The 144,179-nt window shown below is 40.7% G+C and overlaps 1 protein-coding gene across 1 annotated transcript; it reads left to right on the top strand.

Annotated features, from left to right (window-relative positions):
• The first annotated feature begins 62,398 nt into the window (after positions 1-62,398).
• Positions 62,399-142,641, top strand: TGFBR2 (transforming growth factor beta receptor 2). Its single transcript, XM_054595344.1, has 7 exons — positions 62,399-62,836; positions 97,255-97,423; positions 102,184-102,374; positions 122,078-122,877; positions 124,523-124,664; positions 137,028-137,155; positions 139,947-142,641. The coding sequence occupies exons 1-7, from the start codon at positions 62,743-62,745 to the stop codon at positions 140,124-140,126; spliced, it is 1,704 nt and encodes a 567-aa protein (XP_054451319.1). The 5' UTR covers positions 62,399-62,742; the 3' UTR covers positions 140,127-142,641.
• Positions 142,642-144,179: the final 1,538 nt, after the last annotated feature.

Below are 144,179 nucleotides of genomic sequence, written 5' to 3'. Positions count from 1 at the left end.
GGGGATTTCTTGCCCTCAGTCTAAAGTTCCTTCACCTTCCTTTCTTGCAGCAGATGAGAAGTCTCTTCTCTTCTCTGGCACTTAGCATAAAGAAATTTTCCTGAGGACCAAGGGACTGCTAGAAGGTCACATCTTTTATTTTAAAGAGTAGAGGCTTTGTCATCAGAAAGAAGTTAGCTGAAAGTTCAGTCCCACCACTTACTAGCTATGTGACCTTAAGTACAACTTCTCTATCATTTGAAGCCTCATTTCATTTGGTATAAAATAAGAGTAATAATGGTACCTACCTTATTCAGTCAGGCTCTGCTTAAGATGTTTCAGCTATCGACAGACTACACATGCGATGGTGGTCTTATAAGATGATAATGGATTATCAGCAAAAAGTTTGTTGTTCGCAGTGTTGAAAGAAATGACTGGCCTGATTAAGATATTGAATTCACTACTAGCTCAGGGTGGTTCGAATAGATGAGAAAGCTCAGCCTTCAATCCACTGTCCAGGGGTTCATGGGAACAGGGGCCTGGATTTGGAAAGAAAACGAGAGGAGCAAGCTGGACAGGAGGGGAGACCAGGGGTCCCGCTCTGCCTGCCCCTTACATGCATGCACACACATACACACACACGCATGTGCACACCCTACTTCCCTCCATTTCTTTTATTTCCTCCCAATCCCCTCCCCCTTTTTTTCTCCACCCCCTCTCCTTTTATTTTTCATCTCAAGCTGTACCTCTCTGTGTCTTTTTGGATCTCTGCTCTCCTTTTCTCTCCCCTTCCCTCCTTCCCTCTCTCTCTTCTCCCCCACCCTTCTACTGATGTCTACAATCCCTCTGAAATAACTAACTCCTTAGCCCTCCCCTTGCCCCAATGATGGAAAGTAAACATACATTTTATCTTTTATACCGTATTATTACTATACCTTTTCTATCTTTAGATACACATATTCTCACTATTGTGTTCAGTACAGTAACTTGCTGCATAGCTTTGTAGCCTAGAAGCAATAGCCTCTACCATACAGCCTGGGTGTATAATAGGCTGTACTATATAGGTTTGTGAAAGCGCACTCTGTGATGTTCACACAAGGACAAAATCGCCTAACAACTCATTTCTTAGACTGTATCCCCTGTCATTAGGTGATATGTGATTGTAATGTTAATGACACTCTGTTGTTTTCTTCTTATAAAGACACTAATCATAATCGGGCTCTATCCTCATGACCTCAACTTTCTCAATATTTCAGATCCATTTTGTTAGCAAATACCATTCTTATAGAAAAGAGAAAGATAAGCATGATTATAAAGGCTAACAAAAATGATTTGTCATATGAATAATAACCTTAATAAACTATAGGAGTCTAATTGCCAGTGGAGAGAAAGCATGTAGATTAGATATTTTAAAATCAGAATCTTTGTTTTTAAGCCTCAGAAATCATTAAGGTCGCTACTGCCAAATATTCAATTCAATCATTTATTTTCCCAGACTTGGTAATAAAGTTGAGGAATATTATTTATAGTTAGGTAACATGGGAAACATCAAAATAAAAGACCTAGATTCTTGCTAAAGTCGAGTTCTAAAAGATCTTGGAGAAATCATTTAACCCCAGCACACCATAAAGCACATGCAGAAGCTTCTGGCTCTAAGAATGAGTGGGCAAGGTCCATAAGGTCTGGCCCTGCCTGCCTGTCTAATCTCAGCTAGTTTCACTCTCCCTCCACCCTACTCCTTCCCTACATCCTACTCCTTCCCTATACTCTAGGCTAGCATTTTTCAACTTTTCTTTTAATCTCATGGGACACATAAACTAAGAACTAAAATTGTGTGGCACACCAAGATATATATATTTTGCCAATCTGACCCAAGAAAGGTATAATTTTTATTCATTCACACTGGACAGCTGTGAATGTTGCGTTGTTGGCTGTTTTTATTTTTTATTTGATAATTAAGGGAAAAGAGATCGATGTATCATATGTTTTAAAAGTTCTTGCAGCGTATCAGTTGAAACTTGCTGCTCTAGGCACTTGGGGATTCTTGCTGTTACTCAAACATTCCAAACACATTTCTGCCTCAGGGTATTTGTACTTATTTTCTCTCTGCCTGGAAGTCTCTTTCCTTGGCGACGTAGAAAAAGAGACCATACACATTGTTTATCTCTCTCTTTCTATACGACTTTCTCCATGTGGTCTCCCCCAGCCTCCTGACCTACTACAGCACCTGACACCCACTATCTCCTTTCCCTGCTTTATTTTCTACAACAGCATGTACTGATATCAAAATTTCCTCTTTATTTAAATGTTAACTTACTTCCCTCCCCTAAAGTATCCATCTCCTCTGGCAGTCATGAGGATAAATTATTTGTCTGATTCACTGCTCAAACTGTGCCGGAATATTGCAGTTGCTTCACAATCATTTGTAGAATGAACATTGAACAATTAGTATGTATCTCTGAAAATAAGAAACCCTTAGGGCCTTCATCCTTGAAACCAATTCCCAGAACCACATTCTGGGATAATCTCTATAATAGCAGGTATTATTTATACCTGCCATGTAAAGCAAGCTTAGATAAATTCAGTAACTTTCCTTGGGACATAAAGCTAATATGTGGCAGAGGCAATAGGTATTTAAACCCTGGTATCATATTTGAAAGCCCCTGTTCTTTTTGCCCCACTCTTCGATGCTGTTGGATATCCTGTAGGTATGGTGACCAAATTTCCCACCATCAAAAGTCAAGGTGTCCCACCATCCAAAATTGTGGTATATTAATAAATTAGAATACTACACTGAAGTAAAAAGAAATAAGCTACTGCTTCATACAACAAAACGGATGGATCTCAGGTGTTATGTTGAAAATAAGAAGCCCAATCCAAAAGACTCAATACTGTGGTCCCACTTTATATGAAGTTCAACAATAGGCAAAGAAAATAACGATGATAAAAGTCACAAGAATGGCTGTTTCTGGGACTGGCACAAGGTACAAGACAACCTCATTGGTGGTGAAAGTATTCTGTGTATTTGTGTACATATGTACAAATCTCCAGCTGTATACCTTAATGTTTGTATACTTACCATATGCATGTTTAATAAAGGATCAAAATTTAACCAAAGTTGAAGCATAAAAAAAGTCAAGGTATTTATTAAAGCAATGGGATAGCGCAATTTAAATTAGGATGACCTGGAAAATCCAGGAGATGTGGTGCCCACAGTTCAAGGAAACCTAACAGACTATCTAGATGGAAATTCACAATTGTCTCAGTGGCTGACAGCTGACAGGAAGAAGAAACTAACCTTTGCCATCTGTCTGAAACCACCTCAAAAAAAGCTGAGCCACATAAAAATTTAGAGAAGTGTCTTGTTTTCCCCTGCCTGTTTTGCCTCAGTCCCACTTCTTGAATTTAATGAAGCGCTTTTTTCTGAGATCTGGTTTTTCTTCTGACCACACTACTTTCTCTCTCAGACACCGAGGAGATGAGAAATGCCCATCAAACTTGAATCATGTTTGGCAGGATAATAAACTTGTTTTACTGCCATTTGCCATTGAAATTGTCTTACATTCAAAAGGTTACCATAAAGACAGCAAGTCTTTTCCCTTTTTTTTTTTTCCAGATAAAAAGTCATAAAAACGCCAAGGCATTTATGCATGGAAATACCTGAGAGACCAAATGGGCTGTATCAGTCTTTATTAAAGGAAAAACTCTCAGTGCGAAGAACTGAAGGTCTGGGTTCTTTAGGAAAAGAGTTTGTGTGACTGTGGCAGGGTGGGGGTGACCTCAGTGTCCTAAGAGACAAATTGTGAATAGGCAACCTCCTTGAAAAACTTTGATAAATGGCATTTCTGCAAATACCAAATCAAAGGACAAGATCAGTTTCCCCAGCAAATGGGGCTGAGCGAGTCATACATCTGGACGCTTTGGCATGCTTCGTAAATGAAGTCATCCGAGAGTCTAAAGAGAGTTATGTCTGAGGCTGAGGCTTGTTTATGGAAAAATGAGTTTCGGGGCTTCGCTTTGCTTAAGCACGGAGCCTTCTGGGCGGCGGGTACATTGGTTATTTTTTACAAAGTAGTTCTTGTCCTCAGGAACAAGTGTCCTGATCCCAGGCCTCAGTGTGAAACTCAAAGGTTTGGTCTATCAGTTTTCTTCATTTCCTGTGGGCTCGGCCATCACCCCTGTCTCAAAGGGCAGCTTTTATAACTGTGGCCTCAGCTCACTTGGATGCTGGTACCTCATCCGAATAAGGAAGCCAAGAAACACATGAAGTGTATATGGGCTAGAAGCAGAATAAGGTGGCAAGAAATGATGCGGCTATTTTACAGCATAACTAGCCTCATTCATACCCCTCTCCACACGTACAGACATCCCATAAAATATTGAGTTGCCTCTCTCCTTAGAAATAGACTGAGCTTTAAGGACTCAGAGACCATAAGACAGATTGCTCTTCAAACTTGCTCCTGTGCAATTTCCTATTCTCACGTTACTCTCCATCAGAAGAAACTAATTACATATTGCCATTTTCTGCCTTCATCAAGAGCATTATGTAAAACTAGGACAAGATGATATAAAAATTGATAGACTTTTAATTATGGTTCTTTGCTCCAAGTCTCTGTGGACAGCTCAGCATTTCCAGGATAAACTTGATGTGATGCTGGGGGACTCGAGCTACTGTTGATATTTGGGGGGAAACATGAACTAAAATTTTATCAGGAATGATAAGGGCAGCTGTGGCAGGCAGCACTTAGCAATGTCTATTAAACACGTTATAATGTGTGGACTCTTTTTCCCTCTTTTAATCTTGGAAAACTTTTGTACCTCCTCCAAGATGTGCACGGTGAAAGGAAGTCTAAAGAAACTTCCATTGCTCTGTGCCCTTTTTAGTCTCTTAATGTTTATAAAAGACAGGAAATATGTTTAGGGATAGGGATGAGAAAGAAGGGTGGAGGAATTTGCTTTTTTAAACCATGAGGCTATCACTGAAATCACTATTCCTATGGGGTATATCTTGATGATCTCTCTCCATGACTGTCATTCAGTAATGTGTTGAATCACCAAAAGAGGGGACATATCTAAGAAAAGTAGTTTCTCCCTGATCTTGCCTTAAAGCTCAGGAGGGTACCCAAGTGAATCAAAATATGTCATGTCCAGTGAGATCCCCAGTGTTAATAGACCCCAGGAGGCCTGTCAGACTTCATTGAGCTTATCTATGTTCCCTGGTATGGACTCTAGCTTCTCTTCATTCAATCATCTATTCACTATACAGACATTTTGTGACCAAGCTAGAAACTTCTTTTCAGTACTTGAACCATATTGAGGTCCCAGAGTTTCTTGAAGAAGACAAATGTGACTAACGATAACTAAGAAAATTTTACTATCCTTGAGATACTAATGAGATATATGGGGCATAGACAATATGGGGCATTAGTTTTATCTCAAAAGTATTCCTTTTGGAATGCAACATATAAACCAAAAGAATCACCTTCTCCAAGCTAGTACTTCACAATCTTCTGATATCTGCACCTTTCCAGCACAACTCTATATCCATCCTGCCTGAGAGGATAGTGAAGACGAACTCTACTAAGGAAGATGCTGTAACCTTTGGTCTCTGTCTCAGGCCGCTCTTACCCATCACTTCTTTTCTCACAGAACCTTGGAATTTCCAGAATCCTTCCATAAACACTAAAGAATCTCAGATTTAATTATACATAGATCCGACAACCAGTGTTTACAATAGGAGTTCTTTTGGTATTTGGGGTAAAAAACTTGTAGTATGTGGGACTACACATTACATTGGTTAAGTATAACATCTGTCCTAGTCTGTTCAGGCTGCTGAAACAAACAAAAACTATGCACTGGATGGCTTAGAAAGCAATCACTTATTTCTCACAGTTCTGGAGGCTCAAAGGTCCAAGATCAATGTCCTGGTGTCCAGTGAGAGCCCTCTTCCTGGCTTGTACACAGCCATCTTTCTGTGTGTCCACATGGTGATGAGAGGAAGCTCTGGTGTCTCTTCTTCCTCTTCTTATAAGGACACTAATTCCATCAGGAGGGTTCTATCTTCATGACCTCATCTATATCTAATCCTACTCCATATGCTGTCATTTGGGGGATTAGGGTTTCAACCTATGAATTTCGGGGGTGGGGGTGGGGGTGGTACACGACCATTCACTCCAAACCACCATCCCTGGTCTAAACCTACTGAAAACCATAAGTGACATTCACTATGATAAACTGAAACACTAATCTACATTTCCTAGTACTCTCAGCAGAGAACAACAAATGAAAACCAACTTACAAACAAACAAAATGCTTAAGACAATGGGAGAGGTTGTTCATTATATGAGAAAACACTTCCGGGAAAGCTCTCACATTATAATCATGACAGTTGACATAACATCTTTCTTCTATTAGAAGCCTGGGACTCACCCCTAATTCTAAGTTATGCCACCATTTCTTATTTTAGGCATCAGGTCAAAGCCATTCAAAACAGAAGATATGGTTCCTATTCTCTAGGAATTCATAGTCCAATGGAAGAGAAATATTAATAAATAAGTACAATGAAATAATGTATTTTCAACAATGAGAATATTTGAGAAGGGCAAAGGGAGACAACAGGAGTGGGAAGTGAGGGCAGACATCCCAAGGCAGTAAGACACCATCTGAGAGGCTGTCCACATGGTGTTGAGCATCTGGCATGTAGACCAATTCTATCTCAGTTCAAAATCCATCCCTGCTCTTGATTAGCTGTGTGACCCTGGGTAAGTTTTGAATCTCTCCAGGGCTCAGTTTCTTCATCTGTCAAATGTAGATACTGAAAGTAGCTATCTCAGAAGGTGATTCTAAGGAACAAATGAGTAAATGTACACATAAAAGCTATTGGCGCTTAATAAATATTTTTTATAATGATTTGAGGGCTTGAAGGATAAATAAGATCTCGGTAGATGTTAAGCATCACACAACAACTGAAAGAACATTCTACTCGTGAAGAATCTTCTCTGTGCACTAATTTCTAATTCTGGCTGCCCTACTTATAAGAGATGTGTTCTTGAGCAAAACCTTAAGTCTATGAGCCTTGGTTTCCTTGTCTGTAAAATGAAGATAATGCCACCTAACATGAATAGAAATAATGGTGCTTTGCAAACTCTAAAGTCACCATAAATATGAGTAGTTACTGTACAAAACATAAGAAGCCACTTAGATGAAAAAGAATAAGGGGGTGAATGCATGCAATTTACTTCCCTGAGCCTCCATTTGCTTATCTGAAAAATGAGATTATAATGTCCATTTCATCAATATCTTGTGAAGATACAAAGAGGTTGTTTATAGAAAGAGTTGCCCCGGGCTAACCCATAGTAGATGCAGTAAGTATTCATTTCCTTCTTCCTTTTCCTTCTTTTCCTCCTAACTTTAAGAAAGTTCTTGAAAATTAAATTCAGAAAAAGCTAGCTTATGCCTGAAGGGCATTATGTCCTGTGTTCCCAGGCTGCCAATGGAAGCTGCTCCTTGTCGAGGTCAGAGGGGACATAGGGAGGGACTGCAGGGGCAGGCTTTCCAGGCTCCACAGGCATGCTTTGCTCTTGGCAATAGCTGTTGAAAGTTGACAGGAGACTGTACAATGGTGTCTCCAAGATCAGTCTCAGATGACTCTCCCACAGAGAAGTGTCACAAAGGGTTCCTATAACTAGCAGCTACAATTGATTCTAAATAAGCCTGTCTTCCACAGAAGTGCAAGCAGATCACAAGAGAAATAGAAATGAGATCAAATGACTTGCAGTGCACTTGGGAAGGCAGCCAGAGCACGTGATGTTCTGAGCTATGTGGGTTCATTAAACATGCCCTCTATCCCTGTATATGTGTCATGTGTGTGTCACTCGGGAGAAGCACAAGGAGTGTAGAGAAAGACAATATCCAAGATTGGAGCTAGTTAGGCCGAGACTGCCCTCTGGTTTGACTTGTGGCCTCTCATGGCCCCAGGGGGGCTGGATTAGGGCACAAGAAGCATTTTACTGCTCCAAGAAGCTGGAGGAAAAAATGGCATACTAATGAAAAGAATCCCAGGAGACTCTGTCACTTATTTTGTGCCCTTGAGTGATTGGCATCCCTGAGCTTTCTCTATCACAAACCAAGAGGTTGTAATGAATTACTCTCAAGTCCCTTCAGCTTTTTTCCCTAGGATTCTGTGATGCTCAATCTCTGTGTCCCTCAGTGATGAGGAAATGGGATCTTTTGGATGGGCAAATATTCTGATTAAAAGTGATTATCAGTTGCATGAATAGCTCATTAATGAGTTTTAAAGAATTAGATGGCACTTAAATCTATTCTAAAAGACAATATGTCTAATTTGATTCATGTGCTGAGATTTAGAGAGTCCTTCCTGCATGGTGTTTTAAACCTCCAATACAAACATGGCAGTTGAGAGTCCTGAACAGGGAAAAAGACAGGCCTATATGGAGCCCCAGCTTTGTTCTTTCCAAGCCATGTAAACACCAGCAAGTTGTTCAATCTCTCTGTGTCTGTACTTCTCATCTGTAAAGTGGGAAAAATGATGGGTACCTCATAGTGATAGGAAAAATCAAGAGCTAAAGATTTTAGCTGTAGTTATAGTTGATAGGCTTGATTAATGCACATGGAAAGCTGTTATTCCAGGAACTGGAATGTACAAACCGTGTGACTCCAGGAGGTGACAAGAAATTCAACCTTATGCCCTAGGAGGTACCTGAACCATTGTATTCCAGGAAGGCAATGCCAGTGATGCAGATAAAGAATTGTTGATCAATAGTTAAAGAAGTGCTAGGACTGAAACTCTTATTTGATTAACCTTTTTCCCAAAACTCTTACCTAGCCTTTTCTTGGCTTGTAAAAGTTCAGCTTGAGATGAGGTGTCAGATGGTTTTTGAGGGTCCATAACACGCTGTCTTCTCCGATTACTGGCATCAGAATAAAGTGCCCAGAGATTCAATCCTTGTCTCTACGTATTGGTTCTGGTAGTGACAGAGAGCATGAACACTGACTTTTCTAGTTTCAATAGGATAATTGGAGGATTAAATGAGAGAAAAGTATACTAAGTACATAGCATAGTGTTCTAAAACTGAATTCATTTTCTCCTCCAATTTTTTCATTTTTTTGTTCCCTATTTCAGTAAATGTCTTCACTATCAAAATTAAAACCTCAGAGTTCTTACTTCTTTCCCTGTGCTCCAACGCCAAAACATTAAGTCCTGTTTATTTGACCTTCTAAAGACTCCTTTATTTCTACTATCTCTATACTATCTCTAGCCCAGCCCAGGTTTCAACTCTCTCTATCTCTATCATCTCATTTTCTCTCTCTCCTAAATTTCTCTAAGAACACCCTAACTTTTGGGGTTAGCCAAAAAGTTTTTGTTCATTTTTTCCATAAAATAAAAAACGCATTTTTCATTTTCACCAATACTTTATTGATTTGGACATTTTAGTATGTTGGCTATCTCCCATGTGGTATAACATTGATTGTTCTCAATTAACATCTTGATTAGATCACTATCAACCAACCATAGATCATTTGGTAAGAAATCTCCAGCACAAAACTTCTCAAATCACTTTTGACACATTCAATCAGTCATAGCACCTTCTCCAAACACTGCACAAATCTTTTTTTAATTTTCATTTCAGTTGCATTTTTACCTTTCTTAAAATAATAAAGCATAATACACCAAAAATGTTGTTTATTTTCTTCCATGTCAGTATTAAAATAGCTACACAAAAATCACCAATTTTGGCAAATTTTTGTAAATGCATGCTGATTTGAGAGTTGTCACAAAACAATCTAACAAAATTGTTTTGAATGAAGTTAAAAACAACTAAGTGCTACTACAGCTATCTTACAGAAAAAAACAAACAAACTTTTTGGTCAACCCAATATATTACACATGTATGTTATATATAACATAGCATCAATTTACAGGAAAAAAAACAAGGCTGAAAATAATATATGTTTGCTGATGATAGAGGTCAAAAAATTAGGGCACATATTGGGCACATGTTTTTATTACTGTGAAACATTTTTATGAATGGAAAGATCTATTTTTTTCACTGTGTAGAGCAGGAGTTGGAAAAAGTTTTCTGTAAAGGGGCAAATAATAAATATTTTAAAACTTGCAGACCATATAATCTATCTCAACTACTCAACTCTGCACAAAACAAGCCACAGAGTTATAAATAAATGCACTTGGCTGTGTTCTAATAAAACTTTATTTCCAAAAACAGGCTGTAGGCTGAATTTGTTCCATGAGCCATGGTTTGCTGATCCCGAATATAGAAGGTAAATACTTATTTAAATGACATTTGTTTGAAATATACACCTATGCTAGACAGTTTCTGTTTTCCAGATCCACATGCCATCCTTTTTCACACTAATTTTTGAAAGGAAAATTGACTTCTATGGGTCCATAATTGGACGACCTTACCCCCTGACTCCTGTTGGAGTGGGGACAACAGGAAGTATTGTTAGAAAACCAGAAGGCAGGAGTAGAATAAGAACAAGGTATGTATTCTCCTGGCTTTCTCCATGCTGGGTTAACACATGTTGATTATATCCCTCTACTGAAGGTCTCAGCTCCAGTTCTGGTGGCTTCTTACAACCCCAGCTAGGCCCTCAGGGTTCTGTGTAGCACTCCCGCCCCCTGTCCCTTCATGCTTCAGGGTGCTAACAGCCTTCTGCTGCTGGTAGCCTCTGACTATTCCCTGCTGGTTTCGCCAAAGTAATTCCTATTTCCCCTTCAGTAAATAATCCCTTTAGTAAATTGCCTTGAATTATTCCACTTGAATGTATCATCTGTTTCCTGTCAGGAACTTTGATTTAGTAAATTTTTTCTTCAAATAACTTTAAAACTTTAAAATATCAAGAAGCTATTTTATGTATTACACATGGATCAGTTAATGTTAAACAAAACAAAACAAAAGACTACTTAATTTCTTCTGACACCAAAACAAGTCACCTAACCCTGGTCACAAGGTTCTACCTCCTTTCTTTTACTTATGTTAACACACTTCAAAAGCTACACATCATTCACGGCTGGATCCAAAAACCCATAGATGCCCAAAACATTGACAAGATTATGCTATCTCCTACCTACCTCCATCTTGTCATATTTAATTTAGAAATAAAAACAATGTTAAAACATGAAACAAGACAATCATTTTTCCCCTAAAGTAACAATTTTTTATACTTAAAAAATTTACAAACCATTTCAAAATAAAATCATTGTCCTTCTTCCTATTCATGGGTATCCTAAGCATATACCTGATCTGCCCAATGGGAAATCCAGCATAGCCCTATAGCATAAAGGCCAAACTTTTCATCAGGAATTAAGAATTCATGATGCCCTGGTTTCTGCGCACCTCTTCAGCACCATCCCCTGCCTTTGTAGCCTCCATGCTTCATGCTTTAGGCACCTACGGTCATGCAGACTTTGCAATGGGAACTAGTCTTTGTGAATAGAGGGCCTGGAGTTTTGCAATGTGGTGACTCTATTTCAGCCATACTTAACTGTATTGTATACATTTCTAGCCCTATCCCCTACACACACACACACACACACACAAACACACGCTATGCAAGTTCAAGTCTGTGATTTTGCTCATGCTTTTACATTATGTAGAATGCTCCCCCTTTCACCCCCAGATCCGATTCAGAGAGGTTAATTCCTACTGCTCTTTAAGCCTCAGCTGAAACATCCTTTCCTCCAGGCAGCCTCTCCTGAGTGCCTCACTCCTTTACTTACCACCCCTGCTCACCGCCAATCGCATATTTCACACTGGTCTACAATCATCTTTTGACATTCCTCTTTATCACTAGACTATACAAGTCTTAAGGGCAAAGATTAGTTCTTTTTCATCTTCTGTCTCTTTAGCTTGATGAACTTAATTATTTCAAGTTCTTTATAACATAGCCTCCTGAAAGCTATAACACAAGTAGCTCAAGTCATTCCTCAAAAATATATGAAACTGTCAGAAAACCCTTAGCATTCTTTCATTTCCCATTCTCAGCACAGGTGGTTCAGTCCCAGTTCTCAGATACTCATAACACTAGGTTTTCCCAGGGCTTTTTCTAACATAAAATCTCTTCTTGGATTTTTCTATGCTTAGATTGAACTGGCTCAAGACTTTCCTTTGCTCATTAAAATGCCTTCTTTCTTTGCAGCAAACTCTTCAACCCAGCTCCATAGCCGTTGATTTGATAAAACTAACATTTCCAAGTGTGTGTGGTAAATGATTTAAGGTGGTATTTTAATTTTTATAATTATTTTTATAACCTATATATATATGATTTATCTTTATTACCTACATAAATAGCACATCAAATCAGTAATTTCATAGTTATTGTTAGGAAATGGCCAAAATAAGAAGGAAATGAGTTAATTAAATAAGAAATAATAAGTAAAAATACTGATAAACACATAAATGTGGAGAAAATCAAGATGAGAAATCCTCGATTATGATAGTCAGTTTTGAATTTTTACTTTTTGATTTTTAGGGACAGAGAGAGAAGTATTGATTTGTTGGCCCACTTATTTCTGCATCAATTTGTTGGTTCTTGTATGTGCCCTGACAGGGGATTGAACCTACAACCTTGGCACATGGGGATCACACTGTAACCAACGAAGCTACCTGTCCAGGGCTTACAATCAGCTGACTTTAAGGAAAAAATGTCATCTTCTACAATTTCTTGGGCCTGCTTTAATCTGTTGAAAGCCATTAAAGGCAGAACTGAGTTATCCCTGGCAGGGAATAAATTCTACCTATATACTACAGTGTCAGCTCCTGCCCAAGAGTTCCAGCTGATCTCCCTGACATGCTGCCCTTCCTGACATGCTGCCCTGCCATAAACATTCCAAATATGCATAGTTGGGACCTACAATTGCTAATTGTGTAAGGTGACAGATAAATAGATTTTGCTTGAGATTTTACTGCCTGACATAACTTCATATTAACCCTAACCTTCTGAAAACAATGGTTAAAATCAGCACTTGCCTTTGCTGTTTGGTATTGTTGTTGGAAACAAAATTTGAGATATTAGTATTTACACCTTGATAAGATAGATGCCTTGATAAGATAGATGCCTTCACTCCCTTCTGCTTGCACCTTCTCTATTTGCATTAGCTTGTGGACTTGCTGCTTCTGCCAAGTATATCAAGTGGGATAGGAAGAGTAATATATTTCAGCTGACATATATAAGCTGACTCAGAAAATTGATGCTGGTACTTGATATTCATGGGAGCTGTCAAAATAGAGGTGCTTCTTAGAATCCTGGGATCCTAAAGTATTTGGGCCCCACAAAGCCCTTGCTTGCATCAAAATAATCTGGAGAGGTTTTGTTTTTATTAAAAATAGGATTTTCTAGACTTCCATCATCACTCTACTAAATCAGAATGTCTTACATTCCACAAGCAGTCCACAAGACCTTCATTTTTACAAGCTCACAGCATGATACTCATATGTACGAATGTTTAAAAACTAATGTCTGAGGAGTTCCCTAGAAGACATGCAGAATAGTTGTAGCTTTATATTTTTCGATTTTTGAATTCTGTAACAGATTGTATTTGAGGAAACTCTATTACAGCTATAAGAACCCCAAAGTTTAGAACCCACTGAACCAGTCTATAGTAGGTTGACTTATTGATTCCAATTCTCTCCCCATACCACACTGTTGCCATACCCTGTTCATAGATCAACTGTATTTCCACACTCCTTGACTTTAGGATTGGTCATGTGACTTGCTTTAGTCAATGGCAGGTGAGGGCAGAAGTGATCTACAAACCTTCAGTGTAAAGCATTATCATGGTGATAGCTACATGATACATAGTCTAATTCCTTAATTTTACAGAGAAAAAAATGAAGATGTAAGAAGCAAAGTGACTATCCAAAAGTGCCTTAATCCAAAGAAATAACTCAAAATGGTAGAATTTTCATTGCAGGCCAGAAGACAGACAAATTAAGAAAATGATTTTTGACATTTTTCTTTCCATTTATGCAAAGTAGACCAGGTCGATGTACTTTTTGGAATAGCAGCATTAGACGTCTCCTCTAAAACACTTCATGTTCAGCCAAGGAAAGAGCTGAAGTTCAATGGGATCACCTTAGCTCTTCAAGGTGGAGACTTGGTGTCTTACCACACCCTCTGGTGACCTCAGCTCACTTACTCGTGAACAATCATTTTCTGCCTATTGGAGTGAAAACAAATGCCACTAAATGCTAATGTGTTGATCACGGCAATTTTTTTTAACACTAGCTATTAAAATGTATGCATCCAAATGCCTTGATTGAATACCCTTAGAGAGCATCTTGCTTATTGGGCAATTATCTATGGTAGTGCATTTGACAGGGGAGAAATAAGAGTGGAACTGTTTATTATATTAGAGTTCGATTAGTACTCAGGCTTGGAATCACTTTCTAAAACTCATGAGTGTCCACACTGGGTGATTGACAATATGCTATAGAATATGCTACAAAAGTAATCTCAGGGTAACCTAAAGGACATCTTTTTAATGCCTACACATGTCACAGCCTGGTGCTTTCAATTACCACAGTCTTTCTTAGAAACTGTTTTGCCAAATATCTTGTATGCAGGCCTAAGCATTCTGCCTATTCACAGCCACATGGGGGGCTCCGTGCTAAAGGCCCATTAACATTGCAGCGTCCTTGCACATGGCTCAGGCTACTTAATGTTAAAAAAGGAAAAAAGATAAACATGATTCTAGGCACATTCCATGCCTCATCTCCATGGTCCAGTTCCTGTTATCCATCAAGTAGGTTTTAAAATAGTCCACGTTTTTCAGTCCTGCAAAGTCAACAGTACTGGAAAGTTGGCAGGTACACTTGTTTAAACAAAGCTCCCAAGTTTTCTGCTGGCAGGTGTTTCCAGAGTTCTTGGAGCACAATTCTTTGGATAGGATATTTGCCAATATACATAGCAACAGAAAAAAAAAAAAAAAGTGTTTTCCTTTGCCACAGTGGAGACACCGAAATGCCTTAGATGCAAAGCTGGATATTCAGTGCAGGGGCTTACTTTGGCTCTAAGTCAATGAATAAACAATAATAAAATCCCACATCTTTCTGTCCAGAAGTCTGATGGGCTTCAGAGTGGAATAGGGCCGCTTATCAAATTGGCAGCCTGTGCTCCCCAGCCGTTTCTGTGCAGTTTGGCCAAATGACTTTGGTTTTCTCTTTTTTGTCAATTCCCCCAGACTCCTGAAGGTGCCATTCTTAAGCTTTCAGCTAATTCCACTTGAAACTGAGGCAGGGTATGGTGGGATTGAAATTTAATATGATGGAAGCAGAGCAGGTAAGATTTTATTCTTCCCTCATTCGCCTCTAGGCATTGATTTTAGTTACTCTTAAATCCAGCTTTTCAAAATTGAAACCTGGGACTGCTTTAAAAGCATATGACTAGTTTTATAATCCATTCCTTGGCAGTTGGACTAATTCATGTTTGCTGCCGTTAGATTCATTCCTTTAGCCATTCAATTAAATTCAACATAGGTGCTGGAACTCCACAAGAGAGAAATAATCCTTTGTCTCTCACCCTGAACTAAATGAAAATAAATAGAATTTTTTTAAAAAGCAAGACCAAAATCTGAGGAGGAAAAACATAAGCATGGAAGGGAAAGGTTGGGGGGATAAGTTTTTAAAACTTAAAAGAAGTCAAAATATTTCTGGCTTAGAAAGTACTTAATGGTCATTAAATTATAACCCAGTGAAAATTAAGAGTTTCAAATACTGCCTACAAAAATTTAGAATATTAGGCATTACTAAAAGTTATTTTAAGCCATTTCTTTTTTAGCTACTTGCTAGTAGTGAATGTGTATTAAATTTAAGTTCTTTCATTTTTATATTAATTGGCCTTTCCTGGGGTTCACTTTATGCCTCTGTGTTATCCCTTTGTTCCATCTCCCTCATATTATCTTGTCACTTAGTATTTTTGGAAGCTTCTTTACAAATTTCAAAACAAAGATACCCTTTGTGGATGTTTTGGGTTTAAAATGAGCCTTTTCAGTAAAGTGGGCTTTTTCATGGATGTAGCTGAGGCTCTTATAAAATCCATTAGTTTCAAAAAAAAAAAAGAACTGACTATTTCGTTCAGGGGGAAGCCGATTATTTTCATGTTAACTGTGGCTACAAAAAGAAACCACGTGTGTCAGACTCTGAGTGTGTCACCTCAAGATGTTCGAAGGAATAACTGGTTAAAAATAAAGACTTTGTTCAGAAAGACCTGAGTTCAAATACCCACTTTGCCAACTACTTGTAGGGTGTTTAAAATTGAGCTCTGAATTCAATAATAGTTAAATCCTGGCACTGCCACTCTTTAGCTGTGAGGCTTAGACCTACTTATTAAACACCTTGGATTTTGCTTCCTCATGGGTAAAATGAGCAACAGGAGTCGAAATGATCGAGAGAATTCAGTAAGGAAAAGGTATGTCAAGTGCAGATCCCAGAAACGCAACTCAAGATGAGAACAGCCACAAACACTGAGAAAAGTATATTTGGCTACAACCTTGACATCACCATATTCTTTGTCTGAACTTTCATTGTATTTCATAATAAGTATTTGTTATAGGAAAACTAGAAAATATAGTTAATTTAAAAAATGAGAATTGTTTAATCACTCATCGAACCATGGGCCAGAAATAATGACTCTGGCGGTTTTAGTTAAATCTTTTCAGACTTAATCATGAAACATCCAGGTGACATTACATTGCTCCTCAAAGGCTTCATTCCCACCTTGAAGAGTATCTGCCTGTTCTCTCTCATGTAAGTGAGTAAAGAAGATTATGGGAAAATTGATTTCAAGGAGATAAATCAGGAGAAAGGGTCCTGGGAAGATCTCAGAGGAAATGAACTTTTTTGTTTGTTTTTGCCAGTGAAGAAATGTTGTGAATTCCGGGCAGGATATTGTTTTCTGCCAGATCATTTTTGGAAGAGTCAATAGTGCTAAGTCAGAGTTTCTCCCAGAAAGATAGCAAGCCCTGGAGAATCCCTGCTAGTTAAATACAATGAATTAATATTGTGCTTACTGTTAACTCCCAATGACTCAATTGGAAAGGATTGATAAGGAAATAACCATTTTCATAAGTTGCCTCCTGTTCCCTTGACTAATGAAAAATTTGTGAAAAATTTTGCTGTCTGTAGCTTTTACTATCAAAATATCAGAACATTTTTTTTTTAATTTTATTCTAGCTCTGGTTTGTGTGGCTCAGTTGGTTGGAGCAGCTTCCCATAAACCAAAAGGGCACAGGTTCAGTTCTGGGCCAGAACACATGCCTAAGTTGGAAGTTCGATCCTCGGTTGCAGCACAATGCGAGAGACAACTGATCAGTGTTTCTCTCTCACATCGACTTTTCTCTCCTCTCTCTCCCCCTCTCTTCTCTTCACTCTAAAAGTCAATAAGTATGTCCTCAGGTGAGCATTAAAAGAAAGTTTCTCCTAAAGCCTATGTGTTAACAATCTTTGTCATATTAGCATACATTGCTTCATTATACTTGTAATATTAACAGCATAGCTACCATTTTGGGGTGACGTGTTTTTGCAAAAATCCTGCAAATCTTATTTTAAAATTAACAAAACTGAAGCTTGGAGACATTAAGTAAATTGCTCAAGGTCACAGAGTGAGTGAGTGGTAGAACTGGAGTTTAAACGCACGTCTACCACAGCCCAATAATTATGTGGTATTCACTACAACCCGTTATACTTAATTGTCTGTGTGCAAACACAAGCCCATGCGTACTTCATACCACTCACTGGAACACAAAAATGCAACTGTTGATAAAGGAAGATGTGCATCATTATGGAAATATTTAATGTAAGAGTATGCTCTGCATGCTTTCATTTGGAATGGAACACTACAGACCTAGACTTATAATTCTTTTGGGAACTTCACCAGTATTTGTGTGGCGGTTAATCATTTTAATACATTAATAAAATCCATTGATAATTAAGAGAATTTTACATTTACATAAATATTATATTTTTATAACCCAGAAAAAGAAAGAAAAAACACCAGTGAGTTCTCAACATGCTTTGAGGTGATTCGTTTAGGACATACCACAGTTTGTCTGGAAAAAAGGCCTGCTGTTGTTAATATAACAAGAAAAGATGGTTTGCATGGCATCAGTGTAACCTGACAAGCAAGGAGAATGGACCAGAATGCACATGCATGAACAATGATGACTTCACTGTACTAGTTAGTGGGGACAGTGGATGCTGTTGTGTGAGTATATGTACTGTGTGGCCATTGCATTCAAAATAACTGAGCCAGTAAAGCAACAAATCTGCATCAAATTTTGCTTTAAGCTTGAACATTCCTCCACAGAAATTATTCAGATGATTCAGATGCAGCAATGGGCAACTGGTTACCGGCAGCTTCATCACAACAATGCGTCCACTCATGCATCACGTCTCATGCAGAGATTTTTGGCAAAACATCAAATTGCCAAATTTGTGGGTGAATCAGGCCCCCCTATCGTCCAGATTTGGCACCCTGTGACTTCTGGCTTTTCCCAAAACTAAAATCTCCTTTGAAAGGGAAGAGATTTCAGACAACTAGTGAAATTCAGGAAAATATGACAGGGCAGCTGATGGCAATTGAGAGAACTATGCAAGGTCCAAAGGTACCTATTTGAAGGGACCTGTGGTGTCATTGTCCTATGTACAATGTTTCTTGTATCTTGTATCATCTTCAATAAATGTCTCTGTTTTTCATAGTATGTGGCTGGATACCTTCTAGACAGACCTCATATTCTCTTGTATATGTTGAAGGAGATGACCACAGCTAAAACTTTCACCTACTGGAATGTGAGCACAGGACCCAGCTGGAGAGGGAGGGAAAATGAGGTTGTAGTGAAAAGATGACTCAAAATTGTTTTCAATGACTAAAAGCTAAGTCTTTCCTCATTTCTAAACTTCAGAGCCTTCAATTCCTTAGAAAATGTAATAAATGTCAAAAGGGAACTTCTAGAACTACATGAAGTTTATTTCCTCTTGTCCTTATCCTTTCTCCATTGGACTTCTATTGCCTAGGGATTGGGGAAGAAGCTTTATTAATAAGTGGAGATGAATGCATGGGGGAGAACTAATGTTATCAAGCACCCACTAAGGGCCAGGCACTCACCTGGGTATTTCATGTAGCAAATCTCTTCCCAACACCCCTGCAAAGTACATATTATCATCCCCATATTCCAGTTAAGAAACTGAGGCTCAGATAAACTAAGTCACTTGGCTAATATAACCTATCTATTACGTATCAGAGTTAGGAGACTGGACCATTTTGAAGGCTTTTCGACTATATTAGGAAAAGAAGAATAGGTTCTGAATTTAACCTCCCCAATTTCACAGCCATAGTCAGATTGGATTTTAACACTGTCCCATTTATTAATATCTGAGGTATGACTATATATCACATTCTTTGGGTAAGTATAAACATTTATAATTTTGAATTCCAGATAAACCCCCCAAAACATATTTCAGCCAAGTAAAAGGGGCTCACACAGTGATAGTAAAACCACGTATCTCTGATTTTGTGAAACGTTGTGAGACATTGAGCCCTTCTTACATTTCTTCCATGGAGTTTTGCAAATGTCTAAATGTTTGAGATATACACACTACGAACTATCTTTTTATGATACTGGGTGCCTGCCACTTTCTCTTTTGCTGCATCTCATCATGACAGTATCTTTAGCACTTTATACTATAAGAGAGCCTGCCCGTCTGTCCCCAGCAGCTACCAAACAGGTTCTCAATCCTGCTAATGTCGCCAACCGATCATCTCCCAAGCCCCACTCCCAGTGCCATACCCCGTCTCTGTCCAAGCTACCGTTACTAACGCGGCTGACATACTGAGGTCACAAAGCCAGGGAAATGATTAGAAGGAAAAAATGGCGGGGGCGGGGGAGCCGACTTTGTTTACTTGCTCATAGTGCATGTCCAGGGCCTGGGCCAGAGAACCATGAGAGCAACAAGCTCTGGGTATGCTCACGACCCTCAGCCCTCCTCAACCCCAGCCCACCGCTCTTGAACCAACTTGTCTGTGTCGTCTGTGACTGCTTTGCCTTTCTTAGGAGGTGCCTCATTACTTTTTGTAAAGACTGGCTCCAGATAAATGAGAGCCTAAAGGATCCCTGCTGTATACACTTGTATGTGGAAAATGCCATCCAGGGAATTCATGTGTTGTTCACTATTCTCGAGCTTCTTAGTAACAGAACTGCAACCAAAGTATCCTGACTCGTAATTCGGAAAAATATTATTTTATTTTTTCATTTTTCATTCAATAAATACCTATTGAGGGCAAGTTTCGTGCCAGCCACTGTAAGAAGTAATCATAGGATGCATACTGGACCTTTGGGGCTCACACTCTAATGATGTGTTAAGCCCATTCCTAACACTGTGGTAAATTCCCTGGAGGCAGACACTAAAGGTCCCCTGGGAGGGGCTCCTGAATTTGAAGCCGAGGCTGAAGGATGAAGAGAAGTTAGCCAGGCTAAGGAAGAAGGCTGACTTGCAGGCAGTGGACTAGTGAGATTGGGGAAGATAGGCATTTTTTTGACCCAGTGAGTCAGAAGGCAGCTGAGCACTAGCCTTTCTTGCCAATAAGGTTATAATATTTCCCTTTAGAAATTAAATGAGTATCCATTTTCTTTTTCTTGGTAACAACACAGAACTTTAAAAACAGCAGCCCCATAGCATAGAGGTTTCCTTGTGAACGTATTAGAATGCTGGAAAGGGGCAAGAGTCACGCTAACGAGGAGGGCGGAGCTGGAGGCCACGACTTCAAGTAAGTTAGGTAGGTCCGGTTTCCGCGGGGCCTGAAGTTTATGTAACACGAGGGACACTTTTTAAGAAGAGCAATGAAAAAAATTTATGTTTGGGACTTTTTCAAAGACAGGACTATATGAACACACAGCAGTTTCTTGGAGGGGTCTTGTGAAAGACAAAGGGCTCTGAAATTTAAGCCTTATTAGCATTATAATAAAACTCCTCCGAAGGACGCTAATTCAGAGGGACTACCAACAATCATAAAATCACTCAAGCCTCAGGCCAAAGGTACTTGAATTCCTTATTTTCTTAATTTCCAAACTTTCCCCATTTGAGGGGTCTGGGGGAGTTTGGAGAATAGCAAGGGAGCAGGTAAAGTAATAATTTCTTTTTCTGTCTTGTGCCTGCGCGCGCACACGTGTGTATTTATTTATAACTGTAGTCCACTGAGGGGAATTTTTCATGGTCAATTCTAATGCCCTCTGTTCTAGAAAGATTTCAACACCTTAGTAAACAGTGACCACATAAACCTGAGCTGAATAGCCAAAGAGGACATGGTCTTTCAGCACTTCTATCTAAAAAGCACTGCAGAGGAACTTCCTGTATTAAGGTAAATGAACAAATAAATCTCCCTGTAGAGACACAAGTTCTCTGTGTTTCTCACAAGTGTTTCATTTGGAACACAGCTCTTCCGGTATGAGTTGGGGAGTGAAGGGGTACTGGTAGGGAGGCAGGAAGGGAAGGACCGGACCAGGAAAGAGGTGCACTGTTAAACTGGTCCTCCACGAAAAAAAAAGAAAAGAAAAAGCCCTGATGCGTGTACCAATATCTATAGCATAAATTCTCTTAGGATGGCTGATTGCCATCAAGCAATCCGATATGACTCACAGGGAGTTGGAAAGACACCAGAACAGTCAGTTCTTGTAGGTCAGTGAGATCCTCTGCAGCAGAAGAGATGCCCGGAAGTAAACTTTCTGTGGTCTGGTCCATGCTTCCTTGTGGAGCTACAAGAACGGACCTTTTGTTTAAAATCCATCTCAAATGTGAAAAGCAGGTGCTTTGCTTTGCCTTCAGCACCTGCAATAATATGCAGAGCATGGATTTCAGGTCCCACACGCTCTTGAGTTAATTTTGCTGGATTAAAACATATTTAGACTCTCGTGAGTAAGGCGGGTTGGAGTTTTGTGAATTCCAGATGGGGTCCTGGCAGCTTGCTCATCAAGTTCTGCTGTTAGCAGCTGCAGCCTCCAGAAGTCAAGGCTTCTTGGGGTCGGGGGGATAGCTCAAGCTTAGGAAAAAAAATAGAAATAACAAGAACTGTGTCACCTTTTACCAAGGTCTGCTTAACATATAGTTTAATTTTGGGAGCATGTGCTTAAAGAAATGCTTCCAACCCAAATTTTTGGTTGATTGGTAGGTAGACATTATTTATTTATATATTAAGAATATATGTAACTTGCAATAAATAGTTTTAATAAATTGATATACACCCTCCGTTCCTTCCTTCTTTCTTTCCTTCCTCCTCTCCTTCCTTCCTTCACATTGAGTAATTACACGGTTCTATGATAGGAGCTAGAGTAAAACAACAAATAAAAAGAATAACACATGGGTCTACACTGAAGTTGCTCACAGTAAGGAAGAAGACACTCATATTCACATCTGCCTGAAGTGCTATGTTTCAGGGACTGAAACAGAAGGCTGAAAAGAGCACAAAACATGGGAGTATACACTCTGGCTGGAGTAAGGGGACAAGGAAGAGACATCAAAGTAAAACCTGCAGAGTCATAACACGGAAACTTAAAAGATGAGAAGCCCGATGACCAGGAGTGCAGGGCAGTGTGCAGACAGTGCAGGAAGGGACAGGCGGAAGTCCATTCATTGATGAAGGCAATGCAGGAATGTCAGCCTGCCTGGAGATTTGGGGACAGGCATTGGAAAGGCACTCTGTGTATCAAGATACCAGGGGAAACGTTATCATGGAAAATCTTGAAAAGCATGCCAGGTTGTTGGCATCTAATCCTGCCAAGATAAAGGAGTCATTTGTGAGGTCTTAACTGCAGAGTGATATGATCATTTCTGGATTTTATTTTGTTTCATTTTTAAGGGCCGTTCTAAAGTCACTGTACAAAGAATGGACTGGAGAATAAGAAGCTGAGACAATGAAGGCAGTTAGAACAATAATGGGCAGCGATGACACAGTTGGCCTCGGGGTCGTCCTGGAGCGACAAAGCAGGAGAAGGGACTTGGGTATTTTAAGGATATAGGATTGTTTGGACTTTGTCATCCTTCTGATGGAGAGGTAAGGAATAGTTTAAGTTGCCTCCCAAGTATCTTGTTAGGAGGGAGGAGTAGGGCAGGTACTTACTGAATGGTGGTGAAAGAGGGAACATAAGTAGAGGGTCAGCATTGGAAGAAAGATAACTGAAACCTAGGAAACTTAGGCCTCCATAAAAGGAAATTTTTTTTAAAGGCTATGTATTCTTCCTTTAAGAATACTCCGTTAAAGACACACTTGAGATATGTTTGCTTTCCCTTATCTGAGCTTAATAACATGGTTACCCCCAGCTGCAAAAGAGAAAAAAACAAACAAACAACTGGTCTTTATTCCAAGTAAGTATGTTATTTAAAAATATCTGATGATAAGTAAAAAAGAGAAAGGAGATTTTAGGGGCAACTATTTGGAACCATTAGGAAATAGTTATTGGAGATGTCAGAAAGCTAGATCTTATGGACCAGCTTCAGACAAAGGGAAGAGTCATGGAGTGCCCCCAGGTTTCTGGTTTTGGTGAAAGAATAGATGATGGTTTCATTCAATCTGAGCAAAAACTAGTTTGTAAGGAAGATCATGATTCCGTCTTTGAATCTGAGATACTTGTAGGACAACAAAATAGAAAACATGCATAAACATTTGTGTTAAAATTTGAAGAGCTCAGAAGATTAATTCCAGCTAGTGATGCAGTCTTGAGAATCACCTGTATGGTGGTTAAAGACAAGGGAACGAACGAGATAGCATGTGCTCTACTTTCCTGTTCTTATTACAGCCTAAACCTGTAAGAGGACATGGCTGGTAAACGCAATATCCCAGGGACCCCAGCTGTGATAAACCCCATGTGGCCACTTGGAGAGATGGGGGGGGTGGGTAATTTTCTTCATATTTTCACACAAGTTGGGAAGGACTAGTATGGAAATAGGAAGCACAGTAAAGGCTGGATAAGTAGAAAAATGATTCCATGGAGAGCCTGCAGATGAAGAAGGATTTATTTACAGTAGAGTAAATTTCCACGGGTCACAAAGAAAGCCCAAGGAAGAGGTCAGGAGGGTAGGAAGGAAGCACACTGTGAAAGTGTTTGAGAGGAGAGCGGGCCCCAGAGGCCCACATTATTATGGGTGGCTAAAGATGGAGACATGGTTGGGTAGGAGAGATTTCTGTCCCTGAGTCTTAGCAACTGCTACTTCTTTAGGAAAAGGTTTTCTCACAAGATTTGCTGGAGATAGTGTTTTTTGCAAGGTACACCAGTGTCCTAAATCCAAATAGTAGCAGAGGCCAGGTAACCCCGCAGTTAGTGGACTGGGGCCACAGTCTTCAGCCCATGCAAAGCGCACCAAGGAGAGGCAGGACGAGTAGTAATTCTGAGCCCCTTCAAGATGTGGGACAAGAGACTCAATGAAAGAGAGTCCAGGTGGTAGAGAAAACAATTTTCTCATGTTCTCTGTAAAATTAATGGCTTGAAGATATGGTCTCAGTAGATGGCCATCAGTTATTTATGAGGATTCATTTAGATCAAAAGCTGGCAAACTGGAGCCCAAGAGGCCACACTGGGCCCACTTCCTATTCCTGTAAATGAAATTTCATTTAAACGCAGGCCACTAACATTCTTTCAGGATCGTCTCTGGCTGCTGCAGTGGCACAATGGCAGAGCTGAGAAGCTGTGACAAAGACTGTATGGTCCACACAGTCTAAAGTGTTTACTATTTGGCTGCTTGAAGAGAAATTTTGCCAGCCCCTAATTTGATAATCTATCTAAAGCACTTAATCCAGTATCTAGCACATAGTAAATGCTAATAAGTAATAAGAGATGTTCTTATTTTTACTTTTAAAGCCAAATATTGATTGCTAATGTCTTTCTTATTGGCAATTTGATTTTAGATGCTCTGGAAACGTGATCCATCCTTGCTAATTTACATGTTATTGGTGGTAAAAATTTTCATATTTCTCTATTTTAGCTAATTGCATATACATACAATTTCAGCCATATGAATCTTTACAAGTGGAAGATCATGCCTAATTCAACCATATGGAAATTATTTTCAACTTAAAAGCATTTAAAACCAACAGATGATTTCATCTTTTATATATGCAATTATTATGAGAGCCAGAATGTCATATTTTTAGATGCCAGGACAATAAATTTGAAGTTTCTTTTTTTAAATCACTAATACTAACTATAAAGAAGGAAGTAAAAGTGTGATTCAATTAACATATACTATCATTATTTGTCACATATGAAAATTAGCAATGTTCCAGAATACCAAAACAAAACAAGATTCATGGATCCTATGACTTATTTTCCATTTATTTAAGTACATGAGTAAAAGATTTCAGCATTAAAACTAAAATGCTATGAGATGGCAATACACTAAATATTAACCCAGGAGATATTCAGAATTTGGTGGAAAGAAATTTCCTCTGGAGAATATGGAAGGCATACTTACTTAATATATTTGATGAAATTTAGTGGGAATCAGCTTTAGAGTGTAATTTGAGAATATGTAGACTGAGTCAACACCTCACAAAGAAATACCAAAAAGTGACTTGTGGAATGAAAAGTAGTAATAGCATCGCTCCTTTGCAAGGAGGCTTCAGTGTTGAGCTCAGGTAGTGATGGAAAAGGAAATGACTAATTTGGGGGTGTCTGGTTGTATTGTGTTCATTCCACAGCATCCTGGAGGGGCAGAGAAGTGCATGCCTTGCAAAATCTCAGCCAAGGTCAAATTTGAAGCAGCCGTAGGTTATTTTCAATGCCTGACCAGCTCCTCTTTTAGCATTTATTTACCTTCTCATGAAGTTCCTTCCTTTCCCCACAATGCCAGTGCTGTGATGATGGAAATATTTCATATCTGCACTGTCCACACGGTAGCCCCTAGTCACCTGTGTCTCGTGAGCACTTGAGTTGTAGCTAATGCAGCTGAGGGACTGATTGTTTTGTTTCATTTCATCTTACTTAATTTAAATGTATGTTTAAATAACCACATATGGCTGAGAGTTGCCATAGTGGACATCACAGGTTCTAAACCTTTCAGGTTTCAGATTATATTTGGAACAAAGGGGAATACTGGGGATTTTTTCTATAAATGACACTGATTGATTGTAGCTTGAAGATGTCTCCTAACTATACAGGAGGCTCACTAGATTGACTCCCTACACTGTAACTCTCACTACCTCTCATCCTCCAAAATGTACTTATCCTGTGTCCCATTTCAAAATGGTTTTCTTCTAGTCACTTATCTGATTAACTCAGTAAAAGATAATCAATGAAAGAGCAGAAAGTGTCAAGAGACAGTGCCTTCCCTGAAAGACATTTTTAGTCAGTTTGGTCCAAAGATAAATATAAAGAGCTTTTAAGAAAAATAAATCATTTGGGTAAAGATGGGGAAAAAAATACTTAGAAATTGTGGGAAATCCTTACAAAATCATACTGATAAAAACAAACATTTAGCATAATTCCAATTCTGTTTAGGTATGTGTGTAATCCTTAGATGTTCTAATTATTGTACACAATAAAAGTATTCTTATTTTATTAAAGTAGACAAAAGAGTTGTGGGACAAAACTGACTCTTTACTATAAGAAATCTCTAGAAAAATCTGTAAAATGGAAAGAGAATTTATATAATCTGGATTTATTTACTTTTCTTAGGTAAAGGCTCACCTGTCTATTATAGTAATGCATTAAAAAAAAAATCAGTATGGTGATTGCTAGGATTGGGGGGAGAGGCAGGAGGATAAAAGGGGACTAAATCGTAATGAAAAAATATAATAAAAATATTAATGTAAAAGATTGTGTCAATTTCATTTATGACCAAAGGAAATACATATCCCACAAATCTGCCACCAAAAATCTTTTTTTAAGGGAAAAATTTTATTCTCTTAGTAGTTCTAGAAGCTGGAAATTATTTTCAAATTCTTTTTTATTATTACTATTCTCATTTATTCTATTACAGTTGGTCCAAATTATCCCCCTTTTCCCTCCTCTGCCCAGTCCACCCCCCACTCCCACAGTCAATTCCCACAGCTCTGTCCATGTTTGTGTGTCATTCATCCATGTTTTTTTGTCTCGTCTGCTCCCCTTCGGTCCACCATTATCCCTCCCCCGCCCTCTGGCCGCCATCAGTCTGTTCCATGTTTCCATGTCTCTGGTTCTGTTCAAAATATCTTTTCAATGATGTTAATTATTTATTATTTTCTTTATTTCTGAGTTTCAGTATCTTTTCTCCCGAGATTCAGTTTTCCCACCTCAAACGGAGATCAAACACCTGAGCGACCTCCCTGTGACTAAGAACTCAGGGCACACACTGCCCGCAGTCCCTGGGCAGCCCTGAGGGGAGAAGATAATTGTCTGGAAAAGAGTTTTAAAGAGCAGAATGCACTGTCCACCACATGGCATTGATTTTTATCCAGTTATCACGTTGCTGTTTCAGAGAGATTGACATCTTTCAACAAGGAACTGGGAAGAACTGGCCCACAGTCCTCAGCTCACATCTGTCTCCTCACTCTTTCCCTTCCAGGTAGATCCCACACAGAGCCACCCCAGTCTGGTGGCAGGAAGTGTCTTCACCAGCCTCTAAGCCAGCTTTGGGAGAGAAAAAGCTGCATGCTTTTATAAAAGAATAAGGCCAAGTCCTTTTTGTTCCATCTGGCATCCACCCGATGTAGCTTAATCCCTAGAGGTAGTTTTATTTGAGCCACTTCGCTATTTGTTATACTTTCATTTGTCTATAGTCTAAATTCTTTTCATATTTTATGTACTTAAAAAGTTTAGATAAATTCTTGGGGTTAATGGAAAATTGAATTAACGTTTGATGAGTACACATGAAAGGGATATTTTTAAATCCTTTTTAGTATCATAGGGATAATTAAAATAAAGGTAAGTTTTGATAAACTTAATGTTAACAGAGAAATAAATCTTGATAAAAGTTGCTGCCTTAGATTGTAGTGACATAAAAGATAAAACTGCAATTAAAAAAATTAATTACCATCAAAAGAAACATGAAAAGCATAAAGTTACATAGGCAGGGGGAAGTAGACAATAATTATGTCAAAAAGGTCAAGTATGCATAATACTGCAAAGTATGTGTCAACTTTTTCAATTTTTAAAATTAAAATTGTCTGTTCTCATCAGCACTTGACACAGAGATCCACCCTTCAGCCCCCCAACTCATTCTGAGGAAACTTGAAAAAACACTCGATTTTAGAGCCCAGAGCACTGGAGAAGAGAAATCTCTGACCTCCAAGGTAACCTGGGTGGTGAAAAGATTTTCCTTTTATATGAGGGGAACCCTCAACAGCACAGGTGAGATTTATAAACCAGAAAAACTTTTGTCTAATTATGAACCATAAAGTGATTTTCTGTTGGTAAGAAGTGAAGAGGGCTCAATAATCTCTTCCCGAATTCATATGTTGGAGTGCCTCAGAATATGGCTGTACTGGGCGAGAGAGCCTTTAAAAAGATAATGAAGGATAAAGGAGGTCTTGAGCATGGGTCCTTGTAAGAAAAGGAAGATTAGGACATAAACACACATGAAGTGAAGACACCAAAAGAAGGCAGCCATCTACAGGCCAAGGAGAAAGGCTTTAGAGGAAACCAAACCTACCCACACCTTGATCTTGGACTTATACCCTCCATCACTGTGCAAAAGCACATTTCTGCTGTTTAAGTCACCCACTCTGTAGTTCTTTGTTATGGCAGCCCGAGCAGACTAAGACAAGCACCTTTCCAAAATTTCTGCATCCAGCTGGTTCTTACATCAAATCCCACATAGAAGGGTATTTAATACGTGTCTTATTACTATGAAAGGAAGAAATGTCATCAACCCATGATCTGACTCCTACAGGTTGGCGGGTGCTGATCACAAGGTTTTCTCACTTCACTTGTAAACACAAGCTCTTCCCCACGCCAGATCTGAGATGCTCGCTCATTTTTCTACTTTTAAAACACCTGGCAAATAGAACAACTAAGTGATTAATAACACATGGTGAACACGAGAAGTAAGATAAAAGAAAAAGCTATCTCCCTGTGGCATTGTTGTCCAGGCTTTTTTCCCAGCTGGGTCTGTAGCACTAAAAAGAAGCCACTAAGGAGAACTTGAAAATGTGAGCTGTGTGAAACAATCAACCTCACTTCCCGGTACTTGTGTCTTTGTCAAGCAACAGGAACACCAGAATTGCCCTAATGGAAGGGAACAATGACCTATTTATTCTGATATCCTGTCTCCTACTGAGACTTATGCCAGGTTCTTTTGAGGAAGGGCTAAACACCACATAAGTGCCCTATTGTGTACCACTTGATCTGGTGTGCAGTGGGGGCACTTTGGAGAGTATGGGAAGGGTGGTCTTCTTCCTGAAGCATGTGGAATGTGTAAACAATACCCAGTCATTCCTCCCTGATTTTGGATTTGGGGGGACCTCATTCAGCAGGATTTCTGAACTACAAAAACTATGTTGTGAATGGTGACAACGCACACATCACTATGTGTTTTATTATTTTCAGCCACATTTGGTTTCTCTGTGCCTTGCTTTCCAAAATCACCCTACTACCACCTTTTCTAAGCTTTTTATTTTGACCTTGAGTAAACATTATGTATTCAATTTTTCACTCTTGCATGTGGAATACTAATAACTTCTAGTATTCCATATTGATTAGATGTCTTAAAAATTTATGATCTCTAACCTTACCTGGAGCATCAAGACAATTATTCTATTTATCTCTACTTGATATTTACTTTTATACACAGCTGTTAAAAAAACAACTATTTTCACTCTGGAATGCTTTGAAACCCCAGGTGCATCCTTGTATTTCCTACTACTTGCATTATTTTGTAGGAATCAAATATTTACTCAATGAATTTTTTATTACATATTTTATATTTATTCCTGAGGTTTCAAAAGACACCAACAATTTTAATTTCTTAACTTAGTTGTTGTATTTTCTGATAAAAAGTTTGAAAGTCTCGCTACATGTTCTTATAATATCTGAGTTCCTGGTTCTGTCCATTGTTTGTAGCACTAGTGATGAGATGCCCTCAAACTATGCAATTGTAAATGTTTTATGTGGTAGGAGCTACAAGAAGATGGTTAAAAACTCACATGAAACATTATTCCTGAGCAATTTTCTCTGAAAGGAATGCCCTCACTGAAGTGGCAATAGGGTTCCTATGGGGAAATGCACCATTAGAAGCACTAGAAACTGGGGCATATTCAGAGTGCTGTTCAGAGTAGCCTGCGGGAGTGGATGAAAAATTAACAGAGGGTGAAGGCACAAGAGCCATTCACATTGCATCAGAGCTTTCACTTATTCTGGCCAAGCTCCTGTTGTCTGGTTCTGTAAATTGTTTTCATTTTATAAGAGCAATTTTATTAAACTCAATGCATGCACTGATTCTAAATGTATAAAACACAAAGCAGTCTGCCCATATAACCTGAAGTTTATAATGATGCAAGCAACTTGGGAAATATCCAGAAAAGAAAATTATATCTCATGAGATAAAAAGGAAAAGACCAAGAAATGAATCCTATTTGACTGGCCCATCCATGCTGCACTCAACAGTCCTGGTCCCAGGATACTTTGCAGAAATGGTGGAGTAGAGTTTCCCTTTAGTGGGGTAAGGGGAAAAAAAAACCCAAAAAACCTTTTCTCTATCTTCCTTGGTTCAATAGCTGGGGACCACAAATCAAACTGATTAAAGATATTAACAAGGCAGAGGGAAGCAGTTTTAATTGTATATGTACGTCCTGGCTGCCTCCTGGAGCCAAAGAACACTGTGGCTCCAGGGGGCAGCCAGAGGATGGATGCTTACAGACCAGGGGAGGCTAACCAAAGGAAAACGGTCTGTGGCTTTGGGGCGGGGGAGGCAAGTTTGGGAAAATGGAGGAAAGAAAGGTAGGACTGGTAAGGGTTGTCTTGTTATGTAGATTAGAGACTCTCAGGTGAGGAGTTGTGCCCCTCCTTCTATAGAAATGTCTCTACAAATGGAAATTTCCTTTAGAAATGTACATTTTCTTTATAAAAGGGGACATTAATATTGTATTTTTAGGCAGTTGGGGTGAGGCAAAGAGCATTTGCTGTACCTGCTGGCTCTCAGTTGCCTTTAGATCGAAATACTCCCTAAGCCAAAGTGGCTTATTTTGGGGTGGCTTATCCTGATACCCTTAAGTGACATATTACCACAAATTAATGAATGTTAAATTCATGACTTCCCACTCTTCTAGTTCATTGGAGAATTAACATACTTCATTTTATTCCAGGAAAACTGCTAAATATTTTAAGAATGTAATTTGCTTCCAAGCCTTTTGTTTTACAACAGAAGATGGGAAAACTTTTCTATAGAGATCCAGATATAAATAAAATACAGGGCCAGGGCTAGGGTAAAGCATCTAAGACACAACATTTGAGAAAGCTCGCTCTCTCAGGGTCATGCAGGTGCCCCCAGGAACGAGCGTGCCTACTGACGTTTTGCACCCTGAGCACCTTACCCAGCCTAGTCCTGACTATGAGTATCTGTCATTGTAGCACTATAACAGTGCTGACAATACTAAATGAACAGGCATGTCTGTTTCAATTAAACTTTATTTATAAAAACAGGCAGTGGGCCAGACTTGGCCCAAGGGCTATAGTTGGCCAACTCCAGTTCTGGTGGAATATTTAAAATGAATATTAATGTTACATTATTTGATTTGCCCATTAAATTTCATCAGTATGCAGAAAATGTTTTATGCCAAGAAATGACATCTATTAAAAAACAAGTTTTAGAACATTCCTTGGACTTACATAATACTGGAAAGAAGGTTCCAAAAGTGGGATTGATTTCTGGGTTAAGACATGTATATTTTTTCACACCTTTTAGAATTTCTTTGTTTTTTTTAGAGAGGGACTTTCAACCACCCACCTCCTAGTTCACTTGTCAAAATGTTACTCATTCTTTAAAAGCTCGATTTAAAAGTTGCTTCCCCTATGAAACTCTTTTTGCCTCATCCCCCCAAATACAAAATTACACTCCTTCTGTGATGATACAGCCTTTGGTTTGGAATTCTATACTAAAAGTCTTCAACCTGCTTCAGGTTATAATTAGCTAGCTATACATGTCTGTAATTTTCACTAAACTCTAAAGGAAGGGCCTGTATTATACTCACTTATTTCCTAAATACTAAAGCATATTATATTCTTGGTGGTCTTTAAATATGTATATTGAAATAAAGTGATACTTTGCATTGATTTGTTCTTAGGGTTTTATAAAGTACCACTCTTACAAATCATTCTCACAACACAGAACTCCAAAGAGGATTGCCCTGAGGCCATGTAGGAAGCCTAAGAGGCAGTCTCTTGGCTCTAGACCATGATAACAGCCCACACTTTACATTTTAACAAGTTGATATACCACCCACCAGTTAATTATTATACTCTCATTTTCTGGTGCTATATAACTCAGGATGAAAATACTCTTAGAGTCCAAACATGCTGTCCTCTATTAGAAAAAGATTAATTGCAAGTGATTTTTCAAAGTTATTCAACCAAATGCTGTGATATTTGGGATTTTCTCCGTAATAATCTAGTGGGGCAGGGAAATTGAGGGCAGAGATGAAACAAAAATGGTCACAAGTTGATGATTATTATACTTAAGGGATGAATACAGGGGCTTTTGTACATTTCTCTCCAGTTTTGTAAATGCTCAAAAGTTACCAATTAAAAAATAGGAATTTAGCTTAAAAAGCAAAGCTATTTTATAGTCTACCTTTGCCTTTGATAAGTATATTTTTCTATAGAGGCCATCCACAGGGAATTAGAAAAGAAGGATGGATTGATGAGTAGATAGATGATAGATAATAGATAGATAGATAGATAGATAGATAGATAGATAGAAGGTTTAAAGCATTTCTTACTGTACTCATTTTTTGGACTTTCATTTGCCTTGCCCTAATTTCTTCTAGACCATCATCCATTGGTTAGTGTTTGTATTCACAGCTCTGGTAGTGCTTTTTATTGTAACAGCCAAAAGAAGATTAGTGTGGCAAAATGGTCAGCAGTGGGAGGGAAGGGGAAGATCCTCTCACATTAATACTAGCTCACTATTAAGTGCATAATTTAGGCAATTTTAAGTGTTATATATTAATACACTTAATCCTTCTTGTGTACTAACCAATGAGTAAAATCCTGTTTATTCTCCTATTTTAGAGAAGATATTAGTAACTTGATCAAGGACATACAGTTTGCACATGGAGGAGCTGGGATGAGAGTGCATGTATCTGGCCTCAGAGCCATTGTTTGTAGCAGTTATGTCATGTAATAGAAAACACTCAAAAGAATTTAAAGAATTTACCAAACCAAGCTGAAGTTCCCATTCTTTAGTGCTGAATCTATTTCCCAGCTTCTATTCACAATTTCCTCCTTAGACTGTGGCTTTTGCTCTTTTGCAACTACCCGCATGGACTGCTTTTTCTCAAAGGCTTGTCGGTCCTTCTCAGTACTAGCCCATTTTTCTGCAGTAAGAAAACCTCTAAAATCTTAATGGCTCACAACAACTAAGGTTTATTCTTTGCTCATGTTATGTTTTAGCTGTGGATTGACCGCAGCCAGGTCGTAGGTCTGTTCCATGTGTTCTCTCATTCAGAGACCTGGAAGGGAAGAGAATCGCCTATGTGTGCCATGCCTGTGTTTAAGATACAGGAGAACAAGAGCTCTGATGGAAATTTGTGATGCCTCTGAAAGTTTCTGTGTGAACAAGGGATACATCACATTCTCTCGTGTTCCATTGGTTAAAGCACACCATAGGGTCAAACTCAAAGTCAGTGAAACAAGGTGTTTACTCTTTGCCCAGGAAGCACAGCAGGATATATGGGAACACATAGTAGAGATTATCCTCTTACAAAGAAAAAGAGAGTAAATAATTGTGAAAATTGGTGTAACCTGCCTCCTTCCTTTCAATATCTCTTTCTCACAATAACCGATTTAGCATGTCCCTAGAGTTCATCATTACCCATTCCCTGGTTTCTTAAGTTCAACCCTTAAGTCCAACCCTCCCATCTTAGAGGAAATGGAACTTCTTGCCCAAATGCATACCTATAGCTCATGAATAAAGTGTTACAAGAACACAGAACTCCTAAAATATCATCACTCTTCGTTATCCTAAGGATGATAAAATAAAAAGTGCAATGGCATCCAGCCCTTTGGTGATCAAAGTTACATTTAGAACAAAGAAGAAAGTATTATTTAGGATTATATACAACATCAAAGAACATAAACCCTACTACACTGTCTTAAACATAAGAGGGGGTTATCTTGAGTGATACAAAACCCCAAAGTAGGCTTTCCTGGGCTTGTATACTCAAGAACCGAAGTTTCCTCTAATTTTCAACTTCACCTACTTAAACAATTTTTTCCTTTGTACTTGCAGAAAACCAGCTATATATCTGGCCCCATGTTTATGTGTCACGCAGGAATAAGGCTAAAAGAACAAAAAGTGAAAACATATTCAGTAGCCTACCTCTTTTTAATGATAAAATAACCTACCCAATTCTGCTTACATCTCATTGGTCAGATTCAGATCATAGGGTCATTGTTACTTGCAAAGAAGTCTGAATCATTATCTTTACTTTTTAAAGTTTTTAGCTGGAAATAATTATAGAGTCACAAGAAGTTGCAAAAATCATACCAAGAGTTCCCAGGTAGTCATCATATTGCTTCCTCCAATGCTAATACCTATCATAGCTATGGAATATTATCAAAATTCAGAAATTTACACCAACAGATTATAATTAACTAGACCAGACTAGTGACCTTATTATGATTTCACTATTTTTTTCTCATAAATTTGGTTTTCATTTTTTATATGTCTGCAACATTTTACCACCTGTATAGATTCATACAACAACTATGGTCACAACCAAAATAGAGAGCAGTTCCATCTCACAAAAGAACTTTAGGAGCTGGGTTCTTTTTTTAACTGCACACATTGAGACCCTGAACAAAATCAGGGATCCTGCTAAGAAGAAAGAAGAAAAATGGATTTTGGGTAGGCAACAAGCAGCACCTGCCACAAAAGGGCAGCTATTTTAAGGAGAGGGAGTTTTCCATGATCTTGGAGGTATGAATAGATTCCATCCACCCCCATCCTTCCTCCCAACACATACACTCTTTTTGTTCTTTAGAAATCTCTCAAACAAATGCCATACAATTTGATTTATCTTATACTGCAGAGCTGTAATGGTCCCATTGAGATGTGGAATTCATGGTTTCAAGAAACAGCAAATATATGTCTTAGTTCAATACCACTAAAACCACCCAAGAGACCAATGAAAGAACAAAGGGTTTTTGTTGTTATTGTTCTAATGAGAATAATTCTTTGACACAGGACCAAAAGGCAACAAGTATAGAGAAAGGAAAAACCCAGAGGGTCTCAAATTGCATCATATTTGACAGGGGGCTGGGAGTAAAGGTGACTTCTTAACTAGAAGACTCACCATTATTTTACAGTACAATTCCAGAATTTTTCTGAATGAAATCCAACCATTTTCTTTCTATAGAACTTGAGAAGCATTCTTCTTCTTGTCTGACATGAAAGTTCTCAAGTGCCAATAATGACAAGAAATAAATTTAAAGAAACATGTAGAGAACATGCATATTCAAGAGGGGAAAAATATCTTTCATAAAGTATAAATCCATATAACAAAATAGGAATATATATTAAAGTGCTTTGTTTGAATTTGCTTTGTTGAAACATGGGCAAGCCTGATCTGATGTGTTTGATTGGTGACTAATGATGTCTGTTTCATGATATTCTAATGACTTATGTAAGATTTGTTCTCCCTATAACTATTAGTTATTGAGGAGTCCATTACAATCATTGGTCATAGAATTAGAGATGAAATGCTCAATTTCCTGTAGAAAATAGCCCCCAAGTAATGAAATAGCTAGCTATAGGAAAGGCAGTTTACCCTCCTAGCACATCCTCTAAAAATGGTGGTTTTTCTACAATTTTTGAAGTAGTCTTTGGCATGATGGTAGTTAAGGCGAATGATATAAACCAGCAGAATAAGAAGTTTGAAACTAAGGGACAACCTATTCAATACTGAGTTCAAACCTTAATGGTCACACTATAAGACACCCAGCCAAAGTAATCAGGGGTGTTCTCACTGTTGTGTCCCTGAACACTGAATCGTACAGACATCATTCCATTCTTTCCTGAGCTCCACTTGATTTCACTTCCAGAACCTGCCATTGATAGCTAAGGGTGGGTGATACATTTTTATGTCCTCATTTTCCTTCACATTAAGGGTTAGCTTCTAAACCAAAAAATATCAAAGACCCAATAAAGCCATAGGGCTAATAGGGCCTTCTCAAGTTTCAGGCACCAAACGAGTAACCACATAGGTGAAACAGAGTAGTGTGTGACAATAAGGGATAGTGAGAACTGTGTCTAAGAGAGGCATAAATTCCCTACCTGAACATATGCAAATATACAATAAAAATATAAGAAAAAAGGAACAAACCCAAAGGTGTGCTCACTGGATAGTGTGAGGGACAAATTCAGTGAAGGATCCTCCGCTATGAGATTTGGACCAGGCAAAAGACAAATATGAGACCAGTTGTGTTCTTTCAGTACTTCCCACTTTTCCTTCGTTGCCTAGCTGATATCCAGTCTTTTTGCCTTTCTCATGGTTTCTCCCACTTATAAGCATTTATGCAATGTGTTCCACCCTTACTTTTTATTAGTCCCTAACATGGGTGATTCACTTTTCAGCTGATTAACGAAGCCTGACAATTGGCATTCTGATTAGTCTTGCAGTTTGGATACTGATCTCTGGAAACATCAAATCCAAGCTTCATGTAGGGAACAGATATCTAATTGCAGGGCCTGAATTCTCTTGTGGCCCCATTTACAGAAGAGAAAGTAGAGATAGCCAAATCTTAAAATCAAGAAACTCTGTACATGTTTTATAATATAAAATATTGATACTAAAAAAATATTAAATGATTGTTAGCTCCATGGTTTCTGTGGTCAAAAAGTCCCCCAAATACAATTTTTTTCCTGAAAGTGTTTAAACTATGTTTCATTCAACAACACCTGTGACAATGAAGGGATATTTGCACATGTAATGGTAGAGTGGTACATGTCTCATGTTGGACCACAAGTGTGCGTACTTGATGTGACTGATTAAAGATGACAGCAATTTTTTTACTCTCTTCCCACTGGATTGTGGTATGTAATCCCTTTCCTCTTGAACCTATATTGATCTCTATGTTTGCTTGAATAATAGAATGTAGTAGAAGTTATATTCTGGAACTTCTAGGGCTAAGTCTTTTAAGGCATCATGTGCCTTCCACCTCGGTATCTCAGAATACGTATTTGGGAAACTTAAGCCACCATGTGAAGACTCTGATTACAAAAGGTGGCAGGTTGGATAGGTGTAGGCGCTCTGCATAACAATCCCACACTTCCAGTCATTGCTCCCAAGGTACCAAGCATGTGAATAAAGCTGTCTGTCCAGATCAGTCCAGCCCTCCACCAGCTGAGTACCACTGAGTGACCCCAGTCAATGACTCAAGCAGCAGAAAAGTTGTTATATGAACTCTACCAAATTTATGACCTATATAATTTTTAGATATACTAAGTGCTTGCTTTTTAAAGTGACCAACTTTGGGGCAAATCTTTTATGAGGAATAATCAGAGCCCTGAACGATATATACCATCTTTCAGATAACTGAAATATATTTCTTATATGTGTTCACCCATGGTTTCTGGCTTAGAGTTCCCTGACTCTTGAAATTTCCCAAGCAATAGGAGCAATGAGTGCATCTGTCATTATAATATTTGATCTCTTGTCTTCAGTTCCTGAAAACCTTCAAAACCATAAAGGGAAAATGGGTGTTCTGTGATATATAATAAGCCCCTTTCCACCAAAATTGGGTTTGTGTTAATGAGGTGACTTTTGGAAAGCACCTAACAATGGGGGCTGGTTGCCAGGGGAACCAACCATAAATAGAGGGGTGGAACTTTTAGTCCCACCCCCTAATGTCTGGGTAGGAGATAGAGGACAGAAAATTAAATCAATTACCAATGACTAGTGATTTACTCAGTCATGACTATGCACTGAAGCCTCCACAAAACCCCCAAGGACAGGATCCAGAGACTTTCCAGGTTAGTAAACATGGAGATTCTGGGAGAAGGGGGCAGGGGAGCTCTGAGTTCCTTTCCCCTATCTTGCCCTATGCATCTCTTCCTTTTGGCTGTTCTTGAGTTCTTTTCTTTTATAAGAAACTGGTGGACTAGTAAATGAAATATTTCTCTGAGTTCTGTGAGCTGCTTTTGCAAACTAGGAGGGGGTCTTGGGAACTGCTATCAGTTGGCCAGTCAGAAGCCCAGGTGACAAACTGGACTTGCAGTTGGCATCTGAAGTGGACGGCAGTCTTATAGGACTGAGCCCTTAACCTGTGGAATTTAATGCCATTTTGGAGTAGATAGTGTCAACATTGAGTGGAATTGTAGGACGCCCAGCTGGTACCCAAAAACTGCTTGACATGGGAACCCCAACTCCCACCCCCATCCACATTGCAATTGGGTGTAGAATATTCTACATAGTTTAATTTAAAACCCTAATAAATAGGATAATAGCAAACAATTACATAGCCTTTATTATGTTCCAGAAACTGTAACACATGTGCTTCTCACAAAATACTATGAACTATTATATTTATCATCCCTATGAAGAAACTGAGGCACAAAAGGATTATGTGTATGTCCATGGTCACTGAACTAACAGGCACTGAGGCTGGGGTTCGAAGCCTGGCAGCCTGGCTTCAGAGCCTGTGTTCTTAACACACTGATCACACTTTTTAAGAAATTAGATGCCGTGCAGTCAGACTAAGCAAGGGTTACCCCCATATGCTTCATAAATCCCTCATAAGTGGTCTATTTAGGCAGACTACATTCTACTTCACCTTCTATTGTGTAGAGCTCCAGGAAAGACCACACACTCTGGTGTGATGGCACAGCCAAATGTGGAGAGCTGCCTGGCGACATTGCCTAATACTTAACTTAGGAGGATCCTTAGGGGAGAAAAATCATTCTTCCTGATAATAGGATCAGTAATAGTTACAATTGTTCTGAACAATGAGTTGGCTTTGGATAACTACTACGTGGTTTAAGAACAACTGTATAGATGGCCCTGCATCACAGCCCATCAGGTTATGCATTTTTCTACCTTCCTCTCTCCAGGCTGTTTTATGTCCTCACCCTCAGTCCTTTTTAGAAGCTTTCCTAATTCTTTTTTATTTAATGTGTCTGTAATGTGTGAATACTTGTAAGTTTTTCTAAACACATTTTAGGGTGAGACAAGGTGGCTATCAATCAACTAATAGGGTGATAATTAAGATAGTCTTGAGTGCTTTGTGCAAGTTACAGAATTTAACTTTGGGTAAATTGGGTCTTGAAACTTGAAGTGCGTGCATGTGTGCGTACAGGGGTGCAAGTTACTACTATAGGTCATCCGATTAGAAATTCTAGAATATTACTTTAAAGAAAGTTCTTGGGAAGATATATCACTAAGAGAAGATAGCGCAGAGAAAAAGAGGGAGACATGTAGCAACATCAGTTAGAATGCGCTCAGGTCAAAGTAACAAAAATACTAAACTAGAAGAAGACCTAAAATTCATGGTGGTGAATTTGTATTCAACCAGAAGTCTGAAGGTTGCACTTTCCAGGCTAGTTCATCAGCTCCACCATGACAGTGCTGGGAACTGGTGTCTGACACTCTCCTGGACTCTGCCTTGGGGCGGTTAGGTGGCTGCTGCCACTTCCTGCATCTCCTCTTCACGTGACTGCTTCCAAAAGCAAGAAAACTCTTTTCAGATACACTTCTGCTTTCATCACTGAGGAAAATTCTTCTTAGAAGGACTCCAGAAGGCTGCCTCTTATAGCTCCTTGTTCAAAACTATGTGACATCCCATTCTTGGTGCCAAGGGAAGCTGGGAAAAGCCATAGGGACTTTTCCATCCTTTATAACAGAAAGCAAAAAAGCAACGTTGGGGCTGGAAACAGTTGTTCAAAGGCTGAATATTGCTGTCTGCCACAAGAGTTAATTTAAAAATATAGGATATATAAAATATTTAATAACGGGGACAGCCTAAGCAATAACCAATCAGAACAGAGGATGGCCTTGAACAGCTGGTTAGAATCTAATGGGGGATTCCACTTATATATTAGTCAAAATTAGATACAAGTCCCCCAAACCATTAGCAAAACTATCACTAGAATGTTCATGTTTATGTGTATTTCTTCCCATAAAAGAGATAGAAGAGCTTCTGTTGAACAGGGTTGAGGAGAGAGGTATAATGGCTGTCATCAGTCCATGGGGGTACTTCCTAGGTTACCTCTTCAGGTTGAAAGCCCGGAAGATCAAGGCCACAGGTCCTAGAAAGATCACCTAACTTAGACAGGGCAGCTCTAAGTTTGTTCCCTTTCTTTACAGAGTTTTAAAAGTATTTAACTGCTAGCAAAATGTCTGATAAACATGGGTAATTTGTTGCAGCTGTAGTGTAAGGTTTCCTAAAATGTGATCTGCGTCAGAATTCCCTAGGCATGCTTGTCTAAAATTCAGTTCCCTAGAACCTATTCCAGACCTATAAATTTGATATTCTGATTCACTGATTTGGGGTAGGCCCCAAGTTTTTGTATTTTAAGCAAGATGTAAAGTTGGAAGCCTACCAAGATTCCCTATAACCAACGCTGTCCTAAAAGACACCTATTTCAATATTAGCGATGTGAGCAAAAGTTAAGTTACAAGGATGATTATTTTTAATGCTGATCTTTTTCCCCTTTCTTTCCTCAACTCTCGTGTTTGACATTCAGCCTTGAAATTCTCATACAGATTCTGAAATTACATTCCTGGTTTCTCTTGGCCTGTGTCTATGTATGCAAAGTGAAAAGTGAAATGTTCATTGAAAAGTGTTATGCATAAATCACTTATTGGCCCTGCCAGGAATGCTTTGTTCCTTTCATCAATAAGGCAATATTTTAGAATAATTGTTTTAAATAACTGAAGCATGTTCCCCCTGCCCCCCACCCTCAGAAGTTAAATAAAAACAGGCAAACACAGACAAATACAAGAAGTACTACTTTGTGACTGGTTGAAATTCAGGTACTCTTTTATTAGACCACAGCAGTATGAGACAGATTAAATTTCAAGCATGGAGACTTTCAATATCGTTGCTGTGATTGCAAAGTATCCACAGGCATTCCTTTGCACTAATAATTATCCTCTTAGTTAATGCAATTGTTCCAAAAAAATTAAGCAGAAAGTTTCTAAGAAAATTACAGTTTTTTATTGTTTATCACAACACTAGAGGGTAAACTGTAGATTAATTAAATGCTCCTGCTTCAGTTTCTATGTGGTATTGATTTTCAATTCAGAGTTAAAGCTTATGTGCTCACACTAAAAAGCCTGTTTATAAGATTATTTTTAATCTTCTTCTGAAAAGGTTTAATTTATAATTGAGTATGCTCTCTCCTCTACTTTAATTGTTCACAACAAACAATGCAAATGAAAATGTTCTTTATGGCATGGAAAATTGGGGATGAGAGAGTTCTCACACACTGACTTTCAATGTGTTTTTATGATTTCTCCAGAAATAGTATTATATTTGAATAAGTGCCCTCTCCTATTACAATGGAAACATGGAACATAAGAATGAGAGCACAGGTTTCTGTCCCAGAGGCAAGCCCATCAGGACCCAACAGGATAATAAAGAGCAATAGTTTTGATTAATGGCTAAAATGAATAATAATCCTGTTTAGGCTTTATTTCCCCTGCCTTTGTCTTCTCCTGGCCTCCCACTTCCCTTTCCCTCTTCTTAATATCAGTAACTTCTCATCTCTTATTAATCCTTAAAAGTCCTTTGTAGAGTTTCTTTAGAAAATACCAAGGCAATAAGAGAAGAACTGAAATAGGCAGTAAATTGCAAGTTTAAAAAAGAAAGTGTCCCTCATAATTTACTGCTCAAATTAAGTTTATAAGTTACTTCACACATAGACACGTACACACAAGCATATAAAAAGCAAATGCAAAACATAGGTCCTACTTAATTTACCCTCTCAAAAAGGGTATGACCTTGCCTTTCACCATAGAAATGAAGAGGCAAGAGGCATATTAACAGGAAAAGCCTCTATACCTTCATTTTGCCTGCCTGCTTTGGGAATTTCCTTTTTTTTTTTTTTTTTCTCATTTCCATTTCTACTTGTATTTATATCTTAACAGAAAAAGTCATCCAAATACCAAATGGACCTCAAAGCTGTTTATGAAGAACGGTGACCACTGATCAAAGGTAATCCCTTTTGCTCACAGCCTGGTGGATGGGATCTGGATGGATTAAACAGATCTGGACCAAACCGACAATGCAGTCTTTGACTGATGAAACTGTACACTGGGCATCAAGTCAGAATTTTTTTTGATGTCCTACCCAGGAAAGACGGCCAAGTCTCTTCTTTTCCAGCAAGGTAGACTCATGAAGGAAACCCAAGGAATGGAGAGCTCACAGAGTCTGCAGACCAGACGGACTCTGGCCAGCAATTTGTGTTGTTTGGCTCATATAGGTTTTAAACACTTTTCATTCACTACCAACATTTAAAAACATGAGATTTAACAGAGAAAAGCAAGATAATGAATCCTTTTGGAAAAATGACAACGTGGCCACACTGAGCCTGCATGTGGCAATGATTGACAAGAATGAAATGGATGCTACCAGCTTTGAACAGAATGTGGGTTCTCAGGTCTTCACAGCATCCACCCCTCCCTCCTACCACACCCTGCCCTCTCCACTTAGCCTTTGTCTGGCTAGGCTCTGGTTGGCCAACGTCTGCACATTTCTAGATGAGGAGACACGGTTATAAGAATTGAAGGCCTTTATGTATCTTATGATGTGCTCTCCACGCTACATCTAGAAACCATCTGTCATTGAGCAAAGTTATTACATTATGATTGCACTCCCCTTCACCTTTTTCCCCTATCTCTCTATGCCCTGCACCCCAGGCAACCAGCAGTATGTTTGTTGCATCTGTTTGTTTTGATCTTCTTAATTCCACCATGTTGGACACCTGAATGAATATAACATTATATGCCAACTTTATTTTAGTAGAAAACAAAAATAAAATAAAACATCCAGTCACCTCTGCTCATTCCCCACAACCTGCAGTCACTGAATAAAACCTGTTTCCATCACTTTAACTAACATTTTTTTAAAGAAAAAAGAAAAAAAAAAAAGAAGAATTGAAGGCCTTGACTAAAGTTGCAAGTCAACAGCCGAATTCAGCTTTTCCCTTAGTGAGGTGTTGGGGAGGCGGGGGGCAGAACCCAGGGAGTCAAGCTCGCGCCTGCTAAGCTGATGTGATGTCATTCCAGACCCAGGCAAGTGAGGCCCGCTGAGGGCAGGACGTGTGCATGGGATTCCTAACCTAAATACGCTGTGTTTCCTCCCAACAAACTTAGAGTCTCATACAAGAGATTAGAGGATTACTGGTACTGTTTCTAACAACAATATTAACCTTACTGGATGGGCCGGGCCCAATTCCTGGATATGATTAGACATGATTTAGCTCCACTAACAACGATTGCCCAAGAGCAGGCACATACTAAGGGTGGGTCTGGGAGGGGCTGGCCCTGCTTCCTAGACACGGTGCCTACAGACAATGCTTAAACAATAATAAAACTGACTAAAAGTCAGCCTGCTTTTTATTAATACCATGCACTTGCAAGTCTGAATAATGACAGTGATACAGCGATATTCCTCTCTATAAACTGTTAAGTTCTAAGCAATTGCTGTAATTACAATTGAATTTTTTAAATATATATGTAACTAAAAAATTAGTAAATTTTATTATTTCCACATGAAACTCAGAGAATCCTCACTTAGACAGCCTAGCCTAGAACACCTGGCCCCAGCTCTGTGCATTCACTTTGAGAGCAAGTTTGTAATGGTTTGAAATCTTCTGAGCTGGCTTCAGGCAAAGTTCTTGTCTCTAACCCCTGCTGTTACTACACATTCCAGTTTAAACATTAACTCAGAAATAAACAATGATGGCACAGCTATTGCAAAGACAAGAAACAGAACTGGAGTGACAAATTCTGTCATTGTATGGTGTTTTAATTTGTGTTTACAATTCTTCAACTGCAGAGATATTTAGTAAAATCCCCTAAAATCAAGCACACTACATTTTTGTTTATTTTTAAATTTCTTTTTCTTTTTCTTTTTTTCTATTTTTTTCTCCCCTTTATTCCCCTCTGCCCTGCTCCCCGCCACCAGTATCCTCCCCTTAGTTCATGTCCATGGGTCATACATGTAAGTTCTTTGGCTTCTCCATTTCCTATACTATTCTCAACCTCCACCTGTCTATTTTGTACTCACAATTAATGCTTCTTATTTTGTGTGCCCTTTCCCCCATTGACATACAACATTATATTAGTTTCAGGTGTGCAACAAAATGGTTAGACATTTACATACTTTACAAAGTTATCATAAATCTACTATCTTAAAGAAACAAGTATATGGGTAACAGCATTTTGTAGGAGTAGAAATTCTTGTAAATTGGAATTTTTATAATCTTTGCCAAATTTAGACTTATGTTTAAGATTTTTCATAACTATTTGCATATATGTTGCTTCATGTGAAACATTTTGAAGTTAAAATTAACAAAGTATGTTCTTTGATCAATTATGGGTGAAATAGATTGAACAATATAGCTATACTCCTTTTTCTAGGAATTCTGAAGATTAATTTGATGGAGTCATCAACAAATTGGAAGAAATTTAGCCTCAATAACTAAATGTCTAAATAAATAATGTTATTATTTATTACTATGAGTAGATGGTATACACTTTCCCCTTTGTTCAAAGAGTACATTAATGTAATTACAATGTATTAATCCATTACTGTTTCTTTTCTGACCATTATTACTATGAATTCTTTACTTCAGAATTATCACTGAAAATAATTTTATCTAATAAAGAAGGGTAGTGTTAAAATGGGATAAACTCTGGGTGGCAATTATGCTAGATCTTCCGCATTTTAAAGTACCATGTTCCACCTTTACCCCAAATGAGATTCCCATAGTTTATCAGATATAAGCAACAGATTTTCACCTGACCTGTATTTGGACTGAATTTAGTACCAGGCTGTGATCCGCAGTAAAATTTTCTGCACTATGAAATTTTCCCAGAGATTCACTTCTGGAGAGTTTGAGAGTAATTCATTCTTCAGTTGATTCCATGGCATTTAGCCCACAAATAGGTATGTCATGAATAAATGTTTACATGACCATCTCCCCCAATAGACATGAGCTGCTTTAACATAAGGAATGTGCATTAAAAGTGGTATTTCTACCACTTTTCAGGTACCTAATAAACTACACTGAATGGATGAATGAATCAATCAATTAATCAACGAATCAATGAATGGATAGATGGATGGGTAGATTGTGCTCTCATCTGAGACCAACCCTCTGTAAATACATCAGATTTTCATTCTTATTAATTTAAACAAATACCTTTGAAAGAGTGTTTTTTTAAAAGAACCTACTCTAACCATAAGATCATTTGTAGTGATATCACTTTATTTGTAAGGTATTTTACAATGATATTGCTGATATCACCTTAAAACCACATCTCACTGCCAGTGCCCTCACAAGTCCCCTGGATCTGTCTCTCACTTCAATATTGGATGGAACAGACCCAGGGGTGTCCCTTCTTTACAGCCTATGACCACCCTCCAACCTCTTTTCCAGTCACTACATTCAGAACTATCTCAGCCATCCTCGGCCTCTCAGACCAGCCAACACTCTTTGTTGAGCATAACCCCATCCAACCAAGCAACCATGAGCTCTCAAGTTGATCAGAATTACTCCACTGAGGTGAAGGCCACTGTCAACTGCGTGGTCAGCCTGCATCTCTGGGCCTCCTACACCTACCTCTCTCTGGGCTTCTGGCTCCACCATACGGATGTGGCCTGGAGGGTGTGGGTCGCTTCTGCCCTGAGGTGGTCGAGAAGAAGCGGGCTGAGCAGATGCAAAACCAGCACAGTGGCTGTGTTCTGCTGCAGGATGGGCTGAAGCCTTCCTTCACAAGATAAGTGGGGTTCAACTCAGGGCACCCTGGAACCTGCCTTGGCCTTGGAGAAGAACCCGAACCAGACCCTTTTGGGTCTGCAGGCCCTGGGTTCTGCCCGCACAGATGCTCATTTCTGTGACTTCCTGGAGAACCGCTTCCTGGATGAGGAGGTGAAACTCATCAAGAAGATGGGCAACCAGCTGACCAAGCTCAGCTGGCCAGAGCCAGGCTGGGCTGGGTGAGTGTCTCTCGGAAAGGCTCACCCTCATGCACCACTAGGAGCCTTTGGAGCCCAGAGGCCTTTGACAGGCCCATCTGCCTCCCACTGGCGTCTGGCTTCTGCCTGAGCCTCTCCCTGCAACCACTAGGCAGGTAGCCTTTTGACTACCCAGGAGCCTTCTACTGCACTGTAGACCATATGAAAACAGAAAAGCTTTTTGCAGCAAAAAAAAAAAACAAACAAAAAACCCAAAACAAAAAATAAAATCACATCTCACTTATGTTAAGTATCCGAAGACCTGAACAAATTATTTGGAAATCTTCAAAATAGCCAAGAGTCAATCAATGATATCATGCTAGCTTTGCACAGTGCAATTTCCTGAACTTCAGCTTCACTGCTTACTACTTCATATTTTTGCCTAAACTATTTTATATAATTACTTATTTTTGTGATTATTTAGTATTTATTTATTTTTAACTCTACCCACTTTTTTTCAACTTAAATATACATCTTAGCCCTGTTGTAAAAAAATAATATCTATAGACTTAGCTGGGTGGCTCAGTTGGTTGGAGTATCACTCCATACACCAAAAGGTCAGGGGTTTGATTTTTGATCAGGGCACATAGCTAGGCTGCGGATTCAATCCTTGGCCAAGGTGCATTTGGAAGGCATCCAATCAAAATCTCTCTCTCTCTCTCTCTCTCTTTCTCCCTCTCCAAAATCAATAAAATATATCCTCGGGTAAAGATTTAAATCAATCAATAAATTCCATAAATATTTGACTTTTATGTGACTGTTGCCTAATTTTTCTAATGCACACTAAAATAAACACATTAATATGAAATATATTGTGTCCATCCTAGAACTACCTAATTATATACCATAGGAATATATACCTTGTATATATCATGGGAAACACTGGCAAAATAGAATGAACATAGGTTTTGGGATAAGGTGAATGGGTGTTCAAGCCAAAGCTCTTTCATTTCCCAGGTGACTTAACCTCTTTAAAAGTTAATTCTTCATGTAAATATGGAGATAAGAAAAACTGACCTTAGGGAATTGTGAAAATTAAATGGAGTAACATATGCAAATCACCTAATTTTGAGAACCTTCCAAAGATTTTTTAGGGGCTCCGTAATAGCTGCTAAAATGGTATAGATGTTTCACCTTTCCAACTGTATTTCTTCTTCCTCCACTTCTCACTCTTTCTAAAAATCTCTTGACCACTCTTATTCTCAATATAACATCACAGAACCAAGGTGGCTCAATTTTATGCAAAACAACCATCAGTCATAACAAATGCAATGAATAAAAATAAATATGAACCATATGAAAATAAATATGGACACCTCTTAGGGAGCAAGAGTGCAGAACCAAGGATTCTTCTACAGGGATTGCTTTCATTGGTTTCCTGCCCTCTCAGAAACACCACATGGGTCTCTGGGCTTTGGTCTCTTTCTCTAATAAAACCTAAAACATTAGTTGATGAAATGTTTGCTATATTACACAACATCCCTTTGTTCTCCTGTCATCTCTCTCTCTCTCTCTCTCTCTCTCTCTCTCTCTCTCAACCTTATTGCCAAAGATTGTGTAGTGCAAAGTTCACTGTGAAAGTGAAAAGACCTTCTACTGGGGTTTCAAAAAAGGATTTTTCAAGTTCAAACAAGTTTTAACGTGAGGTGTCTTAACCTTCTCCTATTGAACCATCAACACCAGTCCTTATCAGTATTCTAATCTCCCCACCCTCTTTAACCCAGGTGACATCAACTTGCTTTTATTTGTTCTTATCTTGTTGGGGGGACTTGCAATCTCAGAGAGAAAGCAGGTTAAAAACAAGAGCAAAAATCAATAGCTGGAATCTGAACAGTGGTGGGGAATTTTAGTTTACATTTCTTTTTTTCCAGAGAGAAAAGTGCTTAGAGTTTTGATTGTATGGTACAGGTCTCCAAAGCATTTAATTAAGATGTCTGAGGCAGATAATAACAAATGTGAGGGATTCGGCTCCTTGAATGATCATCCCGCAGAGGGCCTGAAAACAAACAGGCTCGAAGCCAGAATGCAGGTTTCTCCTTCCTCCCCTTCATCCTGCGGACTCAGCAGGCTGCCACATGCGTGCCCTCCCCAGAGGTCAGCCTGATTGTGGTCAGAAGAACAAAGACTCTGCCTTAAGGCAACCCTGAGTTCAAATGCCCGATCTACCAATTTCCGTGGTAGGACTCAAAGTTACTTAAGTTCACTCACTGGCTCAGTTGCCATTGAGATTATGTGGGGTTTTGTGGAAACTGAATTGAGAAACTGCTCTGATTATTTATTACTGCATAACACACCACGCTAGAATTTAGTGGTATACTAGTGACTATGTTATTTTTCTTATGAATGTTGTAGGTCTGGAATTTGAACCAGGTATATGACAAATATAGCTTGTCTGTGCTACATTCTCTAGAATGTTAGCTGGGAAGACTCAGTGGCTGGAGTTTACTTGAATGGATGGGGCCTGAAATTGTCTCCACTTCCGTGTCTGGTACAGGAGCCTGCTTCACTCAGGTCCCTGGGGCTCATTGGCATCTCTTTTAATGCAGCCTTAGGGTCTCTCCATGTGATTTCCACTCAAGGCCTCACCACCACGGCAACGTTAAGGTAGTCAGATCTCTTATATGGCAGCTCAGAATTCCAAGAGTAAGTGGTCCAGAAAACAAGGCAGAAGCTGCAGGGCCTTTTATGACCTCGCCTTGGAAATCACATAGCATCATTTTTACCGTGCTCTGTGGATGAGTGTCTGCTTCAGCCCTCGGAGAGTCAAGGGGAGTCCACATAAATATTGTACTGAAAACCTGTTGTGTTTAAAAGCATCAGGTCCAATACCTGAAATGTTATTGGAGCTCCAGAAATATTTTAGAACAGAATGCCTCCAAATCAATTTCCTGTTGTAATAATACTGTAATAAATAAACCCTATAATATGAGAACATATTCTTCACAAGGTACTTGTATATACATTAATTCATTATGTCACATTATCCCTATCTAAGCAGGAGACATAATTTCCCTTATTTTGGAAATAAAGAGAGTGAAATTCAGAGATGTTAAATCAGTTGCCAAGGATTGCACAGCTAGTAAGTACAAGATCGGCACAAAACCCAGGGTCTCTACTTCATGATGCAATCTGCTTGACTTCGTAAAGTGAACAGTAGTAAATGAACTCAGATATATAAGTATGCAGTTCTCCATATTAGAGACCTGTGATAATCACTGGCAATTTCAGCTCATCAGCGACAGAACTTGCATTTATATTATATCACATTTTCATTTTCATTTTTAATCTATGTTCCTTTCACTAACTTATTAGAAAAATAAGGTTGTAATGGCTCTCCCTTCTACAACGTAACAATATATTCTATGAAAATATTCTTGGGCTGACTCCTCCCTCTTTGTGTCTTAAGACAGAAAAGTCCCTGACGGCCCACCTTTCTAGAAGCCATTAAGAGGTCCTTACATTTGACAAGGAGTGTGTTCCCCAGGTTCTCTCCCATGCTGATGGGTGTCTCTGGACGCCGGTGTCCCACTGTCCACTCCTCCTCTCCCTCAGTGGGAAGTGAGCACTTAAAGTGCGGCCAGTTCAAATCGACATATATAATGAAAATCAAAGACTTAGTATAAAAAATGATATAAAGTAACTCAATACTTTTTTCTGTTAATTATGTGTTTAAATTATACTATTTTGGATATAGTGGTTTAAATAATATATTACTAAAATGATCTTACCTGTTTCTTTTTATATTTTTTAAAGTGCCTGCTAGAAATTTGAAACTACAAACGTGGCTTACATCAAACAGCTGTTAGACAGTATTTATCAAAACAGTGTAAGGGATAGGCCTGTGGCACACTAAAATCAATTCCAGTCATGGAGCAGCAACATGCCAAAAATTCATTAAGAGAAGCAGCTTGAATTTATAGTTAATATTAGTATGAAGACTTGAGTAATCAGACAACTAAAAGCTAAATATATTCAGTGAAGTTTGTCTCACAATATGTTTAATCCAGTATTTTACCAAATGCCACTCAACTGTTATGTGTTGTTGTTGTTGTTGTTTTTCTTCCATAGTAAAAATGACTGAAATAACATTAAGGTGCAATTTGGCAACAAAGTGAAAGGCTTTTGCTGGCAAACTTACAGGAAATGCATGGAAAACATTGATGGAAATGGGAGAGACGAACATTAGAGCAAATGACACACGTGGGAAGGTTCTATGTACATGAATAAAAACACAGATGTTTTTACCTGTCTCAGCTTATGCTATTCGCTAAATGCTTTTGTAATATAAGGATGCATAAAGGAATACATGTTGGGGAACTATTTTCAAAAGATGTTCAAGAGATGATATGTTCTTTAAAAGATTTTAGAGAAGAACTGTGGCTTTTTTGACTAGGGAAAAAAAAAGCAAAGAAAACTGACAGTAATAGCATTCTTTTCATCTATACTATTTGTTGGGTGTGGTAGTGTGCCCAGCTAAAGTGCTACACTCTCCAGCCTTCTTTACAACTATGTGTAGTCAAGTGACTAAATTCTGGACAATCAGATGAAGTAGTCGGGCGAACTTCTGGGAAGTCTCCTTAAAAGAGAGAACAGAGAGCTAGGATAAAACCATTTGGATTCTGTCCTTCCTTTTATTCCTTCATCGGCCCAGATATAATGGCTAGAGCCCCAGCAGCCATCTTGTCATTTTGAGGAGAGAAGCCACAGGAAGGATATGGAAGCAGATAGGAGCTTATGACACTGGGAAGCTGCCACATTAACCCTGAAAGGTCAATCTCAGGGTTTATTTTGTTTATTTTGAACATAAAAGTATGCAACCTCAAAATTTTGGAGACGCTTGTTTTATGAGCGGGGATAGAGCGTCCAGGATTGGTGGTGCAGAATGAACAGCAAAGGGAAAGTAAAGCAGGTCGCAGGAGGATTAGCGAGTGTTTAGGGAGAAGGAGGACTTGCTTTCAGCACTGCACCAATCTCCACTAAGGAAATAATCAAACCTGACCACCCAAGGGCTCTTTCTTGCTTAAGTTCCTTGAGGTATCCTAGTACTATCTTGATCAAGTCAAAATAAAACTCCTTCATGATCAGGCACTGGCTACCAAGAGGCTCTGAGGCCATGCAATGAGGGGAGAGCAACTATGGGGGCATCATGGGAGTGTCAAGAGCAGTGGTTAAACTACAAGATATCTCTCTTCTCATATAGACTCTATCATTGTCCCCAATCCCTTTCTCTATCAGCTGTGACTCCCCTGGACAGGCAGCTCTACGGGGCTCCTCTGTGTGTGAAGATACTATCTGCCAACTGTCAGTCCCCATGTTGCCTGCCTGTAGCAATTCTCCCAGGGCATTTGGCTGCTGAACAAGTGAAGTATGTGGACTTAAGAGATTGATTTAAACATGTCATTATACCCTAAAGCAGGTGCACAGGGGGAAGCCCAATTTAGAGACGGGGAAGCCAGCAAAAAAGAGAAGTTAGGAAGACCATGGGGAATAGAAGAAAGAACAGGCACTGACTGGTTTGTGTTCTGGCTGTTAGTAGCTGTGCAGCCTGAGGCAAGTCACTAATGTCCTGGAATCTCAATTTCGTCATCTGTAAAATGGAGTTAATGCTTTCCCTGCTTACGTCATATGAATTTCTTGAGAAACAAATAAGATCATGTAAGTGGAGATTCTTTGTGGATTGGAAAATGCTACACCAATATTATTTTTAGGTCTGACTAGAAAGTGTCAGACCCAGAAGTACAAGTTACATACAGCAGCGGTCCCCAAACTTTTTGGCACCAAAATTGTCATGGAAGACAATTTTTTCCCCTGACCGGGCACAGGGAGAGTTTCGGGATGATTCAAGCACATTATATTCAAGCTCACCTCCTGCTGTTCAGTCCCAGTTCCTAACAGGCCTGGACGGGTACTGGTCCGCGGCCCAGGGGTTGGGGACCCCTGACGTACAGAACTGTTATTTTTCTGTAAAATATATTTACATAAAAGGCCAGAATGGACAACAAGAACTATAAAAGTTCTACAGTATAATGGTAATCTAGTTTTCTCTACTTAGAGAAAAATATCCTAGGGATCATGGCTGTTCCCCCGTAAAAGAAGCAAATACATTTCATCAGAGCAGATGGCTGAGCTGAAAAAAGCTAGAGCATAACAAAGGGTATCTATAAAATCAGTCAAATAAGGCATTGTGTTACAAAGATCGCCCAATGTTTTAATTGTCTTTGAGAAGTTTGTTCTGTGTGAGGAGGTAAAATGATAACGATAAATTTCAAAGGCAGCCTCTCTGAACCACTTCCTCTGGAATCCTGAAGAATCAGTAGCATTTTGCTAGCCTTTAGGTGAAGAATGAGCAGATGGTTTAATGTTATAATGGCTTGGAGATAAGCATTTACCATGGCAGTTATAAACAAGAACCAGGTTCAAGTTCAGGAAGGAGGCAAACCTTTGAAATGCCGCAAGGCGCAAGTGGCACATGCTTTTCCAGTGATTTGGTGGGTTAATAATTAATAACCTCCTGAGACTTGTGCAAACGATTATGCAAGGACACACATCACACTGAGATTTCTTCACTCCAGATAACATTAAAGCGTCAGTATTCTGTTACCAAATCGTCTTTGCAATCGTTCTAAGCAGCTAATCTAAAGTTTATGCATTTATAAATCTGCTTGTGAACTGACCAACGTTATTTCTCAATTGAAAAATACTTGGTTACATTTGGCAGAAGGGAGAAGTTAGAAATGGGTGACAACTCAAGGCCTTCCCATATCCTTGCTACCAGGCAACATTTAACAATGAAGTCTCAGATTAAATTCTGCTACACAGACAAATAGTTATTAGCAAACCAGCATTGGCCTGCTCTGTAGGAAGACAAAAATTCTGCTCTAGGCCCTTTAACATACTCTGAAAGTATTTTGAGGAAATGTTCACTCCAGAAAAATGTGACAATTTCTTGCTGTAAGATTCAGTTAATCTGAGATCAAGGGTCATACTCTTCCAAAAATGATTAAACACAGGATACTGGGTTAGGTTTAGGGCTCCATTCCAAGAAACTAATCAACATATCTTTAGCACCAATCATTTCAATAATGTAAATTTTATTTCTGACCTTTATTATATCAGTTAACAAAACTTTGGGAATACACCTAAGATAAAGATAGCAGAAGCTGCCTAGGGTTGCCGTCTTTTAGTAAGAGCTTTCAAATGTTACCATTATCCTAGAGAATTTATCTCTTACTAGGGTACACAATTTTTACCAGAAAACTTCAAAATTTATTGACTCTAATTAGCACACATTCATATTATATGCTCTAAGATAGGTATTAACATGGATTTGAGGAACAAATCAAGTACAGCTCTTAAACTGTTTACCATCATTTTCCTGACACTAACTAACTAAATCCACCTAAAGACGTATTTTTAAGTCAATGAACCTGTACTGTTAAGTAATTTTGTACTTTTGTGAAATGAACAATTAAAATAGTTTGTTCGAATTGAAGTAATAACTTATATTTGATTAAGTTTCTAACTTTCAAGTCTTGTGATATAATTGGGTTCATAACTACTAATTAAACTGATTGACTTTGGAGCTTGGGGAAAATAATGTCAAAATGAGATGGAAGTTGTCCAGAATTTCTAAGCAAGCATTAAGTTAGACAAAAAAAAAAAAAAAAAAAAGGAAAGCTTTATTGTTGTAATTTTCTTTTTTAAAAATTGAAGAATTGGAGATAAACATTTTTATCAGCTTAATATTGATTAATGTAACTAATTGTCAAGTATATGGACGGGGGATCCAAAAAAAGAAACCAAAATTATCTTCTGGAGGGCAGGCCCCTTGTAGTACAGGCTTCTCCCACTAGGAGAATATTCTAGGAACTCACCTGTAGCAGTGTACCAACTGGCGTTGTTAGGAGAGGCTGCATTTGGCTTTGGTGAATTTTTGGAGGACTCAGTTTATTACTCATTTCATGATGGGCGATTTATGAGCACACCTGCCCACACCACACTGAGTATTCAGTGGTTTTTGACCAAAATAACCAGCACGATTTCCATGCCCCATCCTCTGTTTTCACCTGACCTTGCACTGAGCGACATTTTTTTGTTTCCCTGGATGAAAAAAGTCCTCAAAGGGAAATGGTTTGCTGATTTGGAAGAGGTGAAACAAAAGTGACAGAAGCACTTAAAGACATAAAAATTAACAAGTTTAAAAATTGTTTTGAGCAGTGGAAAAAACATCTTGATAGGCGTATTGCATCAAATGGAAAGTACTTTGAAGGTGACTGAAGTTTAAACATCCAAGAATAAATACATATTTTTAATAAATAAATTCAGGGGCTTTTTTTGGGTCCCCCCTCATAAATGTTTTCTTGGGAGGCAAAATCTCTTCTCCTTTATTTGTACCATTTTCACATTTAGGAAGCATTTTCCAGCAGTTTAAGAGAAAGTTTATGTGGATGTTCAAATTCGACAGCAAATATGTTTAGCCTCATTTGGTAGTCAGACATCAAGAGCATTACAAATTCTATTTCCCAATTCACAGTCAGCAGAATCTCAGTTCTTGAATATTACATATCATGGAGGTTATTCATTGAAAAACCCTTTCATTCACAGGTATAATTATTAAACAACAAATATGGATCAAGCACAGGAAACTAATGGTGTAAAAAACACAGTCCCCACCTCAAGAATGTCATATTTCAGTCACGGAGACAGAAATGTAGCCAGTGTAACAGCAGCAAATGACAAAGTGGCTCAGAGCCTGGACTCTGCAGCCAGTCTTGCTCGGGTGGAATCCTGGTTCTGTAGTTACTTAACCTCTCTGTGGGTCAGTATTCACACCTGTCAAGTGGGAATGATAATAGAGCCTACCTCACAGGGTTGTTAGGAAGACTAAAGGCATTTATTCACATAAAAAACTCAGAGTGATGTGTGGCACATAGTAGTAAAGGTGCTGGACAACATGTGTTGGCTACAATTATTCAGCGTGTGGTGCTTTGGAAGTTGCCTTCTGCAAAAGCCTCTTTCTTCATCCCAAGTCAGTTCAGACACCAATTCCTATTAAACTGAGTTTTTCCTTTTATTAGTTTTCTTATCTATTGATTTCTCTCCATTCCCATGATCATGAGTTTGTTTCAGACTTGTTATTTCATACTTGTTTTTCTGACATAGCATGTCTTCATATGTATCTTTCAGACCTTCAGATTGCTAATTGGAAAATCTTATATGAAATCTCTGATCATCTCCCTCCCCTGATAAAAATCTCCTTCAATGTCTTTAATTATCTTGAGTATGAAATACAAAACACTCCTGTCTGGCATGAGAAACAGGGCTTCTCAGAGCTGAAGCTATCCTGGGCTACTCTCAGGTATTGAGGTCCTTACTAATGTATAAAAATAGATTACTAAAAATCACAAAATATTGCTATATTTACATGTTTGAGATATATAATTAAACATATAAAATATAAATGCATATAAGTATATATTTATCTATGAACACAAATCCATAAAAATATAATTCAGCAATCCACAAGATAGTTGGAGGAGCCATACTGTTCTTAATTCATAGCTGATGTGGTTCATATTTGGTACACAGATTGAGAGCCATATGGTGACTGAAACATCTTTCTGTTTCCATTTCTTCAGTAGACTATTCTGTTCTAGTTAGACATGATTTTGACTGTAACTAACAATTTATACAATATCAGCTTATTATGTCTTATGATTCTGTAGTCTGGACTGGGATAGCTAGGCATTTGCTAGATCTGGAGGGCCAAAGATGGCTTCATTGTTTCACATGCTTGGCGTCTTTGCTAGGAGGCCTGGACAGCTGGTGGATGGCCGGCTATCCTTTTCTCCATGTGGCCTCTCATGTGGCTGGCTTGCGCTTCCTCACAACATGATGGTCTCAGGGTGTTCAGACTTCTTACCCAATGACTGGTTTCTAAGAGAGGAACACTATCGTTGAGACCAGTCCTAGAATGGGCACTGTGTCATTTCCACTATGTTCTATTGGTGAAAGCTCACCCAAGTTCAGGGAGAAAGGAAATAGGAGAGAATATGTCTCACTTCTTAAGGTGAAGAGTAACAGATGAGTACAGTGGAGAAAGGAAAGGGCCACAGCCATCTGTGAGGACTAACTACCATACTCAGAAAATGTCCACACTGAGGCTGTTGCTGGTATTGGTTCAGCAGTTCTACTCTGTGATAGTTCTGCTCTCTTCTCGTTGTTGAAAGGTGATTGTATCACCTCTTACAGTTTTATCCTCCTTCGATTGTGTTCAAAGACAGGAAACAGAGTGGTGAAGAACAAAAGTGGCTCTCCTTGGGCACTTCTTTGTAACCAGCTAGAAAAACATTTTTCTCACAAGCCGTCATTGGATTTCTTCTTATATTTCCTTGCCCAGAATTAGATCATATAGCTACCTCTAAATAAGGATGGGCCCTTTTCCTAAGATGTAGTTAAATCTGTACCCTAAAACAAAATTGGACTCTGACAGCAAAGTGGAAAGGGAGAACAGATTTTGTTTTAGCAAGCACTGATGTTGGCCATATTCTGTAAGTGTGTATATAACTAAATCTGTAGATGACACCAAAAATTTAAATTAGAGTCTTACTGCCCTCCTCACCCCCATGCCCCATAACAAACCTCACAGTAGTTTTTGTCTGCAAGAACCCTTTGCCTCCAGTGGGAGGAGCTACACAGTCAAGAGGCAAAGAGCATGAATTCAGGGAGGGGTGCAGAACTGAATTCAGGGAGGGGTGCAGAACTGAATTCAGGGAGGGGGGCAGAACTGAATTTTGGGCCCACCCAAAAATTAAATCTAAAATCCCTTCATATCTATACTTTAGGCATTCTGAAATATTTGCATTCCCTTACCCACTCCAATCTCACACCTCTCCTGTCTTTACTACTGATCTGTGCATCTGTACTACCTTCCTCCCTGCTTCACTGACCTTTCTTCAGGATTCAGCTCAAAAGGCATTCCTTCCCTTAGGCTTTCTCTTAGGCATTATAGTGACCTATAAGGCCTCCTCCTGTGGTGCCTTGAGCTTATCACCATTGTGACAATCATATTATTATATTCACTCATATTATTTCTTTACTTATCTGTGTTTCACATTAGATCATAAAGACAGCCTAGTGCCCTTCAGTTAAGACCAGGATTGCATTTTCTGAGTCGTTATTTCTTCATTCCTTAACACAGTATTTGGGTCATAGCAGAGAATAGAATGCTGGTTGAATAAATACATAGATGAATGGTAGGTGGAAATTAGATTGTAAAGGCAATGGAGAGATATCAGATAACTTTAAATGTGATTGTTCTTGTGTTTTTTGAGGGAACATTTTGGTAACAGTAGAAGATGTAGTAGAATAGGATGAAACTAGAGAGGCAAAAAGATGAGGAAATTGAAATAATCCCACATGAAATAAGAAATAGCACTAAAGCAATGTCAATGGTGGGGATAAGAACAGAATTGATTCAAGAGATGTTTTGGAAGTAAATAGACCCCAATATCTACTAAGTTCTGGAAGGTAAAACAGAGGCAAACTCTTAGCTGATTTTTATGTTTCTGGTGTGGGTTACCCATTGGAAAGAGCACCTTTACTTGCTATAGGAAATGTGCCAAGAGGACATGTATTTTGGAGTTCCATTTTAGAGTAATAAGTGTGGATGCCAGCAGGACATCTATGAAGAGAGAAGTGGGAATAGTTGTGGCTTTGGTGATAAATTAGAGCTTGATTATTAGATTTGCAAGTCGTTGTGTACCGGTCAAGCCAGGGAAATAGATATTTTCCCCCACAGGAGAGTCATGGCAGAGGAGAGAACTGGTAAGCATTTGCATTTGAACAAGTGGAAGAAAACAAACCTGGAAAGATATTGAGAAGAAACAGTTGAACCAGCAGGCAGGAAATGGGGTGTATTAGTTTGTTGGGGCTACAGTAACAATTCTGGCTCTAGACAGGCCTTAGTTCAAACCTGGATTCTGTCCCTTTCTAGACATATGACCTTCGCCAAATACTTGAATACTTACTCTCTTTAATCCTCAAATTCTTTACCTGTAAAGTGATGATTAGAATAGTACTGCAAGGACTTGTTCCAAAATGTTAACAGTGATTATCTTTTCGTGATAAGGTTAGGGATTCTTTTTATTTTCTGCCTTGGGCTTGTCTGTATTTCAGGCTTTTTTCCTACCTAAGAGTAATAAATGAGTACATATATTGATTTGTAATTTTTTAAAAAGTTACTTTTTCCAAAAGAAGCTACTCATGCTTTATGTAAACATGTGACATAATGCAGGTTCAATGAATATGATGAAGAATTGCCAACAAGGGAGTGGATTAGGGATATAGATATTTTTATTTTTTTCCTCTGTTAAAGATAAGAAACATACATTGAGTACCGTGAGGTTCAGAGTGGGATTCAAAGTTGGCAAAAGAATAATCAGTGCTTTCAAGGACTTTCCCATTGTCGGGGTAGAATTCCAAAAAAGAAATGGATAACAATAATGTACTTCATGTCAATATGCAGCAGATATTTTTAAAAAATAAGATAAAAATAAACTTAATGCTCCTTGGGTTCTCCCTGGGAAAGGAGAGGTCATGTGAAGCTGGAAGAATCCCAGAATATTTCCTGGGGGACCTTGCATCAGGAATGACCTTGCATCAGAGATGACCCTGAAAAGACGGGTGGGTGACGCTCACACATTCACGACTGTCTCAGTGCTCGTTGGTCTGCTTCACAATAGAAGGAAGGTTGGGCAATAGGTAAAAGCTGAAAATGCAGCATGATTGACTCCCATGGAGAGGAATCTCCCCGTCAATGGCTTTAGTCACCAGTAACCTCAACAGCTACATGTCAACAAGTTCAGGGGAGTACAAAGGTCTTGCTTCATCACAACTGGGAAAGGCAGGGCTCACATTAACCACATTTTAATTCCGTCCAATTGTTTTATGTAGGCATGTTTAGAGTTTGTAAAACTGAAAAAATGAACATGTTCAAGTTGTTTAACTTTGGCTCACGTTGGTTTTAATCGTTGTTCAACTTGGTAAGGACTTACACATCACCTTCCTTATTCTTTAAGTCCTAAGTTGAGCTTTTGTTTTTTGTTTCCATCTGCAAATGGCCCAGTTTTTGCATGTGTATATTAACTGCCCATGTGAATACACAGACAATTATATTAAGTCAAGTATACAACTATGCGTGAAGCAATGTCTTCAGTGAGGGTATCAAACTTCTCTCTCAGTGAGAATCCCAAAAGGTAGGTGATCTAAACATACTTTTAAAATTTTCAACTTGCAATATGTGTGGGTTTCCATGCCTATGATTTCATTGCGATGGTTGCTAAAAGGTGAGTTTATACTTGGCAATGTTGAATTCAGACTCTCAATTTCACAGAAGATTGAGTATTCAATCAGAAATGTTAAAGACAAACAAAATTAAAATCAACATTAGTGATACATAATGACAAAGACCACCAGTTAAATATCCTACCATGGAATGAAAACCTCAAACCTGGCCTCTAACAATGTAAACATCTGTCTTTGCAATAAATATGGAAAAGAAAATCTTCAGAATCAATTGGACATTTATTTGTCTCAGTGTGTTTTGGGAAGAAAGAAAACATATGTATGCTGTCTAGAGGAACTTGGGTGAATTTAGAAAAAAAAAGAGAGACACACTTCTCTATTTTTAAGAAAAGGAAGTAGTAGTGACATCACCCTCAGCTAAAATCTAGCTTGTTTATCTCAATATATTAGGTAATACAGTGCCTTCTTCAGAGTTATGAAGTAACTAGGAGGATTACATACAATTTCCTCTTGAATCTTTATTACCTCATTTGCTCTTTCATCCAAAAAAAATTTATCAAACACCTATTATGTGCCAGGTGCAGGGGATACAATAATGAGCAGAGGGAAAGTGATCCCTGTGTCCCCAGATAATTGGGACTTAAGTGAGTGAGAGGAATAGGAGTTAAAAAATGATAAAAACTATAGCTGTAGTAAGTGCTAACAAAGAGCCACACGATGCCAAGAGAACCTATTATAAAAGATCTCCTCAGGGAGGTCAGGGATAGCTTGTTCATCAAGGAAGTTCTGATTCACCCAAGGAATATTAGGAGTTGGCTGGGTGAAGAAGAAAGGAAGCCCAGAGGAGGGGAAGTGCATCCTGGGAAGGGCCCCGCATGGAAGAGTACGGGGGCATTTTCTAGGCATTTAGAGAAGGCCCTCAGCAGGCAAGGAAGGAAGTCTGAGGGCGAGGTGCAAGAGAGAAGGGCACTTGAAGGCAAGCTAATGGGCCTGGTTCCTATCCTCTATTTCAACAACAATGAGAAGCCGTGTAATGACTTTAATCAGAGGGTTGGTATAGCCATATTTGCATTTTGAAACAATGACTTCAGCTCTGGTTTGAGAAGCTGAGTGAAAGGGCTCAGAATGGCCCTGACAGAGGGTGAGTGAGTGACCGGGGCGGGGGCAAGGGGCGGCGGGGCGGGGGTTGGGGGGGTGGGGGGGGCGGCTCCTGCCCAAGGGATGGCAATGGCAGAGGCAAGGTGGCTGCAGAAGAGGAAATGGGAAGAAGCAGATTTTGAACCCAACTCTCCTCCAGTTTAGAGGGGCTCCAGCTTTCCTAACACTATTGGTGGGCAAGGAGATGCCCAGCCCTCCTAATTTCCCTGCCCTTCCTGCACCCTAAGCCTAAGAGCTGGGAGGTGGTATTTTTCTGAAAGACACACTCAGAGGCAGCTTCAATGCTGGTGTGAAACCACAGTGACAAGACTGAAGGTGCTGGGATCAAGCAAATGAACTCACAGCTTGACAGGGACGATTTCAGAGCTGGGTTTATGAGAGGACTTTTTGCCTTAATGCATTTCCTGTAAGCCTGGGCACCTTGCCTCTCTGCAAACAATCTTGGTCTCAGATAAAGGAGTGAGTTGTCCAACCTACTGGAAGTTCTCCTGACGGGGGCGGGCGCGTGGGGGAGGGGGGGCTACATGGACTCGAAGTCTCAGGAGCTGTTGGTAGGGTGAGCATACGGTACGATTCCAAGAGAGATATATGGGAAAGAGAATGTATTTTGGTTGGAAAATGATTAACTTCAAAACAGGTGTACGCCAGAATTGTTTGGGGGCAAACGTGGTACCCCTCCCCACCCCGCCCCCCTCCCCCGGCCCCCGGCAAGAAGGAGGAGTTAAAAATGCATACTGTCCTGTTCCCACAATTTCACCTGTTGCAGAGGAGAGGCTAAATATTCTCTCTCACTGGCATCATTGGAAGGCAAACCCTGGCATTCAGCCGACTCGCAGGACACTTATATTTTTACAGTTTCTGCCATACATGATGCATTGGGAAGAGAACGTCTCCCACCATTGCCACTCTGTGATGGCTGATCCCTTCCAGTTCCTCGCTGAATCACCCCCAGCCTCAGGCAGTTCAATACAGGAGCCACCACCTAGGAGCTCATCAGAAATGTCCCATCCTAGATGTGCTGAATCAGAATCAGCATTTTAAGAAGGTTCTCAGGTAATCAATCTGCACATTATTTGAGAAAAAGCTTCTAGACCTCCACCTACACTGAGAAAAACATTTTACAATGTAACAGTGTATGCATACATAACAGAAACAAAAGTTTAATGAGACAGTCCTTACTCGGATTATTTTAATAGAAAAAAAAAAAAAGTGCTCACAGTTCATTGGATTTCAGGATCCACTCCTGGACTGTGGCTTGTTGTTGGAAAACACGGCTCTAAGCACCTAGAACCGTCCGAAGACGGTTGGAGGAAGGGAGAAGGTGCTTTGAAAAGTGTATGCACTTTCTATGCTCAGTTACTTTGTGAAACGTGTGCACTTAGTCACCCCGGAGTAAATACTTGGAGCCAGTACTCCTCAGGGCGGTGAGGGGCAGCTGAAAGTTTGCCAAAGCCCTAGGAGGGGCTGGTCTTGGGGACATGATTGGCAGCTACGAGAGAGAGCGAGGGCTGGAAGCGAAGAGAGGGAGAAGGCTCTCGGGCGGTGAGAGGTCCTGCCCAGCTGTTGGCGAGGAGTTTCCTGTTTCCCCCGCAGCGCCGGGTGAAGAAGTTGAGTGAGTCACTCGCGCGCCCGGACCGACGACACCCCCGCGCGCGCACACGCCTGGGACAGGAGCGGGCCTCCTGCGCAGCTCCCCTCGGCCGCCGGGGGCCTCCCCGCGCCTCGCCGGTCTCCAGGCCCCCTCCTCGAGCCGCGCCAGCGCCACATCTGGCCCGCACATCTGCCCGGCCGGCCGGGTGCAGGGCGCCGAGAGGACGCGGCGCGGAGGCGCAGCCAGGGGTCCGGGAAGGCGCCGGCAGCTGCGCTCGGGGCTCGGTCTATGACGATCGGCGGGGTCTGCCATGGGTCGGGGGCTGCTCAGGGGCCTGTGGCCGCTGCACATCGTCCTGTGGACGCGCATCGCCAGCACGATCCCTCCGCACGTTCAGAAGGCGGGTGAGTGACCCCCAGCCCGGCTTGGCGGGGCTCCTGGGGTCTCCGGGACTCCCCGCCTCCTCGCTGCGCTTGACAGGCGGTCCCGGGAACGCCGCGCTCGGCGGAAACGGGGACGTTTCCCCTCGGGCATCACGCAGCCTGAGCCCCTTAGCCACCGGGATGTGTGAGTTTTACTTTCAAAAGACGAGGAAAGTTGAAGTGGCAGGGGGCGCGGGGCGCTTTTGGCCCCCTTTGTGCGGGCAGGAAAGGCGTTGTGTGCTGGCTGCGTTCAAGGCGCGCCCCAACCCCCGGAAAGGGAAGTTTGAGAAGTTGGTTATCTGGAGGAGGCAGGGTAAGAGCGGCCTGGAGCGGCGGCCGCCAAGGCCGCCGAAGCAGCTGGCACACCTGGGGCCACTGCGGCCCGTGGCGATGCTTCGTGCCCATCCAGGACTTGCCGAGACACCACCATAAATGACCAGTTACTCCATCCTTAGCTCGGAGGAAGAGCCACACACTCCCCCAGGCCGGCTTCTTGGCCCAGAGTTACTGGATAATTAAACTTTGAAGAAGAGAGGCGATTTGCAAAGGAAAGTTATCTGACTCCACCGAAGGCTTGGCCTGGATGCATTAGGGAGTGGGGATCGTCAGGTGGAGGCGGAGAATTATTTACTGAGGGCCTGCTCTGTGCAGGGTGCTGCAGATGTTGCCTAGAGCAAGACAGCCCTGTCTTCCGGGAGTTGACGGTTCTCTGCAGTTATCTTGGTGGGAACGGAAGGGTTAAAATCGTAATTCTGCCCAAATAATCTCTGTCTCTACAGGGTTTTTTTGGGGGGGGGGGGGGGTGTAGGGGGTGAATGAATGAATTATGTACTTAACGGTGTGTTATGGAAAGTACCGAACCCCTGAGACCTTAAAAATTAGAATTTTTGCAGCTATGATCCATATAACTGAGTGTCTGCAGCTGTGGTCTAGGTAACTAAGTATTTGGACCGTTCAGGGCCTTAGTTTTCCTCATCTGTAAAATGCCATGGTTAGATTTGGGTAATTTTCCATTCTCTCATCTTTTACATCTTACTTCGGTCCCCGCCCCCACCTTGGTGAGTTGGAGAGGCCCTGTGTGGATTTGGGATGGAATGTAGAGGATTTCCCAGTCCGCGCTGTCACCCTGAGGCTCAGGCTTGCTTTACCAAGGGCCTCGGGCAGACTCACCTGTAGGTTTGTAATCTGACAGTGACCCGAGGGGAGGGGGAAGGGAGATGAGGGGAAAGCAGGGGAAGGGTCACGTCAAGGAACCTGTATAAGGGACCGGTGGACAAGGACAAGGCGGGGGAGGATTGAATGTGGGACGGGGGCAGGGGAGAGCAATGGCGGGGGGGGGGGGGATGGGGAAAATGTAATTGAATAAAAAAAAATTTAAAATAAAACAATAATTTTTCAAAAAAAGAAAGAAATAGCACCAGGTCCTAAATGGTACATTCCAGAGTACTTGAAGTGGATTGAGAAGTTCATATGGAAGATCACACAGAGATGGAAGTTATTAATGGAACGAGGAAGAGGCACTGTTGTAAACAAAAATTCCTAACACAAATTTGAGTTCTATGGTTAAATTAAATCCCAGTGTTTCATTTTTGGATGTTGTCATACATTGCAGTGCCAGAATGTTCAAAATGTTCAACTGTCTCTGATTATACCCCAGACTCTTAAAAACTGAGTTATATTTAGCTAATAAATATTTTAAATGCACCCTTAATTTTCTGTGTATGTGAAAAATCATTAAAATTTTTGTTTCAGATTACGAAAGAAGGAAATTTGTGGGCTCTGATTTTGTTAGGTTTTGTTTACAAGGATAAGATTTATGATTACAAATTCCAGACTCAATAGTTCATGAGTCAGTTTCATTTCATCTACGTACACCCTTTTAAACAATTAAAAACCTAGTGGCTTTTTTATTTGGGCTTTTAAGCAGTTTTACAAAACCCATAGATTTCATATCTCTATGGAGTTAAGGTTTCAAAATGGTTGAACTAAGGAATTATTTTGAATTTTTATTTGTGTGAAATTAAATTTTCAAAGATAAAGGTTGAAAGTAGCTATAGTGAAGATGAGAAACCTAATTCCATGATTGCATATTTTCCATATAAGTAAACAGTTTCAGGATTTTTCTAACATAATTGGTAAACTGTAAAAACATTTTTCAAAATATCTTATTCATGATAAGATAGGAAATAAGATTATTTACAGCCTCTTCTTAGGTCACCAAAAACAAAACAAAACAAAACAAAATCATGTTCTGTTTAGTAGGTTGACAAGGGGGCGCAAAGGATTTCAATATATTAATAAACTTCATTAAGAAATATACTTAACTTTAAAAAAGTTTTATTTTTGAATTAGTAGATTCATTTTTCCTAAATGCGCAGGAGAAATTACTCTTTGGGTGGGGGGGGGGAACTTTACATGTTTGAAGACTCTTCAGACAGGTACATAAAATAAAAACAAAGTGTGACTTTATTTTTCAAATACCTATTGAGAGATGCTTGTTGCTGACTAAATGTTGGTAAAAGTGCCACACAGGAAAACTTCTTTCCTGAAATCACTATGATATGTGCTTACTTTGTCAGGGTCAGAAATCAGTAGGCCTGGATATGAACTTTGGTCTATTTGCTTTTGTTCCCAAAAAGCACATTTTTCACCTCCAGGCCACTTCCTTTAATAACATATTATTTTTAAACCTGTTGCAATTTCTATAAAACACTCATCATATTTTTTTTTTGAGATAGCACCCCATGGTGATGAGTCCTCATTATTGTCCATATAGTCCACATAACCGTTACATGTTTTTCATTTCAGATTACCAATCCTCAGTTATCAAGCTAACTTTTCAAAAGTTTACTTTTTTAACCCATTTTTCCAATGAAGATTGACACTTCCTGGATGCCATTGTAAAAAAAATGGCCATTACTCATTTTTCTTTCTCAACAGTGTTTATAGAGCCTCCTTGTGCCAGGCAGGAGTCTCAAATCTGGTGACACCCTCCCGAATCAGTAAGACAGACATGGTCTTTGCCCTCATTGCGTTTAACACACAGGAGCATGTTAAAAGCAAAGAGAATGTTCACACTCTAACCCTGTGCACTCAGAACCATGACTGACTGAGCACTGGTAGTTTATTTTCTAGACCCCTTTGCCCAAAGTCCACTTTGTTGTTGAATGCTCTAGGGAGAGGGTGCATGTAAATGTTTCCTTCTCAGTCTCTCTAAATATTTTTTTCATTGATCTATTCTTTTCTATAACTACCTTGTTTCAGACTGACAATTGGGCCACCTCAGATCTCCATTCTGTACCCAGCACGAGTGCCCCATCTGTGCCCATTCAGTCTTTCTGTCAAGGATAGGCTGGAATCAGGCCATCCTGGGTTCCAAACCCACCTCCCATTTACTACTGGCTGTGTAGCCTGTTGCAATGACGTGACTTTTCTAACCCTCAGTGCCCTCATTTGTAAAAGGGAGTTTATGGTGTTGTGGTGACCATTCAGTGCATTACTCTCAAGTGGTTAATGTGCCTACAACGTGGTAAATGCTCACTAAATATCAGCGTCTGTTACTCTTTTTCCTAATGCCTGAATCTGGCCTAACATGGTCCTCAGTGACCTGGTTCCCACCTGACTCTGCAGCGCCACATCCTGCCAACACTCCCACTTTGCCAGCCCACTCATCACCGTGTGTACCCAGGCTGTGAGCAGTGGTGGCCCTTGTGCCTTTGCTCAAGCTGCCGTCTGGAACGCCTGCTACCTGGGTAATTTTCACTTGTCTTTTAAGACTTAACTCAAGTGTGATCTTTTTTAAAGAAACCTGCTTTGAAGGCCTCGGGTTTGAGCTACTGTCTTCTCCTGAGGATAGGCTTCCATTTTATCTTTTAGTGCCTTCCTTGTTCATTAGGCCTTCAATGCTCTCAAAGGCAAGGTGTGTGTCTTACTCATTTCTCTGTCTCCAGGTCTGCCGCAGCACCTGGCACATCATGCAATAGCCAGGAAATCCTGAACTTAGCCTCTCCTCCATCCGCTGGCATGAAGCGCAGCCGAGTCGAGCATTTTAACAAATAGGCAGTCACTCTTTATTGAGAGTTGGGTCCACAGGGTAAAATCTTACTTTTACTGAGAAGAATTTCAGCTCTCACCTAACTAGGCAATTTGGCTGTTTTTATACTATGTAATTGGTTCTTTTATTCTGACGAGCTTTGGAAAAAAGAGTGCTGAAATCTTAATGTAGTTTGTAAGTTTCTTTTTTCATTAGGGTTTTCTGTTGAGGCTTACGAGCAGTAAAGCAGAGTTAGTCTGAGGGTGGTATGGTCCTGTAGCACCTGCTGTCTGCTGCAGAGCAGGTTGGATATTACCTGGGTCTGACGCAAACCGCCAAAGTAGTTTAAAATAGGGTGCCAAGGAAACTTCCTGGGTGCGGGTTGGCATTATTTGGTCAGTTTCCACATAAGAGCATGGTTGTATCACCTCGTCAGCTTCAGCCTTCCAGGGGTTAAATCCAGCAGATTTAAATCATGAGTTTCAGTGAAGATGACCGAGCTGATAGTCACTAGCAGCCAGAATGCTCACCACTCATTTTGCTCTCCCTGTTTTACTTGTAACATTTTGCTCCCCAGGTACCCGTTGCTTCTGACTGAGGCAGGGCAATGATGACTGCCTGTGCGTGGCACGTCAGAAGGGTTCGTAATGCTGAGCGGGCAGGTTGGCTCCTCTCTGGGGGAAGTGGGAGAAGGCAGGACTAACATTTGAGAATCTGTTCTGAGCCAGCTGCTTGGCATTCCTTACCTAATTTAATCTTTGGAGGAAACCTGGAAGATAAGTTTTATTATATTATTTTATAAATTAGGAAGATAGAGTCTGCTTAAGGTCACTTGAGGTTTGCTTGTGTGTATGTGTACGTGTGTGCTTTCTAAGCTTGCTCTACTTGCATTGTGCAGGCCCTTTTTTCATGGTGAATCTGTGTGTGTTAGGATGGAAGTTAGGGAGAGGGTAAAGGGACATTCCATTTGAGAAAGGGGAAACTTATTATCTATCTAAAGTCATCAGTTCAGTGCTCCTGATTTCACTTATTTTATTTTTAGACAGAGGGGAAGGGAAGGAGAAAGAGAGGGAGAGAAACATCAATGTGTGGTTGCCTTTCGTGTGCCGCGTATTAGGGACCTGGCCCGCAACCCAAGCATGTGCTCTGACTGGGAATTGAACCTGCAACCCTTCGGTTCACAGGCTGGCACTCAGTCCACTGAGCCACACCAGCCAGGTGATTTCATGATTTGCTTTGCTCCTGTGATCTTGCTCCTTCCTGATTATCTTTGCACTATAGAACATCAAGATAGGGTAGAGTCTCTTTGCACAAGGAAACTCTAGTGTTCCTAGCATGATAATGGCATCTTGGTGGTGGGACCCACTGCCGGTGACCCATGGCTTGACTATTTAACACAGCTGAACATGCATCATTTTCAAAGATGTATAATTGAACCCCAGATTCCAGGCATAGAAAACCAGCATCTGTGTGTAGGACTCAAACAATTGCTGGGAAGGGCAGTAAGAGCAGAATTCATCCAACATAACAAAGGGGGATGATTTGACTCCTGAAATCCAGCTAATCTGAGAACTTGTAGGTGGTTAAGATTTTCCTCTTCACAAAAGGATCTGGCCTTTTACTTGCCATGATCAGCATTTTAGGTGTTGGCACTCAACGGGGAGTCAACTTAGGATCTCTTTCTTAGGCTCTTAAGGGTTTTCCTAGCATCTGTATTTGTTTATAGGGCTGAAGCTATAGATCATTAGAATCAAGTTAGTTGTGGGGTGCCTGGGACTGGCGAGATTGTATTTGGGAAAAGCTGTCTGCTTCCAATACACGGGGTTCTTTCTTCTTCTTCTTATTTCTTCTTTCGATGAGCTATATCCCCCCCATCCCATTTTTTTCAGCTCATTGGCAATACAAGGGCAAAAGGACCTGTTTCCTGGGCCTTAGCAGGTACTGCTTTTATTCTTCTATGGTCAAGCCCCCGTCCATGGGATGAGCAGATTCCAGACCTCTGAGTCCAAACTCTGCCTGCTTTTTAGATCATGTTTCAGGTAGCTTGGAATCCCAAGTTCACTATTTAGATGGCCCTGGACCAGTTTTTACAATTTACCTACATGGGCCCTTCGTTCCATCCTCCTGAGAGCCTTTATAGCCATTTGTGTATGCGCCAGAGGGGTGGTTAAGGAACAGCTGTGTATGTGCTGGGTGTGTTAAAACTTGAGTGTCCACACACATCTCACAAGGTCCATCTTCATGTAGGAGGGAATAGATAGTGGAAAGAGGCAAGCTGATTGTTGGCCAGGCCTGGGACGATGCTTCCCCCAACACCCAGGGAGTGTTCAAGGGAGGGACATTGAGGAGTCCAAGAACTGTAAAGTTGTACTTGGTCTTCCAGGATATTATGAAGATGTATTTGTTAGTCAAGGTAGAAGGATAAAACCTATATTATTGAAGTTTCCTTTTTTTTTTTTTTTTTTAGCTTTCACTATTTTGACCTTTGGTATGTGGGCATCCATTTGTCCTCTTGCCCTGGGCCTTCCAATATCAGTGGTGGATCTGCATCAGCAACATTCCTATGCAGAGATGGTGGGGACAAATTTGGTTTTTCTTGATTGTATCCTATTTGCCCTGGAGTAGAGAGATTGCTCGTTAATGAAAAAGCCAAGAGCTTGTTTGTAATCATACTGTTGTATTTCCTTCGGGAAATTCAGTTTTTCACAGTTTGTATTTTCCTGAAGGAAACTTCAGCTCTATTCATTTGACTTGTTCCCTTTGCTATTTCACTCATACATTTTTTTTTAAAAAAAACTTCCCAGTGCTTTGGTTGCATTTCCTTTGTGTATTGTGAACACTAGAGCAAGGTGAAGGTTATGTGGATGTTTTCTCCTACTATGGTAAATATTTGACTAGCCTGTGCCCTTCTCAATCCTCTTTAAAGAAAATAAGAATATTCGAACAGTGTGAAGAGAAAAGCCCTTCTGACACTAAAAGAGGTATAGAGTTGTCAAAACTATGCATTTTACAGAACTAGGTGTTTGGCAGAACAAACATGAATGTCTTCGAAGAAAAATATGGGGGCAGGTATATATTTTGAGCAACTGCCACAGCAGCTCTTTATCTATTTAAGCTGTAAATCATTATAGAGAGTTCACTGACTTTGGAGGAAATTCACTCTGCTCCTTTGCGGATGGCTACTGCTCATTAAAACTCTGCAAAGCTTTTCCATGCAGAGATATGGAATTGGCCTCATGCTCCCTGTGAGACATGTTTCTATCTTGAGGAGGCTTTACTCAAGAGACTTCATGGACAGGCTTCCCAATAATGTATGTAGCTAGCCCTAACTGAGATCTTGCTACTGCCTGGATCATGCCGACTACTTCATCTGTATTAACCTTCAAAAGAACTCGGTGAGGTAGATTTTATAATGCTCATTATAAGTCCTCTAGAGATTAGGAACTTAATGAAGGCCACCTGATTAGCAAATGATGAGGTGACGTTGGAACCAAGATACTCTAGTTTGGGACTCTAGACCCTAACTGTCATGCTATACTGAGACTTGGCCACCTCAGTTGACTTAAGCCACTTCTCTCTTGCAACATGGGTATGGGGAGACTCTAGGGATTACAAGAAATAATAAAATCCAGTATTTTTCTGATGCTTTAGCATTTTCATATATTATTCCATTTAATTTCTTTAGCTAAATAAAATAATGTTTGATTCATACTCGAAGAGTCAAATATCATGCCTGTCTTGTGACCTCAATGGGAAAATGAAATATATCCGTCAGGTGATACTGAATCATGGAACAGTTATACCATCAAGGAGCTTAGTTATTCTGAGCAAAATAGCCATTTTATTTGGGAGGATGGGGGGAATTCAAGGATGCATAAATATGTGGGGGATGTATATGGTATGTCAATGTGAATTTACCATGAAGTGAATGGAATTTAACTCAAGGTTTGTCCCTGGTACTGGTCCGTCTCCCGGCTCAGGGTGAGGCCCTGCCAGTGTAGTTAATGAATGTCATCAAGTTAAAGAATATTTAAGAAATCTTACAGTGCCTTGAATACCACAGCTCACATATAAAAGATACTTGATAGAGGTTATCCCAAACAATCCAAACCTTTATATGACCTTACTTATAATGAGTTGTGAAGCTGAAAGAAACGTTTCCAAGTTATTCAACAATACATTACAAACTCTGATCCATAGCTCCTGAGGAAAGATTGAATTATTTTTCTATTCTCTCTGTAGACAGTATTATAAAATATCTCTGGAAGTGGTGATCAAAGAGTATACAACCAAAAAAAGGTAGCAAAAATATTTCAGAGGCATGTCAGACAATTAACACAAATATTTGTTTTCTTTTAAACTTATATTTGTCTTATTTACAGCTCCCCCCCCAAATTTTGTAAGATGCCATTCTAAATTCTCATTTTCATACTTAAAATTTGATTTTCCATTTTCATATTTTTGTTCTGAAAGAATGTCCCTGAAATTTAAAAGCTTCAACTTCCATAAGATCTGCCTCTATGCCTAATGGTAGGATTTGCTTATTGACTTAGGAAATAAATAACAAATGCTTCCTTTTCCTCCCCTAGTGGCACAAACAGAGACTTAAGTCTGCACGGTTACATCACCAAACTAAAAAACTTTCATTCCCCTCCAGATGCAGCAAAACCCCTTCATCATTTTCCTAGTGTAGAGGCCCCATGCCAAGTTAAAAAGAAGTTGCAAATATGTAATTATCACAAAACCTTGATCTTGAATGAAAGATAACCCAGATCTAACTCTTAGTTTGAGATTAAGACTCTCCCCAGGAGACAGCTGGTGAAGACTAAAGCATGTTATACTGGCAATCTAGGTGTCTGCTGGCCTGGCTCATTCCTTTGGTCCGACTGGGTCTCACTTTTCTTCTCTGTACAGTGATAAGAATTGGACTAGATGATCTCTTCAGGGTTTTTTTTTTTCCTGTTGAAATGTTTCAGCCTGTAGGTTAGTTAGTAGAGGAAACCACTGAGGTTGACTTAGAAAACGTAAGCCTTAACTAATCAAAATAGAAAGATACCAAAAATCATTAGCAGGTCAGAACCGCCAAATACCGCAAACGTTCACTTGGAGTTTGTTGGGGATGACCACCGTTTACAAAAGGAAAAAGAAACCTATGTTGTTTTGAAAATTTCCTAGTACAGTGCCTGAGCTTACATCCTTAATTAAATAGCATGTTTACAACAGCTAGCACTCACCCCTTCTTGCTGAAGAAAAGGCTCACTTGGTTTTGCTGGTAATCCCGTTTTTCTTTGGTTAATTATGGTGTTTTCATTCTCTCCTTCCTCTGACTTGGGGGAAGTGTCTGTGACGATTTTTCTTAAGGTAGAGAAGTATGAAATGCTTTGCTATGTCTAGGAAAACAAAGCCTTAAAGGAGTTTTTATGTTTTGGGGGGAAAATGAAAAGAAACTTGTCTAAATATAATTAGTTGACTGTTGCCTTTCAAAGATTTCTCTACCACTTTTCTTAAAATATTCTCAGGAAAGACAGAATTGGCTACAGATCGGCAGTTTTCAGACTGCTTTTTTAGACAGGAGAGTAGCTGTGAGTCCCTTAATTGCCTTTCTGTGTAGAGTGTTCTGTGCTTTACGAAATGAGTGTTCTACAGACACTAAGCACGGAAAAGGAATCTTCTAAATTTTCCTTTGAATGATTGTCTTGTTACTACATGTCATGTTCATGTTTTATCCTCTAAAACTCATAGCACTGGGCAATAAGAAAAAGTGTTAACATTTCTCCTTAAATATGTAAAAAGAAAAAAATAACAAAAGTAACATTTGTATTCACTATTCTGGATTCCCTTGTTATACTGTTATAAAATAATTTCTAACAAACTAACCCCCCAACACTCATACTTTTATCTTATGATTTCTGTTATAACTAATCATATAATTTTATTGCCTCCCTTATCACTTGTTTGTTTATTCTAATGAGCAACAGGCCAGGCAGTCTTTTGCTTTGTTGCTATCTCAGTTTCTATCGCCTCCAACGTGCAGTCCTTTCTCACTCTTTCAGCCTCATTTCTCTTTTAACGTTACCTTTCATGAGTTATAATATGCATTGGGGCCCAAATCTTCAGTTCAAGCATTCTGATGCCCTCATGTGCTTTTATATCATCCCCTGATAACAGCAACTAAAGATGTTCCAATACCTTACTACTGAAAACATAGTCCAGGGACCAGCAGCATCAGCATCACGGAGTGTTTATTGGAAATGCAGAACATTGGGCCCCTCTCCAGACCTACTGTATGGGAATCTGCATTTTAACAAGATCCCTAGGTGACACACATAAGCATTGAAATTTCATGTATGCATTGAAATTTGAGAAGCACTGCCCTAATAACATGGAAGCATTTTCCACGGAGGAGTCAAATGATCTGTACTGATTTCAGTAGATCAGATTGGGCTCGTTTCTGTCACTGAGCAAGAAGAGGCAGATTCAAGGACGAGTACTAGTTGTATGAGGGTACTGAACTCCTCCTAAGCTCGAAGGCCTCATTTAACTGGTTGTAACTAATGCACTAAGGCTAGCAGAAGAGAGAACGTGTTGACAGCAAGTCAATGAATAAGTTAGTTTTAACCAATCTGTTTCCCCAAAGCATCCTGCGGTGTCTTTTCTCCACTGAATGTCCCTTGACCACCAACTTTAGGTCCCAGGGCACCATTTCTCTGCTGAACTCAGCATCCATCATGTTTACTTGTTCAGCATTTAATCACAGTTGGCCTTGACAATTGTAGGCCTTACTTAAGTTTATACCTTAGCATTTCTTAAAATATGTAGCGCTCTGCTGTGTACAAAGGATGTACCCAATGAATTAATTAATTAATATCAGGTTTTCCAGGAAGTAGTTCTCCCTTCAATATTTAAAAACATTTTTTTCTTCTTTTGCCTTGAGAAACTTATTTGGTTGTTCCTCAGAGAAGACTCACTAAATTTGTCCTGAATTGCTTAACGTTTATTTTAGACAGTTCTGAGAGCACCACTATTGGCTGTTACATCGATTGGCTTCTGTATTTCACTCACCATAAGGCAACTTTTTTGCCCCTCCATTACTTTTGTCTTCAAGTATTACAGCTCCCTGTCAGTCACAACATCCAATTCTCACAACTACTTTCTGATTTTTCCAAATGTCTTTTCTGACCATTTTTTTTCTTTTGACATCTTAACTGTACTTAGAAAAAAAAAGAACAGTAAAAAACTTTCCATTGTAACCTTGATCTCATGTTGTTTCCTGTTACATCAAATCTCAACTTATTCATCAGAATAACTCTAAAATCTTAATACCTAGAATCTCTTAATCAGACATTTATTTACAAGAAGAATCTAGTTACATGAAATGCATAACCAAATGGTTTCATTTCTGCTCTTACATTATGGTACCACAATGCAAGTCTGTACTCTTCTTTTCTGTCATCTCTAAGAATCTCCTCATTGGTTTCTGCCCATGGACAGTCTTGTCCCTTATCTCTTCAATATACATACAATGTCATCAAATCTCCCCCCACACATATCATTTTGAATAGGTGGCCCCTGCTAGAAAACCTTTCGTTGATTCTCTCCATGGATCCTCTCCATAGACGCAGGTGATTACGTGGCCCTGACTTCCTCTTTGAGGTCAGAGGCTTCATCAGTGTCCCTGGCTCCTAATTCACACAGGTGGGACACAGGACTGTTTGGTGACCATATGCATGGATGAGACCAACCCGCTCACCTATTTCCCATTCTCTCCTTGCTCATGCCTCAGGCCTGGGTTCCACTCCAACCAGGCTTTCTCACACATCCTTTTGATTTCAAATTTTCTAACTTGTGAAAATTTGAAATCAGATTTTCTATTCTGTTTTCCTCAATTTCCCCATTCTCTACCTGTACCTGACAACACTTCCAACTTCTGAAATAATGCTTGGCCAAATGCTACTTCTATTGCATTTTCTGTTATTATTCCAATCAGAATTCTCTTTTTCCTCATCACAGTCCCTTTAGCAGGGCCTCTCCTTCAGCGTAGTCATCAATCTATCTGTGGCTGTATGTGTGTGTGTTTAACTCTCTTATTAGAATGATAACTCTTTGAAGGAGAACCTTCTGGTTCTTCTCTAGCACCCAGCGTACATTTTCATTAAAAAAATTGTTGCTTTATATAATTCATAACTTTTAAAGGCCAGGGAAAAGCTCTTTATAAATCCCAGGAGGGATGACAGGACACACACACACATTTTTCCCTGGACTGCTTACCTTTTTACCACCAAATGTGTCATCAATGGCTATGTTATTTATAGCCAGCTATAGTATTGTCTGAGAGAACATGGGCTTATGGGAAACTTCAGATGTCTGATGTGTATAAGTTGCTCTTTACAGTGGAGGTTTCCTCTGTCTTCAGTTTCTGTGAATTTGGGGGAGCTGCAGTCCGTGGGTGTTAAGGGTTGTTGTTTTTCCATCCACCACAGGCTGCCTTTGATTCATTGTCTTCTTGTGTGTGAATCTTTTATAGAGGGCCCAACATGTGGTGACTGCAAAGGCCAGAAAAAGTCATAAAGTAAACCATACCATCTGACTCAGGACAGTGTTTACTGCTCCTGCCTCTCCTTTTTATGAATCATAGGTTATCTCCTGTCATTGGGATGGTTGCAGAAGGGGCAGTTGAATGAAAGGGTCTTGCTTGGTGCGTGGAAAGTGTCTGAAGATACCAACACCCTTCTGCCTGCCTGAGGACAAACATCCCATATTGCAAAGGTGACTTCTGGTTGTACTTTTGGGAAAGACCTGTTAAGGGTACATGTGAAGGAGTCTTAAATATGAAGGCTTTCTTCGATGGGTGCTTCCTAGGAATGGGTCTTGAAGGTCCAAGGGTAGTCTTGGAGATCTGCAGCTTCCTCCTCTACCACTGTCTCTATCAGGTCCCCAGAAAGCCTCCCTGGATAAACCTGAAATGAGTCTACAAACCAGAAGTAGTGTGCTTCCTGTGCTCACACAGCTTCTGGACCAGCCTCCCTTCCAGCTGGATCATCACTCGTGGAGGCTTTCCTCAATGGGAATTCTGGGAATACCACTGACTTCATAATATTACTAAACACGGGCTAGCAATGCGCTACCAGCTCTATCCAGGGGAGAAAGGAGGTGAAATGAGAATTTTATGTCTTTGTCTTCTGTGGCACTTATTGGAAATGGTTGAGATAGAGTACTTTTAATTTGATGTACCACTGGTAAGCTTTCAAACTGCTGAAAACAAGTATCTTCCAAGATTTTGATAATGGTGATGATGATGATGATGATGATGTTGGTGAGGATGTTTGTGGCAATTATATAGTCAGCATATTAATGAGATGGCTTACATTGTCTTCAGAGCACAAGAAGGAATCTAGTTTCTTAACAGTTCGGGGGTTAGTTCTTGAATAACTGTTAGAGGTTCCTCCTGTTCCAAGCCTATTGGCTTTAGTACTCCTCAAGGTTTAACTTCTCTTTTTCTATACAAGCGGTTGACTAAATGGTAGATATCTGTCCTACTTGTGTTCTGCTGATCAAAGCAGTTTTGTTATTCTCTGTAACCTTTATTCAAACATTCACCTTTATGTAACAGGAAAGGAAGCCCCAAACAATACTTGACCTCTGATACAATGTACTGTTTTGATTATGATCAGTACTTTCATAAAATTTGTGTTGAAGAGATTCTTCTGAAAGTTGTTGAAAATCTTGGGAAAGCCTGATGCATTTGGCATCGTTTCTCTTAAATCGCCTTCCAATGTTACCCAAGGTGATCATGGAGGCAGGCTTGATCCCTGTTCTCTAAATTGAAGTGCCTTGGATTTATGAGAAAAGGAAGGGACCAGAGCAGATAGTTGATGACTGTGCTGGTTGACAGCAGCCACTGTGTGCATTGTGTCGGCAGTGACCTGGGCTCAATAGGTAGAAGGTCTAGATTTGAGTGAACATGTCTGCTTGCAGCCCTCTTGGGTGAATATCTCTTGGGAACATATAACATCTTTTGTTATTAAAATAGCTGTCAAATAAATATTAAGAGCACAGCAATCATTGCAAAAATAGTCATTTGGCTACTTGTCCAGGCAGATGAAAACTAGTGCTAGGAAAACAGAAAAGAGAAGTGATTAGAATAACTTGACTAGCATTGAGGTGTATGGGGGAAAGCATGTCAGTGTGCCTAGAGCTTACTCAGGTGCTGTTGACCATGCCTGGTGATAATACTTTTTTTTAAATAATCTCTTATGTTGATAAAATGCTTTATTTATAAAACAGTTTCCCTTGCATGAGATATCTAATTTTTGGCAACAGTCCTCTGAGATGGGTATAAATGTCCTTCTTTACAGGTAATATGAAAATGGAGACCCACAAAGATGATAACCATCTGAGGCATTTGTAAAAGATCACAAATTTGTCTTTCCATCATTTTACCATTTTTAATCATTGTGTCCCCCTCGCTGCTTCATTTCTAAGTTAACCTAAGATAAAAACCTACGATATGGTCCTGTAGTGGTTTTGTATGTTTGTAGCTTACTTGCAGAAGAAGTGGTTGGAAGCGTTGACATCAGAAGCCTTGTTCTTTGCCTCAAAAATTAGAAGCCACATTTAGGACTGGAGAATTTCTTCTTTTAAGATACACTTCTTTAAGGGTTTTGTCCACCAGTCTTACTGGAGTTCACGACTCCGGTAAGCTATGTCATGAGTCATTTTCCCCCCTTTTTCTTGTGGGGGGAGTTTCTCTTTTAAGCACCATATGGTCTGCCTTCTTGAGGGTTAAGTCACCATGGTCAGTAGATAAATGTTGCCATTTATAAAAGACTGTGGTAGTTGCTACAGTCCTGTAGTTTTGCTCTTTCCCAGAGCTTCCAGGTGCTTAACATAATCTGTGATAGGGGCGTCTGTATGTAAGAAAGGTGTTTCTTCACTGTATCGGCATAGAGGTCAAGTTGTTGTCTTGGGCTTCCTTTCACAGAACTTCTTGAAGATGAATATCTGAATAAAAATGTAGAGAAGAACACAATTGCTTTGACTGGTGTAACATGAATAACACAGACATCAAATGTTTAGTCAAGTTGCTTTTACATAAAAGAAGTTATACCTTAAGGACAAGTAAAGCCTACTTGTTGACTATGACATTTTCAAAAGATATGGTTAAAGAATGATCTCGATGAAAAGAAACTGTATTCAGTTTGTCAGCACAGAAAGCTAATTTGTATTCTTGCTTTCCTGTAGCTTGCTCTACATGAAAGTTACTTCCCCCACAACATAAAAAGATAAGTTGAGTCATGATGTTGTTTTATTTAATTTTGGTTAAGGAAGCACATCACATCAGCTCCCACAGTAGAACACGGACTTCTTTCTCTTTTTTTTACCCATCAGTATTCACCAGGATAGTTTTTCCAATGGACTTGCCAATCATTCTGATTCTTCTTTCTCAGTGAAAATTTCCTAGAAAAGATGAGCTTCATTAAATAATGACTGGGTTCATGAATTTGTAATTGGAGAGATTTTATTAAAACTATAATAGGTTTTAATGTTACCTTCTTATGTACTTTTTTTAAAAAAAGGAGTCCATAATAAATCTTCTGAAATAATACCTTTTATAGATAACCTTTTAAAAGTTGTAATTTTTACATACTGAGCCCTGTTAAGGCAAGTATTATTGTAACAAGGAAAATACTCAAATTTCACACATTTCATGAATAGTTCCTCAGATCCAGTATATGTATGGTGCTCAATATATATTTGTTTATTGGAATGAAGGAGAAAAATATTGCAGAGATTAGGACCACAAATTATAGCAATATTTGACTTAGAAATTAGCTTGTGTGTGTTATATCCTTTCAGCTGAGTTTTCTAAAGGACAAGTTTATCCACAACTCTTAATTCTGATTTAAGGAGCTGTTTATTTACCTTTTTAATTTTTTTGCTAGATTGTGTAAAGAGAGATACACTCTCACACGTTGGCCTGCTTAAATTCACTATTCATTTTGCCTCTTGGGGTCAAAATGCTTTAGAGTTCAACTTTCTCAGCAAACTTGCTCCTTAGATCTTTCAAACAGATCCTCCTTTAAGCTTATTTCTCCTTGGTGATTGGGAAAGGATTTTTATCCATTAAAAAGATAGGAACGTGTAAAATCCATACTTAAAAATTCATCTAAAGATGATCTTCCACAAAGGATTTGTACAATAACAACCAAATGCCTTGGGGCCAGTTATGTTTGTGATCCTGGCCTCATCCTAAAACATTATTGGAGTCTGAGTCACATAACAAAGTTATTTGGGTTGGGCTTGACTCTACCTGTACACATATATAATGAGATTCTATGATAATGTTGTTTGTAGTTTTCCTTAGCAGGTGGGCAAATTGAGACCCACTGCTCATGGGCCTGGTCACCTCTATCCAGGGCTCTCCTGGCCCATATCTAAGCCCTAAGTTTGTTCCTCCAGAGTTCTTCACTCCATATAAAGTAAACCTTTTCCTGAATTTTTTTTTCAACTCTGGCTTCAGATGAGAATCATCTAGAGAGCTTGTAAAACAATTCGAATGCCTGAGCCAAACCCCTGGAAGTTCTGATTTATTTCCCGTTGGTAGGGCCTTGGCATTGATACAGTTTTAAGGAGATCCGCATATAATGCTGATGTGAACCCAGGCTGAGAAACACTGATGTAACCTATTCCAGATAGTTTATAAATGGGGCCCTTGACCAGAGAGGTCAAGGTTCTTACTTGATATTCCCCAGCAAAGATGTATCATTTATTGGGTTCAAAACCTCCCATCTTTGTTTCACTAAGTCCAGTATAACAAATATGAGGCAGGTTTTGGAGTAGAGCAATGGGAGAATGAGAAAATCTATTTACTTCTGGAAACTCACCTGCAAAGTAGGGGAAATAGAAGCCCATCTGAAAGGCTACCTCACAATAAAGGGGATTAAAAATCAAAGCCAGAATAGGCAGAGACCTGTGGGTTGGGCTGGCTGTAAGTGGTAAGGATGACCTGGGTCTGGAAGGTTGGTTACAACTCAGTGGCACATTGTCTACTTGTTAAACTCTGAGTTATGCTTCTCTGTTTGCTTCAAGGAAACAGGAAGCTGGGAAGCTGCCTGCTGTCACTATGTCCACTGACCACACAGAGGCAGCGCTCTAGGTCTCCCGAGCCAAATCCAGCATGGACAGTCAGCATGCTAACAGTTTTGGGCTTCTTCTCATGGATAGTGTCAGGCACCAGGTGTCCTTGGAGAAGCCATTCTCTGAGTCTCTTCAAGTCACACTAAACCTCGTAGTTGCTAGTAGAGGTGCTGAACTCTTTCTGGGGCCTGGGCAGACCACTTTGGTGGTCATCCCTTGGCCATGCTCTGGTAGATCTTCTGGGGAGGTGGAAATGCTGGGGGTGGGAAAGACAGTTAACTGATCAAAGGGCTTTTGATAGGTGTTCAGCAGAAAGGCAGTCAGATCATGGAGGCCTTAAATGCTGGCCCGTGTAGTTTAGGCTTACATTTCCAAGTCACTGACAAATTGTAAGTTAAAGAATGACAATTAAACCATTGCAAGGCCAGAAGTTTTTGATGATGTAAATGTAGCACATCTCTTGCTTCTTTTCCCATAATGCCTTGCAGTTAGCAAAAGGCAAGGGAGCCTGTCACAACCTCCCTATGCACCAAGTGAATATGCATTGGGGCTGGATTCCATTGTCAGCACTTCATGATTTTTTTAAAAAAATGATCATTCCTAGCCCTAGTCAGGAAGCTCAGGAAGTTAAGAGTGTCGTCTCGATACACCAAGGTTGCAGATTTGATCCCCAGTCAGAGCACATTAAAGAATTAACCAATGAATGTATGATGCTTCTCTCTCTCCCTTCCTTCCTTTCTCTAAAATCAATTTAATAAAACTATTTCAACAATAAAAAAGGGCAAGAGCAGATTTGAGAACATAACAAAACAATCATTCCTTCCTTGCACCTGGAAAGATACATGGGGAAGCTCTTAAGAGTCCCAGAACTTTCCTTAGGTGCTGTCTAGACCTCACTCCATGCAAAGTAGGCTCCTGAATACTCTGGAATAAAATGTGGACAAAACCAAAGAAGAACACAAATTCATTAATTCCAGAGTGTACTTTCTTTTGCCTAGTCTGCACTCTTAGACATTTTCCTGATAAGCTTATACCTCATTTATCTCAAACATATGATTCAGATACTTCTGGAACTCTGAAGAGCTTAAGGCTTCAGTTGGGGAGAACCTCCATAGAATACGTTTCTTATATCTAAAGGCATTTTAACGGGCTTGAGACTGGGAGGCTGGGTTAATTAGTCAACATATATAAACCACTGCAAGGAATTCATCAAGGTGGAGAAGGCTGCCAACAGCCCAGACACTTGGTATTTAGGGCCCTTTTTACTTCATAACCTCCATGACGATATTGGGGCAAATTATATAGCCATTTTAGAGAGCAGTACTCTTAAGCAGAACTTTCTGCAGTGGTGACAATATCTTGTATCTGTGCTGTCAATGTGGTAACCATTAGCCACCGATGGTTTGCAATGTGACAGGTGCGGCTAAGGAACTTAATTTTAAATATTATTTTATTTCAATTGACTTAAATGTCAATAGCCACATGTGTCTATTGGCTACCATAATGGACAGAACTATTACAGAGCATCCTTTTTTTTTTTTTTTAATTTATTTACTTTTTAAATACATTTGTCTCTGCCTCCCCTCCACCTCTTTCCCTTGCCCCCTCCCACCTTCCCTCCCTCAGCTCTTTAAAGAGCATCCTTAAAACTCCCATTTTCCTCAAACCCTCTCCTGAAGTACATTCAGGTCATCTCTTAGCACTTACAATCATAGTGAGACAGATTAAATTATTTGTACTTTTCCATTTTTGTACTTAGGAATTATATAGGCCATTCCTATCCCAGATACATAATATTTCAATGTTTATGGAAATACTCTTCAGTAATACACTCTAATTATTATACTTTGTTGTCAGAGGATCCAGCCAGGTCTCTTTTATCACCTGTGTTTTAGTTTTAATCTTAAAAAGGCTGTGAAAAGTGTGCTGTCCTGCAGGAGAAAACTATGCTTAAAGTCTTGCACACGGAGTGCGGGGGATTATAACCCCTTCAAACTCCTGGATGTAAGAGGTAAAGAGAAGTTTAAGAGGCAGGTGAAAGTCTCCCAGGAGCAAAGTCGCCCTGGAGGAATGCGTCTAATTAGGCTGAGCTTCCATCACGGGAGTCCAGGGGAAGTGGCTACCCTGAGGCCATTGGGATTTTCCCTTGTGAATAAATTCTTCCCCCTTTGGTCACCTCTCTGCTATGTTCTAGAAACTCACCCTTATTTGGCATGCTGTGACTTACACCCTCCAAAAAAAACCTTGACAAAAAAAGGCTAGTATGTTTTATAAAATGTTAATTTCCTTACTGTAGGCTTATGTGAGCTTTGACTGGAAACCTAATCTGTGTGCTTCAGCTCTGCCTCGCGTTTCAGTCATTGAAATGGGGCTTAATAGGAATTACTTAATACCTCAGAGTCAGACTAGCCTTGCTTTTTTTTACACAGTCTTTTATCTTAGGCACAGGGATTTGCATTTTGAGAGGTTGTGCCAGCTGACTTGAGCCCTCACAGGTTTCAGCTTGTTGCAAACCTAGTTTGGTCCATTTTTCGCACTTCTGGAAACTTCTGCTGCCCATGGCTTATAGGTTTACTGTGGAATCTAGCCTTTGTCCTTAATTGTCTTCTGCCCCTCCCTCAGCAGGACTAGTACAGACAGCCAATCGTTTAATATAAAACACATTCCTTAAGAAATCGGGTTGGAACTTTAAGTACCAGTGGCATCCAAGCCAGTAGGCAAGTTCTTCACCAGTGGGACTTCTTTTCTAGCTCTGCCCTCTGTCTCCTGCCAGTCCTGTCGCCTTTGATTTCAGGTCTCCCTGACACTGAGGAACCCAGGTCTTTTTGGATTTCCTTCTATCTGTGTTGTCCAGTAGAACTTTGTGTGTTGATAAAAATGTTCTGTGTGTCTATCTATCCTGGTCACAGGTGGCTACTAAGCACTTGATAATGGCTAGTATGACTTGAAAATAAATATGTGATTTTATTTAACTAAAGTTAAACTTGAAAGCCTCTGGCTACCTTATTACACAGTGCAGCACTGGATTTTCCCACTGACTTAAGGACAACGTGTCTTGAGAGAAGCATCTTTGCTTGGTTATTCCAGTGCCTGGCACCTGCGTGAATCAGCTCTTCCCAGGACAGAAACTATTGGACTTCTTTATACTGTTCATTTTGACTAATGAACCTTGAGTATTTTTATTTTTTAAGTTTTTCACTGACTTTACACATCCTCCATGTGTGGGTTCAATATTTTTTTTCCTATTGTCCTATTCCTTCAGTGAGCATAGCTTTATTCCTTGTCCAGCAACTGCAAATAAAATATTTTTTTTTAATGAATGAGAAGAATTTATCAGAAGAGTAGAAGGTTTCTCCTGGCACTTAAGAACAGGATATAAAACTTGGCTTTAGAGGACCTGGGGCAGTGGAAAGCTGGGAGCAAGTGTTTATTGGTACCAACTCCCAAACTGTAGGCGATGTTCAAGATGCTGGAATACAGCAGTGAACTAAACAAATCAGTGTGGACAAACTAACAAACGGGATTCCGCTCCTATATCAGGGCGGATGAATGCAGGGTAAGAGGCAGAGAGTGATGATGAGTGTCTGTAATTTCAGAAGCAGCTGTCATATCCTTATCTGAAGAAGGCAAGCATCTCATGTAAGAATATTCTAGTTGGAAGGAACAATTAGTTCAACTGCCCTGAAACCAGAGTGTGCTGGTCATTTTTTCATCTTATCTCCACTTCCCCATGGTCTCTCATCTTTGCTTCTCTCTTTTTATATTAGACTTCGTAAGGCATGGAGCCAACTACAATCCACTGGTGTTGGTAAACAAATTATACTAAGATGGATAATGGAATGAAAATGCACATTCTCAGTCACCTCTGTGGCCATGCAGCATTTTATATACCTTGGCTCTCACATAGTAGGTTTAACAAATAGGATTGCGTGGGGGTAGTATTCCCTTGTGTAAATGCACCACAGCATTTTATCCATTCATCTACTGATGGGCACTTGGGCGGCTTCCAAATCTTGGCTATTGTGATAATGCTGCCATGAACATAGGGGTGCATATATTCTTTCAAATTAGTGTTTCAGGTTGCCCCAATAATTGCAATTAAAAAAAAAAAGATTCATGGAGGCAACCTGAAGGTACAGATGTTAGCTGGATACCAGAGCTTGCGTAACATGTCTTCTTAAGAACTAGAAAGTATTATAATTTGACTTCCTAGTCAAAGGTAATTCAAATCATTTCAAAGTTTAAATTACATATTCCACCCTACCCCTAGTAGTAAATGTTATTTCAGTATGCAAATGTGTCCATTCCTCATAGATGCAGGGAGCCCACCGTATTCCAATACTATGTGAGAACAATACACTTCCAGGACTTGGAGTGTAGTTCTCATTTTTCATATTAAATATGGCCTGCTGGAATCTACCTTGACTCTACTGCAGCCTGTTGACAAATAATGTCATCATGTAAACGTTATTCTCTCTTCTCCCCAGCTTGAGTGGCATTGTTAGGGCTCACAGAAAAGTTGGCTTTTCACTCAATGGAGGGTCGCATCATACAAATGGCTTTGTGCTGTTTACTTCCAGTAACTTTCAGGTCACGCCAGCATTGAGTAATGCCCAGGAAAGGCGAAGACCGGCCTCACATTTCCTCATCCAACTGCACTGTGAGAAAACAAGAGAAGTTCCCAGTTTAAGGGCAGATTCTCAGATTTTGTTTCAAATTTCCTGCCCTTTGTTGTCTTTTCTTGAAGCCTTAACAATGCTTCAAACTTGTTTCTTTTTCACTTCACTTCCTCTGCTTGAAATGCATGAGGTGTGTGACCGTGTGTTGGTGGTGGTGGCGGCGGCGGGGATGGGGGAGGTTTCAGAGCGTTTGGTGTTATCTTAGACACCAACTCGAGTCTTTTAGAAGTGGATCGCTGTTGAAATATATCAGTAAAAGTACACTAGATGTGGTTTCTACATTTATTTCCTTCAAGTTGACTCTGTTTCTTTTCCTTCCTTTGCATTTTGGGGAAAATCAGCCTTGAATAGATGGCAAAGTAGAGTTTGATTTTGAATTTTGGCTTTTAATTCAACCAGCATTTATTGGACTTTTATTACGTGGCAGACCCTGGACTGAGGCCGTCATCATGAAACAAGACAGGTGATATCCCCATTCTCAGAAGCTTACAGCCTGTGTTGCCAACCTCGCCAGTTACTTAAACACTTTCCTCTGCTAATCTTCTATAACCATTTGTCAGACATAACCAAGGCTTCGATTGAGCAATAGGATGTTTTTACACAACCAAACCTTTTGTTATGATTCCTTATCGTTCAAGCTGAACCCAGAGAATGGATTCAGAGTAAACATAGACCAGAAACATGAGAAACGTGCTCAAGGTTGTTGTTCTAAACTGTGACAGTAAATGTCTTTGCTCTAAATCAAAGTTTCCTCCACATCGCCCATAAAATTAGAGGAAATGCCTACGGGGCTGAATGGAAAGTGACCCTTCCATAAATTTCCTTCCTTCCAACCTCGTGATGCCCATGTAGTATTGTTCCTACACGACTGATCAGCAGCAGGGTTCAGGTTCAAGTTTGTGTGTGTGTGTTAAGAGGGAGACATGTACTTAAACAGCATACTGGGAAGTTCCATAGGTGAGTTTCTCAATTAGCAGAGAAAACAAACCCAAATGTAAAAGCCCTACTTGACAGTCCCAAAGTCCTTTTTTCTTCTAAGCTGAAACAGCATCTCATTCTATGTAGCCAGGGCTGCCAAGTCTAAGCTGGGCCATATTTGAATTCTTCACTTTTGGGGGTTGAATTGTGAATATTTTCCAAAATGAAAGGGGCATTAAAGGTCATGATTTCAATCCACCCATCTGACTGGTCAGAAGACAGACAGAGGGTAGTTGAGTTATTGCCCAGGAACAGGACTCCAGCTCGCAGTTTGTCCACAACCTTCTCTGCTGCAACCTGCTTCCATCCCCAGCACGGTGAATTCCCTCCCAGTAGAACTTGTGTAGCAACATCACATAATTAATTTTATGTAAGTATATGGCCTCATGGAGAAGAGATTACAAAATATTATTTTCCACATATTTGAGTGGCACAGAACACTTCTTAACTAGATACAAATCTAGTCAAACTGTGGCTCATAGTCCTCTGATTGGCTCCTCAGCTGTGAATCAAAGGGCACAGGTTTTATTTCCTTGGGAAAGAAAGCCAGACCTAACTTTATCCTAACATTTGAGAATTCCATAATTTTAAGGCACCTCATTGCTTCCCCATTCTCCATGTCAAATGCTAATTTTATTAGCATGTTGCCAAATAACATACCAACGTGTCTCCAAGACAAAGCAGATCTGCTCTTGCCTGTTGAATATTGTGCAGAGTCAGCAGAAAACTTGAAAATTGAACTTGATCTTAACATGGTTATGAACAATAGTTTAAAACTGGATTATTTGGTTCTAGAAGGATTGTTTAAATACTTTTGGGAACATTATTATAAATCAATGATTGATTCCAATTTCTCTCTGAAAGCTTTGGCACATTGTAGTAACAAAAAGTTACATTTCAGTTTTTCTCCTCACTCAGATTTCCTGAAAGATTTTTTAAAAAGTCATCAAACTGCTGTATGCTATGGATGAGTGGGAATAGACTGACTAAACTCTTACCTAATTATTTTGTCCTGCCTTGCCTGGAAATTTCTTTCCTGGGAGAGAAATTTCCAGAAATGCAGTGTTGCATTTCTGACCAGACAGTGCTTGTGTGGCACTTTTTATTGTCTAGACAATTTTCACATGTACTTAATCCTAGAAAGCACCATTTCATAGATCAAGAAATGGAGGTTCCAGGAAGTTAAGTGGCTTGTCCTTGGTCCTGCGGTTAAGATTGGCAGAACCTGAATTCATTTGCAAGACTTTGACCTTAAAACTCTTGGACTTCACCAGGCTGCCCTTATCAGAAATGTCTCCTAAAATAAGTGAAGTAATTATAAAGAATCAAAGCTCTTTTCTAAGGAACTTGCTGCTCCTCCTGCTCCTACATACTCCAGTCACCTGCAGGCCGCATTCAATGTCTCTGTCTTACATGGACTTTGAATAAAGCTCTGTTCGTAAGCCTTCTCAATGGAAACATCTATTTTATTGTTAGCATCAGGAAGGATAAGGGGCTCCATGTGACCTGTGGCTTTGTCTTTCAGCTCTCTGACAGTGATCTTGGATAAGTTATTTCAGCTCTCTGACCCTCAATTTCCCCACTAAAATGGTGATGACAAAATTACGCGGTTGTTGTGATGAACAAATTAAATAGTCATCACAACACTTAGCTCTGGACTAGGTATTTGGCCTGGGTTCAATATGTGGTGATAATAGAAATAATAACTATGATTATTATCCCACAGAGATCTAAGTTTTAAGGTAGAAAGTTTTCCTTTTCCTGGGACCAAAATGTGAGTATCCACCTTAAAGAATCAAATACCTATTAGAAAACATCCATGTTAGAGAGTTAAATCATGAATGTTTACAATTCAGTTAAACCTCTAGTATTGGAGGAGAATAATGGAAGAGACATGTTAACTAATCTTTAATGGTAAAATTTCAGATGGCCCCAGGGGCTAGGCAGCAGGGCAGAAAACACGAGGGAATGGCAGGGAAGAGGCGAACTTGGGACACCTTAGGGCCCACCCCTCCTCACACCAGCTCACTCTTGTCGCTGGCCCACTGTTGCCAAATCTTTTTACTTAAGTGGAGTTGGAAATCCGGCTCTTCATGAGAAATATCCTAATTTTAAAACTTAGTTCACATTTTTTTAAAAAAAGAGGTTTAGGCCGAACAGAACACAGCTGTGGGCTATCCCTGGCTCCTCCTTCCTCCCTGCCCCTCCCCCAACAATCTCAGCTTCGGCTTCTCCAGGCCCAGTCTGCCCTTCTACTCTGGAGTTATTTGAAACCATGCGTCTTGGACCTCATCTTTTAGAACCCCTCCCCCTAGTGTAGTAATATTACCAGAGCTTGAGGATGGCAATCACCTGCTTCGACTGATATTTTCACATATTTAGTAAAACTGTAATTGAAAAACCTTGCAGGCACCGGGCCTGCACCTCAGGACAGTGCAGCACGTTTCGGGGGGAGGCATGTAAAAACTTCCGCAAAGTTTATCAATGAAAAGCCTGGTCTCATAGGAAACTGATATTCAGACCTAATTCCTTGCTTAGTTGAAGCACATGGCTCATCTCAGATGCTTGTTTTTCTGATTCTCCAATAGCCGCCATCTTTAAAGCAGTTCTTTCTTGCCACATTTTGTTACCCATTTTTGCATTTTGCATTAACTTGCCTCAGTACTTTGAGGCAACATTTGGTTTCACTCCTAGGTGAATAACTAATTCTTAAAAAGCACATCTCCATGTAGACCTTTTTCATTTTCAGTTCTTTTCATTTTTGTGCATTTATTTTTGTTCTCTGCAAGAATGTAAGCACCTTAAGAAAAGGACCACATCTGATACTGTCCAATCTCGTCTCAAGGGGTTAACATGAGGGTACTCATAGAGCAGATAAATAACACATATTTGTTTAGGTTAGTCGATGCTTCTGCTAAGTGACAAATTATTTTAGCTGAATTTTGAGGTTCTAAAATTCCATAAATTGTGTGCTCATTATCTTGCCTCTATCAGACTGTGCTATTTACCAATGTTGTTTTGACTGTCACCAAGAGATTTAATCATCTTTTATTTTCAATAGTCTCTGGGTGGTTTGCTTTGTCGCTATCGCGCTTCGTCCAAGTTCGATCAACTGAGAGAGAATTACTATTCTCTTTATTAGATAAAGTTACTATTACTTTATGTAAAGTACCAACTTGAAAGCACTTCTAAACACAAGAATAAAGTTAATTTCCTCAACTGGTTTCCTCTTGTCCTCAGCCCAGCCCCTGCGTGCTTCTTGTTTGGGGCTAATGTCAAGTCTCTCCAGTTAGGATTGGCCAGATGAACACACTGTGGAAATCAGCTTTATCAGTGATAAACTAAAATCTCCAAGTGTGGATGGCGGTATTTGCTGCAAACTGCTCACCCCTGCCCAGCTTTCAGGACACTGTTTTATTTCACCGGATCCTTATTAAAGATGAAGGAAGGCGATCGAGAGGCCTAAAGTGTTTCAGCTTTTTGAATATGGCGAAGTGCTGGTATTCTGAAATACTGCCTTTGGCAACGATGTAGATTTTTTCCATCTGCAAGAGTCATTTTAAATGTTTGGGTTGTGTCTCCTAATATGTGACCTGATTCTGGGACCTATTTTTAAAAAAGGGCAAATTCTGCAAGTGTTAGAACTCAAACTGCACTTCATTCCTCAGTGATCCAAGAAACTCAGGGAGAAGCAGCAACACCGTGTGCATGTTTGGGAGTTACTTGGGTTGCTGGGGCTGGAGAATGTTAAATAGGGAGGGATGCAGTTGAAGCTCCAGCTCAGTTACTTTATGTTTGTCACTAGAAAAAGCCAATTACTTTTCCATTCACCTATGGTTTATTTTATTCTATATGGGGCTCCTTTAAGATGTCCTCATAAATCAAAATTTTAGAATCCTAAAGGCACAGTCAAGTTTTTAATTTAAAGTACTCTGTTAGATAATCCCTTCAGCACATCCCATAATTCCTTAATTTACTTGTTTGGTGAATGCAAATTCATGTTTATGCAGTTTTCCTAAAGCAATCCAGAGTGAGGTATTAAACTCATGAGACAAAAAGGCTACTGAAACCCAAACCCTCAAAGCTAAATCCTCTTGGTGGAGAGTTTATTCCAGGGAGGGAGATTATGCACATGCATGTACACACACACACACATCTCTCCTGTTCATTCATAATTACCTACATAATGGTTAGTGTAGGCAGGTGCCTTATTAAAAAGCTCTACAACTCTCCAGATTCACTGATTTATTTGCTAGTTCTTGACTTTTCAGCTTTTAAATGAGGCATTGAGTTCATTCAGTTCATTTTAGAATGGAATATTTTTCTATTATGAGATTAGTGGACAAGTTCTAGGAGTTTTGCTGTGCCCCCTCAAGTCTCCTTGCCTGTTAAGCTTCGGCCAAGCCAGCCCTGTGACCCATATATGCCCCTGGAACATCCATGTGCCTCTCAGTCTTTCCATATGTGAAATGGAACATGCCTGCTTGTGAATAATTCTGTGTTTTCAGAGACGTGGCATCTAGGTTGTCTGGATCGCCCATTCTACTAACCCTCCTGGTCTGAGCTGTGTTCACAACCCAGAGTGCCTTTCTATCTCTCCTCACCTCTCAAAGCCACCATCCTTCAAGGATGGACCCCTCCATGAAACTGAGTATTCCTGTATGGGCGCTTTTGCCTTTTCTGACCTCATATTTGCAATTAAAGGCAAGTAGGTTGCATTCGATCACCTTGCCTCTCAATCTAGAATGTCCACCACAGGAGGGGCAGGGACCAACCTGATGTTTGTTTTAAATCTCTTCCTGTGTGAACACCGGAGATACTTGATGAACCCTTCATTACTGACTATGCGGTAGGCAATTTAAATGTGGAAAAACATATATTTTTTCTTACTAGGTTTTTGGCTGGTAAGAATGATTTCCCTGCCATTTCAAAGAGATTTTAGAGTACTGATTAGGCCATCCTTGGATGGTTTTTAACAAGGATTATTATTACAAAAACATTTTCATTGCATGAAAAGAAGAATTAATGTCTTTAGGCCACTTGTCTCTGTTTCCTTCCTGCCCACACTGTGGTCCACCAGTGAACAAAGTGATGGTTTCCCCTGCACTGGCCTTGGTGCCCCAAGACCACATGGGACTGCCACTTGAAGGAAAGCTCCACCCCTCCTGCTCTCAAAATTACTCAGGGCTTGAGGGCTCAAATACAATTTGAAAACTAAAAAGGTGTTACGTTACATTAGAAGTTCCAATTATGCAATAGGTGTTCAGAGAAGAGAACTATTCCTAAAACATCTTTGACTTAATCACAAGGTGGTTTTTGTTTGTTTATAGTAATTGGCCAAAGTATCTGATTATCTTGGGGATGCCTTTCTTTCTTGAGGAGGCATGAAGGGACACTTCCGCGGTTATGTGACTTGCTTCTTTGTCCTGGATGGGAGGACGTGTGTGACAGGCCGATAGACTTGTCCCACCTGGTCTCAAGGGCCAGGCGTGGAGTGTGTGCTGCCAGTATCACAGCCCATGGCAGCCGTCTGCCAGATGGTTGCCTCAGTGTCTGACTCTGAAATGCCAACTGCAATTAAAAACTTTGTTTCAGAGAACAAGTCTTTCTGTTCTGGGCCCATGTGGTGCTCAGAGCCTCTGGGCCTGTGACCATTTAAGAGGCCAGGCTTCAGAGAAAAGCAGATGGAAAGAACTGAAAGATGAGACAGGCCTTTAAAAAAGGTGAGGAGTAATACAGCAGGTCCTCAAAAATCAGCGTTTCATTCAGAGTCATTTCATCGCAATGCTGATGAAATAGGGACTTAACTCTTGTTTATTTCAATTAGCTTATAGTCAGATTGGTTTCATTATCCGTCACGTCTCTTAAAGTCCAGAACTATCAGCGACTTTCAGGTGTGTTGAATTTTGTTAGATCCCAAAGGAGTGGAGAAAGGGAAAGAATCACCAGTCAACAATTGGGTTCTCCACAACCTTTCTACTATTCAGTGTGAACTGGCAGCATGGACATCAGCTGGAGACAGAGCCTCAGTTCCTACCTGTGCCAGTCAGTGTCATGAGTCCTTTAACCAAACACTAACCTGGGTGTTGCTGTGGAGGTACTTTGTAATGTGATTAACAAGTACAGTCAGTTGACCTTAAGAAATGTTTACCCTAGATGATGTGAATGGGCCTCATTCAATTAGTTGGGAAGCCTGTGAGCAAAATCTGAGGGGTTTTGGAGAAGAAATTCTGCCTCAAAACAGCAACATCAACTCCTGTCTGAGTTGCCAGCCCACCGATCTGCCCCATAAATTTCAGACTTGCCAGTTCCACGATTTCATGAGCCAGTGCGCTACTCCACACCTGTGGGTTAAACATATTCCCAATGGATTCACTTGCTTATTAACAAGTGAGAGGCACAGCTCCCAGGCATAGTGAGTTCTAGTCATCAGTTGCCATGGATTATTTTATGAGATGCTGAACTTAGTTGTATCAATTTCAGTGATTGTGCAATGAAATATATAGCACAAAGCAAGACATCCAGAGGTGTTTGTGAAATAATTGACTTTTCAGTTTCCCCCAAAACATGCTACAGAACAACAGTAGGTAGATGCATGCATTCAAAGATACGTGAATCCATTTCTGGCAAAGTGTTGAGGATTCTTTTTAGAATCTTGAGATTTTACATAATTGTTCAGCTAATAGTAGACACCATTCCAAATATATGGACTCAGAATTCCTATCCAAAATTCTCAATATTTATCTGGAATAAGTCTAAACCTTATTAGGCTCCTCATCTCTGACCTTCAGAGATAACAAAGTAGTTTCAGAAATAGACATGGCTAAGCATTTCCTTATTAATTCATATTCTCCAGACCTGGAAACTCTGTCTCTTGGCAAATGAGTTTGAGGAAAATGAACCCTAAAATGAGGAAGACAGTATAACCTAGACTAGAGGTCTGGATATATTACTCACGGGTTTGTTGGAAGAGAAGTGAAATATGATGGGCCATGTGATGCCATCATATGCTGAAAGCAGCTGCCCATGTTTACTTCCTTTACCAAATGATTTTCTAGCAGAGAGACATTCTTACTGGAACCTTGATGAGGGGCACATTATGAATAGCTAATTTGCCTGTTATGGATAGAACATTCTCTAAAGATGGTTAGTGGTTTGCAGAGGGTCTACAGACACAACAATATGGTGAATGCAAGGGGGTGGGGAGGGAGGTAGAAGAGGGTATGGAGGGATAATTGGTAACGGAAAAAATACAATAAAATGAACTATTAAAAAAATACACTGCCTTGATATGAGAACATTTTAACTAAAGAGACTTAGGAGAGTAAATTGACAAGCTGAATTGAAAGCAATTTTGACATTGGTTAGGGTTTGCTATAGGGTTAATTGGGTGATTCTTGCTGTGTTGTTTAGAGTAATAGCTCTGTCACTATTTACATATACAGTTGTCCCTTGGTATCCTGGGGCTGGGGCATGGGTTCCAGGACCTGCCATTGGTACCAAAATACGTGGATACTCAAGTCCATGTAGCCTGCACACATCCTCTCATATGATTTTTAAATCATCTCTAGATTACTTCTAATATTTAATAATACAATGTAAATAGTTATTATACAATATTATTTAGGAAATAATGACGAGAAAAAAAGTCTGTATGTATTCCGTACAGATGCAGACATTATAGTCCTAACTACATGTCAGCAACAACATAACCTAAAAAATTTTTTGCAAGTATTTTCCATCCGAGGTTGGTTGAATCCATAGATGCATAAATGGCGCATGTACAGGGCCAACTCTATGCATTCACTTTATGCATTTATGCATTCCTTTGGGCTCACAACCATTATGTGTTAAACATAAAGATGTTGTTTGATAGGTGAGGTCATGGCAGGAACTTCTTTTCTTGTGGGTCAGAATGCACAGAAGCAATTGTGCCTCCAGTGAGTGACCGTCAGCACCCCCTGTGCCCACTTTTCCTCCACCCCCCTCTGACTGGCAGCGTATCACTTAGCATGTTATCAGTGATTCACTGTTGACAACTCTAGGATTCTTCAAATGGAGCTTATAGACCTTTAGGGAATCGGTGAACCAACCCCCCGAAATGATAAGCAAAAGTCTCTATGTATGTCTCTCTGCCCCCTCACCTCAGAGTGAGTTCATAAAGCTTTTATCAAAGTGAGGTGACCCCAACAAAGACTAAGAGTAGCTTTGCCCTCTATACTTAACTCTATCTTAGCAACCCAGTGATTCACAAAGGAGAATACCCGCTTAGAGCGAAGGCTGGACATTTATTGACTGGCTGGAATTGTAGGGTGGGGAGCCTTCTGAAGTCAAGTAATAATGAGCAGCTGGCTGGGGAGGGGGTGGAAATCAGAGTGAATGTGCCCTGCTAAAGGCTTTCAAGTCAGAACAAAGCTGATCAAGATAAAAAGTCTGTTCACCTTAGCTGGGGGAGCTTTTACTGTAGTAAAGAAAAAAATGAGGCCTCCTTGCTGGATAGTTAGTTACCAGGTGATATGTGATAACTTATGCACTTAACTAGCACACAGTAGGTCTTCAGAGAGGTTCCCAACATACACTTTCCCCTATTTCCATGTGCTCATGCCTCTAAGTTTGGAGTCAACCAAGAGGCTATTCGCCTCTTTACTGGAATTCAACAGAGAAGCCTTCTTTCTGGGCCTCACCTTGAGGCCCATGAATTGCATAGCTGCACACCTCCAGGGTCCCTGATTGCACGGGCTGCAACCTGAGTGGGGCCCCCGAGCTGTGCAGCTGGTGACCTTTCTTTATTCTTTCTCTTTTCTTTCTTTTCTTTGATGGAATTTTTTTTTTTTTTTTGGTCTCTTCACTGCTGATGGTGTTTTGCAGGCATCAATTTCAACCCCCTTACACTTGTCACCACATCTGTGGTGGCCATGGCTGCTTCCAGCACAGTCTCATCTGTTTTTATTTATCACTCCTGCCTCCTGTCACTTTTCTCACATTTTCTAGCTTTGGTTAGAAAAGGACTGGCCAGCCCACAAAAGGATGCCTTTCTCCCTGAAGTGTAAAAGTGCTAATCTCATAGGTTTGGATGATTTTTCTTTCCACCAGGGAACTTGCAGCTTTATTGAGGGGTTCCCACATCAGTCACATAAGTTGTATATGTGTTTGTATGGGATGGGGGATTTGTTCTCTGTTCTGCTTTGTGCTGGTCATGTTGTTTTTCAGCTGAATTCTAGGTTGGGGTCCCAGCCTTGGGTATACATTAGAATCATATGGGCAGCTCCTAAACCTGTTGATGCCCAGGTGACCCTCCAGAATAATTACATCATCGGTGTATCCAGGATGGGACCACTTCATTATTTTTTAAAGTTCCCTAGGTGATGTATTCAACAGTCCCTCAAGTTGATATGCACTAATCTAGGCTAAAGTCCTGGCAGGCCGAATTCCAAGTTATGGAGTCTTGATTTTTACATTTAGAAACAAAGCTTCATCACCAGCAAATAGATGTTTGCCTTAAACATATTCCATTTAAAAAAAAGAAAAGAGGCAAAGCAAAACATGGCCTAGTTTTTTTTTGTTTGTTTGTTTTGCCCATGCCTTGTAGGAAAACCTAAAGGGTTAAATTTGTTGTTTCACAAATGGATCCAAATCTAACCATTGCAGAAAATATATATATTCATTGTTGCTTTAGTCCCAAATTTAACGCAAGTTTCAGAGAGTACTTAGGCCTGTATTTTTAGCTAAGCATAGAGCTCTAGTGCTGGGAGACACTGAGCATTTCAAAATAGTTTGCTACCTAAAAATATACTTCCTGAAATGAACTTGAGGCCTGGGAGGGATGAATGGGTTTATTTTTTCTTCTATATTTAATGTTACCACAAGAAAGCAAATCTTAAATTTATATATGTTTATATTTTTAGAGGCCCAGGAAACAGGTGCTCTGTCCAAGTGACAAAGAGGGTTGAGTGGCAAAGTGTCAATGCCAGAAATCTAAAATTCACTAACAGAGACCAACCGTAGCAGGACGTTGACACTGTTCCCCTGGCTTTAGGCAGGGGCGTACTTGCATACTTAACATGGGGAGGAGATGAGGAGGCTTTCCAAGCATGATTCCTGGGAGAAACACACCGCCCAATGTCTTAACGTCCAAGAGGTAGTCTAGTGCCACATGTGGTCTAGGTGCTTCATCTTCCCTATTGTCTTAAAAGTTCATGTTTGTTGACCAAAATGCCTTATAGTCTTATCTCACTTTACTCTCCAAATGCACACCTTTAATTATCTTCATTGCCAATGGAAATAGATCACTGAAGAAAATGACGGGGAAGGAGGTGCTGTAGGTTTTTATTGCCTCTCAGCATGCAATATGTGAATCGCAAAAAACGAATATTGTATTTATAGTCACACTCCCCACTGATGTGGGAAAAAGTCCTATATTCTGTCCCACTTGGTATAAAGTACCAAAAGCAAACTTCTTATATTAATTTCTTTATGCATTTAGCTCTTCACTCATTTATTCAGTAAGTATTTTTGGATAGCTTCTTGGCTATATAACAGGCCCTCTTCTTGCCACAGTATGCAAACATGGCAGATAATATCTTAGAGGTTGCATTTTGGTGGATTGTGCAGAAGATTAAACAGAGTCTTCCCATAGTTACCTGTGGGCTACTTTAGGATGAAGGGCTGACATTTAACCAGAGATCAGAAAGGTGACAAGAAGCCAGTCAAGGGGCGTAGCAAGGGAAAGACCTGAGGAAGGAAGGAACTTTGCTTCTTCCAGATATACCCCATGCATCCTAAAAGCTAATGCGTACAGAATGAGCAGGCTGCTGCTGCTGCTGGTTAGAGAGGTAGGATTTGGCACACTCTTGAGGTAGCACCCAGCCTTTACTCGCCTGCAGGACTCCAGTGCCTCAACAATGTTTGGGATTATTTCTAGGAATGACTCAGTCCATGTTGGTTAATCAACTGATTTCTCTTAAAGCAACAGAGAGAAGTCAGAGCCAGTCCCTTGCAAGAAGACCCCATAGCTCTTTCTGGTGTAACTCAGGAACATGGTGGTGAAGTCTTGCCTCATCTACAGCGTCTCCTCTCAGTTGCCAACTCCCTTTTGCACTTCACAATTCTGCTGCCTTATGACCTCTCTGCCCATGAGGGTGGTGACTCGTGTCTGGCTTCTACATCCTCTGTCTTTCTCTCTATTTTGGGTTAACCTACCCTCATCTATTTTCTCAACTATCCACACAGCTAAACTATAATTTCCCTATGGGTACTTTTCATTGTGTCCCCCAGCACCCAGAACAATGCAATGGGCCAATCTAGCCTATGTTTCTTGATTAAATGGTAAGGTTTGCATAGGAAGAGTGCCTTATGAAATCATGGACAAAAGCAAGAAGTTACTCAAACTTCCCACCACCCTGCAATGGCTTTTGTTACAGATTGCATAGGTGCAGGGAATTCTCCTGCCTTTCTTCGTGTTCATTCTTCTGACATCAGGTTCACTTGAAATTGCATATCATCATCAGGAATTCATTGGCAGGCTGTCTAGCGGTAAGATAATCACTCAGTGTATCTTTCTTTTCCCTCCCCAGTTAATAATGACATGATGATCACCGACAACAATGGTGCAGTCAAGTTTCCACAATTGTGTAAATTTTGTGATGTGAGATCTTCCACCTGTGACAGTCGCAAATCCTGCATGAGCAACTGCAGTATCACATCCATCTGCGAGAAGCCACATGAAGTCTGTGTGGCTGTCTGGTAAGGCTGCCTTTTAAAAAACTTTTCCATTCCCCTTCTGTAGTAAGTAATGCATACCTGTGGTACATAGAGTCCCAGTGTCTTCATGCCTGAAGCAGAGACAGCATCCTGTTTCCCTTTCTCTTAAACCATCTCTCTTTTAATTGTTACATGTAGTTTCCAGACATATTCTGTATGTTTCAAATATACACACACTTGTGTATATGAGATGACCTTTAATATTTGTAATAAATCTGGAGACCCTTGTATAAAAAAGTGGAATATGACACTTAGTAGTCATTTAATGACACCCCCATGGTGTCCCCTAGTGACCCCAGGAGCTGTGTTCTTCTGAGGCAATCTCAGTCTCGTTTTGTGGAAAGAGAAGAGATGATAGGTGGGCTGTTGAAAGAGGAAAGCACTTTTCAAAAAAGAGGAAGCTGTTTCTGAACCAGAAAACAGTCCATTCCTTAGTCAGGGGGCCTGGTCCTGTCCTCGCAGCACCCCTGCACTACACACTACATCTTTCTCTTGGATCAGGAGTACATATTTCTCTTAGGTCAGATTCCCTCCATCCTCCCTCCCTCTCTCTCTCTCTCTCTCTCTCTCTCTCTCCTTCTCTCATCCCCCCAACTTTACCCCCCCCAACACACACATACAGTGGGAGCTCATAAATCATCTGATTAATTCATAGTTATAAATTGGGAGTATGAGCAAGAGATAAAAGAAAAACAGAGAACATCAAAAGAGTTCCATGTCACAAAAATGGATGTTCATTAAGCACATAAAACATTTTGTAGACATATCCCGATGTTTTCAATCCATCGGCTGTTTTCGTTGTTGTTGTTTTTGAGTAACTTATGTGTCTCCTCGCCGGTTGCAGATGAGAATATAAACCCAAATATCTTTCCCGTCTTTTGGGGAATGAGCCTTTTGTACTTTCTCCTGACCACATATAGTTTGCCTTGATGATAGATCTAAAAACCTTGCAAATTTCTATACATACTGAGGTATAAACTCATTTCTCAAGAACTAAAGGAATATTAGCAGCAAAGACCTGTCTTGATAGCTCACTATACCTGCCAGCTTCATTCATGTCCAGTTCTGAGAACTGCTTTTGGAAAAGGAATTTTGACAAAGATCATGTTGAGAAGAAGGGGACCCGTGTGATTGGAGATTTAGAAAGTGGGCCATCTGAGGAATGGCTGAGGCAATTAGACATGGTTCCGTTAAAGAAAGGCCATGAGTTCCCCTGAGAGATATTGCAGGACGTGATATCTCTTGAGCTATCTCAAGTGGAAAATATAATAACCATTTTCTTCATAATGCTGAAGGGCAGAAGGAGCGCCTGTAAAGTTTACAAGGAGACAGACATGTGCTCAGTACATGTTTAAACATTTTCATTATCGTGGTTTCCTAACAGCAGAAGAGACTTCCTTTTTGGGAAAAGTCAAATAAAGTTCAGGAGAGGCTGGGTGACTGGCAAGTCTAGTGTGGGGAAGACTGAGACACCCGCCGGGATGACCTCAAGGCTTCCATCTTCACTTCTGTTCTCCACTGACCATCTGTGCTTAACTATCCACTGCAGTGTGAGCAAATACTTCTGCTAATGAAAAAAAAAGGCTCTTTTAATTAAGATGTTTTTCCCTGACTCACAGTACAAGTCCAAATGATTGATTGTGAATCAGGTCGCCAGAAGAGAGGCTTTGCTTGTCTCGGAAAATGTGAACATGTGAAAGAGAGGAGGCTTCCCTGTGTCCTCCGGGTCCTGGCTACAAAGAGGAAATACGATGGATGTTAATTTTTACCTCTCTTGGTGAAGACAGGCACTCCCGTGGAGTGGGAGTGTGATGAGGAGAAAGATATGGGCAGGGGGTGCTGTGCTGAACCCCCAAGCCCCCTTCAGCACTGAGGGTCTCAGCCCCTCAGCCCTTGGAGCACTGGCTGCTGAGAGATCACCCCCCAATCCCTCCTGGGAACCCCCCCGCACCAAGCAGAACTGCTTCATTCCAGTTTGGCCTTTCCTCAAGTTTGGCCCCTCTTCCTGGGCAGCTCACATCCTGTAACTGAAGGACTCAGGGGTCCAAATGCCTGGCCATTTTGCCTCAAACTGGGACAACTCTGATGGACCAGCCCAGCTTTACAAGTCCTGAGGGACCAGCCAAGTTCCTTTATTTGCGACCTGAATTGCATTCAAATCCTCCAACATGCAATGCTGCTCCCTTCGGTCATTTACAGGGGCCTCTCCAAAAACCTCCTGCACAGAAATCTAGTGGCCTTGATGTCTGTTTCCAGGGAACCCAAACCAGGAAAGGAGGCTGTTTTAGAAACAGCCACATGTAGAAGCTGAAAGCTTCTACCGTGATTGCACATGTGTTCCAAGGCCTTTATCACTTTCAGTGTTCCTTTCGCTCTTTCATTGATACATTCATTCATTTAAATAATGTCAAACTGTGCACCCATTTCATGTAAAATGTTCAAGTTCTTTCCAAGAATAGAACTCTATTGAAACCAAAATCAATTTCATGACTTTGGTATCTCCCCTCCCCCAGTGGCTATTGACAAACTCCTCAATTGCTCAGAGTAAACATGGCAGGATGAAGAAATCTGTATCTTTATCATTGTGTTCTCTTTTCCTATGCTCAGCTGTATCTAAAGACATTTTGCAAAGGGAGCTCTGCTGTCAGGGAGTGGAGAAACCAGTTAAGGACTTTACCTGGGCTCAAGTACTATAGCTCAGTTTCCTGTCTGCAAGGTTAGTTCTCCAGGCAGAGAGGAGGTGGAAAGCAAGAGGCTCCAGAGTGCCCCATCATTCCAGAGCAGCTGTACTCACAGTTCCTTCCTCGTCCCATTCCTTGGCCTTTAGAAGCTTCACAGCAAAGAGACACCCTGCTTTTCCCTGGGAGCAAAGAGGACTCAATATGCCTTCCTATCTTTCTATGCCCACATGCATGTGTAAGCGTAGCGCACACACACTGCTTTGGGGGCAGGGAGGCTTTCTTGTTTCAAAGCCACCATTTTTGCTGAGACTTCCTAGGAGCTTTGGGGTTAAGGGTCAGTAGATTTTTAAATATACATCATTTGTTGTGCGATCATGCCAAATCAAGTTCCATTGATTTCCCTGCTAGCCACCCCAGAGTAAGGGTTCCAATTGCTGCTCCTCCTCTAACAGTAGGGACCTGCTTAGCAAGATCTTGCTTCTCTTAGTGTTAGTTCAAGAACAACTGGTGTGTTTCACAAAATAGCACGCCTGCTTCTGCTGGGGTCACTTCTGGGCAGGACGGATGTCACAAAGGTAACTCCATTTCTGGTTGGGTGTTCCAGCCTCACCTTTATTTCTACTTTTCTTATCCCCTTGTTGACACACTGTCCTTTAGTGTCCTTCAATTAAGTGCTAAGCAGGGGGATGGGACAAATTGCTCTATCCATATGGGTATGGACCCACCTTTATTCCAGGTGAAAGCTGTATCTTAGCTGTTTCTTGCTTCTAATCTGCCTCCCATTTTTCTCTCTGTGAACAGTGAGGTTGTGTGTGTTTTGGCAGTGACAGGAGTTGATTGGGGGCGAGGGGAGAGGGGAGTGCACACACGAGCCTGCATTAGTGTGTGTTGGCACATGTGCACTCATATGCATGCACTCAGAGTCCTTCCCAGGGAAGAGGGCACATTATGTGTGCAAAACTGACTGAGCCCATCCTGTAATTTAATACCTGATTTCCCCTCGATAGTAGAGGCTACCATTCAAGGCAACAGTTATTTTGCATCTGAAAAAGAGCAGAGATAGAAGGAAGATGTCAGACCAGCCTTGGCATTGGACACAGTCTTCCAAGATGGCAGGTCTATAAGGGGAGCAGAGGGAAGCAGGCAGAGAAGTAATGCACCTTCCAAGGATGCCAGAGTTTTATTTTGGCTTCTGCAACTTTAATAGTGGGTATTAATCATGTCACTTTTTAGATGTAATGTACACGTAGAGCCAATTGAGCATTTCATAGGGCCCAAGTAAAACATAAGAGATTCACTGAGCCCATAGTTGAGTTACTTTCCAAATATGTGATGTATGAAGAAATACAAAATGTAGATATAATTAGTTTATGACAGCATGAAATATTTCACTGAACTGTAAATGAAGAACACCTTGCAGGTCTTTCCCATGGGTTTTAGTTTTTTTTCCCTTTTCGGTTCCTTTGTAATTCTGGAAACTGCTCTTCTTTATCTAGGAAGTATCTTCCATTTTCTCAGCACAGCCTGCTGCTGACAGGGACTATGCCTTCACTCATAGTGCCCTAGGGCCCAGCAAACAAAAAAAGAGGAACCACATCTGCTTTCCCAGGCATGCTGTTAGAGAACAAGTTAGCTAGACATGACCCCAGTTCTGCCAGATGTACTAGGGAGTGGTGTGAGCCTGCAGCACATTCAGGATGGAAGGTTACTTTAAATCACCCTGGGGATCCAGCGCTCTTCTGTTTCAGTGCCCTGCCCTTGAAGGACTGAATTAAGACCATGTGTAAAATTCTCTGATAGTATAGCCCCTGAGGTAAGCCCCAATGTTTCTATCATAAGTGGGCAATGAGAATAAGCAAAGGAAAACATAAAACAAGTAGAAAAAGCACAGGAGACTATAGGACAATGTGTTAATGATGGAAAACAAAAGCCAGCTGCCATTATTAGAAACAACTTTATGAAGGAAATGCATTGCAGATTGCTTTTGTGGCCAGAGACCATATTCATCCATTCTCTTTTCTCTACCCCCAATGCCCGCTCCACCTATAAACTGCACTCAAGGAGGAAGAACGATGAGAACATAACACTAGAGACGGTTTGCCATGACCCCAAGCTCCCCTACCATGGATTCATTCTTGAAGATGCTGCTTCCCCAAAGTGTATTATGAAGGAAAAAAAGGTGAATGGAGAGACTTTCTTTATGTGTGCCTGTAGCGCTGAAGAGTGCAATGATCACATCATCTTTTCCGAAGGTGAGTTTTCTTCTCTTGATGTTCTGGAGCTTGACTGCCTCTGTGTTGAATTCTCGGGTCCCTGGTCTGCAGTCTCAGAGCACCTTTCATCGTCCCGTGACTGATGCTGGAGAGGGAGCGTATGGCAGAGAGAGGTGCTTGTGGAGTTACAGGGTTGGTTCTGGTGCTTATTAAATCTGGCTCATCGTGCCCACATTATGATTTGTCTTTGACAAATAGTCTCCCTCCCCTAGAGCAGTGACTGTCAAAGTACAGCATCGCCTGAGAATTTGTTAGAAATGCAGATCCTGAGGAAGGAAATTTCCCTACTGAACCAGAAGCTCTGGTGCCGGGCCCAGCAATCTGTGTTTTAACGAACCTTCCAAGTGATTCTAAAATTTGAGAACCACTGGTCTAGATTGAAGGAGGCTGTTTAATACAAGCAGGGACTTGCTTTGTATTAACTCACATGGTTTTGCATCCATTTTCCAAGGAGTTGTCTAAAGGGTAGTTATCATTGGTCTCATTTGAGAGGAGAACTGAAAAATGAAGGGGAGGGAAATAATGAGCTAAGGTTTAGCCGTAGAGACAGGGGAGGACTCAGTTAGATACCAGCCTTTATCTTTGAAGTTAGACATTCACTCAGCTTGAAAGAAGGGCACGCTCTAGTTCATCAATTTAAAAATAAAATGATCCAATAATTTTTAACTATACGAGCAGTATATGTTCTTTATCCCAAATTCAATAGAAAAATATGGAAAATTTTAAAAATGAAAGTACATTAACCTCATCCCCTCACTCCCAACCCAACAGATAATCAATAGTGAGAGTCTGTGAGATGCACATGTGTCTCTGTTATTCACTCATATAATCCCTGCTTCCCTCCTCTTTCCTTACTCCCTTCTTCCTTCCCTGCCTCCCACCATCCGTGCACCTGTCATTCTGTCCAGTTATCCATGCATCTCTCCTTCTGTCCACCCATCTATCCATCCCACCCACGCATCCATCTTTCAGGGCAAATAGTTGATGAGACTATAAATATTATTTGGTAACATTTTTTTAGCGAACCACTTTTACTTCTCTTTCTAAATACAATAGTACATATAGATATACTGCACACCTTTTAGTTGTCTAGAATTCCATAACACGGATCATCTTCTATGACTGATTTAAACATTTCTATTCCTTGGATTATTCAGGTGCCCCCTGTTTTTCACTTAATGCTACATAGAACTTCTTTCTACAAATATCTTGCATATGTGTTCTGTTGATATTCCTGCAAGATAGAGTTCTTTCTAGGAGTGAAGTTTCTGGATCAAAGTTATGAACATTTTAAATATGGTAACCATGACTAAATTGTTCTCCTTCCAAAAAAAGATATCTAAGCATATGGATTTCCATGACCTTTTCCAACACTGGAGATTATAAGTCTTTAAATTTTGCATAATGAAAATGGTATTCTCTTGGTTTTAGGAATGTACATTCAGAATGGGAAAAAGTTACTTTAAGCCAAAATAGTTCTGATTCAATACAAATTCCTTTTGGAACACAAGTGCACACTCTCTGAGTGTGTCCCAGTGATGGGAAATGACGTGCCTCCTGTGTTGTGTGTGGTGCTCACCAGCACTGCAGGCTCATCTTCTCTGTGTCCTTGACCTACTGCCGGCTCCTCACTCTTCTGGTTCAGCTTCCCACGTTTGCCAACTGCTCAGTACATGAAGGCAGACATGTACAGCTAGTCAGTGCAACACACTCTCCAAAATCACTCCTCTTTCCTATTTTCTCATTCTATAAACACACCATTTTTCTCATTTTCCTTATGTCACTTGAGTAAGGAGGGAAGATGTAACTAGATTAAATCACACTGAAGCATGATAACACTTGATATCTTGGCTTAACATGTCAGCTTTCTCCAAGTAGTTCACTTTTTAGAAGTAGGTCCAGGCGAAGCTAAAGGAATTAATCTGTAGAGTAGACTATTCAGGCATGTTTACTATCATCTGTGAAAGTTTTTTTCTCCTTTTGCATACTGGCTTGCCCACAATGGAATAGTTTATTTCATCCCCAAAAGACAAAATTTAATAAATGATTTGTGAGTTGGATATATTTATTACTATAAGCTTTTAAGATATTAATAACTTTAGTCTTTAGTGTATTTCAACTCAAGCAATAATCACAAGCCCACGTTCATTTATTTTCCCTCTTACTCATTATCAGACAATTTCTTATGACGTGAGATAACTACCCTGAAGGCAATTCTCATTGTGCGATTCCCGAAATCCAGCACAGCTAATGACTCAGATGTCTTGGTGATTTTAGAGTCTTTTAACATATTCCAGGGTTGTTTGCATTTAGTTTTCTAAAATAAATATTCTGGAGGGGGGGCATTTGCTTTTTAAGCACCTCTCTGCTCTGCAATGAGATATTCCCCCCACCTAAAATAGCAACATTTTAGGGTCCCTTTCTTCTTTTCTCTCTACTAATACATGAAAAGTATTGACATACTCTTCTTGAATCCAAGTCAAACAAGATGGTGCACCCAAAATCTCTGGAGTGTCTTACACTGTTTTGTTCTGTTTTTTTAATTAGTACAGAACTCAGCTCTAATTGCCAGATTTCTGATCTGCAAGCACAATGGATGATAATTATTTACATCACCTGGTTTCTTAAATATGTAAAAGGAAAAATGTTGAGCCACATGTTTTCTCTTCAAATGTAGGTCTATATTTTCAGTGCTGTTATGAGTTCACATTCAGAGAGAATGTTCTGTTGTTAGGTACAGTGCTCAGACCTTTCCATAGCAAAGCTGTTAATCTCAGAGCCACCCCACGAAATAGGCACTGCTGGTATCCTCACCCTACGAATGAGAAAACCAACCTCAGAGAAGTTTAACACTTTGCCCAGATTCACATGATGCGTGGGTGGAATAGGTAGGATTTATAATGGGCTATGTATGAATTGAAAAATCTCTAAGGGTTTCCTTCTCTCCCTCCTTTCCTTCCTTCCTCTGTCCCTCCCTCTCTACCTATTTCTCTTTTTATTTACTTCTTTTCATCACTGTCTCTGTCACTCTGTCTGTTTAAACATATAATATATGCACATATTTTTAAAAAATCAAATGCTTTAAGTGGGTCCAGTGAAAAGAAAGTCTTTTCATTGTGTCCCCTAATCTCCCTGGCCATTGTGAACGGTTGATCTCCCATTCTTCCAGAGAGACTTTTTCTGCAAGGAATTCTGCACAGAAACCCTGCAATTTTTTAAAAAGTCAAACTTTGTTGATGTATAATTTACACAAAATAAAAATTACCCCTTTAAACTGTACAGTTGGCTGAATTTTGACCAATGTGTACAGCTGCATAACCACTACCACAGTCAAGATACAGAACATTTTCATGACTCCCAATAAGTTCCCTCATGCACTTTTGCAGTCATATTGGGATTTTTATTCACATTTTAAAAATTTGGTTGCATTTTTCCTTTGTGATTTTCATGCTAGTTAAGCAACGCCATGACCTCAGTTCTCTGAAGAATGGGAAGATGGAGTGTGCCCAGCCTTGGGTGACAAGCCTAGTCTAAAAAAAAAAAAAAAAAGAAGGAAGAAGTGAGCTCTGCATCATTTAGCAAAATGGCAGACAGTCTGAAGGAAGCGTGGGCTTCTATATAAGTTCTGTTCTTCACAACAACAGTCATGTCTCCTGTTCTATCTTTGAAGACCATCTTGTCAGAAGATGTGTAGATTTCCAAGGAGATCGGAGCCTACACCCAATCTAACCAAGATCTAAGATTCCAGTTGGAAGAGAGGGTATTTGTGCTAGTTATTATGGATGGTCTGGTGACAGCTGTGAGTCACATAAGACAATCAGACTCTGGGAGAAAAGGGAACATAGGACATAGGAGGAGAGAAGCCAGAGCTAACAGTTGCCCTATTTGCTGGCCAATGACATATGCACCTCACAAAGGCATTACACAGTTATTGATTTCTCACTGAACCTTTAAGAATCAACGCCAACCATTCAGTTTTATTTATTTCATAAATGGCTTTGAAGTATCATAATGACACTGCTGTTTTAGGTAAGAGAGAAACAGTCTAGGGCAATGGCTCAGAGTGGCAGCCAGAAGTGGGTTTCCTGGGTTTAAGGCCTATTCTACCACTTATTAGCATTACAAACTGGGGCTACTTAACTGACATGTCTATGCTTCAGTCTCCTCATCTGTTAAATGGAAAGGAAAGGTAGAGGGGGTTGTTGTGATGTGAGGGTTGACTAGATTCACACAGGCAAGGCATTGACAACAGTGCATGGTGCCACAGCAGGAGTCACTCACTAGTCCTTAGCTGTTAGTATTATTTGGGCTTTTTGTATAGGGTTTGGGGCTTCTGCCTATCTTCAGACACAAAGCCAGCGGGGTTCAGCCCTCGGGTATGTTCCTGCATTGCGGTCTTGCAGTTGGGTTTGGACCATGTGGTGCCAGCAGACCAGTGACCTCCAAGTATCACACCACGAGAGTTTTGTAGGAGACTCCTCTTTGATCCATGCCCTATCCAGGTTCTCTTTTTCTCCACATGCCTTCACAAGGAAGGGGTGCATGCTAAGCCCAGGATTTCTAATCAAAGCTAACCACGTCACCTGGCATCCTTGGATAATAATGCAAATTAGACATGTTGTTCCTCTTTTGTCTCAGAGCCACAGCTGGAGACAGCTCAATAAAACAGGAACGACTCACAAGGGTCTTTCAGATCAGTGATTCGAGTAATCTCCGTCCTGTGCATGCCCAAGGGATTCGCTCCCTCTTCTTGTTTTTTTAGAAGAAAGCTTGCTTTTTGGGCCACGTGAACTTCTTATTGACCGTCTGTGCCACCATTGACCCACTAGGCTGATGATGGTGCTATTGCATGGAGTCGCGGGAATTAAAGGCGATGATGCTGGGAGTGCCTGGCCCAGTAGTAGGCTCCTCGCACTGCCTCCTTTCATACTCATTGCTCCTCTCAGTAAGGAGGCCACTCTATGCCAAGGAGCACACCTAAATGGTGAAAACCCTTGCTACTCAAAGTGTCAGCAGACTAGCAGCAGCAGCACCCGGGAGCTTGTTAGAAGAACGGAACCATGGGGCCCTCCTGAACCTATTGTATCAGCACCTGCATTGTAACAGCGTCCTTGGTGACTTGTTTGCACACTGAAGTGTGGAAAGCACTGGTGTGAACACCCTTAGCTAAAGATGGAATCAGACACGGGTCTTGTTAACTTCATGCTGGTAACTTGCTGAGCTAATCAGCTCAGGAGGCATGAATTTGGTATTACATGTGGTCATTTGGAAACAAGCTAGACATGCTTTACTCAGTCCATTCATGGAACAGAACTCCTTAGTGCAATGTAGGTGTTTGGCAAGAGCAATAGTGAAGTTCATTTTTTTTATATACTCCACAAACTTTGTACTAACATGGGTCTGAATGTAGAGAAAATTCGGCACTTTTTCAGTAACATTTCTTTGGTTTCCATAATAACATTCATGTTAGTTTATCTGTGGGGTTATCCCCCAATAATTTCCAAAGCAAGAAGACAGTTAGGAATGCTTTCAGGTTGCATTTTAGAACATGTTATTCTGAATTGGAGCTGTGAAGAGCTACCAAACAAGTTATAGAGTGGAATTTTTAAAAATTCACCTGAATCAGTTTGTTCGTCAGCCATCTGCTAGAGATGGGTACATGGAAGGTGAGAAGATGACTTGTGGGAGATTCAAAGGGGCCTGCTTCTGGAACACTTCCAGCTCCCAGAGGACTGGAACCTTGGTCACCCTATCTTTCTCCCTGCCTTAGAACTGAACTGCTTATTCTGGAAATTGAGAGGTACCATGGCCACACAGACAAGGCGATTAGCATGAAACTCAAGGGCTGGACTTTGAAAAGTTTGCTTTCAAGGGCAGAGGCCCACCCACTTCTGTAACTGAAGTGCAGGCCAGCTAGCACCATGCCCAAGGCCCAGGCTGTGGTGGCTCATGAACAAAAGTAGCAATGATCACTGCTCTGGGTCAAGAGCCTCCTGTGGACTGGTTCACTGCTTTCAGGGGTGTCATCTTGTTTTCTAGAGTCATAACATTTTTGCAGGGGTGGCAGTATATTTTTGCCTTGTTTCTGCTTTATGGAGGTGTAATTCACAAATAAAATCAGAAGGTATTTAAAGTGTACATCATGATGACTTGCTATACACATTGTGAAAGGAGTCCTACCATCTGACAGTTCATCTATTTATCTTCTATTTTGTGTGTGTGTAAGAATATTTAAGCTCTACTCTCTTAGCAAATTTTGATTGTACAATACAGTGTTATTAACTGTATTCACCATGTTTTATATTACATTCTCAGCACTTATTTATCTTATAGTTGACAGTTTGTACCCTTTTACCAACTTCCCTATTGCCCCCCTACCCCAGACCATGGCAACCACCATTCTATTCTTTGTCTCTGTGAGTTTGACTTATTTTTTTAATTTCACATTTAAATTATCTCAGGCAATATTTGTCTTCCTTTGTCTGGCTTATTTTACTTAGCATAAAGTCCTCAAAGTCTATCCATGTTGTTGGAAATTATATATAATACCATCTATATTTCATATCTTCTTTATCCATTCATCCATTGATTAGCATTAGGTTGTTTCCATACCTTGGCTCTTGTGAATGATGCTGCAATGAACATGGGAGTACGGATATAGCTTCAAGATCCTGTTTTCATATCGTTCAGATATATACCCAGAATTGCAACTGCTGGATCATATGGTAGTTCTAAGTTTAATTTTTTGAGGAACCTCCATACTGCTTTCCTTTATAGCTGAACTAATTTACAGTCCCACCAACAATGGAAAAAGTTCTCTCTTTCCCACATCCTTGCCAACCCTTGCTTTCCCTTGTCTGTTTGGAGTCATAACTTTTTTATGCTAAAATGAAACCCCTGAAATTAGCTTGCCCAAACTCTTTATTTTACTGACCAAGAAATGGGTCATGAACTTCCTCGAGATCTCATAGTTGGTTCTCCGTGTTTTTTCCCTAGGAAAATCTTGTCTCTTTTTTAGGGAATATCCTCACCCTTTGATGTTCTGGTCAGGTAGGGTGTTTGTGCTCTTTATCAGTCTTATATCCATGGAAGTCTACACACTTTACATAAGAGGCTGCCTGTTCTGTGGGCACACAGCTTATCTCTGAACTCACCATGCAGCGAGTCCTTGGCAAGCTGTGTATGCCAGGCTTACACTAGTCAAGTGTTTGTCAGGAATGAAGGTTATACATGAGGGCCACCAGGATGCTCACCTTTTGAGATCATGGTCTCCACAGTGAGATTATCTGGGTTCAAATCCCAAATAAGCTACTTGTAAGCTGTTTGTCCTTAGCTGAACAAAGTCATCTTAGTTTTCCCCTATGAAAAATGGGGACAGAAATTGTGCTCATTTTCAATAGCATTTTTGTGAGGATAGATGAGTTTATTCATGTAGGGAACTTAAAATAGTACCTGGCACAGAGCAAGTATTCAATACATTTTGGCTCTTACTATTGTTCCCCTAGATTCAAACGTCTTATCTTTGGATTTAGCCAGATGAGGGAGGAGCTTTATACCAACATCATGTTGTTTTCTCTCTTCCTTCCTGAAAATTCCTTCAACTGAGCTATGTTTAGGTGCCATGCATCGTAAGCAACATTCCTGTGAATCTGCATGATGCATTCACTGTAAAGAATGCTGTTGAGGTGACTCTTCAGTGCATTGTATTGTTATCTTCCTGAGGAAGCCAGGACACTTTCAGCTCTCTGCCCCAGAAAGGTTATTGCCACGTGAGGACCTGTTTGTTTCTGAACTTAAGGACCCTTTGAAGCATATGGAGCAGGGGGCAGCAAATTTCTTTTATAAAGGATCAGTTAATAAACATTTTTGGCTTTGCAGGCCACAAAGTCTCTGTTGCAGCTACTCAACTCTGCCATTGAAGCAGCCATAAACAGTATGTAAACAATTGGACACAGCTGAATTCCAATAAATCTTTTACTAACCAGGCTTCAGGCCAACCCCTGATGCAGATGGTCATGTGGTCATGCTTTTTTCTTTTCTTTTTTTTTTAATTTCTCTCTTCAATAGTAACTACCAGAAAAGCTTAGAATCCAATCTAAGTCATGCTTCTAACAAGTTTGTGGGCACACATTTCATATACTGTTACCATCACTGTTTGCCTGTTTTCCTACATGTGTCTTCCCTTTGTCTTGATTCCAGCTCCTTTTATCTTCCTTTACTAGTATATCTACCTAGAGGTTGCATGAGAGATTTCTTTTTTTACAGGATGGAACTATCAGTAAATACATCAATTATATCTGTTTCACTTAGAAACCAGGACTCTAGAAACCACTCTGACTCAAAGTTCAACTGATGTAGTTCCATAGAGAAGCAGACCATCAGATGTCAGCTGTCACCGGTAGATGTTCATCGCTGACCTTCCAGCTGCCTGCAGTTGACCTGTTCTCTAAACGGGGCAGATGCAGACTTCTAGTAGCCACAGGGTTTCATTCCTTCCTCTCATTGTTGCAGAATTTCTTTTAAAATGAAAACAGCCTCTTTGGTTTGCAAGCCTAACTCTGGCAGGAAGACAAATGATTTTTTTTTTTTTACAGTATCAGACACGCGGTTTCCTGTCTGTGTTTAACTTGCTAGCAGAACATCTCAGCCAGCTGGTTCCACCGGACCTTCTGTGACCTCAATAACGTTGCCTCCTGCCATCCAGCAAGCCCACTTTGTGTATTGATCCCATGCCTGGTGCACTTGTTTGACTCATATTGGTTTCTGAGTCAGGGAAGACTTGGAGGTGCTGCCCCCTTCTTCTCAAATCTCATTTTGTGTTTGTTCCATTCCAGGGAGCTGGCTTCTTGGGTAGCTCCTGGTTCTTGCCTGTAAGAAACGAGAAGCATAAATGGTGTTTTGGCAGGTCTGGGGGTTCTGGGTGTGCTGCCTTTGAGCCATGCACTTGCTACTCAAAATAGCCGTCTCGCCAGCTGTGCATTTTTGTTTCGAGAGAAACAAACCAGATTTACTTTCTGGTCTAAATGCAGAAGAAAAAAAATAAGTGTGGAAACATGGTTGCGAAAAGTTGTTAGCAGAGGAAGAAAAATACGGATTAAAGTTAGTAGTCTCATTCCTGGGAAGAGAAATCAGTTATTTGAGGAGATGACTCACACCAAAGGGTCCTTTGGTTGTGAATGAGTTAGGTTAGAAAGCATCTTCTGAATCTGTGAATTCGGGCCTGTGTCTGGCCAAGAAAATAATGAAGATTGTGTGGGCCAGAGGCCACTGTGACCCAGTCAAGTGAAGCTTAGAGAATGTATTTGTAGCGACTTCAGGCAAATAAGTGGCTTTTGTAGATTTTCCTCTTCCCAAGCAGCAAAGTAAACAAGGTGCTCTGAGGCCAGATGTAGTAGCTGGTTATGATTATTTCTACTCAGGGACCTCATTCTGACATGAATAACAGCAGAGTAGAATCCATTAAGGACATAGCCTGTCTCGAGTCCCATCCACTGGATGTGAGTGGCCAATATCACTCGTTGTGAGTGACCAGGATGACAACTGACCCAGAAAGGCTGGCATTGTTGTGAGGCTGTGGAGGTACGTCAGCGGTCTGTCATCTCTCCCACTGCCACCTCCTTGGGTTCTATAAACAACACACCGATGGGTGATGCTGAAAAGGGTCGAGAGAGACTCTTTTGACTATTTTACAAGTATTGCCATGTCCCACCAGTGGAAAAACATCAGGGAGCTAGCTAACCACCGTGAAATTGACTTTCATTTCCGCCCATTCTAAACTTCAGAGACTGTGTTTACCACCACTTGGACATCTGGCTGACTTGCTTTTGGAAAATCTTTTCCGATCCTCAAATCACTTGCTAATTATGTAAAATATTAATTTTACCAGCAATAATTGTGCTTTTTAAAAAATATAATATTAACTTTTAAAGAAATAACTAATATTTGCTTTTCTACTTTTGAAAAAATAGATATGCCTTGTGTTACCTCACTAGGATATAGCTAGTTCCAATGTCACGAACAGTTGATCCTACATTTGGTCATCAAAATTCTTTCCATTCTGTCTATTGTCCAGGTCCCATCCTATTTAAAATTTTTTGTTAGGTTGGAGTAGTTGCTGCCAACCTGAGCAGCAAATTGGAAACTCCTTATCTACTTTAAAAAATTACTCATTAATGGGTCTTAGCCCTGCAGTTTTGGACTTAATTGGTCTGAGGCCTTGTATCAGGATTAAAAAATAACATAAAAACTCCCCAAGATATTTTAATATGCAGTCAGTGTTATGAGACACTGAACTCAAGACAGTTTGTTCTGCCAAATCTTTTTATATTTTTCACCATGTTCCCCATATAACCTGGAAAAGGATGGTAGCAATTAGAGAATGGCAACAACCACAGGAAGCTGAAATTTCACCTTCTATGTTAGAGGAAGAGAAAACAAGCAAACAAAATACCTGTATTACTTCACCCCCGGGGAATAATAAGATTCTTTACTGTAGGATGTGACTGTGCTTTTCACAATTTACAAACACTTCAGGATGAGGCCAAGGGCCTCCCTGAGGATAGGTACCTGAGGTTTTAGAATGGATGAAATGATACACTAAGGGTGAGCACTGAAAAGTTGGATGGCAAGGTTTGGCTGCTCCTGCCTTGGCAAAGACGAGGCGGGGAGTAGGGTGCTGTGCGTAGCTGCAGGAGGTGAGACTTTCCAGTGGGAGGGAACCAGGGCAAGCCAAGGTTTGCTTAGAAAGCCAGTAGAGAAGCAAGGCTGTGTTCTAGTGCCCTGACATGTATTGATAATGGGAGTAATCAATGGGCGGTTCTAAAGCCGTCTGGTCTCCCTATTGGAGACGATAATGAGATAATTTAAGAACTCTATCTGTGCTTTCTGGTTTCCTGAGAACAGAAAGGACCCCTGGACAGGGTAGAAGATATAATCCAGAAAAAGAATTGAAGAGTCGGGGCAGGTGGGGGATCCTAACAAAACCCAACTTTAGTGGTCAGCAGGCCATAACATGGAGGAGAAAAATGAAGAAAAAAAAATCCAGCTTCAAAGAACATTTGTCAGGCCAAGGTGCTGTCCATGATGGAATGGATGTTCATAAGACATAGCAGAGCCTGGCACACAGCAGGCTCTCTGGTACTGTTTGTTTCCCTCCTAAAAGCAAAGCTACAGAAGTAACCAGAATGCATATCCCAAGGAGGAACATGAAGGTTGATAAACACGGTGGAAGGAATGCCTAATATAGCAGAGACATAATTAGGGTTTTAATTGCCTGGAATGACCAGTAATATGAACAGATAAATGTAGAGTGAGGCATACAGGTTCAAATGATCAGTTGCAGGGGAGCAGCTCGTTTAGAAAGCTGGATGGGCATCTGTTTATGATAAAGGCTCAGGGACTTACAGGTAAGTCACAGTCATTGTGAAATTGGGGTGATCTGGCCAAAAGAATCAAAATAAACAACAGAACAAACAAACCAGCAGTCATCTTAAACTGCACTCATAGGAAAGGGAAGAGAGAACCCCACTGCCATCTTTGCTGCAGAGATGATGTTCCAAGTACTGTTGCTGGGTCTATTGAAACATGTCATGGAGGGACTTGAGGAGTAAGAATGATTTCAGAGAACAGGTCACTTGATACTTAGAAAAGGACCTTGCATTTAGTGGGTACCTGCTGTGTGCTGGGCAGGCAGATTTTAGCCACTGACCAATGCATCAGACTTCAAAGTCTGATACACACGTCTTTTGAAGAGTGATCGAAGGAAACAGGGATGATTTAGAGAAATGGGTTAAATGCCCACTAGGAATTTGAGAGCTCTCATCCCACAGAAGAAGGAACTATTTTATTGTTTCTTGTTTTAGAGAGCAGCATGAAAGCCATTAAGTGGACATAACAGGAAGGCTGCGTATGACTTATCATAAAGAATATACTTTTAAGATATCCCAATGTTTAGAGTTTGTTTATTCAAATAGATCTGCACCTAGATCTGTTGGGATTAGATATTAGGATGATTTACAGAGGAGTGGGGTCCCTCTGTTGAAATATTTCAGCCAAAGGTTTTATTTCTCTCTCTCAGGAATATTCCATAAGAGGCTATCACACCAGATTAGATTTCATGTAAGACCCTTTTGTTGGGGAGAGAGGTAGGAAGGAAATAATGTAAGGGAGACTTGTAGGATAGGCTGCAAGAGTTGGGGAATAGCAGTTTTGAAATATGGATAATTGGCATAAAACAACCACATGGACTGTAGGGAAGGCATCTTCCATCATTTGGGGGAAAGAAAAATATTCTCAAAGTCTGTCCAGAATGACAAACAGTCCTGTCAATATGCTGGAAGTTAAATTAAATCCTGCATGCCCAGTGAGCTCACTGTCCTTCTGTTGTTTAACTTAAATGATTTTTTAAATTGTTTGCCTGAATTTAATTGTTTGCTTTTTATTGAGATGATGGATGGGGAATCATAGCTCATTCTACACTCCTCCCAAAGTGCATTTGATTAGAGTATTCTCATGGATTTTTCTCATTGGCTAGCACTGAATGCAATTGTATGAGGGGTTTGCAGACAAGTCCACTACAAATGTTCTTTGTAAGAGGGAAACATCTCTATGGCAGAGTACCAAGGGACTTCTTCCATGTTTGCTAAAGCCATGTTCCTCAAACTTCTCTGGGTAATCGAATCTCCTAGAGAACTTGGTACAATGCAGATTCTGGTTCAGCAGTTTAGGACAGAGATGAAATTCTGCATTTCTGATGCAGTAAATTCCCAGATAATGCCTGCTGCTGGGCTGAGAAACACACTTTGAATAAGAGGGTGCCAAAAGATTCTTTCTGTACCAAGCCACCAACATTTTTTAAAATGGAGAAAATGGTCATAATTGGAGTTTTCAAGTGAGATATTTATATATTATAATGGCCTGGGGTGTGTGCATGTATGCGCAAGTGATGGGGCAAGGGCAGCTGATAAGGATATGGAATGTAACAAAATAAAGAGGCAGTTTGTTTTGCTCCTTATCTTTCTCTGTAGGGATCCCAGCACCGCACGTCCACCTGGTGAGTGGCAAGACTCAGCAATGCTTCCTTTGCATGATCGGTGAACATACCCAGAACATATCCAATAATTATTTAGGAGAGATCAGTACCATTTGTTCACTTTCATCATTTTCTTTATTATAACTGAGTCCAACTTTACCAGCCATATGTTTTAGTGGGGTTATGTCTCTGGAAAGACAACAGCATTCAAACCAAAAAGCATGTGTTCCCTTCAGTACAGCCAGACTGAACTGAATACCTCCACAGCCTTCTGCTTTATTTTTGTTTTTTCACCTCAGACTCTTCAGTATATGCATTCTTAAACTTATTTTTGATAAGGTTACATTGCTTTGCTTCTTCAAGAAAGAATTCTGGAGTTCATATTTTCATGGGGCAAATGGTTTCTCTGTAAAAAGCATACATCATTTGACATGTTATAAGAAGAGGCAAAGCAAACTGGTCAGGTTCCACACTTCTTGATTTCTTAATGCTTCTTTACCAGATCTGGACTTTTTTTTTCCTAGTAGGAAATCAGTGAAATATTTCATTAATTGAAAAACAGTTTATTGAGGTCTATCATAAAATAATACACATATATTTATGGAATGTTTTCTATCTTGAAGGTATAATGCCTAAGAGCTTAACAAACATTATCTCCTGTCAGACAACAACCCAGTGGGCTTGGTTCTGGGCTGTGTTCATTACACAGATGAAGCTGAGGTCCCAAACCACACAGTCAGGAAACAGCAAATCCAGGTCTAAAATCAGAGTCCCAATTTCTGACTCTCTGCATTGAGGGAAACTCAACCCCTCCAAATGCGTAATGAACTATCCTGCAAGGTGCCTCTGCTTCAACCCCAGCTTACTTTATGTCTCTTTTCCTGTTTCCGTTTCTGTGAAACAGGAATAATAATACATATCTAGCAGTGTGGCTATAAGGATTCAAAATAAGCCATGTAAAACAATGTGACATTTAGTAGGTGCTCAGTAAATGACTGCTGTACTTTTTAACGATATAATTAACATAATGGCTTGGGACAGGAAATACTCCCTTCCCCCAGCCTATCTCTCTTCAGCAGAGTTTCCTTCTTTGGACCTCTGCCAATTGCATATATATCCTGTTGCATTAGATCAATGTGTTGGTTTGTGAAAATCTTTGTGGTTAGAGGGTCACTGCCAGCTTCAAAAGAATCTCTGTAGTTGTCATGTGATGTTCATTAGTATACCCACACACCAAGGTATGCGGAAGACGATCCTCCGAATCCCTTTCTGTTGCTCAAATAAAGTAGTATCTTGGTGAATTTTTGCTTTAAATGCCTTTTTTGAGTGGATTAGCCCATCTCCGTAATTCATCTATGTTGGTTTTATTGTCATCAACACATAAAATTGATCCATGTAGGCCTTTTTACTATGCTGGTCTTAATTTAGGATCTTTTTTTACTATGTGATTTTTTAAAACGAGTGAATTATAAAGGTTCAGTTTTGAGTTCTTTTTAGCAACCAGTGTTGGATTTGAGCAGAAGAAAGGACTTGAAAGAACAGGAAGCAACCTGTTCTCATTGTCCTCTGTGTGTGTGTGTGTATGTGCGCGCGCGCACATGTGTGTGTCATTCAGCAACTTGTTTACTTTTAAATCACTCCAGAGTAATGTATATCATGGAATTTCCCCTTGAGGTTTTCTGCCAGTTTGTATTTTTTGTGGCATACTAACATTTATCTGACATTTGTCTTTTAAAAATATTTATCAGTCAAGACTGACATTTGCAAATGGCCCCTTCCTTGCCACGAAGTCCAGCCTGTCTATATGGGACACGTTTTGTTGGAAACTTCCAGAATTATGCAGTGGACCTCTGGGCTTATTGCTAGGGACAACAGCTTGATGACACAGAATGAAGGAGACATCCAGACCTGGGGGGACGGGCTCCCCTGCTTTCCCATGTGTGAATCATCATAAATTTCAATTTTCCCTTTTCTTCTTCCTCTCTCTTTCTTTCTTTCTTTCTTTCTTTTCCCCTCTTTTTCTAAAGGGAGATGATGCAAAGTGTCCAGTGCCTAGCTCAATAAAGCACATTATGGTAGTTTTCTTTATCATTAAGAGAGTTCAGTGGGTGGGGTCCCATCATTTTCGTCTGCAGAGCTCCCTGTACATGTGACTGAAGCTGGGACAGAATCCACAGTTGCCATGAGAAACGCAGCACTGTGCCAAGAGGCTCTATCCGGGGCACAAGCTTCCTCCTTTACCAACTTCCCCAAGAAACAGAAGTATCTCCAACTCTGCTCTAGGAAATCCTGGCAAAGAAATGAGAGTCGAATGCCTTCTCTCTGCCAAGGGTTTTCTTTGTGTGTTCCGTAGACTTCTTGGAAGTCTAGAGAAACCTGTGGACCCCTTCTCAGAGAGATATTTTTTAAATGCATAAGATAGAAAATAGAAGATTTCAAAGGAAATCAATGACATTGAATTGCAATTGTCAAATATTTTGAAAATAAATTTGTGCTATAGTAATATCTGCTTCTGTGGTAATGCTTTAAATAACAAGATCTACCATCAGACCTAAAAACTTGAAATGTCTAAGTGATAAGTACAAACGATAGGCCAAGATATCTGCAATAAATGTAATATGGCATGAAAATATCTGAGGTTTCTATCGGCGACAAAGTCATAAGTGTGGCTAATACTAGGAAATGTTACATTTTTGCTAAAGGTTAGAGAAAATTAAAAGATGCAAATTTTGCTCATTTAAATTCACAGAGGCACTGCATTCTATCCATGGAGCCTAGGCTAAGAACTTCTGCTATTAGAATGTAGAGACTCATTTTTTATAACCTTGGAGAACTCCCCCTCATTTGTCATGCCCTCCAGAACTATATCTAGTTCCATGTTACAGAACAAGGGAGTGTAAAGTGAATGTCAGGTCTTGAGCACTAATTACCTGTGCATCCAGGAAATAATTCATGAAAGGTTGGAATAGTTCAAAACCTATATCCTGATTTCCCCACCTATGTTCTATCTAGGTCCTGGAATAGGCTCTGAGAAAGAAAAAGATTTTAGAGTTCTTCCTCATGTGAGGCTTTTTTTCCCCACTCAGGGAAGAGATGCATATTTGCAAGGACACCACTCACCTGTGGTTCTTAGTTAAAAACCAGGGAAATAGTCTCTGTACCCAGAATATGCTCCTTAAGATGCGCATTATCCAAGAATTGCCACTATCACTTAACAGATGGCTATAAACTTGCTTAGTCCAGCCCCCAATGAAGAAAACTACTTCATTAAATTGAGAGGTTATGTGAAGTTATTCTAAATTGCTTCTCACCAATGTGAAGGTTGAGCATTATGGCATAGGGTTAAAAGTGGGGGTCTCGCCAATCTGAGGGAACTCTTTGCAAATGTCAGCTTTGCCATTGCCTAAGTTTATGACCTTGGGAAATTATTTAAACCATCTGACCCTTTTAGGTTCCCCATGTATAAAATGGGGTTAAATAATAGCAGTGTCTACCTCTGATTAAGTATCAATATTATATAAAACTCTTAGGACATAGCCAGATTCATACCAAGAATTCAATTTATGAGTTTCTGTGTAACTGGGGACTGGTGAAAAGGAATACTTCCTGCTGGACTCTGAGTAAAGATGATGCTGGCTTGCACCTACACCTACAACTGTTGGTTTTTCTAGTAGCAGCATAAGGGTTAATAGTGCGGCTGGGCGTGGGTGGCTCCTGTTTAGATAAAGCCACATCCCAAAGCTTCCTTTCAGCCCTTTTGCTATTGTGCGGGTTTTTCACCACCTCTTTGAAGTTTCAGAATTGACAGATGTTATTCAATAATTCCCTCCCTGCAAGATACTTACATGCAGATTTTCAAAAAGAAAACACAGGAAATTCAAGGGGAAAGTAAAACTTGGGTTTCTTACATTGAAGGTGGGGGTGTTTCTACAGACTTCTTCAATCAGTGACCACATACATTTCAGGGATTTCTGTTTTTGGGCTTTTCTTAGCTTGAAAAAGAATATATGGCAAAGAAGTATAAAATTCAGTTAGGAGCGATAGATGAACATTTCATTTGGACATTTTGCACTGTTTAATAAGTTGGAGACATAACTAATTATGCAATTAATATTTAAAATTTTCTAATTGTGTTGGTTTGTCACATGTGAAAGAGAATACTCACAAAGGATCCAAATAAAGTCTCTTCAAATCATGCCAGTGCATTACAGGTTATTAAAGTAATACCTACATAAGAGTAGTCAGCAAACTTTTTTTGTAAAGGGGCAGGTAATAAATATTTTAGGCTCTGTGAGCCAGGTATGATCTCTGCTGTATGAACGTCTTTGTTTCTTCTTCTTTTGTAAAATTTATTTTTTTTATTGAGGTAACATTGGTTAATAACACTGTCTAAATTTCAGGTGTACAATATTATAATTTGATATCTGTATAGCATACTGTGTGCTCACCACCCAAAGTCTGCTTTCCATCTCTCACCACACATTTGACCCCCATTACCTATTTTGCCCTCCCCTCTGATAACTACTGTACTGTTGTCTGTATCTATGGGTTTGCTTTTTGTTTGTTACCTTTTTTGTTTTATATTCCACATAAGAGTGAAATCATATGGTGTTTGTCCTTTTCCATCTGACTTACTTCACTTAGCATAATACCCTCAAGATCCTTCTATGTTGTCACAAATGGTAATAATTCATCTTTTGGGGGCTGTATAGTATTCCATTGTAAAGAAATGTTCCACATTTTATTTATCTAATCATTGATGAACACTTAGAGTGTTTCCTTATCTTGGTTATTGTCAATAATGCTGCAATGAACATGAGGGCATATATATATATATCTTTTCGATTTAGTGTTTTCCTATCTTCCGATGAATACTCAGAAGAATTGCTGAGTCATACGGTAGCTGTATTCTTGCCAATTTACATTTCCACCAGCACTGCAAGAAGGCTCCTTTTTCTCTATATCAGCTTTAGCACTTGTTATTTCTTGTCTTTTTGATAATAGCCATTCTGCCAGATATGAAGTGATATCTCATTGTGGTTTTGATTTGCATTTCCATATCAGTGAAATTTTTCCTTTTTTAAAAAAATGACCCTTTTAATGTGGGGGAAAGAAGTTCTTTGCTCACAGGGCAGTAAAAAACAGCCATGGGTTCTTGGGCTGTAGTTTGCCAACCCCTGCTGCAGAACATAAAAAATGTGAGGGATTTTGTCCCCCATAAGTAATCATTCATTCAGCTTCTACAACAATCATTTGCTGAGTAGTATAAAGTGCCCCATCCTGAGGCCAGTTCTGGGTGCATTACAGTGATCAAAACAGAGACAAGCAATCAGGGAATCAGACCGATTTATGGTGAGAAGACGTCTCTGTAGTCACAAACAAGTAGCTTACTGGAAACAAAGACATTTATTGGACACTTCAGATAATAGAGGTGGCGTTACAGGCAGGGAGTGTTGTTTCCAGCTGTTGCACCTGGATATTATCTCATATGTCCCCTTAATTTTGCTCTCCAGGCTCATTCTTTGTCAGACACTGGGGGCGGTCCACGTTTCCGCAATACCAGTCCTTTCGGGTATTGCTTGGTCCCTCTGCCACGTTCACCCCTAGTCCCACCTGTCCTTTTCCCATTTAGGCCTCCTAGTGTGAGTAAGAATTCAGGTTTTTAAGAGTCAAATCATATTCCTTTTCCTATTTGTTGTAATGCATTAATATATCTTTCCCCAAAGTACTGATGTTTTTCTCTTAGTTGCTGAAAATAGGATTCCACCTGCACTGTCTTCTTACCACTTCCCCCACCCACCACTACCTTGAACACCTATAGTAGGTAAAAACTGCCAATTGATAATTACAGATCCTTTCTCCAACATGACACCTGGTTCCATACCATCTACTCATCATTTTCCTATCTGTCCCCTTGAGTGGAGCAGTCAGTTTGGGAGGATTGCTCTTCCTCAGATAGAGCTGATGCTTAAGGGGAGCCTGGGTGTTGATTGAAACAGGGCACGGTCAAGTTTAGAGAAGGATAAAGACTATGGGAGCACTATGTCAATCCTTCTGTTTCTGCCAAATAGTTGTCACTCTTTCTCTATCCCCAAAGCCTCCTGCAATGCCTTGAGTATAGCTAACACTCAATAAAAGCTCATTCAATTTATTCAGCACTTATTGAGGACCTGATGTTTGCTAGGTCTTGTCTATAGTCATGAAGGAGAAAGACATGGTCCCTGCCAGCATGGAGTTCTTGGTCTGTGAGGAGTGAAAGAAGTAGGGAAAGACAGATATAAAACCACTACGTAGAGTCATAGTTATTTCATTTAAATTGCACTAAATTGTTACATAGGAAAAATATATGAGTTTATATAAATTGAAATGTATGAGATTATAGAAAATGAAATATTTTCCAAGTTTTTCTAGATTTCTGTTAGGCAGTGGCATTTAAGCTAATGTTTGAGGGAAAAGTAGGAGATATTAAATGAATGGCCAGAGGCAAGGAAGACTAGCACAGGTGCATACTAGAATTTATACTGAAATTAAAATTCACAGTATATCATTCATAAAAACTATACAGATGTTGAAATGTCTAGACACTGGAGGTATACACCCACTTTCTCACCTACTCAACCCACTCCTCTCTCTTGTTTTGTTTCCACATCAGAATATTCCACCAACAACCCTGACTTGTTGTTAGTCATATTCCAAGTGACAGGCGTCAGCCTTCTGCCACCACTGGGCATTGCCATAGCTGTCATTATCGCCTTTTATTGCTATCGTGTTCACCGAAAGCAGAAGCTGACCCCATCCTGGGACACCAACAAGCCACGGAAGCTCATGGACCTCAGCGAGCACCTTGCCATCATTCTGGAAGATGACCGCTCCGACATCAGTTCCACATGTGCCAACAACATCAACCACAACACGGAGCTGCTGCCCATTGAGCTGGATACCCTGGTGGGGAAAGGTCGCTTTGCCGAGGTCTACAAGGCCAAGCTGAAGCAGAACACCTCAGAGCAGTTCGAGACCGTGGCGGTCAAGATCTTCCCTTATGAGGAGTATGCCTCTTGGAAGATGGAGAAGGACATTTTCTCAGATATCAACCTGAAGCATGAGAACATCCTCCAGTTCCTGACGGCTGAGGAGCGGAAGACAGAGTTGGGGAAGCAGTACTGGCTTATCACTGCATTCCATGCCAAGGGCAACCTACAGGAGTACCTCACGAGACACGTCATCAGCTGGGAGGACCTGTGCAAGCTAGGCAGCTCCCTCGCCAGGGGCATCGCTCACCTGCACAGTGACCACACCCTGTGTGGGAGGCCCAAGATGCCCATCGTGCACAGGGACCTCAAGAGCTCCAATATCCTCGTGAAGAACGACCTGACCTGCTGCCTATGTGACTTTGGGCTTTCCCTGCGTCTGGACCCCACTTTGTCTGTGGATGACTTGGCCAACAGTGGGCAGGTAAGTTAAACCTGGATCACCCCCCTGCTGATTATTGATCACTAAATAGCCCTACACTCTTGACACTTGTCTATATCCCACTCTCTCCAGAAAGGGTAGCTTTTCTCATGAACAGCATTTCTCCCCCTGTTTCTTTAAATCCTCCCCAATACAGGACAGACATTTTTCTCCTTGAGTCAATCCTCTTTTCTCTTCCATTTGAAAATTATTTTTCTGTGCTTCAAATGCTGTTAGCACTTGATCTCTATTTTTTCCCTCTTTTCTGGTTGTAGTCAGCCCTTTCTATTCTTATTACTATTAGTGCTATTAGTAGTCATATAGTTCTGTTGTATTCTGTTTTACCTTGTTCTAGAAGGCTATCTCCTTGAAGTCCAAATCCAAATCCATTTGGTCACATTTAGCACAATGCCTTGAACAGTGAACATGACCAATGAATACTTGTTGGGTGAGTGAAGGACTGAGTGAATGAACAATTCCACTTTTGGAGCATCCCACAGAGTAAAACAGAAACGTGTTTGGCTAAGGAAAGTGACTAGAAATTACCAAGACATCCTTCTTGAATGATGGGGCCCCATGTTTTCACATACCGGAAGCTTAACTGTGGATTAGAGTGGAGTCTCCAGAGCACCCATGTTTTCTCTAACCATGTGGAAGAACGTGCTTCTGAAGCCTTTAGTTACTGCTCAGTCAGCCCTCTGGGTCCAGGGCTGCCCAGGCAGTCTTGAGGTAAACATATTGAAATACAAACAGATTAATGTGCCAGGAGAATGACTCATGCAATGACCTATTAAAAAGAAAAATTTCTTCTAGTGCATGCCAAAAAAAAAACACCCAACATTCTTTGGGATAATAACATCAGCTCCCTTGACCTTCCTTAGATCCTTGGGAAGGTAGGACTTTAATGTTATTTAGTGAAGCTCTATGTGCTGCATTATCATACATTTAGGTGAATCCTTCCCTAAAAACGTTTTTTTCCCTTTTTTTCCTTTGTATCTCAATGTTTTCATATTATCAGTCATAACCTAAATAAAAGTACATAAAGGTCCAGATCTGGTATTTTACTCTGGAAATATTTTCATACAGTTTAATGTAGGAAAAATTTTATAGAATTCTACTACGTTCTCGGCTCATGAGAATGTTATGGGGTAAACAAAAAAGATTAAGACAGGCCTTAAGTGACCAAAACTAATGGCAATTATAATTATTTCCACCATAAATCTTGGAATTTCAGGAATGAAAAAATATTTAATTTGCAAAAGCAAAAATAAACATCTAAAGTGTCACAGATGTTGTCCCCCAGGTTATCTGCAAGGATGTTATTGTTTAATACAGTGACATATATCATGGGTTTAGACAAGGCAGCTCTGGGGTTTGGCATTTCCTTATTTTGGCATGTTTTGTTTATAGTCTTTAAAGGGTGTTCAGGAAGAGAATACCTATTTTTAAAATAATTACATAAGCTCTACCTTTCTGTGCAGATCTCATTATTTTTAAAGGCCTTGTGCTTTTTAAAGATTATCTACCCATGCAAGGGACAAATATCAGCTGTATTTTGAACATAAAAATGCAGTTGGAATTAAATAATGGGCCTCAATCTTTTCTGTTTCATTTTGTTGTTGTTGTTATTGTTGTTGTTTTGCTTTAGGTGGGAACTGCAAGATACATGGCCCCAGAAGTCCTAGAGTCTAGGATGAACTTGGAGAATGTCGAGTCCTTCAAGCAAACAGATGTCTACTCCATGGCTCTCGTGCTCTGGGAAATGACGTCTCGCTGCAATGCAGTGGGAGGTACGTATGGACCCTCATCCTGGTGCCATGGTAGATGTGCCTTCAAAATGATGTCATGTTATTTGCTTCAAATATGACTCTAGGCCTACCAAAGAGTTAGTTCTACAGTGAGAGCTAGTTGAGATCTGGTAGTACATAGCCATAGCTTACAATTTGGAATTGTGCTAAAAAGCCTAAAGCCTAAGGCTTTAACCTGAAAGCCATGTTTGGAACATAAAACTTTTTGTATCCTTACTTAGAGTATATACTCTTAATTACTCCTTTTCTTGAAATATCTCTCCACAGATATTTAAATATCTGGCAAATGATGAGCACTAATAATATAAGAATTATTTTTACTCATCAAATGGATAATATTCAGAAAAGTATCTGAATTTTATTTTGTACTTTAAGGTTTTTCAGAATTATAAGGTCTGGGAGATGGATTTGACTAAAAATTTACTTTTATGGACACGACTTGACTTTGTTGGGCAAAACAAGCAGAGTATTTGCAAGGTTTGATGTATTTGTTTAGGTTTTGAAAAACGTAGTGAAGAGAGGTTGTTGAGGAATGCAGCATTTTTCAGGGGTGTAAGGGGATGTCATTGTTTTAGAAAGTATTGTTGCCTGATTTTTCTGGACATGAAAATGGCTGAGGCCCTCATTGCTTTATACTTTCTGAGTCTGTCTTCAGTAGTCTTCATCAATTTATGCATCTCAACACAGTCCTGGCTGACTACTAAGTCAAGCTAACTCCAATTTTATTTTTAACTCTTTGTTTGGTAATAATTTTAGACTTACAAAATAGTTGCAGAAATAGCAAAGACAGGAAGTTAACAGTGGTGCAATATTCTTAATTAAGCTATAGAACTTATTCACATTTCCAAGTCTCCAGGAATATTGTTTTTTTTTTTTGTTTTATTTTTGTTTTTTCTGGACCTAATTCAGGGTCTACCACTACAACTAATGTTTATGCCTCCTTAGTCTCCTTAAACTAATGGCAGGTCTCAGGCTATCTTTGTCTTTCATGACCTTGGCACTTACGAAGACTTTGGACCAGTTATTTTATAAACTGTCTCTCACTTTGGGTTTCTCTGATATTTTCCCATGATTAGATTGAGGTTGTATGTTTGGGGCAAGTATACCACAGAAATGCCATTGTGCCCCTCTCAGTGCCTCATACCGGGGCCTGTTCAACTTGATCACTTGGTGAAGGTATCTACCAAGTTCCTTCCCTGTAAAGTTTTTTTTTTTTCCATTTGTAAATGATACATATCTTATGGGAAGGTACTTTGATCTGTTTCTAAAGACACTAAACACATGCATAGTAAGGATTCTAGACCTGTTTCTTATCATAATTTTACCTACTAATTTTAGGATCCATGAGTAGTTCTTGCCTGCAACAACTGTAACTGTAATGTTTTTCTAATAGTGATTTTCTATTCTTCTTATTCTTCCTACGTTTATTATAGATAGTCTATTGTAAGGAATATCTATACTTCTTTTCACCACCCCCTGTCATTTACCTATTTAATTATGTATTTAAATCAGTATGGAGTTGTGGATATTTCTTTTAGTCTATGGATATCCAATAGTATCATTACTTACTTTGTTGCTTCGATTGCCACAGCTTTGGTTCCTGGGCCCATCTACCCAACATTTTGCCCAACGTGGACTTGGTTGACACACTTTCTGGATCTGATATTTCATCCTGTTTAGAACATGCTTAGCCAGTTTTTCAGGATGGGCCCCTTCCCCCTGAGCACCTTGCTGCACCATCACCTGTTTCCATGGGTCCCTGCATGGGGTTGGCACTTCCTATCCGGCTGACGCTGTCGTTTTCTGGTTTCCTGCCTGAGATTTCTTCCCCCACAGCACTTTCAGAAGTAACTTGGTTTTTCCTTGCACAGTGAAATTTGTTTAACCAAGTTTCAGCTGCTGAGAATAATTTTCTGTTTGAAAGCTTTGACAGTTCCAAAATGAATCCGTAGACCCGTGTGAGCTGTGGAAGAGATGATGCTGTTGTCACTGTCAGAATAAATTTACCTAAATTTTGGCATCTTTCCTATCCTTTCAAACCCATTATTCCATAAACATGAGCTGGAGATGGTGTCTCTCTGTCTTTTGCTCTGTCAGGGCAGCCAGCTTATTAGGGCCGAGTGTGAGCTCCCTGCCTTCGTTGTTATCAATGATGAAGCCCTTTCCTGTTGATATTTGCTGAGTGTGGAAGAACTCGGGCTAATGGGGAAGAACGGAGTCCACCAACTTTTATAAGCTCTAAAAACAGATGCAATGTAAACAAGTTTCCCAAGGAAGGAACAGGATCTCATTTGTTCAGCTTGTCTCAGAAAGCCTTTCATAACCTTTAAGGTGAGAACAGACAGACGGCTTTTGGGGAACCGGAAAGAGGCCATCCCAGTTCTCATCTTGTTTGATCGTCAGCCCACAGTCCTGTTTCTTCCATCTCTACTCAGTCTGAAAAAAACCAAAGTTATTTCTCTCTCGTCATTTTGGTCCAACAGAAAGCCCTTCACTTGATTAAATGTGTACACTCTTGTTTTAAGTCCTTAAAAAAAAAAAATCATGTATTAAGTCCTTTTTAAAAATCTTTTAAGAGCATTTTTTTGGTATACCTTAAAAACCTTAAAGACAGATGATGTTAGCCTCATCTTAATTTCAGACTTTCCTTTTACACTTCAAGAATCCCTTGGAAGGTATATAAAGCCTGAAGATAAATGTATTCATTCCTTCCTGGCTCTTGTAGAAACACGCATGTAAAGACAGGTCTTGCTCTCAAGAAGCATGTAATTTACTGATGAATCAGGCTTTTATTTTTTCTCCTTTACTTCTTAAAAATTTACACATGCAGACACAGTTCTTACCTTACAAAGAAAATCGATCATAATGCCCTCCACTTGATGTAGGGCTTTAATTTATAAGGTCTAAGAGAGAGGGCGGGACATAAATGGGCTTTCCTTAAGCTTAAACTTCTATTCTGTTACTTGAAATACAACATGTGCAATTACTATTTTTTATTGCCAGTCTCATTTCAGGAAAGGAAATGTGGAATATACTTATCTCAGTATGAGGAATTATAGATCAATATTTTATGTTGCACCATAGAGCAGCTAACATTCCATTTAGTGTATCCTGAGTGGGAGAACATCTAACTGAATGAAGTAGGATACTAAGCAGCAGGGGAGAGTCTTGCAGGAGAATGTTAACTCCCAGTTTTCCTGCCTCTGAGCAAGTCCATTCTGTTCTTCGGGTTGAGCCCATCTCTTCACGTGGGTGCCAAGCCAGCCCTTACCTGCCTCTCTACGCTTCTCTGCACACAGCACTCTTTTCCTTCTGCAGCCGTCTTTAGGGATGTTTTCTAGGTGTCACCTCTGGCCTTTGTCTCAGAGTGGTTAGTGCTGCAGGAAGGTGAGGCAGGGGGACACATGGGACTGAATGCCCATGCCAGTCAAAGGGGGGGTGTGACAGTGGGGTCAGGCAAGGAGGTTACAGGTCAGCTCTGGAAAGAAAGACCCAGGAGTGTCCTTTGAGTTGCTGCTTTTTCAGCCAGCCTCTCCTCCTAGGGAGCAGCGTAGATAGAGCGCTACACTGGGGAATCCTCACGCCTCTCAGGGGAGAAGATGCAAACAGGTGATAATAGCATCATTCTGAAGCCAACTTCTACAAATTCATTAGCCCAGATTTCCACCTAGGAGCTCAAGAGATAGGTTGCCATAATTGAAAAAAGTGGTCAAAAGGGAAAGGCTTCCTGGTGAAGGGAGGTTTGCTCATGTAATACAACACAAAGGAGTGATGGCTACCATGACATGAGCACTTGCTTTGTGGATCGGCTCATTGAATCTAGCAAGCATTCTTTGAAGCATGTACTATTATTAGCCCCATTTTACAGATGAGAAGACAGAGGCTTCGGGTGGTGGGGACTATCATGGAACCAGGAATCAAAGCCCTGTTGTCTGACTAGCCCACAGGCCCTCGTTCATGCTGGCCTGACCCATAGAGTGCTTGCTGTGAATAAGTGGCAGGTACAATTGCCATTGTTGTTATTATGGATGGGGCAGTCAGTACTATTTTGGGAATCCTGGCCTTGACGCAAAGCCTTTCTGGAAATACCAGGCAAGAGAAGTGCACACAGAGGACACTCAGGGATGGCCTCACCTCTGAGAGATTCCAAAGACTGACTTTCTTGTCTCTTCCAGGCAAATCTCTGTTGATAGAATATCAAGGCTACTAAATTAGGTAGCATGTTGTAGGCTCAGTGTCTAAAAATCTGAGATAGCTTCCGTATTCTTACATTTCTTTGGAGATATATTCATTCATTCATTCATTCATCCAATCAACAACTACTTATTGAGTACCTATTCTATGGCAGGCATTATTCAAAATACTAAGGATACAACAGTGAGTGAAATCAGTCTCTGTCCTCAAGTGACAGAGAGTCTAATGAAGAGCTAATATTCTAAAAAGATGAGTAATAAACAAGGAGACATATAACATCAGGGGGTGGTTCTGATGATTTTAGAAAGAAAAATAAAGCAGAGTTAGGGAATAGATACTGACAAAGGGTGTTATTTCAGCTACTTTGATCTCCTGAAAGAATACAAGAGAAAAACCACAAAAACAGGGCTTTCTTGTTGTTTGCAAAGGGGACAAGATAGAAAGGGATGATTGGTGTGTTATTGTTTGATAAAGGAGGAAAGTGTTAAAATCGCCATTCAGCAATGACAAACCCAGAGACCAGCTCTGTTTTACAAAGAGACCTCCGCCCATGGCTTTCAGTTCGTTTGGTGCTCATGCAAGTGTATGTGAGGTGTGTGGGAGGTGGGTAAAGGCAGGGCGCCTCCCAGGGCCTCCGTTGGCCTGGCAGGCCCAATATTGATGGCCCCCCAGCCAAAACAGGCCCGCAAGCCCGGCCAACCCCCAAGCCACTAGCCATTTAGGCCTTTGAATAGAAGCTGACATACAGCAGCCAGCTGAGCAAGTATTTAACAAAGAGGAAAAACACAACGTGGAGAATGGCTCCTGAGTGTATTGTCAGCTCCCTGCCGTCTTGTGAGACAGACAAAAGGTACAAATGCATCAAGAAGAAAGAAAAGGGGGAAAAAAAAAAGAGGCTGGGAGAGGAGGTCTGAAGACTTCAAGGACAAGGATGGAAGCACTTCATTTTCCTGGATTTCAGGGGAGTCTAATTTGGAAGGCAGATATAAAAACTCGGGGGCCCTGCTTCAGGGGAAACTGTCAACAACTTCGCTGCACTGTGAAGTTGGAACTACAATCAAAGCAACAGCTGGGACCCAGATGCTGACTTTCAGAGGAATATCTTCGCTGTCCCAGAGACTTGCCCTCTGAGTGCTGTGGAACTGGGAAGAGACGTAAGCGTAGTTTCTCTTAAGAGCCTTCTGAGAGAAATTAAAGCAAGCTGTGAGGGCCTGGGGTGGGGGGGGAGGGGAGCTCCGGTCAGTGACAGGACTGTGCGGAAAGGCAGGGGAAGGGAAAGAGGGGGGAAAGAAGGACAAGTTGTTCTCAAGCAGTGAAATAAAGAAGTTTTTTAGGAAAGATGTTGTTTGAGGCTCTCCGGGACGTCCTGAGGTGTTGAGCCTCATACACCTGGTGTGGGAAGCAGTCTGTGGGTGAGATGGGAACTTGGACTTGGTCTGAGTAAATAATTCTGCTGTATGGGCATCTGCCTTGGGGCGGGTACCCCAGACCCTGGAACAAGAATTTGAGTGTATGTCATTTAGTTGGGAATAGATCTCAGGAATTGCAAGTAAGGGGATGGGGAAGTGAGTCATGAAAGGGAAGGAAGCCAACAAGTGGGGTGTTCTCAAGCAGGTCTCCACGGTGGACAGCTGGAGCTTCACCCTGCCGGGGACCCTGGGTCCAGCATTGAACACGCTCCTCAGCAGCACACCACCCAACTCGGGAGGAAGCTGGGCATTCATCTTTGGTTAAGGGCTGCTCCTGGGGCAAGTTGGGGGTGGGGGGGAACTCCCAGCTTGCCCAACGTGCATGAAAAGGATCACTGCAGAGGTTTGTGTGGCCAGCAGTCCTATAGCAGCGTATCGTAGTCCCCCTTATCTGCAGGGCTTCGCTTTCTGCAATTTCAGTTACCCACAGCCCTTCAAAAATATTCACTGGAAAATTCCAGAAATAATTCATAAGTTTTAAATTGCACGGTGTTCTGAATGACATGAAATCTTGCGTTTTCCTACTCGGGGTGTGAATCATCCTTTCATCTAGCGTATCTGTGCTGTTTACGTTCCCCCCGACGGTTGGCCCCTTTGTAGCCTTCTCAGTGATCAGATTGCCTGTCTTGGTATCTCAGTGCTTGTGTTCAAGTTTACCTTGTTTTGGTTAATAACAGCCCCAAAGCACAAGAGTAGTGATAGCTGGCAATTCAGATGTGCCAAAGAGGAGCCGTAAATTGCTTTGTGAAAATATGAAAGTTCTCAACTTAATAGAAATTAATTTTACATACACACACATATGTTGGCAGGGGGATGGTACTACCCCTGGTTTCAGGCATCCGCTGGGCTCTTTGAACATCTCCCCCACAAATAAGGGGGACCATCCTACCGAGTAAGGATGGAGGACTTAAAGGACACTGTGACCTTCTTATTTTGTGGATACGGGAACTGAGGCACAAAGTATAGACACCTCTTTTTTAAGTCCTTACATCTAGTTTATGATGGAGTCAGGGCAAAGAGATCTGATAACTCCCCTACTTGTGATGCATATTGTTAGCACTATTTTTTTTAACGTGTTAAATTCAGTCTTCCTCTCTAAGCACTTTGCTTTTTTTCTTAGAGGCATTTCCAAATTTTGTTAAAGGGTGCTTCTCTCTACAGGTTAGCCAGGTATAGCACTCTCTGAACTAATCCCACTCACCCCTGAACTTGCTTCTTCTGCAGTGGGTCCCAGAAGGGAGGCCTGAGCCTAGGTATTGTTTGATCAAAGGCACAAAGAGGAACTCTAGAGAAGGCTACATGAACTCTGTTGCCTATCATGCCCTGATCTGGTACCTATGGCGTAAAATGCAGCAGCCTCCTTTTTCCCCACCTAGACCCCCACCCATTCGCGGACTTCCCTAACCCCAAAATGGTTTAATGTCAGTAAATAAGAACAATAAGGAGAGAGGTGCCCTTTGTCATCAGTGACTTTTTGCATAGCTTGTTTAGAAATTACAAACCATAACATCCAACAGGTCCCAGAAGGTTACCCTTCTGGGGGTCAAGTGGTGGGGAGGACCTAGCCAAAGCAGCAAGGGACACATTTGTGACATGTGTATTGCCAGCTGTGCTTGTTCTGGTTGGGGGAGAAAGGACTCATTGAAATGCATGAGGAAGACGGGAAAGTCTGAAAGCTTCCTAAAAAGGCAAAGCCATTTCATCAGAATAACAGTAACATACTCGGCAGTTCTGAGAGCTCTTCCTGGAATCCAGTGTGCTCTTTGGCCTCAGTTTTCTCAAGTGTAAAATGAGGTGTTGGATCACATCTCTGAAGACACTTCGCTATTCTCTGTCTGACTCATTTGAAACCCATAAAATCTCTTTAATAACTTGTATCTGTTTCCTTTGTCAAGATGCAACTCCTATTCCTCGCAAAACATTTAGAGCAATGCTGTGGAAGGTTCACAGTCTTCAAACTGGTTCTTTCAGGTTGGCGCTATGATAAGGACAGAAACTGAGAGTAGGTGTTTAGTAACATTAATAGCAATTTGATGTTGCCTTGACACCCAAGTGGGATTCATTCTTCTTGTAATTCATTCCTACTGTGTTTCACTAAAGCCTCAGTCCCCTGTGAACTAGGGGCAAAACATCTGCTTTTGCTTTTGCTTTTTTAATAAAAAAAAAAAAATAGATTGGGAAGTGCTGATCTATAAACAGTAAGGAAAATATTTAAATCACATTTAATCCCACCATTCTACCTAAGCCACTTTTGTGAAACTGGGGGTTGGAAGTTGAGAGAGATTTGCTTTTGTCTATATCTATTCAGTGATTTTGTAGCTTTAATGGCATACATTTTCTAAAATAAACATACTTTAGAAGCAACATGAAAAATAGATAAAAGACCTGGAATTTGGCCCCGGTAATTTTGCCAAAGTGGATTAACATCTCAGCCTCTGGGTGACTGGAGCCAAAGGGAGAAAGTTGGAGTTGAAAAACCCGCTTTTTGCCAGTCACCAGCTCTGCTCGATTCCCCAGGACTGTCTGGGTTCTGTCCTAGGAAGGACCACTGGGGCCCACCTGGTTGGCAGAGGCTTCTCGCCCTCTAACCACCCCCGCGAGGACTCAGGCTGCCACCCCGGTGTCTGTGGCCACCTCTTCCTGCCGATTTAAAGTAAATGTCCGTGGTATTCAGAGGGACTCTGAGAAGAACTGAGGAGCAGTCAGAAAATGGCCTACAGGACAATGTCTGTCAATGGTCATCCCCCACGTTCGAATGGAGGCCCGAGAACGGCGTTGCCTTCGTAGCCTCAGAAGGAAAAAAAAGGAAAGGCAGTGCTTTTCATGAAGGCGCTTTTCATGACCCCAACAATCGAACATTAAGCTGGTGAATGATAGGCAAAGGGACACATGCAAGCATTACAGCATCTTTATACACATGGTAGGGCATGATTGGAACATTGCGGGGGAGTAGGATGTTCAAAATGAGGGAGAGGAACAAAGAGGAACTGCAAAAGTTTGTAATAAGACAAAAAGCAAACAATCTTTGAGAAAATATATATTATATAAATAAAACATGTCCTCAGAGTTGAAGAAAGGTCCATTTAAAACATGCACGTATGTTAAATTCTCATCCCCATTCATAACCCAACAGACTACTTTAGTATCGAGGATTTGACGTTTGCCAGTTTGGGTCAAATGATGATCGCCCCAGACATGTCTATTTTAAACTTAGAAGGAGGCAGGAGATTCAGCAGTTCAATCCCTCCCAGTGTGGCTCTGGCAGTCAGCCTCTTTGCCAGCCCTTTTCAGGCTGCCCTGGACCTTCCTTCCCTCGGCAACCTCCCAAAGTCAACGATGGAGCAGGCCTTGTACCCCTTAGGAGTACTAGGGAATCTCGCAATTAGCCAAAGCTTAAGGAAAAGTAGGAAGTAGTGCAGTTAAAATTATCTTTGCTCTGGGAAAGGATTAGTGCCTTTATCTCCTTTTCCATAGAAACATTCATTACTTTTTTTTTTTTTAAGGAAAATATATCACCATACCTGCTGCCCAGTGCAGTCTTCTCCCAACTCTCACTCATTGCTCGTAGGCCCCATAGAATTTCCCATCAAAGTTAACTACTGGGGTCTTTGTGACTTTGAAGATTAGGACTTCAGATGAAATAAATTGTCCCTGGGTTATAATCTCAACAAGAGAGACTTTCTGTTGTTGTTCTCAAGGAATCTCAGCCACGACATCAAAACCTGGGACTGGTTCTGATCCCAGCATTTTTCTCCCCTGATTGCAGTTTTCCCCCTCCCTGTTTCTGAGCATTGTGCTGTGCAAATTGCTGACGGGCTGGTCCTTTCCATTTCTCCAGAAGAGGCCACGTCAAGGCTTCCTCAGGGTGCCTTTGCAACTGCTCAGATGGGGAGAGACTGACCTTGGAGAAAGGAGAATGTACTTCCTTGACAGCTGTCTCGGGCCAGCTTCACCAGAAGTAGAGTCTAACACAAAGATATCTGTGCAATGACCCAGTGAGAATAAGGTCTCATGGGAGTCGGGGAGAGAAACAGGAAGGGGAAGGAGCTCACAAACCTGTTGTTTCGAGAGAGATCCAGCCTCAGCCTGATCTTGTGGGGGGCTCTGGCGCAAGAGGGTTAGACTCTTAAAACTCCCACATTAATTTGCCGTTGGCTATGGCTGCCCCTGAGGGTGAGGCTGTCCTGTCCTGGAAATCTCCAAGATAGGCAACTCCCATTGGCCAAGGGCAATTATCCAGAGAAGGGGAAAGATGTGAGCCCTTAGGCCTCAACACCAGCAGCAGGCAGCTGGTGTCTGGTGCTCTCGGCTTGGTAAAGGGGTCAGGGCAGGGGGACAATCACACCAACTATAATAGCTAAAACAGTTGGAAATGGACAATCAGTGGACTGATACGTTATTTAAGAAGCAATTGAGATTACATAGAAATCCTATCAGAGTATAGTATAGTATAGTATAGTATGCCTGCCTCAAGGCATGACACTAAGAGGAAATCATGTTATTTGAATAGATTCAATTACAAGGCAACTCTGGAGGGGACATGGACATCCTTCAATGCAGCCCCTTCATCTTATAAAAGAGGAGAATTAGGTCAGAATAAACCCTTACTGGAAACCAATTCTGATTCTCAGCCCTTTGCTTTTGCTTGAATTCAACCCAACTCATTGTCGATAGCCTACTATGTATAAGGCACAATTATAGTCACTGGGTGGGCAATTGCAAGATATAAAACAGCCTCTGCCTTGGGACTTTACAATTTGGTAGAAGGAAAAAGAATGGAGGAAAGAAATAAGAATAGCCTGCAAAGCAAAATTCAGATCTCAGCCCAAGAGAGGTACGGGTTAAATGCTGTGGACACACTGAAGGGTGGTTTATGCTCATCTGGATGTGATGGGCGGCCTTCATTCCAGACTTCTCTGTATTTCAAACTATGTAAAAAGAAAACATCCTGCCCTCCTTGGGTGAGGCTGAAGAAGATAAGTATGCAAGTAGGGTTCTGGGAAAGGGGGGAAAACCCAAATAAACAAACAGGAACAAGCCATCCCTTTTCAAAATATCATTTTGCTTTGAAACTTTCTTCGATTCTTAGCCTGGGAGGACAAATGAGTGAAAGTTTTACTCATTAAATAGGATTATTTTAAAGCTATAGGTCAGAGGTCCTACTTCCTTGGGAGAAAAATGTTGAATCCAGCCCACTGTCCCCTTTTAGCTCAAACATGTTTTAGTAATGGAGTGTTTTCTTTTAAATTGTCCTGTGCCTCCCTGACATGTATGTTAATCCACCCACTTGAATTAGTGTGCTGTGTTAATATCCAACCAGAGTTCATGCATCGCTACTTTGGACAAGATCTGCAGTTCATTCATTCACTCACTCTTTCATTTGTTCATTCACTCACCAAACATATATTGAGAGCCTATTGTATGAGAGGCCCTCTCATAGGTGCTGAGAACACAAGAATGAGGAAGGAGCTCTGAATCTGCCCTCAAATGCTCATAGTACAGTTGGGTGACACAAATAAGCAGGTGATTATATTAAAATATAATGCATGCTACACTAGAGCTACGCCCAGGACATCTGATCAGGAATGGCTTGGGGGATATTCAAGGAAGTTTCTATAAAGAAATTGACCTGAGTTGAAATCTGAAGCCCTTAGCAAAGGGTTATATCATCTTCTGTTATTTTCTTTATAGCATGTCTCATTGAAGGAAAATTACTTTTTAAAATTTTGTCTGTTGATTCTATTAAAATCTCTTCCCTCTGTCATCTTACTAAACAGCACTTTGCCAACCTTTTTATTTCCATCATTGCTATCCTAAGGAGCCTTTATAGACTTTTTCTTTTCTTAATTTCTAATTCCCGTGAAAGTATGCATAATATAAATGTACTAATTTAACCATTTTTAAGTGTACCCTTCATTAGCATTAAGTACATTCACAATGTTGTTCAGCCATCACCATTATTTATTTCCAGAACTTTTTTACCTTCTCCAGCTGAAACTGTAACCCACTAAATACTAACCCTCAATCTCTTCACCCTGGCAACTGCTGTTCTATGTATGTCTCTTTGAATTAGTCTCTTCTCAGTTTCTCATATAAGTGGAGTCATATAGTGTTTATCTTTTCCTGACTGGCTTATTTCACTTAGCATGACATTTTCAAGGTCCCTCTGTGTTGTAATGTGTTATCAGGTAGCATGTAGCATGTATTCTTTCCTTTCTAGGCTACATATAACCATGAACTCTAACACCACATAGGAGATGTTTCTGTGCCGTGGACCCTCGTAGGGCTACAAAGCACTCTAATATGTAAGACTGGTTCACCTCTCAAGAACCAGTTATGCTCCCTTGGGGCAACATTGCCCCATTGAGAATGCCTGTGTTAAAATGGAAGGTTGGTGGCCTTGCTGGGTTTGCTCTCCATCCTGTCCCCAGCTGCTAGTCCAACACCCGGCACGTAGCAAACACTCAGTGATCATTTGTGGGATACTTCTCAAGCTCCCTCCACGACGACCCCTTCCTTCTTGTGTTAATCCACAATTATTGACAATTGTGTTCAGAGCAGTCACGGATATACTTTGACACTCGGTGTCTCCTGCGTGTCAGCCAGACCTCCCAATAGGCTTACGTCCCCTGGCTACACATACCCTCCTCAATGGCCTTGTGTTTGTCTGCTTTCTTAACAGAAGTGAAAGATTATGAGCCTCCATTTGGTTCCAAAGTGCGAGAGCATCCCTGTGTCGAAAGCATGAAGGACAATGTGTTGCGAGACCGGGGACGACCAGAAATTCCCAGCTCCTGGCTCAACCACCAGGTAAGGGGTGACTGTTGGGAGAGGAGCACCTGAGGTGACCTCTTGGGCAGAAGAGCATTCTGGGCTGTTGGACTCCCACCTGAGGACAGATTCCACTGTGTGATATGATCCAATCAGGTTTTGTTTATAAAGCAAATGTCAATAAAGTGGGGCTGACCCTGTTATTTTAAGTTCCAATTGGCAGGTAGATACTATGTCCAAAAAAAGCTCACAAATAATTGTTTGAAGGGCATTTGTCGCACTGTCCAAGCCCCCTCGGTTCCAGTTAAAATATTTTGTTTGCAGCCTCTGCCACTCACCCCCAGACCTTTCCATAGAGAGTTTATGTTTTGTTCCCTTCTGGGTTCCAAATGTTTTCTTCTGGAAATTTTCAGCTGAGAAGGAAATACTCAGCGGAGAGAAATGAACAGAGTGTGTCAGTCAGCTGGACTGAGAGGTGACTGGGGTGTGCCCGGGGCCGTGTGTGGGCTTGTTGTGCAGGCTGGGTGCACAGAGCTGAGAAAGAGGAGCCCAGCTCCTCAGTCCGGAATGAAAGGGGGCACAGAAGAGCGAAATGCAAATGAACAAACAGAGAATCTGTCGGTTGGGAACATCCTAATGGCTCCCTTTTTTTTTTTCTTTTCAAGAAATGGTAGATAAAGCCATCCATTGCTGGGCAGTAGTTCGGACTTACAAGGAGACCTATCCAAGTTCTGTCTGGGTCACCTGGATGAGGGCAGCGGTCAGAGAAAAGAACAAAGTGTTAGGTTGTGAAAACAAGGGGACTGTGACACACCCAGGAAAGAGCAGGAGAGGGAACAGTGATCCCCTGTGCCAGTGACAGACCCGACCGTTCTACCGCAGAAAACCTTCTGTTGCCTCCTTTGGATGAATTTCCTTCTCCAGTGAAGGCTGGGGCTAAGTCATAGGTTTTCCTAAGGGCAAGGCGAATTCAGATAAGAAACAGAAACAAGAAATCAGGCATGACCGGGAAGACAGATAGAGCAGGAAGCCTGGCCTGTGCTGGTCCTGGCCTAGAGCCATTTCCGAGGACAAAACTTAATAAAGTCGGGGAGAGCGAGACTCTGGCCGTGGCAGCCCAGGGCTTCCGGGGCTTTCAGGCAAGGCCTCTTTGGCTCTGACAATGGCAAGAGTGTTTTGCATTAGCTCTGAAATCAGAAGCCACTAGTGTTGTTTCTTTCAAACTCGGTGCCACCTAAGCTGTACAGTTCTTGTAATGAAGCCATTATTCATGATGATAAAATTCTGGAAAGAATTTGCATAATACATTTTTTTCTCTTAATGAGATTTGTTGCCCTATTGATTTCAAGTTAATGCTTAATATTTAATTTAATTTACTGCCTGTAATTACAGTGTCAGAATAAAATAAATGTTACTTGTGTACCAACAATAACACTCCACGCTTAACAGGGCCATCAATCAATACCGTCAATTAGGTGAATTATACAATTAATTCAACATCATGAACGTGATCACTCACAGGGCAGGAAGCGAGAAAGAGAGGCTCCCAGGTGTGATAGGAAAGTTACAAGTATGGGGGGAGGGCTGGTTCTCAAGACCGCGTTGGGATGCATCCATTCCCCCAGGCCTACCTGTGTGAGAGGTCACCACACACTTGGAGCGTCATGGTGCCAGGCATGCTCTGTTTCTGCCTGCAGGCTATCTGTCTAACCCCTGCCTGCTTTATTTCCCAAAAGAACTTGGGATGGTAGCAAAAATATTTGCAATGAAAAATAAACCTTAAGGCCCTGAAAGAAGACCCATGCAGTGGTCCTGGGCAGCAGTTCATGGATGGGCCTGGTGAATGGGGCCATCATGGGGTTAGGCTGAACCCGCTGAAAAGGCCTTGAGTCAAACAGGTCTGATGGACAAAGACAGCTGTGTCACAGGGTCTGGCCTGATATCGGAGCGGAGGGCATCCTTGGCGGTTGCTGCCAAATCACTCCACAAAACATGTGTACCTTACAAAACAAAACCAGACTCATGCCTGGACTTCCTGCTGACTGGGGTATTTGGTCTCGTTAAAATATAAATGTGTATGTGGTTCCAACTACAAACCATTGTGGAAAAGGCAAAACCACAGAGACAGTGAAAAGATCAGTGGTTGCTAGGGACCTGGGGGAAGGCGGGCAGGAAGGAGGGCAACCAGGTGGAGCACAGGGGATTTGTAGGGCAGTGCACTTATTCTGCGGGATACTACAGTGGTGGAAACCTGTCTTTATACATTTGCCAAACCCATAGCGTGTATTCTAATGTAAACTATGGACTTTGGCTGGTGCATCAACGTTGGTTCATTGGTTTCAACAAACATACCGCAGAGACGCAAGATGTCGATGTGAAGGAGACTGGGTCGTGGTAAGGGGGATGTGGAAACTCTCTGTACTCTCCACTCAGTTTTGCTGTGAACCTAGAACTGCCCTAAGCAATGAAGGTTAAAACTGCTCTAAGAAGTAGAAAGTATGAAATGGGACTTTTCAGGTACTGGAGATGCTGCTGTATCCCAGAAGCCTGCAGGCGGATCCTTGTGCTGTCGCTCCATTTCACATCTTACTGTGATCGAAAGGTACCAGAACGAATAGGTACAGCAGGTTTCCAGGACAGTGCACAGCCACCTGCACAGCCTCCTCGGCCCGCATGCCATTGGCTGGCCTCATGCTGTGAGCGCTCAGTCAGCACATGTTCAGTGCACCTGGCTGGCATTGCAGGAACAAGGTCAGCAGACCACCTTGCCCTCCGTGGCGCCCGCCAGCCCACCGACTCATGTTGCCTGTGGACTTCTCTTCCTCTGCAGGGCATCCAGATGGTGTGTGAGACTCTGACCGAATGCTGGGACCACGATCCAGAGGCCCGTCTCACGGCCCAGTGTGTGGCGGAGCGCTTCAGTGAGCTGGAGCACCTGGACAGACTCTCGGGGAGGAGCTGCTCCGAGGAGAAGATTCCCGAAGATGGCTCACTGGGCACTACCAAATAGCTCTTCCAGGGCAGGCTGGGCCAAATCCAAAGAGGTCGCCCCTGTTGCCAAAGAACAGAGGCAGCAGGAAGCTGCCCCTAAACTGATGGATGCTCCCCGGAATACCAGGGCTCACTTTCCTCCCTGTAGGCTGTGGGTCTGAGCAGCAACAACGGTGGCAGGGAGTGGGTGACATGAAGCATTCTATGCCTTTGACGTTGTCATAGGATAAGCTGTGTTAGCAGTTCCTCAGGAAATGAGATTGATCTTTACAATAGCTAATAACATTTGCACTTTATTAATGCCTGTATATAAATATGGAATAGCTATGTTTTATATATATATATATATATATATCTATATATAGCCATACTCTGGAAAGAGACAAAGAAAAAGATCAGATATTCCCAGGAAATTGGTTTGATTGGAGAGCTCCAGAGCTGCGTGCAGAAGAAAGGATCCATGACAACATTAGCACTTGACAATCACACAAGGGATTGATGGTTCTCTGACTACCCAAGGAGGCACTTTGCATTAGGACAGCGGCTCCGTGTCTCAGAGTCTGCCACAGCCATTTTGCACTAGCTTTTGCAATATTATTCCCTGCGTGTGGGTCCTCATATGGCCATGGAGCTATTTATAGTCTCACTGTTTGGGGACCAGATCCTGGGGTTCCTGTGTACCATTGTTTCTCCTGGACTATTCATTTGAGCTTCAAGCCCCACATTGGTTTGGGAACCACCTTCCTCTACTAGTTCAACGACTATGCCCCATCTCTAGTAGTTGAAATGTTTTGAGCCCCATCTTTTCCTTCACAGGCTGCAGAAAAATCAGGACAAATTTCCTTATCCATCAAGTTGCCACACCTTCTACTAATAAGAGAGAGAGATATATATATATTTATTTTCCCCCACACCTATGGAACTCTTGTTTACTCCCAAGCCTTCTCCCTTTTCTAAAAAGGATCAAATCTTCCCAGGGTTCCTTGTGTTTAATTTTTCAACATGCTTGTGTTGAGTCTCAAGCTTTCTAAGTAATGCTGATGGGTTCCATCGTCTGGGCTCCTGAATTCTCAAGTCTGTCTTGGCCTAGCGGAAGAGATTTGAGCGGCACAATATTGCCACAGTCAGGACTCTGTGACAGTGTAGCTCCCTCGTCAGGCATTCTGAACATGTGTTTTGCTTGGCCAGCACTGCATTTAACAAAAATGAACCACTTTTTAAGCATTTGGAGATTTTATACACACACACACACACACACACAATCTGGATCCTCAAGTGAGAATAGATAGCAGATGGTTTCTAGTTCTCGCTAACCCACATCATTCACAAAATGAAGGTGTGGACGCACTTACAAAGCTGCTTCACTTGTTGAAATAAACATTTCTGTTTTCTGCCCACCCCCACCCCATTCTGGGGATTAAACCTGCCCCCAACCAATGTCCTGTGTAAGAAATGTACATTCAAGCAGTCATTCTTTGGCTGAATAATATGACTTTGATTCCTTCCCTCTCCCCAATCTGCTGTTAAGATTTGAAATTGGCCTTTTTTTTTCCCCCTAAAGGGACCTCTCTAAGAGGTTCCAGTTAACCCAGGTCTTTTTTGATCTATATATTAAGAACTTCTCCTCTGTATTAGGGCAAGGAGCCCTCTCCCCCAAGAAGCGTGCTTCATGATTACCAGTCCCTCTATAGTACCAGCCTTCCCAGCTCTTGCAGAATTTCCTAGTGAGGATTTGAGTGTGGAACACGAGAGTCTTGTTTGCAGTTGGAAATCTGTGTCCACGTGGACAAGAACAAAGAATGAGCTTTAATACACCATAGGAAACTTGTTCATCCACAAACAAGTGTAAATGCTGCAAATAATCTCTTTTTTAAAAAATGTTTTTAAAGCTACTTATTTTCAGCCAAATAGGAATAACGGAGAGGGACTAGCAGTGGGCAAATCAGCTCTATTTGGATTTTGGAAGATCTCATCTCATTGGGGTTTTATGAGAAATGCTGAAGTTTGGGATTAGGTAGAACTTCTAGGCGCCCTGCCCCATGGGGGTGGGCTGAGAGGGTTAAGGACAGGTTGGCTGCAATACCAAGAAGTGCCCAGAAATTCCGTGCACTTTAAGGCTGTTGACACCATCCCAATAGCTGTTGCTCATTGACCTCTAGTGGTGAATTTCTAGAATACTGGTCCATTAATGATTAAACAAGCTTTATCACTTCTGGGTGATGGTCAGCTTAAACTGGAATGTAGTATCAGGTGATACTGTGGCTTGTTTTGTTTGTTTGTTTGTTTTCTTATTCAAGAAAAAGACCAAGGAATAACCTGTAGTTCCTAAAAATACTGACTTTTTTTTTAACTACTATACATAAAGGGAAAGTTTTATTCTTTTATGGAACACTTCAGCCGTACTTATGTATTAAAATAGGAATGTGAATGCTATATACTCTTTTTATATCAAATGTCTCAAGCACTTATTTTCATACTGTGCATCATTTGTCTTTTATATAAATAAAATGTTTATTAGATTGAATAAAGCAAAAATACTCAGGTCAGCTTCTTGCCTCCTGTTCTACTCATAATAGCTAAGCGCTTTAGCCCCTGTTCCTATTTATAGTAACTAAGCCCCTTAGCCCCACTTGGTTTTGCAGTTTATGTAGAAAAATATCATGAGAGAAATCCTCTCCAGCATTTATATACTCGTCATCTTCAACTGACAGTCTCAGGTCCCTTTAAAAAAAAAAGCATTCATGGGAGTTCAAAAATGAGATGCAGCGGATGCTATGGGTGGCAGCCCCTTCCAGGGCCCTGTAAGGTCCCTCTGCATCTCCCAGCCGACATCTCAGCCTGTTACCTTCTCCCCTCCGTCCAGGGAGCTGCCTCCATCTGCATCACTGCTTCTCCCAGGACTTGGCACGGCCAACGATGCTGCTAAGAGCACAGGCCTCTTTCTCCCATTTCTCCTTTCCTTACACTTGCAGCTGGCTGCTGACCGTCTTTTTTACTTTTGCCAGGTGGTGTGCTTCCTCCCTAGTCCTCTACCCAGCCAAGTATCCCACTTGAGGCTTCTAATCAGCTTATCTGCACCATCAGGCAAAAGTGCCATGGGCAGTTGGCTCCAGGTCATTGCTTACAGATTTTCTGGTGGCAAAGCATATGCTGGGTTTTTTTTTGCTCCAACTTTAAGCTACCTGTTCTGGAGTCGGGGATACTTTAGCTTCTTTTGAGTTAGATTGGCTGGGTTCTTACTAGTTATGGTTCTGAATAGTCAAAATAATAGGGCCTATGCCAGGGCTTCTAAACCTCAGCACCACTGATATTTTTGGGTTAGACGAGTGTTTGGGGAGGGACCTGTCCCTGTGTTGTAGGTTGTATAACAGCACCCTGAGCTCTGCCCACTAGATACCAGTAGCACCCACCTCACAGCTGTGACAATCAAAAATGTCACCTAATATTGTGACATTGGGAATCACTGAGCTAGATGATGTGGTCCTGTACTACTGCGGGCGGGCATTAGTGATAGACCTATCTTACTAACAGCTTGGCAGTATTAGTGGTTCCTATTTTAGTAGTCACCTGCTCCTCCATTTACCGTTTATGAGACCTGGGCAAATTATATAACCTCTCCATGCCTCAGTTTCAAATGGAGTTTTTACAGGCCTCCACCTATGCAAGATACTGTTGTGACAAGAAATTAATACAAAGATCTTGAAGTTGCGTCTTGACCTTAGAAAGCCTTCATAGCTACAGGCCAATATTAAGTTGGTTTAGTGTGTCAAGGGCTGCTTTCCCAAAGAGGCAGATTTTGAGATAAATCCTAGAGAGCATTAACCACTTGTAGAAGAACAGGAGGGTTCCTGACCTGAGTAAGGATCAGGAATTTGAGACAACTTGCCTTCACTGAGTACCTGCAGAGGCAGCAGGTTTAAGCCTCCAGCAGCTGGGTGAGCCAGACAGTATGCCCATTTTACAGATGAGAAATCATGCTTGGAAAACTCAAGTAAGAAGCCTGTGATCTCACAGAGGTAGAATCGATGTGCAAAGCCAAGTTGTCTTGAAACAAGAATCTGGGATAACTTGG

This window comes from Pteronotus mesoamericanus, unplaced genomic scaffold, assembly GCF_021234165.1.
Source record: "Pteronotus mesoamericanus isolate MK-2021 breed Mesoamerican mustached bat unplaced genomic scaffold, CSHL_Meso_final scaffold_54, whole genome shotgun sequence".
Lineage (NCBI taxonomy): Eukaryota > Metazoa > Chordata > Mammalia > Chiroptera > Mormoopidae > Pteronotus > Pteronotus mesoamericanus.
This window is presented reverse-complemented; position numbering and strand designations above follow the sequence as displayed.

Coding starts and splice junctions, on each gene's coding strand:
- TGFBR2 (XM_054595344.1), top strand. CDS start 62,743: ATGGGTCGGGGGCTGCTCAGGGGCCTGTGGCCGCTGCACATCGTCCTG. Junction 102,375..122,077: donor TCACATCATCTTTTCCGAAG/GTGAGTTTTCTT, acceptor TTTCCACATCAG/AATATTCCACCAACAACCCT. Junction 137,156..139,946: donor GCTCCTGGCTCAACCACCAG/GTAAGGGGTGAC, acceptor CTTCCTCTGCAG/GGCATCCAGATGGTGTGTGA.